The sequence below is a fragment of the Cavia porcellus genome, unplaced genomic scaffold (genome assembly GCF_034190915.1).
Source record: "Cavia porcellus strain 051 isolate PalLab524CR breed Dunkin Hartley unplaced genomic scaffold, mCavPor4.1 scaffold_21, whole genome shotgun sequence".
Taxonomy (NCBI): domain Eukaryota; kingdom Metazoa; phylum Chordata; class Mammalia; order Rodentia; family Caviidae; genus Cavia; species Cavia porcellus.
In genome coordinates, this window is record NW_026947504.1 from 25714508 (window position 1) to 25858686 (window position 144179).

Below are 144179 nucleotides of genomic sequence, written 5' to 3' on the forward strand. Positions count from 1 at the left end.
CCCTGCCTCTCTCCATTTCTGGCAGTTCTGGATGACCCCTGGCTTGTGGATATATAATTCCATCTGGCCTCCATCTTTAGTGGTCTCCCCTCTGGGTGTCCTTCAGGGTCTTCTGAGGATCTTTGTCAGGGAATCCAGGCCTTTCCTGGGTCATCTAGAAGGCTATCCAGATGCTTAACTTAATTATATCACTAAGGACCTTTTTTCAAACTAGTATCATATGCAGACTATGAGTGACATCTTTTTATGGGAGAGGAGGCACTGTTTAAGCCACTAAAAATGTTAAAGAACATGGTCAAAGACTCAGAAGAGAACATGGATAATGAAAGTATAAAATTTGTTCATTAGGGATATTGAAAACAAAATTGACTGTTATAAAAATCTCTGTGGTGGCTGGCTGAGACTGGAGCAGCATAAATTAACAGGAAGGCACTGTAAAACTACTCTTTTCTTTATAGATATGGTACATTTGGGACTAAAAGTTCAGTTTTACTCAATAGATAACAAATAATTTATTTCAGTTGTGTCTGGGATTCCAAACCAGTATTCCCTTACCACTGGACATGTACTACACACAATCGCCATAAAGGGGGTTTTTGTTGTTTGTTTTTAAGAATTTGGGAATGGAAAAGGAGGTAATCTGGAATGATGGAGAAAGAGAAAAGTCTCTGCTTGACTGAGATCTACCCTTTAAAATGAAAACGAAATGCCCTAACTTGCTGCTGTGGTGTGGATTTCTTTCTGTGTGTCTCTAGTCTTCCTACCAAGGTATAAAGAGTGAGCAAGAGCTTGGTCTTTTCTCTCCACTCTGTCTTCCTCTGGAATGAGCCCTTTAACCTCTTTGTTCCTCATTACTTAGAATCTTCAATGTAGGAGAACAAACACATCTGATTTTATTATCCACTAGAATTTCTTTTAAAATTAATCTCCATTCAATCCTTTGAAGCTATAATTCACTACTGAAAGGCGTCATTCCCATATTTAGGAACTTAAGAGTCTGCAGTCTTAACTTGGAGTCCAGACCCCTTTCCCTTTTCTGGGGAGCATCACATTCCCAAAGAAGCCCGTTATCTCAAGAAAGGCAAAGAACTCCACAGATTGGCTCAATGCCACGAACCATCAGTTTGCTGCTGATCTTTGAGAAATTCTTTAAATTTCATGTGCAAAACTAGCATCCAGATGAGGCTGCCCAAGAATTTTTTTTTTAAATAACAGAAAAAGAATTTGATTCAAATGTATGGCACATGTCCCAGGGAAGGGCACCCTGTCTAGCCTTCACGCAGGAGGCTCCTGCTGAGCTTGTTGTAGCCACTCAGTAAGGGATCTGTTTGCTTCCAAACAAATCTCAAAGAATGATTCCTCAGATGTGCCTGAACTCCTCCCTCCAGGGAGAACTGAACACACCCTCTACTCTGTCCCCAATGCTCCAGGATTACTTTCTATATGCTTTAAGTGTCTATATGTCTTTCCCTTCCAGGTTTTATTATCCATCATGCTTTATTTATTTTTCTATATCAGCATTTTAACCCATAGTAATTTAAAACAGTGGGTAAGCAGATGTATAGGTAAATGACAAGCACTAGTTATCTTTAAACTAGAAGTCTTATTAAAACTGCTCAGAACTGTCCCAACCAGAGTACTGGAAACCACCAACCCCCTCCCTCATCAGCCCTATCCTGCCTCACAAGCCGCACTCAGCAGAGCTTCTAGCCTGAGGAGGAAAAGTCAGTTGCACCGAAAAAGTGGTGCACCAGGAAAATCTGCATCTATTCTCAGAGCATCCCTTAAAGACACAGAATGAGGCTCGGGCACACCCTGAGTACAGAAAACAACTGTATCAAACATAGTTCTTCACTTGTGACATAAGCTTTTCTTTAATAAGGATTTGCAAAAGTTATTCTGGGGCAATAGACTGCCCATTGTTTTAACAGAAGCAGCAGAATGAAATTAAGCTTCTCATCCCCGGTCAGGGCTGCCGCCATACTCCGAGGGTATGCTGCTGGGGTAGGGAGTAGCCTGGTCCTCGCTGCCTGTGTGCATGAACATTTGTCTCACATTTATTATACTGTGATAGCCAATACTTAGGGAGAAGACAAGTCATCTAAAAATGAAGTATAAATAAGAAAACCCAACTACTCCATCTTTCCAGTTCTTCAGACTAAGAAACTCTGGAGTTATCCTTTATTCCTCTCCTAATCTGACATCCAACCTACAACCCATCGGCAAGCCCAGCTGCATGTCCACTACGCCAGCCAGCATCTAGGCACTTCCTGTTCCTTTCACCTCTGCCATCCTCGTGAAGGCATCAACTTCTCCGGCCTGCGATGAGAGATCCGGTCTCCAGGTTCCCCTGGGTCCCTTCCCAGCAGAGCACACAGAAGGATCACATTAAATCAGAATGATCCTGCCTCGCTCACCAGCTTCCCCACTTCACCCAGAGACATTAAGCTCTCCCAATGGCACTAGAACTCTATATGGCCTTCTGTTTTCTTCCCTACAATCTCCCTTTCTTCAGTTTATCCAGCCTCAGTGTCTTCCTTGCTGTTCCTTTAAAGTTTACATGTTTTTCTCAGTCAAGTGTAATTTTATTTTTAGACAGAACAAGACAGAAAAACAGTTGACTTTGCCTTTCTGGCTGAGCTTCTGATCACAGACCTGGGGAGCTGTCATGGCAAGAGACCCTGCTCTTCTCTAATGTTGATGGGGCTAAGATCAAACATGAAGTCCACCCCACCACGGACTGTGGCTGGCCGACTGTGCCTGAGTGGACTTGACTGAGTTGAGCAACGGAGCATGAGACAGAAAAAGAACAGTCTTCAATACATTAGGCTAAACTGCCAAATATGAACAGCTTTTCTGCTAATTAGTTCTATTTTCCAGTTAAAGCATCTCCAACATAAGTTTTGAAGCAGTTTGTTCTTGAAGAATGACCAGCCTTGTTCCTTTAGTAAGTTCAGACATAGCTCCATTGCCCATTCACACAAGACCTGGCACTGAAGAAAAACAGTAACACCCACATAGACTCAGAAAGATCCAAGAGCACATCAGGTTATCATAGAAATGTTTTATTAATCAAATGTATTTACATTTCCTGGTCAGTGATCTCTAAATGTATGCTTGTTTTTTATTGAAATACAACGGAATCTTGGTAGAGTCTATGAAGACAGCAGCATGCATGATCTTATTGGTCTTTTGCAACTTTCTTCTGAGATGTGACTTTAATAAAGTTAAAAAGAAGATAAGTGCATCATTTTTCCTGTTAACTGCAAGACAATCATTCTTGGCTATCATTGGCCATTGAAGCAAACTGTCCCATGGCCCTGACCAACCACTGCAAGTTTGTCCTTCTCTTAACTGGTATATTTCCATTTGCCACACTTCAGAAAGCAGAACTGAAACTGAATAGTCATCCTAGCATTTTAGATGGTAGGAAGACAGAGAGAGAGATTTCTCTTTCAATGAAAACATTTACATAAATTGAAAATAATGATATTGGGGCTGGGGATTTAGCTCAGCGGCATAAGCACCTGCCTTGCAAGCGCATGGTTGTGAGTTCGATCCCCATACCGATAAAAAGGAAAAAGAACACTGAAAAAAAAAAAAGAAAAGAATGATATTAAGGAGCTTTACACAAGCCCGTCAGCATACTACAAAGCTGGATGCCTTGCCCACGATATAACAAAATAAATTAACCTGAGGACATTAGGGTTCCTAAGTAACTTTGCTAGTCTAAGCTGAAGTTTGCCTTCTACCAGGTGGCTTTTGCATTTCAATGTGAGGAAGCTTCTTTCATAAAGTACTTAGAAGTCCCCAGCAGAATTTGCCTGGTTTTGTTTTTTGCATTCTCTGCAAGTTGGTACCTACTTGGAAATGTACACAAGATTGTTCAGACAAAGCAGACGCCTGGGCTGATTCTGTTAGCACTGGGGCGCCCCGGTGTGGAAGAGGACAATGAGAAGGCAGAGAGGATGATGCGTCCAGAAAGGCTGTGCTCTCACTGTATGTGAGAATCACCTGTTGTGGCTTGGTTTTTTAAACACAAAAAAGTTCAGCTGCAAAAATGCATCTCTAACTTGATATGTTTATATAAAGACTGCTTTTGGTCAGGACTGGTGTGCCAAGCTTTTGAGTGAGTGGGAAGCCAGCGACAGGGATATTTTGCAAGAAACAGGAAATAACAACTAGGAGTATACAATATGCAACCGACACAGAACACACAATCAGTGTTTCAACAAATACGCCTGTTAGAATCCGAAGGATTCCATAGTTTCAGTACCACAGGCAGGAACTGCCTGGTAAGAAGTTTTGTAAACTTATTGTTTGAGCAAATCTCAGGTTTATCTAATACTGAAGGACCTGAACTTGTTCCTTTAGCACGTACATTATGCACGTGCCTTTGGCAAACCAAACCTATTAAGACTCCAGTTCCTCTGCCTCACTATTTAAAGCAACAGACTAACCACAGAAGTGCCCGCTCTTAATGGACACTACTGTGTAATTATCGCATTGATGCCTAAGAAGTAACTCACTTAGCATTCAGTCAGAACAAAGGAAGAGCACTGGATTTCACTTAGGCCCATTCAGGATTCGCTTTCCCGTGTCAATAGTGTTCAAGCCTAGTCCTTCCCTTTGGGCTACTTTCTAGTATAACTGCTCTCCATGCCTGTTGTTATTTGTCCTAATGCATTTCACGCACTTGAGAGGGATTTTTCTTTTAATGTGGAATTTTAGTCACATGTTTAGAAAAACAAAAAGTGCCTGCCAAGCAATGAGATATCTGAAATTCTGCTGCCCAGTGACACAAAACTGGAGATTATGGAATCAACAACTACAATGATACATAGTTTAAGTCTTCTTGTATTGTTTTTACAAAAAATGTTTCATAAATTATGCCTTTTTGTTAATTTTAAAAAGTTCTTGTTCTCAAAGAGATTTCCATATGGAAGCATTTTCCCTGTATAATAATTTTTTACTGTATAGTAAAATAGCTACCAAGATAATGTTAAGTATATATGAGACGAGAAAAGATGATAGAGTATGAATGCTAGAGAAGACCTAATGATTAAGCTAGGTACTGCTAAGTATTGGCACAGTATTTGACAGTAATTATGTAATATGTTATTTTCATTTTCAGCTCCATCAAAAATCTGAGGGAATATATTCAGAGTTTCCTTATTTTTACATTAACATTTAGTCAACTGATTCTTTTCTAAATACAACAGTGAGATCTTCAGATATAGGGAAGACAGTTCAAGGATTTCAGGTCTCTGCCCTGTTTGCTAACATACTTTTGGATTTTGTCATTTTATATATTGGTCTGATGAGCTATATGGCATCACTATTTAAAAGAAACTAAATGAGTATTTTAAATGTTAAACATAACAATGTACAGCAAGCTAAGTGTCTCTGGCAAGGCTTCCAGAGGTAAAGTGATATCCCTTCCAATTTGGCTGTCTGTGCTCCTGACAGCTGATCTTTGGGTTTGTGGAATTTAACCTGGCACAGGGCTGAAATATGTGCCTCTTCTTGGAACTCTGTATTGTTATTTTGCGGTGCATCAGATAAATGCTAATGATGAGAAAACTCAGGCTCTTGGGCAGATAAGTACCCAAACATCTATTCACTTTGTAAATGTCTCTAAAGCTCTTCACCTTGAAAGCATCACGGCAAAGGAATGGCATTTCTGGAACTTACTGTTATCATTCAAAGAAGCTTATCTCTCAGTACCTTTCAGGATTTGATGTCAGGAAATGGTGAGGCTGTGGGAAACAAATTTAAATTCATATCAAGCAGTCTGGTAACTGGCCTGGTTTCTGTAGGCATGTGTACCTTAATAGGACAGCAAAAGTTATGTTCCTAAATGCAGGAACATAGTTGCTAGGTACACTCAGAGTGACCCACTGGCCACACCACTCTAGAAAAGCTCTCCTTTGTGAGATATGCCATGTTTCCCATTATAAAGAACTCAACAGACACTTCCATTTGATTTTTAAAATTAGTGAAAAACAAACACAGTAGTGATAATATTTCTACTATAAAAAGCAATTGAATTAGCTTTTTACACAAGTATTTCTTTTAATCATTTAGTGGCAATTAGTTTTGCAGGGATGTTCCCCAGACCTGTGGCCTGAGAGGACAGTGCCACTAAAGAAGACCCTCTAATTCAATGCACAAGGAATCTGGTAATGAGGTTAATATACTGAACTTAACCAAACCACTCTTTTTAAGCCACAAATAAAACTCACTCTGCAAGTGTTCTGTGGAGCACCTAAGTACAGTGAAACTCTGCACTTCTGAAGACCACCAGAGAAGTCCCCACCTCTGAGAGCACCCCAGCTACATGCTGGAGACAAGGCTGGGTGGCCAACGCTTGTCACTAGGGAGATGCCTCAGACCAAATCAGGTCACAGAATTCTTTCTCAAAGCAACTTCACCTTGTTCCCATTTGCTGCCTTACCATGGAAACAGGATCATAAAAATTGAAGACACTGGCCCTGATCCTGGTCTCCTAATGTGGCTAAGAACCAAGCATCTGGTGGACAAATTATAGACAACCAAGATATGTACCTGAACTTGTTCTGCAAGACACTACTTTTGGTCCTGATTTGACCCAATTCTCCCAGTTGTGATAGTGTCTATAAATTCACTGAGACAATCATGCAAGGACTAAGTCACTCGGGCCACTAGCTGGCCACACAGGACAATACCATTTTCTTTCCAACACTTGCTTAAATAATGACAAACACCTTGACAGAAAACAAGAGTTCATTTGTTGACTAAATGAATGGACCAATGAACCAATAGCCTGATTAAAAACTGATGAGTCTGCAAATGTTTATAAATATTTGTATATCTGGACTAGAATGAAGGTTTTCTGGGTAAATTCCAATAAATGATAACCCTGTCAAGTAGAAGTGGTATCATAATCTTCCATCTGGTATAGTTTCTCAACAAAGCTACCCCTGGATGAATATTCAATAAAAATTTACTAATTGAATCAGATTGTATCAGTCATACAAGGTTAAGCTTTACAGCTCTAAATATACAACAGCTTTGTAGAAGCATATCCCCCCTTTAAAAAGTAAATATTAAAGACAGAACCAAAATGAAAAGTTTATTTTCAAAAACACAGACTTCCTGGAAAAAGTATTCAGTTTTCTTTTAGGTTACTGAGATTCTTCTAGAAAAGCAATGGCCCACAGCCCCACCCACATCCTCTTGTACTGTGACTGTTATCTAGTATTACCTTTTGGTTTAGACTCTTAGCAACACATATGCTATGATGGAAAGTCTTTTCTAGAGAAAACAACAAAAAACAATCTTCTGCTCCACTGACAGAAAATGGTAAGGGAAGTTTGCTTTAAGAGGCAAACCCTGATTGAACTGTCTATTCTTGGTAACTTCTTTGCTTAGTGACTCAGAGTTTCTATGCTCTGTATATCATTATTAGTTACAAAGTTTCTAGTAAGGGAAACTGATCTAACTTTCAGACAGCAAACCCTGCCCTCGTGTGCTGTCTTCAGAGGCTGCCAGGCCAGGTAAGTAGGAAACTCCAAAGCCTTCCTGCTTTTGGGTGGTCTTGAGGAGAATCCCCTTCCCAGCCAATGCAGCGATGCAAAGCATTTGGAACCCAACAGTCCCAGCACCTGCTCCCAGGCGCCACATCATTTCATAGTGTGCATCTGTCTGGTGGACAGACAGCCTACACTGCTTTGCTGGAAGGTGACAATGGCCAAGTCAGGTGGCAGCTGTGAATGCTCCCAAATGCCTGGAATTTTAAGTACCCAACTCTCTATAAATACTTTCTGATCCAATTTGGTGGAATATATATGTGAACGTCTTTTTTTTTTTTAACTTTTAACTTTTTATCAGTACCAGGGATCAAACTCACGACTGCCTGCTTGCAAGGCAGGTGCTTATGCCACTGAGCTAAATCCCCAGCCCCATATGTGAAAGTCTTAACAACAGAGAAGAAAATAACAGACTTAAATGGAGTAGAATGCTAAGACTCCTCTAGGAGGAGCTACTGCCAGAGCCGCTGGGCGTTTGGGACAGCTAGCAAAGCCATCTGAGTGGCAGAAATCACTGCCATGGAAACTCTCCTCATGCAGCTACCAAGGGAGCAATGAACCCTTCTCACTCTGAATTTTCAATCCATGGGTGGGCTACGTTGTGCTCCACTGGAAAAGGAAGCAAAGTGAATGAGCCAATCTTTCTCACTGAAAAAAATTACAAACACATGAATACATTCCTTACTATCTTTTTCAAAGTTTTCAATCAAATGTTTCAACCTTGATACATGGAAGAATTTGCTCATCTCCATAGCTGATCCATTGTTTTCTTGCGAGTTTCAGGTTAATACAGCGACAATCTTTCCACTCTTCCCAGCGACCCATGTTGTTGGCTGATGTCCCGGTCACTTAGGGTGGGAAACTGTAAAATCATAATGCATCCCTACCTACCAGAGAAAATACTCCCAATTAAAAATGTTTCCACAGCAGCATAGCCTGCACACACTGCCATGCCAAGGCACCAGCCTGGGCTGGGGTAGATTTGAGGTGAATGAGCTGAAGTTGGGCAACAGAGGTCAAAACCAGCCAAATTCCTCTTTGTGGCCTACAATCCTAGAGATGAATTACAAATCCATGAAGTAATGAAGCCCTATCTTGTCCCTTTAAATGTGGCAATTGGGTACTAAGAAATAGAGAAATAAAGTTAAAAGACAAAGAAAATTTTTGGAGAATCAATACACAAGGACAATAGCTTAATCTGAACTACACAGTCTCCTTGCCTTTCAGTAGTAAGTTCTTTCTCTCTCTTTCTCTCTCTCTCTCTGGAAGACAATGGAAGAGCACAAAGACAAGTTTAAGAGGCTATAACTTGCTATCAGGTGACCAAGAAACCGACAAACTGAAGTTGTTATTAAACACTAACATGCATTATTCAGTTTGATCCCAACTGGCCATAGAGGTAAACTCAGCCTGAGAGGTACTAACCGAGAGCTGTGGGACTCAGCAGTTCCTCCTGACATGGGATGACTTCATGGAATATGACTCAGTTGTTTGAATGCTATTGTTGAACCACCAGGAAGCTGGCTGAAACTAAACTCACTTTCCAAACACTCAATTAAAGAACAGTGAAACTGTGTACACAATTCTCTTGATTAATCAATTTTAGGAGAGAGAGAGAGAAAATCCCAACTGATAAATCTAACTAGTCCCGGGCAGTCTGGTCTTAACCGCAGCCCTCTCCACGGCCCCATCGCTCAGCATTGCTTTGTCTGCCCTATTTGTGCAAAAATGGTTCTGCTCTGCTCGGTGGTGAGTATCGAGGCCTCGGGCTGCACCTGTATGAGGGAGGGATATGAAGCCCTCAGTCTCACGCTCCCCACAATAGCTCACTTGGCACCCCAATTACACACACACATGCAACAGCTGTAATGAAAACAGCAAAAAATTACTTGAAGCCTAATACCTTATATTTAGCATCAAACCGGAGAACTTTATTTCCATTTCCATTTTTAAGCTAAAATGTTATTGAAAACAAAATTTTCTCAACTAGCTGTTCGAAACAATATACTGTGTTATGAAGCCCCATATATTTTAAATGTTTTTGCAGTCCCGACAGGATGAAGTCCCCTCATCTTCCTCTGAACTTGCAAACTTTTCTTCCTGTCCGCAGCTTTCCTGCATCACGGTGGGGATGCTGGGCAGGAGGAGCCGCGGGAAAGTGCACACGAAGAAGGGTGCTGAATCGAGCTGCCTCGGGCTGCCGGTGGCACAGCCACAGCCCGGCTCTGCCTTGTTTCTGCAGGCCGTGCTGGGCAGCCAGCATCACACTGGGCCAGGCCAGGACCAGAACCAGAACAGCAGGAAGGAGGCCGATGCCATGGGTCTCCTCCAAACATGCTACGAGAAAAGGTGCAGCGAGGCCCTGTGCATTCCTAGTCACAGCGTGCGCAGAAGAACTCACCGGAGTCCTCCCTTTGGTATTAAATAACAGTTTAAAAAAAGCTTTTTAGAAACAAAGCAAACACACGGTAGGACTGGAAATGTGAGCCATCCCACGGTAGTTGTCCACCGAAGTCAGTTTCATCCCTAGTCATAAATAAATAATCTCTTTCCTGGTCTGACTTCTATGCCAGGATCAATATCTCTTAACATCTTACTTATTTTATTACTGCTTTTGGTTTTCTGGGACTGATTGAAAGTTGCTCAGAGGAAATCTTTGGTTTTGCTTAAGTGTCCGTGACATTTAATCATGACTTTCCTTGCAGTTTAATTCCAACCAGTCAATCAGTTAATCCACTTCGATTGATTCTGGGCTCTCGGTTATTGGCTTGCACTCATTGGGCATCCGCTGGTGCCGGCTCAGCTGGGTGGCCTGCGTGAAGCTCCGCTCACACCTCTCGCACCTGGTGGAAGCAAGAGAGAAAATTGAGACCAGGGACAGGGGCCCGCAGGGTGATGGGCTTCCTCTCATCCTGACTAATCAGAACAGACACTCCAAAGTGGCTTCAGATTTTACCGGCTCAAGAGGTTTAATTGGTGGCTCCTTCCAAGGCCTGGATGCCTGGGATGGGACAAAGCCCGTCTGATGCGGAACAGAGGGATCTGTCAATAGGCAGGGGGAAGGTGATTTCTCCAGAGAGCCCTGTCCTGCTGCAGCTCTGATCACTGTCAGTTCAAATAGATAAAGAACAAAAAGAGATTTTTAGGAGTGAGCCATCAAAGCAGCAGCTTGTCTACAGTTTTCTGCTCCGTAACCCCAAAGAGAAATTGATGACAAATAGAATTTCACCTGCTGCTAATTTAAAACCCAGAATTCTCCTCCCCTCAGCGCAGCAGCTGAAGAGCCATCCAATCACCTTGGAATCTGCAGACGACGCGTTTGTATGCAGTGACTGAGGGGTGGACGCAGGTGGCTGCTTTTATGCAAAGGCTAGTTATGGTGTCACCATCCAACTAAAGAGAGGGCTGAAATGATCTACAGAAGTAGGTTTGTGTCAGGGGGGAGCACTCAGAAAAACTGGAAATCAATGAATGTGTGCCTGAAGGGTTCATCCCTGTGGAAGTACGAATGATGTGTGTGTGGCCATGATGAAGGCCAGGTGTTAGAGAGGACACTGCCTTAACGCTCCAGGACTATCTTCTTCACTTAACTCAAAAGAGGAAGAAATACAGGAAGGTAGGCAGGCGTGAAGGAGCAAGTGAGGAAGATTGGTGGTCATCTAGAGACATCCCACCCCACATGACCCTCACTGACCAGCTCACGCCTACTCAATTGACAAGCAGCACATCCAGTCTGGTGGGGGTTGTTGCCGTGGTGGTGATTGTTGTCCCTGGCTGATTGTCCCAGCTGTCACACGCCACAAATGAACTGCGGCATCAGGCTGGGCAGAGATTGTGACTTCTCTGTCACAACTCTGCTCAGATGGGTGGCCTGGAGCACTTGCCCAGCTCCTGTCAGAGCCCAGCAAGCACCTCAACCAGCCCCTTAGACATCTGAGGGAAAATATCCCAGAGGAGCTGCAGATAAAATCATTTGCTCTTAACTATGCCCACCTCCAGCTCCCAGGCCCGTAAACACAGATGACGGGCCAGGGCCTACTCTCAGGATGCGGTCCTCCTTCTCCTCCACGTGAGCCACAGAAGAGCTTGCCCCACACAGTTACCCACAGAAACACACGCTGCCGGGCTGGGGTGACTGCACATCTGCAGGTGTCAGATGCCACAGGCATGGATTTTCTGAGCTTCTGTGCCAGATCAGTGCCAGGGCAAGAAGCTGAGTTTCTGTGGTTGTCTTTCAGGAAATATTTTGAAGCAGCCTGATCCACTGTTAAAAACTGCACTGTGATCTTGACAAATGTATAATGTCAGCTTTAATGTATCAGGCCTATCGGCTCAATGAAAATAACTCAGAAGTATCGATCACCTAATGATTTCCAGTGTATTCATTAACGTCCACGGGCAGCTCATCCCCAATCCACAGCTCTCGGAAGCTGATGACATGCTAGCGGACTGCTGATTGTTTATTAGAAAACTGATTAGTTACTAGATTAGCATGTCAAAATATACTACCTTTCACTACTCAACAAACTTTCAAATTATTGTGTTCCTTTCTTATTTTTTTATTTTGAAGCTCCAGAATCAATTTTAGAGAGCAGAACATTAAAATGTGTGAGGAACGACGTTTGCCTGGGTCATGCTTCTGCCCTTCTAATCTTGTGTGTTAGAATATGAAAAATTCCTAAGCAGGACATTTAGTACTTCACATAAAGCAAAACAGTGTGTTGCTGTGTTACATTAGATACCCATGTTGGAGGGAAGACAGTGAAAGGAATTACATTTTCCTGTAGTGTCTGCCTAAATGTCTCAGGGAAACTACAAAGTATTTACATGTAGGGAGCACGATGTTATAATAGGAACATTTTCTGATTCTTGAGATAAATTTCAAAAAAAAGATCAGATTTTTCTGGTAGGAAAATCATTCCTGTAAAATTATGTCTAGTACTACCTTCTCACCAAGCACAAGAAAAATCACGTACAGATGTAAAGAAATTTACCAGAATTTCAATCTTATCCCGATTTTCTCCTTCTTGAAGAACATGGAATACTAGAAATCCTGTTTATATTATTTGGGAATTATATATACTTCAAGAATTACAGCTATGTAATTTGTACGTCTGAGGACATAAAGACAGTTATTACTTTAAAAATAAGAGAAGGGCCTTGGTTTTATGTTCGTCCTCTTAAGTTTTAATGAAGTCCCCTCCACAAAACATTTTCACAGCTGCATGGAACTATTCGGTCCAAGTCGCCTGCATGAGTGCACTTCCTGCACTCACCACAGCAGGATCAGGAGGGCCGAGATGCACGGAATGAGGCAGGAGGAGAGAGATGCTCTTGTATCCGGGGGCTGCTTCAACATGCATGTCACTGTTACAGCCTCAAACGGAACGTGCAGGACATGCAAGGGGAAAACCTTCCAAGGACTTCAGCAAAGGGCAAGTTCTGGCTCTTGATTGGAGGGAGTTTGAATTAAACTTGATTTCCTTTACGATTTCAGACATCCTGCTTTACTCTGTGACAGCTGACTGAATGATACATACAGGGAGCTTAACAAACAATGTAATCTTGTGTATAATTCATAGAACCATATAGAGTAAACAACATAAGGTTCTGTGTAACACACAGAAAGCTTGCAAAAAGCTGCTTGTGCATCTGCGACATGTCACAAAACACTTCTTGAATTGGACCAAAATGTACAGGGCTTCCTATCTGTGCCACGTCCAATGCATACTTACTGATCGCTCTTTAGATTTGCTTTGATTTTTGTCTACATGTTGCTCAAATGTTAGACATCCTTTAAATTTTCCTTTGATTTCTTTATACTAAGCCAAACTGCCTTCACTTGAGGCAAAAGCACAGAGGGATATATTTCCCCTTACTCCTAAAAAGGATGAAAAGGCCATCTGGGAGAGTGCTGGCCTACTTGCACAGTCTCCTGAGCTTGGAAGCCAGGCAGAGAGCAGCCCGTACAGATCCTCCAGGCAGAGAAGAGCTCTGCACCTGAAACCCTGAGAGAGTGCATTTCGTCACAGGGACAAGGGCTCCTCGCTGGAAGACATTTTTAAACTGCCAACTGCCCTCCCTCCACACCTCGCTTTGTGCAGTGAAGACCTTGTTTGGTCTTTGCTGTTACATGAAACAACGTCTTGCATTTTTGCTCTTTGCTGTCCATGAGTTCCAGTCTCACAGAACAAACTGTAAACCAAGATCTCTGTTCACATGTTACATCTTCCGGTTTTCCTGTATGTCCTTTTACTGTAGAAATGTTAAATTCACAGCCTAGGTTAGCTGTCAACAGGCCCCTGTTCTACTAGAACTTGGGAGACAGAGACCTCCAGTGGGGTTTCAGCTAACCAGATCGTGAGGCAAAGCCTGCGATGAATTCCGACCCCTTAATGTCAAATCTTCTCCAGCCTTTGGATGCCAGTCATCTCAATCTGCCTCCAAAACCCACTTCTCAGCAGACGGCTTTCCAACTTGAAAAGGGCTTCCCCTGACTAGGCAGGCTGAGTCTCAGCTAACCCGGGGGCCCCTGGAGGTCTCCTGAGCCGTAGAGGGGGAAGTAGCAACTTGAGGACTGAGCCACTTAGGCCATGGATTTGAGGTTGTCCTTGGTGTACAGTTTAGGCTTGCACGACTTTGTAAGATTCTTCTTTCTTGTGGTATTGTTTAAGCCAATACCCATTAGTTGAAGTAGTAAAAGTAACTGTTGTGATGAAACCCTTTTTACTGACTGGTACGCAACAAAAGTGTTTTTGACTGTTTGTTTTATAAGCTCGTAAAAGGCTATCTTTATAATATTTACAAATGCCCAGGGGTCAGATATCCATGAGCCATGGTTGGAAGATTCCCAAAACTCCCTTGGGACCTGAACTCCTGAAATCCTGGGATCCCTCAATCCTGGAAGACCTGGTGGTATATACTAAAGGATTTAACTTTCTATTTCCTATAAGATGTTTAAATTTTGCACTCTCAAAATAAGCACACATTCACCTCTGCCTTGGAGTACATACGAAATACTACAATGTGTGGCTATCTCGATAAGGAAGGAGCAGAACAGGTGACAACACGCACCAACAATTGAACACAACAATCCTGCTTGCTGCCATTCTGTTTTTCCCACATGAAACGAGGTAGTTACCACCACCACCAATAAAAACTGTAGGAAAAGGGGAAAGATACAACCACCAAAGCCCTTCAAATATTAATCTGATGAATTAAAAGTAAGTTAACATGGCAATTCTATTGGAAACATGACAAAAACAGAATGTTAAAGAAAAAATTGAGTGGAGTCAACAAGGTTACACATAAGTAACACCTTAACATTAACAGAAATCTATTTCCCATTTTGACCCTGAAACCTCTTCAATTAATTACTAAAATCTATTTACACAGCAACAAGATAAAAATCAATCTTATTCCTGACACTGTATTTGTCTGGCTGCTCTCTCTAATATAAGGGACATATGCCTCTGTGTTTGAAATCTCTGTTTCTCAAAGGCACAAGAAATGTGCTGCTGACACTTCTACCCCCAGGGCAGTGGTGAGGAACAGAATCTGTGAGCCCTCTGGGTGCTGGGCCTGGCGTTGAGGACAGAGTTCCCCAGGCAGGACACAGACACCACACGCAAGCAACTCCTAAGACTGCAGTAAGGTAGACCTTGAACCATGGCGGCCCCACATCACAGCTTGGCTGGTGCTCTGCAGGCCAACTTTAGCGCCCCTCCTACCCGCTCAGCCAGGTGCCCTTACACAGTGAACAAGTTGCACCTATATACACAGACAGAAATTAAACTGCTTTTAGTTTTAAAAGCAATTAAATAATGATGGAACGTAGTTAAACAGAGGTAACCAATTCTTGGGGAGGTAACAAAAGATGATGGCCTTTCATAGGCTCCTCCATTGCTAACTGGACCCAGATCCACAGGACTTCAACACCCCAAGGTGCACCTGCCCACAGGTGGAGGAAGCCCCACTGCATCTCCAGAGAGAGAATAGTGAGTCTCTGGGAAGACTTCTCGGGGGAGGCTTAGCAAAGGGATCTGTATCTATCTTCTACTGCCTGAATCCTTTCATGTCTTGCTTGATCTTGTCCCACAGAAGGTAAACAAAGCTATACATCTATGCCTTTTTAATTTTCCTTCTCAAATGGGAAAAGCCAGTATGGCAAATAAATAAAGACATATGTCAGAGGTTTAAAAAAAAAAAAAAGAGTTCATCACACAGAAATGCACTGAGCCACTAGCTCACTATGCACCCTCCCAAGCCTTCCCACATGCCATTTTGAATGGAAATCCCTCCTTTTCCTTGTCTGTCTGGAAGCTCCTGCTTATTCTTTAAAACACATCTTAAACATCATCTCCCATAAAGCACAGTGATTACTTCCCTGCTAGTCTCAAACACTATAGAGATGTCTTATTGCTGTACTTTTTTTTATGTTGCAATATTTATTTATTAATTGGGCTCCTGCCACGAACTTTAAAGTCATTTTTTATCTGTTTTGTCTAGCAGGGTGTCTATCATAAAAGTAAGTGCTCGATAAATATTTTCTGAGTAAATAAATACATACATAATTGAATGAGTGAAAGAATGAATGAATCATTGAATGGATAGGATGTATGGCATGATTCAGATGTCCACTGTTTTGGTGACTGTGCTACATGTTGACACACACTTTCTTTCTTTATTTTGGAACCAGGGATCGAACTCACGACCTCATACTTGCCAAGCAGGCATCTAAGCAGCTGAGCTAAATCCCCAGCCCCAACACACACTTTCTTGTTCAGGGGACCTTACATTCCTCAAACCCTTTCATCTCTTTGCATATTTCCTGAATCCTCAAAGTCAACAAGCCCTGTGTTTGGTTTTTTCTTTTCTCACCAACATGGCAGTTTTGAGAGTATACACTAAACGGTCACCAGCTGGCTGCTACAATAAATTCGAGCTCTTTAATACACAGAAAACAACAGGAAACAGTTCATCAGAGTCTTAAAGTGTTCATGTACTCCAAGAGAAGGTTATGCAGCCCTAACCTGAAGACCACAGGACTTGCCACCATCAGAGTTCTGTGTGGCTCCCAGATAAAATTTAGAAGCACAGACTCTGAGCAACTGGGAAGAATTTGGAAGTACTGACTCCTATCTCCTCATCTCATCTCACTGATGATGACTCAGATTTCCTTTTGTCCAGTGCTGTAAAACATGAGCCAGGCCCTGTACACGTGTTTCTTTGAGCACTTGTTTGGAGATTCTGATGGGAGCACAGCTCCTCTGATACACTGGACCAAGAAAATGGTCCTTCTCTAGCAGGCTGGCCTTCTCGTCAACCGAGTGCACAGCACATGGAGCAATCATGGTGGAAGGGACACTTGCCTTGCCAGCCAGATCAGCCAAATCAACCCTGCAATCAATGGAGTGACACGTGGCAGCCGTACCACCCTCGCATCCAGTATACAGGTTTCCTGACTTCATTTCCAAAATGTTAGTCACTAAATCAGGAGAGCTTCAGGCAGCCTGGGCATGGACCTTCTAGGAGCCTTTACCACCGACTGCCTGAGCAGGACAGCGCTCTGCAAACCAATGCATCTGCCAGCTCTCAGAAAGTGGTAAGAAGGAAAAGAGAGCCGGTGGCTGGCTGCTACTTACTTGAAGGGCTTCTCTCCAGTGTGGGTTCGGATGTGGTTGTTGAGGGTGGTGGCCCCGGCAAAGGCACGACCACAGTAGCCGCACTTGAAGGGCCGATCACTGGAGTGAGTGACCACATGGTTCCTCAGTTCTGAAGGCTGGGAAAAGGACTGGGAGCAGTGGCCACACTGGTAGGGTCTGAAACAAATAAAGAGATTGCCTGGTCATTGTTTCCTGCAGTAGTGGAGAAGTCAGAACCATGAAGTAAGGGGCTGAACCTCTTGGTGACATTCCCACACTTCTTAAAACTAAGCATAGAGCTGAGGCCTCTGGGTTCCCACTACTTGTTGCCAGAAAAACAAAAGTCATAAAACTGCTGGGACACATTAATTCCCAAATGAATGCTCTTTCCAGTATTAATCGTACCATTTCCAGAACCCCTGCTTTGTCCTTATCTCCCCAGAGGTGAATATTCATGCATCTTTGTAAGCGTTCAAAGCCTAAACTTGATTAAGCAGATTGTTACAAAAGAAAATATGCAGTTGCCTCCCATGCTTTCGTGGCATTCTTAACTTTTCAAAGTCCTTCAAAATCAATCATCTAGTTTAATCTTTACAGTAATCCTCTGAGACAAGAAAAGCAGGTGAAAAAAAAAAAAAAAAAAAAGAGCTCTAACGGATATAACAGCAAGTGTGTTTGGGGGTGTTAAATAGCTGACTTTATCAATGTTTTTGGAACATTGAACACAGCTGTTTGCAGTCTCCCTGTTTGAATGTCCACCTTGTGTTCTTTGATACTGTGATTTGAGGAACTATTTTCAAGAAAATAGTGTGTAATCTACTAGCAGGTAATTTCTTACTGTTATGGTTTTTTGTTTTGTTTTGTTTTGTTTTGTTTTGTTTTGTAGTTCTGTATTGCGTGTACCCTTACGCCGCTTTGGTTTGTTTTGTGTTTTTCTCTTTTTCCTCTTAAATAAAATAAAAAAAAAAATAAAAAAAAAAAGAAAAGCAGGTGTAGTTATCTGTCAGTTCAGAAAACTGCAGACCAACTGTCCTCAACGGACATCAGCTGTTGATTCCAAGGTCATTCTAGGGTGTCTGGATCTTAATTCTAAGTGTCAGGCAAACATGGAAATTCATGAGCAAACCGCATACACGGTTTAAGAAAAACTAAACTTTCTTGGGGTCCATACTCCAACCACTGGTGTTGCACAGATAAACACAAATGTGTACCCATGTGTGTCTCCTTGTAGAAGAAACCCTTGCTTTTCCTTACCACCTCCTCCAGATGTTTACCCACTGAGTCTTCTTCTTGAATCTCAGCACCCTAATTTAATATGGTAGCAAGGAATGATTTCTAGCAGCCCAGAAGTGACAGGATGTCGCTATGCTTGCAAAAGAATGACTGTGATGCAAAAGTGAATGGGAAGAAGTTGTGACAAATACCTGATAATTAGCAAGATTACCAGAGCACATTCTCCCCAGCTCATGAGAAATAAATCAATTTTTGTTTTCATAAAATAGATTAAATTTCTGTCTTCTCTACAGAAGTTTCTCTGCTTACTTAAGCAGAATCTGGTGAGTGATACAAAACCTGAGGAGTTTTCCCTACTCGAAGCTCTTTCGTATCATTCATTGACAGGGTTCTAATTTGTTTATCAAATTTTTGTTCAGAAAATTAATAATCCATTGTAAAGGACAACAACAGCACTCACTAAGCCCTGGTTTGTAGCCCAGATGTCTCTGCCTGCATCTAGAAAGCCAATGGCAAAAGCAGATTTAATTGTTCTACCTTTAGCAAATGCACGAGTGCCAATGACCAGGAACCAAAATGAAGGGCTGGAGACAATGGTGACCGAGCATGTACAACAATTCAATTAACTGCAAAATAAAGTGTACCCTCTCATTTGTCAAGTGAGGTGTTTAATTGTGGCTACCTGTCTCACTGAACACAAATACTATTATTTTACCAGGCTTCAGTACACTGAGCACTGATTGTAGAATTTTTTAGCTTGATTAATAGTCCAGGATTGATCAATAACTCAATACTATACAATTTTAATTACTTACATTTAGAAATCTATCTAACTGCTTTCAAACAAGTTTCAAAGAAATATATAAGAATCTTTGGTAAGGAGTTTATCAATCCTGACAAATCACACATGCATTTTATTACAATTATAAAATAATGATTTGAAAGCCATTAAAGCTATATGTAGATAAAAATGTCCTCCTGCCAAATCTGTTCATGCAGTAAATGTTAACCTCAAAATGAATCATCAAGAAATAATTCTCTTGGGGTTAAATTTTTAAAATCTATTGAAGATTATAAATAAAATAATTTATTAATATATGCTATATCCACTGACAATTGATTTTCTAATAGTGAAAGGACCATTAACATTTATTAGCCTCTGGTTATCTATTTTTAATAGCTATCACTATAAACAATACACCACTAAATAAAACCAATTAATCTTTGCTTTTTTTTCCTAACTCTGCTGTCAAAAGTTGGGGTGATTTATCTCCTATAGTCAGAAGTCAATCCATCCTTCTTATGTTAATTAATAGTCACTGTGGCAAAGATTTTCACACCAAAGAACAGAAATGACACAGAGAAGCATAGGCAGAATTCTTCCATCAAGGTAATTCCAATGAAAGGCAAATAGGATTCTAAAACATCACCTTCACCCAGCATCAGCCCAACAGGCATTTGCCAGGGATCCACTGATCAATGTAACATAGTTTTTTAAATCTTGCAGAATTCATAAGAGTCTAGAACAGGAGAAATAGGAGAGGGGAGTTTCCTTCAGCCTTTGAGCCAGATCAGCTGTGGGGCTCAGACCATAACTCAGCTTCCTTGAGCTGTGCTTTCTCAATGGTCCTCTAAAGCCAGCTGGACTCAGCCAGATGCTGTGTCACATCACCTCATGCCTTGTTCCTATCTTTAGAAACTGATAAAGGTGAGGTGATCTCCATGTTGTGTTGCATATGTAGAAATTATCACCTCAGTACTTCACCTGCTGCTGTAACAGTGTCTCTTTCAGTCTAGAAATTTATAGAAAGCATCAGAATGTACAGGCATTATACAGCTAGTAGATGAGATTTCTTTAAATTGTCTTTTCCTGTACTTTCAGTATTTTCTTGAAAATTAACAAAAAGCAATTTTAAAATGAATCATTGCCGAGAGTTTAATCGAAGGTCACAAGAATACACTCAAGACAGAGCTACCTCTTCAGTAAGCAGAGGAAGACACTCACCACTCTGGAACCGCAGACATCAGCAATTTATTTTCTAATAACCAGTCACAGAAATTAAGAGAACGTGTGTATATTTACATTAGCGTGCCCATCTCCTCACTCTCACTTCCAGTGGATCCCTTGGGAAGCACAACTAGTTGTTCCTAGTCAGCTTTCTATTCTGACGAGTAACATTTCCATTAATTCTTTCAAAGTCTGGCAAAAAATAATTTATTAAAGTTTTTAATATACTCTACCTGAATTCCAAAGTTCTGTCTCCCTTTGATGTGTCATACCAGGAGAAGCACATCAGGACTGACATCTACAGGCCTTGTGCTTGGTTTTATTTTCTCCAGGACCTCACATCTTTGCATCGGGAAACCTCCTCTAAAGCACTTTATTCTCCCAACTTAGCATCACACATCTCAAAGTGAACATGCACGCATCACATCTCACAACCACAGGTACTTTGTGGCCTTGTTGCTATGTGAGACCTATGAGAGGGATGCTCAGTGATACCTATTCTGCATTAAGTTATTCAGGATAGAAGCCATTAGCCACACAGAGCAGTTGAGCAACTGAAATACGGCTAGTGGACTTGAGAAACTCAATTATTTTTTTACTTAAATCTGACTACATTTAAATGGCTTCATGTGGCTAATTCTAACACAGAAACATTAAACTTGGTGAAACTAAAATGTTGTTCATTCTTGGTATTTAAAAAAATGACTGCAAAGCAGACAAAATGTGGATGAACTTAGCATCTATCAATTCTGCCAATGGATCAAAGCTGAAGGAAAGCAGTAAGACAACTTTGTACATCCCTGGCATTCTCTGTTACTGCCAGCTCCTCTGCCAAAGATTACGCCAGTAAAATGTGCAACTCATTTGCTTTGAATCTGTAATTGGTTTGGTGTACACATAGAAAAAGGATGAAATATTTAACAAAACTAAGTGTGCTTTGTTTTCACATTATTAATCCTTCTTTGATTTTTCTTTCGTGGCACGAAAGCCTCCAGGACAGAAGTTGTTCATTCAGGGCTCTTCCCTGCACACTCCGCATCAGCGAGAGTGCAGATCTCCTAAGACTTCAAAGGGCCCCATTTAGGTTACTGCTGGCTGTGCAGAGAGAGTAAAGAACTGAGCTCTCTGTGCAGAGAGGGTTCAGGAAAGCGACCAAAGTGCAGAATCAGAAAGTCTGCAGAACACTGGAAATCAGAAAGAAGCTAACTTTCACATCGGGGCAGAGGAAGGGAGAGGAAACACTGGAATACAAAATGCTGATGTATTTCCAGATGGATTACGGTAAGGGATTGTCTCCAGGCTCCTCCCACCAAAAGGCACCATCCAAAGTCATTTTTTTCCCCCAGCACCATCCCATCCAATTACAGTGATACTCAGGTGCAAAGGTTAGCAGATGACCAGTAGGCCCAGGAGACAAGGCCCCACTCCGTACTAACAACCAAAAAGAGAAAGCAAAGGAGAAAAGGATGCAAAATAAAGATACAAACTGTAAAGGCACTTTTTGTGAAAACTAAAGGAATACATCCACCAGGAAATAACCCACTGTGACTGAAGGCTGTGCTGACCCTTTTAGGGACCCCCCAATGCCCGCCCCCCAAGGGACCCCTACAGAAACAGAAAAGGGGGTCTAACTTCTGGTTCAAGCAGAAGTGGGTCAAGCTGCCTTGGCCTGAGCAATAAGCTTTGTGTAAAAACTGAAATGTTTACAAAGTTTCTAAATAACATCATGGTTCATCTAGATTCTATCAGCTTCTTCCCTTTGAATTTACCGGGGGAAAAAATGTCAGTAGCCTGAGAAAAGGAAGGAAAGATTTTTTATTTTGTTTGTTCTATATTAACAGAACAAAATGAAGTAACAATTCCGTGGTCCTGGTCCTTCAAAGATGTTTTCATCTTCAGTGTTATGCCCTACTTTACCAGAACAGATTTTTTTTTTTGCATTCAGTGTGAATAACCCAGGCATAGAAAATGATGATGCTAGCACTGTTCTCTTTTTTCTATATCAAGACATAGGCTTCTGCAAGGTACCTCACATTAAAAAAACAAGCAAACAAACAAAATCATGAACTTAAACGTACGCAGTCTATTTGATGGAGGAAGGTTGAGATGTCTGGGTATTCATAGCCCAATATTCCATGTTTTGAGTAAAAAAAAAATCCATATTTCAGGTTCAGGGGGTTGTTTCAAACTTGGACCTGTCTGCAACTCTAACCTGTTTTGTTTCTGACTCTGTCTTCTATATCTCCCTGCTTCTCGCAAGGTTTTCCCATTAACACAAGAGAATTTGGTCTTTCAAACAGGAGAGAAATGGTTCCTTACTGTTGAGTTTCCTCACTGTGCAATCAGCCCTCTGCTCATTCAGGTCCCACATGCACCAACTCAGCCAACTGCAGACCAAAAATACTCAGAACAGATTCTAAACAGTTATTTACACAGCATTTACATTAGAGTAGGTATTATAAGAGATCTAGAGATGATTTAAAGGATACAGGAAGACTGCAGAGGTTACAAACAAATTCCACACCGTTATCTAAGGTACCTGAGCATGCATGGATGTTGATGTCAGGGGTCCTGCCCCCAGACACTGAGGGACAATCAGATATAGATGAATGGGCACAAGCTGCCAAAGACTAAAACCCATCTGAATGATGGAGTGACTCGCCAAAAAATATATGTGCATTCAGCAGCTGGAAGTTTCCACATTGACAGCAGGTAAGCTTCCAAATTTAGCAACTAGCATAAGCAAATCTGATGTTCCACTGTAGTTCTGTACATTTCTCCCATTTAGAATTCACTCATGTGATTAAGAATAATGGAGATTATCTTTTACTTCCAAATGTTCTGGTAAAAAGAGAGCATCCTGGGTTCTGGAACAGAAAAGAGCTATTTCAGTCCTGGATGCTAAAAGAAAATTAACCATCTAGAATGAAATGACCAATCAAAGTGACTGGGCATCTCCCTCACCCTTCTTATCTCTAACAATCAACTCAGATACGATGGTGCAATTCCAGCATCTCCACGCAGTTAGTAAGACAACACCACACTTTATTACTATGCCAAAATAGGGATTCACTTTTTGAAGTTATAATTCTTAATTCTTACTTATCTGTGAATGAAAGAGAGTAGACACCTCTCAAGTCTTCACCAACAAAGTGCGAGGATGGGAGAAGCGGGAATCCACTCTTTGAGAAACTTTGAGGAACCCTGCTAACAAACCAGCATGACTGCGCCCTGCCTGGGGAGGCAGGCCAGACCACCTCGCTTATCAGCCAAATAAGCTGATTGAGATCAAGCAGAGTTTAAACATGCAAGCTAATTTTTCAAATACTTTCCTGACAGCTTTTTTAAAAGATATTTTTCTGATAATTTTCATAAATGTATACAAATTAGAACATTATTATTTTACAGGACAAAATTCATAGGGACTTGCAGCGTAACACAAACATAATTTTCTAAGTGTAACCGTAATATGAACACAATTTTCTAAGACAGAGCAGTTTGTTTCAGTATCTTTGGATTTACCAAAAAGAGAGTTTCATTGTTTTTATGATATTTAGCATGATATTCAAAACTAAGCTTTGAGTTCCAATATCCAGAAACACTTTCAACTATCATTTTATTTTACTTCAGGTGTTCAGTTTCTGTAACTATTAACATACCTTTGCAAATAATAGATTAATTCATCTGCAAATTTTAAAAAGCACTTTTAAAGATTTTAATGCATCATTTATATTTTTAAACACTGCTAAAATGCTTTGCACATTTAAAGTAGCTGTATCTTGAGGCTACATGTATATTTGCAGGAAAGCTAAACATAACAAAAAAATATTTTCTGCATGAAGAAAACATTTTCACCCCTATATATCACCTATGTATATCACTTTAGTCCATACATAGGTGATAATACTTCTAAGTCAAAGTACTAGGATGGAGCCAGGTCCGTTGATAACTTTCTCCAAGACATAGTTGCCTTTAACAGCCCTAATGTAAATGTTTTAACATTATTAGTTACAGCAGTGTTTGATGATAAGTAAACAATTTCTAAGATGGCACAAATAAAAACATACATGTAAATGTACGTATGCACCCTAAAATTATTTTAAATATCCATTCCCTTCTACCACACCTTCATCCCCTTTGCCCATGTTTGGATTCTCTAGGCATACTTCTGTATCCTGCAGAGCTGGGAGGGAAGAACTCAGCACACATTAATTGGCACAGAGAGTTAAGTGGCTTGCGTAATTAAGGTTGATCAGCGGCAAAATTAAGAAAGTAATTCAAGAACCCCGTTTTTGACCTTCAGTGCTACTTCCAAGAGTATTTTGTTTTTATATTCAAAATGCATTTTCAATGCTGTTCTTAGATATTTTGGTTTTATTCTAGTTTTCATAGGATGTGGGGAGATAAAACATGAGTAATCCTTTCTTATTGAATTAATTTGATTTTTGTCTTTTGCACTCCCAGCTATCAAGACTGTCAAATAAACCAGTTTTGATTCATAAATAATAGTTCCATTATATCTACTGTGCCACTTGTCAGAGTACCTGAAATTTTAATTCACTTGTTCAGCTAAATTTCATCCTCAGTTCATGGCCATAAAATTCTTTATTGACAAACTTTCAAGCCAACTTTGACTGTGAGGTATCTAGTCAACATTTTTCTTCTGTGTGGATATTAGTTTATTGAATAAGTGGCATCTGTTTTCCTCCACATCACTAGCAGAGTAGGTATTTCCTTTTGACAGCTTTGCAGGATTTATGGGTTTGCATGCTCTGAAGAAAAATAGTACTAAGCAAAAAATTCCAATTCATTACCTCTTAGTACTTAATTAAGTTCATACCCATGGCACACTGAAGGTGAACCCTGAAATGACTATGACAGCTGCAGAGCAGCCTGCTGTATTATCTTGGGAAGACAGAGAGGATTCTAACTATCCCGACCTCATTTTGCCACCTATGATATTCATAAATGTTTCTTCTACTGTTACACTCGGACAGCAGTATTTGAGTAGCAAGCACAGATTTCTTGCTACAGCCACCAGCCTGCCTGCGTGGCCCTGACAGACAACAGAGGTAAGCAGTGTCTCGAATTCCTCAGGCCCTTCCGACAGCAGACCCCTCTGAGCACTGGGGAGGCAGCCACGGGCAGCCGGCAGGAAGGGAGGCTGTGTTCTCACTACACAGTGAGAGCAGCCAGGGCTGGGTTACCTGTCGGGGTTCTGTGTGCACACGTGCATCTGGAGGAGGATCCTCTGGGTGAAAGTCTTAAAGCACTGCCCGCACTTCCAGAGGTGCCAGTCACTGAACTCCGAATGGAGCTGGCTGGTGGAAGTCGGGCTCGCCAGGACGCGCTGGTTCTTCACGTTGACTCGGTTAAATCCCGACTCGATGGGCCCCGACTTGTCCAAGAGAGAGAAGTTCCTGCTGCACGGAGTCTGTGGGAAAACCACGGAGCGCTGCGTGGAGGCCGGGGAGAGTTTGCTGCTCTTGCTGAAGGGCTGCAAGGTGTCTTGCCGGCACATGGCTTCCATGACCGTGGAAGGGACGTTTACTAGGAGAACAGGGACAGTTTTAGGTGATCAGATTTACTAGCCCTTAAAATAAACACAACACATCCTTTTTAAAAAGTCTTTTTTTTTCTTTTTAAAAAGTCTTAAGAATTAACATTTTAAGTTTTTGTGTCTTTTTCAACTCAAAATGTAACAAATCCTTTGAGGGAAAAGACACTATTCTCACAAATCGTAACTCAACCCACGCCTATTTATTACGTAAGTAGTGTATGCTCTAGATCGCTCTTATGTGGCCTTTGCCTTCAGAGTGCATGCATGACTTGAGACACAGAAGACCTTGTGGTGAGGTTCGCACCACACCCTGTTTGTAGAGAGCCCTGGTGGGAGCCCGTGAGGCAGCAGGGGAGGCAGAGCTGCTCAGAAGAGACCCAGCAGCACTCTGGAGTAGACTCAGTCTAATGGGTGGAGATGTCAGGCCTCCAGCACAGGACAGGCATTTAGGGAAAGCTAGCTGAAGCGATGAAGAGAGCACTGGCCTGGCATGCTGGTGAGCGGTAATCCAGACAGGTTTGCCAGGAGGCACTGCAGGTATAAGGGTTCGTGGGAGGGGCCAAAGAGACTTCAGAGGGTCTTAAAAGTTAAACACAGACAGACAGACAGTCTTCAGGTCTAGGAAAGTCACAGACTGCTTCTGAGCAGAGGAGCACAAGTTAAAAAAGAAGAGGCATTGTTCAGGGGGGGCTAGCGAGAGGCAGGGTTAACAGACTGGTGCGCCAGGGGTGAGCTAGAGTGGGGGGCTGCGGAGGCACAGAGGTGCGCGTGCAGCTCGGGTATGGATGTGGCGGAGCACACCTGTAACCCCAGCGCTCTGGGAAGCTAACGCAGAAGGGCCACAAGTGAGAGCCCAGCCTGGGCAACTCAGTGGATGAGTTAAACCCTGTCTCAAAAGACAGAAACAGAATAAGGGCAGAGGATGCAGCTCAGTGCAAAGGCCCTGCATTCACTACCCAGTGTGGGAGTGACCAGCCTTGTGACTGTGGACAAGAACGGATATCTACATCACAATTCAGTGCTTGGCCAAATGAAAAATCTTCCCACGAAGCACTGAGTGAGACAATGCATAGACAGTACTAAGCACAGAGCCTGACCTGCAGCTCCACACCAACAGGTGTGGAGCTCTAGGAGCCACAGTTTCCTGTCTGCAGCCTCCTGGCTCTCCGTGTGATAATGCAAGTACTCCTCACAGGGCCTGTGGCAACTCCAGCTGCCTTCCCTTATCATGCATGGAGAAGAGACCGGGAGGACAGACAGGGCTCTACACCAGGGCTGCAACGGGGACACGGAGGAAAAACTAGACAGGAAAATTTCTAAGAAAAATCTAACATACTTGTAATGTACTGTTCCCTTTTTAAATATATTTTATTGTGTTATTTATGAAGTATTCAATGGCAAGAGCCTAAGATGATTAGAACCAACATGATAGCGTTAAAAGTATTATTTTAAAAGCTAACTACTGTATAAAAATGTACTTATTGGTCATTCCAGGGATTGAAGAAATTAAAGGTCACAGCATGCTCAAGAGAATGCAATAAAAGACTGACAATTTTGGAAAGGAGAGTTACTAAAAAAAAAAAAAAAAATGGTGGCTATGATTTGTGGACCACAGGGGAGAAGAACAAGAAGCCAAGCCCTACCTGTGAGTCAGTGCTGGGGGAAGAACCAGAGGTAACCCTTCCAGCACATGGGCTGGGACGCAAGAAGAGCTGAGGTCCATGGTCCCCCACGCCCCACCCCATAAGTGACTGGGGTGATCTGGAAACACACAGGCTGTGATGATAGCTATTGAGGTAAAATACAACCTAGTGTTTATAGTACTTAGTGTTTCACTGACTTTGCAGGCCTAAAGCCGGTAGTCTGACCATCTATTTAGAGGACAACAATATGCCATGTAGCATCTATGGGACCTTTTGAAGGTGGTGGCCATTGTTAATTCCCTATTGCCTTCTTTTGAAGTCCTGTATCATTTTCATTGTTTTGTTCAGTTGGGTTTTATTCTTTTTTGTCTTATTTGATTTTATTATGTCTGATGGCATGGGCAGCTATTTCAAAGTTAACAGGATACATTACAGTAGCCATTTTGAATTTACTATTATCCTGTTTTGAAGTCCTTTGTGGTATACATCGTTTTGTTTTTATTGGTTCTATTCTGTTCTGTTTTGTTTGATTTTTACTACGTCTGAAAGTATGGGCAGCTATTTTGAAGACAACAAGAGGCATTATGGTAATCGCTGTTGATTTCCTATTATCTTGTCTTGAAGTCCTGTATCACTTACACTGGTTTGTTCTGATTGGCTTTATCTTATTTTGCTTAGTTTTATTCTCTTTAAAATAAAAATTACAAAAAAATTTTGGTAGCTATAGAGGAAGCTCAGTGATAAGAATACTTGCCTAGCATGTACAAGACCATGGATTCAACCCTCAGTACCAAAAGGAGGGGGACTTAAGATCCCATATGTAATGTACCTACTCCCCATAATGAAATGGAATAATGGAAACGATACATCATTTATCAATACATATACTACAAACATGTATTGATAAAAAATAAAATAAATTTTAAAAATAAAAAGATTAGTGATAGCAAGCCACCAAACCATGCAGGTGACGGCTGCTGGCTGCTGGTTTAAAACCACATGGGAGCAGGACCCTACCTGGTCCTGGCACCAGCCAGCACTGTTGCCTAGCATGAAGACTCATACAATTCTCAACCACGGCAAGGGAGCAGGAGGGCTGTGGCTGCGAGGGGGCTCTGTGGTGAGGGGACCCAAAGACACTGTGTGGAGCAGACAAGAGGAGTTGCTCAGGGCCTTCTTCAGAAGCCCATCTTCAACAAACCCAGCCAAAGGTGCCATCCACAAGGCTCTGGGCACAACTCACTCACCCCATTTTAGGACGGCAAAAGAAAGCCAGAAACTTGCCTACCTACAAAAACCTAGAATACATCAAGCTAGCAGCTTTTACCCCAGCTACTGTACATTCTAAAATACTAAAACAGAATCTCTCAATAGGGCTGAGCACCTTCAACTTTTAAAAGTTCCCTGTGCTTCTAGTGGGAAACAAGAGGTGCTAAAAACTGCTGCTCTAACCCTACCCTCTCTCACTGCAGATGACAAAAGCTGAACCCGTACAGAAAGCCCAGTGCCTTCCCTCGGTAAGTCAGGGACACACCTAGGCTGCTTTCTGACTTTCAGCCAATTTTGTTCCTAATTAGACATCTATTCATCTTTTAACCATCTCTCCAGTTATGCTTCAAAAAGATAAAAGGAAATTAAAGTGGTACAGTGTTTTGTGTACAATTATTTGTGTATCAGATATATCAAATCATACATGTCATATGTATAAATTATTCCATACTTATATATTCATACATATGCATTGTCTATATTTTATATATAAATATTTATGTATCATATGAACTTCTGGGTGAGAAGCATATGATCAGTATGGAATCTGTGGACACTTTTTAGTTTGAAAAATGTTTTATGGTACACAGATTGCTGCTCTTTGAAAAGGCTCTGGAAGATAAGGAGGAATGTGTTGCCATGCAAAAGTTCACTGCCAGCTAGGAAAACCAGCAGCACTGTCAGAGACCACAGCTGAGCCCGTCCTGCTTTGTTCTTCCAGTAGGAACTGGGACAGACCAAAGCACAAGGAAACTCACCAAGCAGTGCTCACTTCTTGCCAGCCAGGATATCTCAGACTCACAGGAAGCAGAAAACAAAAGGAAGACTGTAGCATAAAGATGCAAGTGGGAAAAACCAGCCAGAAATGTTATTGTGGAAAACAGGAATATAACGATTTAAAGAAAAATACCCAAATAATATTCAAGGGATAGATAGGAAATTTTCACTTATGCTTCTGGAAAGTAACCTAATTGGTTAATGTTTTAAAATGATTAAGGTCACATAATCTTTAAGTGATAACAAAATAATTTGTTGGTCAATAAATTTTTAAGTTTAATGAAGAATGTCAAGTGGTAATAAAGTATATTTTTATATCTAAAAGTTTAACAATCCAGGGCATGTAAAATCTGAGTTAATGTAAAGACAATAATAGTGTTTAGAGAATGGGAATAGCTGGAATAAAATTATCTACATTTTATCAGTTTCTTTTCTAGACACAAAGAAACAAATATAGAATGTTTTCCAGCTACGGGCAGCAACATCAGGCTCTGAGGGGTTCGTGCACTCGGGATGGGATCTGTAGCCAACTGGTTCTGCATCGTCAGTCTAAAAATTTTTGAGTTCTAACTTTTTGTAACAGTAGGTGGGACACACAAAACATTTGTGGAGATGACATGTGACTCAAAGGACACCATATTAAAAAACTGGGTACAGGTATTTAGCACAAGAATCAAAGGAAACCAAAAAAGGGGTTTGAAATAGGGTCTCAGGCAATCAGATTAATACAATTAATGCTAAATACATCATCACAGTTATTGATAAATGAAAAAGTACAGAACTGTATACAGAGAATGCTACTATAATAGCATGTATATTATACATATATAGTTTTTAAAGGGAAGCTGGGAGCATGAGAGCCCAAGAAAGAACAGGAGAATATGCTTAAGATGTCATGATGGTCAAAAGTTATCTGTAGAAGAACAGCTAGGATTCTGTCAATGCTACTGATGGTCTCTTGGATGGGAACCTGTATGTCCACAGTATACTCTGAACTTAGATCCCCAGGACCAACTCCTTGTTAACAACGTGAGTGGATAAACTGAAACAACAGAACAAGCAAATTGATGAAACTTCACTTTGGCTGCTGTGATACAAAAGAGGAAAAGCGGGCACACACAGCAGGTCACTGCAGCAGTGCAACCAGCGTCACTGTGAAACACTGACCGAGAGGCGGTAGCACAGATGAAAAGAAGTCATGATGACTTAAAAATTAACCTAGCCAGAGAAGTGAAGGCCTCTACAAGAAAAAATACAGTACTCTGAAAAGGGAGATCAAAAAAGACGTCAGAAAATAGAAAGATATCCCCTGTTCCTGGGTAGGCAAAAGCACCAGAGTCAAAATGGCCAAACTGACAGACAGAATTAACGCACTCCCAATCAAAATACTAATAGCATTCCCCATGCAACTAGAGAAAACAATACTAAAATTCATATGGAACCAGAAAAAAACAAGAATAACAAAAGCAATCTTGTATGGCAAAGAACCAAGGAGGAGGCATCACAATTCTGGATCTGCAGTTATATTCCAAAGCTACAGTGATAGAAGTAGAGAGATCCTGGTATAAAAACACACATTCAGATGAACTGGACAGAACAGAGGATGCAGAAACAACCCTAGGAACATTCAATGACTTGATCTTTGACAAAGGGGCCAAAAACATACTTTGGAGGGAAGACTCTCTTTAATAAATGATGCCGGGAACGCTGGCTAACCATGCACAGAAGACTGCATCGAAATCTGTATCTCTCATCACACACTAAACCAAAATTAAAACGGATCAAAAATCTACATGTTAAACCAGAAACATTTAACCTACTGGAAGATAAAATAGGCAGAACTCTTAAAGTCACAGATATAGACAAAGACTTCCTGAACAAAACCAGTTGCAAAGGAAATAGTATCAAGAATCAACAAATGAGATTGTATGAAATTTAAAAGCTCTTACACAGCAAAGGAAACAACCAACTAGTGAAGAGAAAGCCTACAGAATGGGAAAAAATTTTGGTAGTTATTCTGCAGATGGAGGACTAACAGTCAGAATATATATTAAAAAACTAAAAAAAATTAGAGGGATGGAGCTAAGAATTAAAATGTGTTTTGTACAAGCATAAACTCTCTATGAGGAATGTAATCATTGTGTATGGCACCCATGCTCTAATAAAATGTAAATTTTTACAGTAAGAACATATGATAGCACTTGATTAAAGAAGGGAAAGCAAGAGGGAGATGTCAAAAAGTTTCTAGAAAGCAGCTGGATGACTGGCAGTGAGCCGGGGGACAGATAGCATGTGGGAATGAATCCATGGTTTTAGTTGTAATATGCTTAGTTTGAGATACCTAAGGGACATGTCATGTCAGTGGAGATACTATGGTTCACTACAGAGGTCTGCATTGAAAACACCAATCCAGATGGACCTGTCCTAAGTCAGCTCCTTGGGAAACACACATTAGAATAGAGACTCGGAGTTCTGTGCACAGGTTTACTGCAGACTGTTCTCCAGATCCGTATCTGTTGAAAAATGAAGCAGGTAGGAGTGGGCCAAGGGAAGGTTTTAACGGCTCCGGCGCTAAGAATGTCCTTCAGAGCCACACTGCTCTGATGGAAGGGTAAGAGTCCTTGTACCCCACTGCCCAGTCTCCAGGCCAGGGGCAGGGGGTATGACCCTGGGAGGCAGAGGCAGCTGATCTGTGTTGAGACACGCTCACAAATTGAAGAAGAGCGCCTTAGTCTTGTAGCCAGACTGAGATACAGGCAGCATTTAACATCCTACAGGGGCCAAACCTGCCATGACAGTGTTCTCTGTGAACACATTTTCAGTGCATTGCCGCCTCCTGCTGCGTCCCATGCAGCTATGGAGGCTCTGCTGTGGGGTTGTTTCTCCTTTTTTATCAAGATCAAAGATCATTTCTCAAATTCTAGACAAATTTATGTTTAGTTTTTTAGCTGGGGTTTCTGGATTTGGACGGTAATGCAGAATCAAGTCCCAAACTATCCTACAGCCACAGCTGGTTTCTAGTGTGACTGTTTTCACCAGCCACCCAAGATGAACAGTCTTCAGTGTCTAAGCCAAGGGGAGCGTGTTTCCTGTCCCACACAGGGAGAGGAAAGGACTTCCTGTTGCTGACCCAGGTAAGGAATTCAGTCCTGCTTCCCTCTGCACTCTGAGGCTAAAAGGCTGGCTCCTCCCATTCACCACCTAACCCACATTCAGCTCTAGGTGTGACCATCTCAGATACCCACACTGCAGTTTCTAATGAAGTTGTGTACTTGTGTGTCCCTGTCATCCTCTTGAACTCAGGGTGGGGCCTGAGTGTTTGTACCCATCACAGATGCTCCTCGTAAAGGTCACAAGAGGGAAGGCCTTCTCAGGCTGGGTCCTTGCTTCCCGCTGCTGAGGGGTTGGGAGGTGAGAGGCACTGTGCAGAGGTGCCCCTCTCTATTTTCTGCTCTTTACAATCAAAAGAAACAGGCAGGCCTCCCAAAGCAAAGGTTTAACCCAGTCAACTCCCACACTGCCATCAAGTTTCACATTCTGCTACCTCAGCTTCATATGCCCAGACAGAAAAAGCAGCAGGAAGACTTGTTTAACATTTATTCCCAGGTTTTTTTTTTAATTTCCTCTGAAACAAATACGAATGCACTATGGTCTTTACACTCTGCAGGAGCTAATCCCCCACTGGAAGCTTCAGGGAACCTCATTCCTTCTTGCGGATGCAATCTGTCGACACAAGCGTTCCTTCAGGCTCCTCGGAAAGGCCCACAGTGGATGGAGCGGCTCGCTCTCGCAGCTCTATTACATTTATAACTGATTCTTTAAAAAGAAAATAACACCGGAATTGCTTCCAGAACCCAAATGCCTGCGTGAAACACTGTCTCCCCTTTGAGTGCAGGCGGCTTTTAATGGCTTGTCTGGGCGGCGAGCGTGCTGGGGCGCCCTGTGGCCACACGCCCAGGCTGCCGCACGCTCCCGGGAAAATGTGTGCTCTGAATGTTGAAAGAACCATGGGAAGAAAGTGATATTTTCATAAACAAAGTGCTTAATACATGTTATTCGCTAAGTAAAATCACATTTTTTCCTTGAATATTTTAGTCCAGGTATCAATTTCATTAACATAGGAAAACCGAGCTGAAAAAAATGGATCTCTTCTAATAATGGCACTAAGAATTCTCCACACTTATCCGGTGAGCACTCATTAGGTTTTTAGGAGGATTCAGAGCCAATTCAGCCAGTGAGTCTTTGATTCGTGAAGCTTCTGTTTAAGACCTGTCATTTATTTTGTGGGTAGGTCAATGAGATGAAAATTGCCTTAGAATTGCTAATCCAGGTGAGATGATTTAAATTACTCAGGCTGCGGAAGGACGCTGCTAAATTCTCTGTGTCCTTTCATACATTTGTGCTTCTAAATCAGACCAAGTATCTTAGCTCAGAATAAGGGACCCCCAGCTCTTGAAATAAATCATAGGGAATGAGAATCCATCTCAGAGTTGGTGTCAAAGCCATATATCTCACCACACTATCTGATGAAGCCTTCTGCTGTTTTCTTGGGTGGTCAGTCACATGACAGATATATGACTTTGTGACAGGAACTGAAATAAAATTCCTGTAATACCCTCGGGGGAAAGAGGCATTGTCACTGTTGAACCTTTTAGTCAATGACTTAATTCCCTTTAAACTTCCCTCAACTCTTACTAAGAGCTCTGAACTGAACCCAAAAGAGCTGTTTAGTCTCCCTGCTGAATCTACAATACTTCAAGCTGCTACGACTTTGTGAATTTCCTTTCAAGGATTCCAGGTGCTAAATGATACAACATTCGCCCCAACAGGGTGAATGTTTATTCAACATTCTAGTCAGTGATCTCAAGAGTGCTTCACGCAACTGCAACTGTACAAGGGAAGGACTGCACAGCAAATCATATACCACTTCCAGAAGGTACATTCTTAATGCACTGAGGCACCTGAAGACCATGCAGTACAGCTCAGCCACCCACTGTCGGGCGGCTGTGACCAGCAAAGGGGCCCCAAATGGTCTACACCCATCAATCCGTCCCATCTTTTCAGCAGCTCTGTGAGGTAGGGGCCCAGATGGCTGTGTGACTTCACTCCAGAGAAGGGTGACAAGTGCAGTCCCTATGCAGCCATTCTGTATTCCCCATGTCTGTGTCCACACTCAGTAAACAATCACGCCATCCTTCCAGTTCTACAAAAACCTCGTCAGCCTTGACTCCTTTCTCTCACTCATTGATTCACATGTCAGAAACAACAGTTTGCTTTATTTTCAAAGATGTCCAAAATCCACCTCCACCACTTCCATGCTTGTCCAGACCGCCATCAGCTTTCCCTAAGGTTCCTGCAGGAGCCTCCAATGCAGCCCACACTACCCCTCATTGCCTCATCTCCACTTAGTGATCTCGATAAACCCTCAGACCAATTCACTCTTCTTTCTGAAACTCCACGGTGGTCCCACTGCTCATTCCCAAGGTAGCAGCCGAGCTCCAGGTAGTCCCCCAGGGCCAGCCTGGACTACCACCTATTCGCTCCTCACACTCCTCACACTCACTCTGCTGTCCCCATGACCTCCACATGCCAGCGATATTCCTATCTTGGGACCTTTTGTTTTGAATCTGGCTCTGCCTGCAGTGCTCTTCTCCAAAGTAACATATGGCTGGCTCCTTCACCTCCTAAGTCTGCCCTAAAACCCCCTCTCCCTTGGAGCTACCTGAACACTCCAGAATTTGCAGCCCACAACTGCTGGCTGGACTTACCCCTTTTCTGCTTTACTAGCTCTCCAACACATTAGTATCTAACCAGCTGTCTGTTTATACATTAATGGATCTTGATCCTGGTAAAATGTAAGCTCCACAAGGGCAGAAGTCTTGTCTGTTTTTCCCCCCTGCTGCATTCATAGCACCTAGCAAAGACACTGGCCCACGGTTGCTACGCAATAAATGTCTGAGCAACGAATGAGAATGCTTGTGCGATAAATGGATATTTGCAGTCTGAATGATATATTTCTGAACTCTAGGCCTTCATGTGTTCCCTCCCTGACACTCAACACCCGCACAACATCTCCAGAGTCTGCGACTAATGGTATTACCAAAGGACTCGGGGTCCTCACAGATTTCTGGAATCCTTCTGGACTGCACATCATGCTCTAGAAGGTGAGATTATGTCACAGACAAGCCTCAGTCACTTGAGGGTGGGGAGACACCCGTGCTTCTTCATGCATGGACCTAGGGCTAGTTTCAGGGGAGGGGTTGCAGCTGCTTGGGCCCAGGAGAATGTGGTGACTTCCGCCTCAGGCCCGGCTTCCAACACCAGTGCACACTCTTGTCCAACTCTGAGATTTTCTCCTCAGGAAAAAGATGCTCCCTCAAATGGAAGTATCACTGCAGAAAAGAAACTCACTAATGGAAACTTGGGAGGTAAGAGCAATGTACTGTAGTTTTAGATTGATTTGGGGTTAGGATAAAATACAAACAAACCCCGGTAGCAGTAGGCCTTTTGAGGATCTTACTTTTTACAAAGAAATTAAAAGCAACATGGGAAAGAAATATCTGATCATCAACATTTTGACCGGTAGTAATATGAACATTTTTTGTTGGAGCATGTTTTATGCATGTGTATGTGAGAAGAAAAAAAAGAAAGAAAACAGCACAATACTTTTTTTAAAGTGAAATTTTCTACTAAAGAAGATTTACTGTCTCTATTTCTTTTTGGTGTATAATGTCAAATTATCATATTAGTCAATTAGTGACAAGAAAACACAGCATCACTGAAACCAGTGTTTCTCACCAAAGCACATCAGAATTTCCTAATTTTGTTTCAAATTCTAAAAATAACCTTATAATATTTACAAAAGAACTGATAAAACAATTCAAATTTTAAATAAAAATTGCTGTCATACTTGCCCAAGAATTTAATTATTCTTTCAAAGATAATGATTGGCATGATAATAAAAACAGAAGAAAATTACCTGGTTTTAGACCAAAAAAATTAGAAAGACATGAATTTTACATATCTACAGGTTTTTAGTATCATTTTTTGCACTAAAAACTAGGAGGAAGCCGACTGTAAGGCTGATACCCTTAATTAAGCAGTAATGTTCTCTCAGCGTTTCGTCTTTGTATAGTGTGGCTCCAGGAGGACTCTGTAACCCGTCAGAGCAGAAGTGATCTTATTACTGCTTTTACAGCCCTCTGCAAGGAAAACCTCAGGACAGACACACAGTACGTGCTCAGTGAATACCAGCGGACTTAACTCTGTTGATGGTGATTATTCAAAACTCTAGCAAAGGCTCTGAAATTGAGTGCTGGCTGGTAGAGATTAAGATGCTGTGCGAAAGCAAACAACATACAGGGAAAAGACGACGTCAGAACGGATGTGTGCACATCTGCCTGATGTATCATACAGTGAAGCACATTGCAGAAGTTTCAAGAAAAAACATTCTTTAAAAGTTAGCTTTGAGATAGGTATTTTGAGATGTCAATTCAGAGCTAAAATAAATTCTTACAGTTTTCATCCTGGGCAATGCATTGTAAAGGGATCCCAAAGAAAGACGTATAGCTGTCATTGTACCACACCAGAAGCTCGGTGCCCCTGGGGATATCTATACAGGCTCGGTAGAATATATTCGACCTATTCAAAACAAAAGAAAACCCATCTTAGTAATAGGTAGGACTCACATGCCCCCACCACATTTTTATTGCCCTGAAAATGTTCTGCCCAGCTCCACCTAAACAGTTTGTTTATAATAAATCTACATTCACCTTATTGTCCCCAGCAATCAATTAAAGCCTATAACTCAGTATGATAAACAGTGTATAGTTTATTTCTACAGTGTCCCTGCATAGATGGTCCTGAAGAGACAGATATTTGGCCCAGGAGACAGCAGAAAGGGAAAGTTCATTTTAAAAAACTCTGCCTTGCACTAATGAGAAAATTCTTTCTCTTGGCAAACTGCAAAGACTGTGGTACCCCAACTCATATATAAATTAATACCATTGATTTCTAATTTGAAGGAAAAGCATTAAGTGTATTCTGGCAACTACCCTGGAATTCCTCAGATTTGCAGTAAAATGGAGCATCTCTGTGATACAAGGATTAAGAATAAAAAAACTCTACTTCTTTTTTTCTGAGGCTTGGTACAAAAAAGAAAAAGCCTCTCATGTGAAATGGATGAAAATTCAATAAGTACAAGAGGAGCACTTTATGCTGGCTGAAAGATTACACTCTGAAATGATACAGTGAAGGTACCAAGAAATAGACATCTTTTATAACAGCTTTGGCACCATAAAGAAAAATCTACACATTAAAAAAAAAAAGGAGACTTAAACTCAATGAAGAACTGCCTCACATGTTAGCCTCAAGTTTCAGATAAAAGTGTTTGGGGTTGGTGGACCTTAAATTTCGCCTTTTTGTACGGAACTGGCTGTCGCAGGGCAATTTGTCCCCTGTATAACACTGCAGACATCACGCGAATCCTTCTCCACATTTTTCATGGCGGTGAGATATGCACTTGTCAACATATTCTGTCATCACGAAGTGGCTCTTGGCAATAGGATCATAAAGATCAATAAAAAAGTGCAGATTCTCAATATTTTACTTGCAGCTGCAAAAGTTTCATTTATCTTGTTATTTTCCTTTCTTGCTGCCATTCTGTCTCACGAGGGCACTGCTAGCTAAGCAGAATGTGTTTTCCCAACATTCTATGAATATCTGACAAAAACTCCAGCCAGTTGTCCAGCCCTCGCCACCCTTCCTCCCTCTGCATCTCTAAGAGCTGTGCATTTTATTAATTCTTTCCACTGCTACATAAAAAAATTAAAATTGGAGCCGCGTTATAAATCACTGGCATCTCCTAACTTGAGAAAAATTGGGTCTACTTTGTACTTCGCCCTTGTAACATTTCATCTCTCGGTTTGGCTTCCCTTAAGATAAACACTGCGCCCGGCAAATGAATGTGCTAAAACCAAATGACACACTTTGCTGCTGAAAGTGCAGAACTGTTTTTGAGCAATGGGTGGTCTTCTGAGGCATGGAGCAGGCTGAAGGGGGAGAAAAATGTGTAAGCATACACCGTGCCGTACAAGCGGGCAGAGCTTCCAAAACTCGCAGAAATCTCTGCATGTTGAAGCACATCAAAGGGATTTTTCCCTTTTCAGATAATATTTCCTTTGCTGACATGTATTTAGTATTGTGGTTGGATGACTCATAAAGATAGCTTCATGGCGTCCCAGCGCAGTCGAAGCAGAACACATGCCAACAAACATTATTGTCAGCCTCAAAATAAAAACAAAACGTTCAGCTAAGGGTCAATCAATCAAGGGCGCTTTGAAGAAAATTCCATTTAGATATTACAAATCATAACAGAATGAATTTAAAACAGCTGACTTTCTGTGAAGAGGACATTCATGTACGATAAAAATTAGACTGGCTCTTCAGGGTCCAACTTTTCTATTTTCTTACTTTTGGACGTCGTCACTGGTGATGGATGCCAGTTTTTAAAATTGTGTTTTTGTAGTTCATTTTATAAAGATCTGAAGTAATCAAAAACAGATCAGCAGAGAGAGCTTGTAGTTTAAGCGCTGTCATGGAGGGGAGTTGTAAAATCCACTTGATATTGACAGATAGGTAATGACTCACTCCTGCCGCACTCCTGAAAGGGGCTTCTTGTCCCAATTCAGAATGTGCCTCAAGAACCAACTCCCTGGGTGTTCAGCACAGAACCAGCTATGTTATCTACGCAGGCTGGATAAGCACAGTTCTTACTAGTATTTAGCTCTAAGATCTATAAAAACTTCAGAAACAGAGAAGGTAAAGCCTACATACAGCAGCATATCCAAATATTGTCTTGCACTACTGCAATCAAACCAATTATTTAATGAAATAAAACTATATAGGAAACCAAGGCACTGAGTCAGATGCTGCCCAAATATGTTGCTCTTGAACTGGAGACCTTTAAAGAACAAGCCAGATCTGTGCAACCTTTAAGCTGTAAGGGGAAGAAAGTTTAAAAAAAAAAAAAAAAAACCTTGATTTTAAAAAAAGAAAAAAAGGAAAGGAAAGGAAAATAAATAGCCACAGGCAGGCCTCTGAGTCGGCCAAGCACCAGGCCCTCTGCTTTGATGTGTCCTGGTGCCTAATAATGCTAAACAGTTGCTTCTGATTCTAAGGGGAACATGGCTGTTTATAACTGAGCTCATATATTTACTTGGCACATGTTTTCCAGGGATTTTGAGAAAAGAGGGCTGGTGGTGGGGCTTTTTCCCCAGTTGATTTGTTTTGCCCTCTCATCACCACTTTGGCCTCCTTAGGTGTTAAGCGGAAATGTTTGGGCAGCGGGTGCACTTAGAAAACAGGTCTGAGGCAGCCTGAGCATCCACCTTGCTTCCAGTGCCCCCAGGCCTCGGTCTGTGACTCCCTGCAGGACGGGGGATGGCGCCTTCTTACCTTTGTCACCTGATGAACTTGACCCATGCATCTTGGGGAAGTGGGACGCTATCTCTGCTTTAAAATCACCTCATTGCCTGAAACATACCTAGAACCATCAAAATGCCAAAGCTCAAGGCTCCAGCACCCATGAAGGGAGCAGGAGAGGCTGCCCCTCTCAGTCACTGCTCCCAAGCACAGCGGGCTTTGAAGGGCAGTCTTGGGAAGAGTAAGGTGCTTGGTTTCCAGAGGCTCTGTGCAAATGAAACTGTCCTCACAGGGAGATAAGCTAAAGAACACTGAGAACCAAGGGCCCACGGCCGAGTCTCTAAAATCTCTGACGTCCTGCTATCTGTGTGCACACAGCTGCCAATGCTGCCCCTGATCAGTGGGCTTGCCGGATCCCTTCAGGCTTCTGTGGACGTTCAAGCAATGACACATGGGTAACTTTAGCTTGAGCATTGAACGAACAGGCCACTGACTTGCACTCTGAGCACTCGGGAAATGACTGCCCTGGAAACTATGGACGGTCCAGGAAGTTAGCAACAGAAAAACAAAAAAACCAATCTCTGCCAATCTGTGCGGAGTCTGCAGGATTTTTTTCAATCACTAGCAGCAAGCCTGAATTTGTATATGCAAGCCAAAGGGCTCCAGCTCTGTAAGTGGTAAATCAAGATATACTTTACCTGTACTGAACTACTGTTAGATTCTGTTCTCCGCAGTGCCTTGCACATCGGATATACCTCATCCAGCTCGACTTACTAGGTTCCCCACCATCAATAAAGTGCTGTAGTGTCCCATCTTGATCATATATCTAGAGAAGAGGTCAGAAGGTCAAGTAGTTAGAACGAATCATAGCAATCATTTTCCCTGCCTCCCTTGGTGTCTCTACATGTCAGCTGCAGAAATTTACTGCCCTCAGGTTTGTGAGTGCTTATTGATGCCTGTGGAAATTCAACTGGAATAACAGAAAAATATTTTCGGTGATGCAACTCAATCGTGTTTTTCTTATCAAGCCAATCTTCCCTGTATTAAACATATTTGTGGTATCTCAAGGATGTGACCATTTTTCCCAAAGAATATTTAACCCGTTTTGACAGGCCAGCCTTAAGTAATGAGCTGCTGGATAAACAAAGCAGGCTGAAGGCAAGGCCCCACTGACATGGTTGGGACATTCACATAAAAGGTTCAGGGGCTCAACATGTAACTGTTCAAAGGCCTGTGGGGGCCGTCACCGTCTGTCCAACAAGCTGGGTGACACCTGGCAGAAGGCAGGAGGGAAAGTTGGGGGGCTGTGAAGACCTAGGAAGAGAAACGGAGGCTTGGATGAAAGAAATGGACTCTGCCTCAGAGTAGCTGCAGAACTTCAGCTGTCAGGACCTGAAACTATTAGGAGAACGCACGCAAGGCCCTGCGTTCAATCTTGAGGGTTGGAGGAACCTCACAAAAAGAAAACAAAATTGGTTTCTATGCATTTTAAATTTCTTCAGTGAGGCTGCCCTCATAATTACAACCTCAGATCGACTTAGACAGATCTTTTCTCATGGTTATTTTATAAAATAAGATTCAGGGTAAGCCAGGCTGAAAGTGCAGGGAGAGAAACCTTTTGCACCACAACTACCTCACCCAGCACCCGTGGCAAGACAGCAGCTGCCCTCCAGCAGCCGCTCCACAACCACACTGCCCTGGGCCACGCGATGGCAAGTGGAGCCAGGCCCAATGATCACACACTCACAGCATTTTCAGGGCCTCCCAGGAAGCAGGAGACAGTTAAAAGAGGGCCTTAGAGAGGCAGCTCTCTATGACAGAATTAAGGCACTTATTTTTTTCTTTCCTGTACCGGGGATTAAAGAAAGGGCTACATACCCAGCCCTTTTTATTTATTTTTTTTTTTTTGAGGTAGTTGGCCAGTGTGGCCTGGAACTTGCAGTCCTCCTGTTTTGGCCTCCCACATAGCTGGGATTACAGGTATTGGCCACTACCCCTGGCAAACTAAACATCTTCAAATAAAATCCTCAGTGGGATCCAAGGAAGTGTTCCCCCAGAGAAAGTATGTCTCTCACTCTTGCTGTTAAGCTCTCCACTTTCCCTTTTCAAACACACACACACAGAGACACACACAAATAAAACTCACTGAGAACCTCGCTGGCTACACTTGAGCAGGAGGTCATTCATGTTAATTCAGTTTGAAATTCCTCTTCTGCAGGACCACAGGATCTAGGAATAGCAGCATCTTTTTTTCTGCCACTAGCCATTTTAAAGCATCTGCATTTTTTTCTGCTCTTCTTGAACTCATCCCTCTCTGCTCCCAACCTTCTCACTAACCCCCACAAATAAAAAAAAAAAAAACATTAATCCAATAAAGACAATCATTTGAGAAGTTATGATCCTGTAAATGCACCAGCGTGATCACAGCTGATAAGCAATTTAGCCTAAGCAGAATGAAGAGATTCTGGGGTTACATTACATTTAAGGCTAATGACTTCTTTAAATTCCTAGTTTGGGATAATGACAGAGAATGGAAACATTTCATGTGGCGGATACATCTGCTACTCAAGAAAGCTAATGACAGACATTTTATTTAGGGTAAAATACACTGTAGTTGTTTTTGCTGTTGTGTTCTTTAACATCTTTATTTTTTTAGGAAGTCAGTTAAGATTCAAAACCTTAACTCTGAGCTTGCTGTTGACAGCTACTGAAACACTGAACAAAGGCATTCAGTTTCCTTGAACATCATCAATGAACTAAAAGATGTTGGTAACAGCCCCATCCCTACCCCACAAACCAACCTTCAGTACAGCTGAAAATTAATGAATAATCTTGAGAACTACATACAAAACTCTACCCTTCTCCTGCCATGCGTTTAGCCAGTCTCGATGCCAGGTGGCACCATGGCAGGTCCATGCAGAAGGCACTGGTCTTAAGTGTGAATTCATGGAACGCCATTCACTAACCTGGCCATCTTGAAAATGAGTATCAATGTATTTCTCCCACACTTCCATTTCAGCAATAATCTTATGTAGGAAACTGTGGACTACAAAGAAGCCCACAATCTTTGCCTACTTGAAGAAAAGGTAGATGCCATCTGCTCGGAAATAGCATAGGGGCTAGCCTGTGTTGAGGGAGGCCTCTCTGTCTTCAGCTAATGCTGATGTCATCACAGTCCAGTGACACCCTGACAACGGTCCCATAGGCTGCTCCAGCACACATGCCTGTACCCCCACAGCTGAGAACAGCCAAATCTGACCCTTACTCTTCTCGCTCAGCCCACCACGCCCAGCTGCCTCCAAAGGCAACTGCATCCCCTCCTAATAAGTTTATACATTCTTCCCGCTCCCTGTATCAGCCTGGCCCAAAGAGCCTCCTTTCTTACCTAACATGTGGCAAGAATCCCTTAACTGATCTTCCCGCAGGCTCTCCTCAGCTCTCCCCCTGCAACATATTCTCCACAGTACTGCAGTTTTCTTTCAAAATACAGATCCATTTCACCCAACTCCCCCCACAGGAAAACTTTCTAACGGTTATAAATGCCAGGTTGTAACAACATACGATTACAGCATGTGAGACTTTGGCAAAGGTGCTCATCACAAGAACATGACTAGCACTTCCTAAGCATGGTAACTTAGGGGAGCCAAAGCCCAGGGCCCTGCACTTGCATCGTGACAGTTCTCAGTACTGTATGGTTTGTGCTGTTAAGAGTCAATGTTTAAACTCAGCATTTCTTGTCAGATCAAAATGGGCCAGGGAATTTTGATGCCTGCTTCTGTTTATTCCTCCAATGTGATAAAACAAAAGATACTTGAATCTGAGTGCTAAGCAGAAACTTAACAAAGCTCTAGATGCCAACATCAGTTTTAAAAAGTCTGATTAGATCAGAACTTCTAGGAGGGATGATGCTCTTCCAGGTAGAAGAAAGTGACCACAAATGGGAGATGTTTCAAAAGTAGCAACAACTTCAAGTCCAGGAAGGCATGCTTGGAGGTTGCATTGGCATCTGTGGGTCACTGAAATGAAATTTTAAGTTAGATGCCTGATAGGTCCAAAAAAATCTTAAGAAATTTAAGGAGGTGAACAGGTTAGTTTGTTTTTATCTTTTGGAAAGTTTAAAGTAAGCAGAAAAAGGAAAAAAATCATCCACAAAGTGTTTAAACAACCTCCTTAGCACCAAAAAAAAAAAGCCCAAATAAACATAAACGCTGAAAATGTAAAAATGTAATCCATTCAAATAGTGAGAATGAGGAAAGAGCACTAAATTTAAAGAAAAGACTTACTTCTGAAAGAGCTAAATAGCCAGGTTTCTCTGAAACTTGTGCCCATTATTCTGAATGAATATGAACAACCAAGTTTTAATACTTGTTCTAGTTTTTCTAAGTAAGTCAAAGAAAGGATCTTTGGAGGTAAGAGAATTACATGTGGGGAAACACTCGGGATGGGGTGGGGCTGTGGGGGGTGTAAATTCTGCAACAGAAAACCCTGAAAACTGTAGGCAATGTCCCTGGCGTATTTGTTTTAGAAAGCTAGTTCCAGCACTGCTGAAAAGGAGTTTAACATGACATTACCTCACTCTGACAACGTCCACGCAAATTTGGCAATCACACGTCCTGTGGTTCATCAATTTTACTTCTAGGGAATTACCTCAATGAAACTGATGCATGTGCTTCAGAAGATGAGTTCAAGGGCATTCACTTCAGCACTGTTTGTAATAGGAAGCACTAATAACAGAAACAACTTTCAACATAATTATACATTGTCTTATCCAAAGACATTTTATAAAACATTAAAAATTAATGAGAATAGCAAGACCTACTTGCATTGATTCAGTCACTATGAATATTAATGTTGGTTGAGAAAATCAAGTTGCAGACCACTGATACCATCTGTTAGGACTTCAAAATACACAAAAATAACACTCTGAGATATATACTCTATAGCATATTCTCTGGTAATATGTATAGTAAATATATAAATACATACACAAAAACCTGAACAGACTGTAGAGAGAGAACAAAGAGAACTGGTACTTTATCTGAAATGCCTAATTTCTTAAAAAAATTCTGACACACATGTTGCAAAACATTAATGGTATTTACACTTCTTGTGACCTAGAAAAAACCACATGTTTACACGTACATTTTGTGTTTGTCTGTGTGTACACGTGTGTGCATATGTTTTCATACTAGGGGTTGAACTAGGACCTTACACATGCTAAGCATGCACTTTACCACTGCGTAACAGCCCCTGCCCCCTACTTTATGTTTTTCTGATTATTTTTTAACAGAAGAGAGAAAAATAAGGGACCAAAAAAAAGCTATTCCTTTATTTCTTTGCACCTAAAATTTTGTATTCATTGTTGGGGAAGCTGTTTACTCAAGGTGAATACTTCACTTTGGGAAAATATGTATCACTACATTATCAGCTTCTGATTTCTTTGTGATTGCTGGTGCTATTTTAAAGTCATTGCTTCTGGTCTGTACTCTCTTTTATCTCATATCAATGAGAAAGATAAGTGAGAGAGCTAATTCTTATCTTTTTGAAAGAATTTTAACAGTTTTCAATCCAACAATATCTACTGGGATACCACTGTGACAAATAATTATCACAAAATTTTTCACTCTATAACTGAAGACCACCAAGAAAAAGGCACTGGATTGTATTCCTGAATACCAGGAATATCACCCTAGTTTCCTAAAGCAAAGCTCTGCTTCAAATGAGAATAGCAAGAGGTAAACATGTACCAGTGATGCAAACGGTAACAATGGCTTGAGAGTGGCTTGCTCATAGCTTTAGGCTGCCAGCTTACATAAATCACAGAAACAATGTAACAATGTAAGCCGGGAAATGATTTGAGCTCATTTTAACATTAACAGCAAGAAACAACTTTCTGAATGATGCAAACTTTTATACATTGATGTCTCTGCACAGTTTCTTTATTGCAATGTTTTCCAACCAATGATTCTCAGGCTATATTTAGGCAGCAAACGAACTCTGGCCTTTTTTTTTTTTTTTTTTTTTTTTTTTAAATTTTAAATTTTACTTAGATTTCAAACTTCTTTTGAAAAACAGAAGATATATATCCAATTTGCAATAATTCACTGTAGTTGAGGAAAGGCCACCCTCTCTAGATTGGGCATACGATTTTCTAATTTTCCGTATCCCCAACAGTCCTTATTATCTTGCATGCTATCTACTTCATTAATTTATTTACCTGCTCGGCCTCATTAAGAATTTAAATTTGGGAAACACACTGACCTCTATCACTGAAAATCAGTCTGTTATCCCTGGGGATATTTTCTTTTTAAAAAATTTAGTTTTACTGGTACATGTATACAGTACGTAAGGGTTATATTCCTCATAGGGAGTCTGCACACGTATATCATGGACCGTAATTCTTTTTTCATCCTTGATTCTTTCTTCTCCTAAATCCCCCCCATCTCAGTCCACTTTTTTTGGCAAGATCTATCTCCCTATATTCTATTATTTTTTAATTTTGCTCTTCATGTGTAATTTGGATTTCTCGTATGTGAGAAATCTTGGGGTCTAATTTACTCAATATTATGGTCTCAAAATGTATCTGTTTTCCTACAAATGACTCAAGTCTATCCTTTAGGACAGAGTAGTTACTGCTCCACTGTGTTTAAATGCCATGTGTTCTTTATGCACTACCCTGTTGATGGACATACAGACGACATCCAAAATTTAGCTGTTATGAGCTGTGCAGGCTGTAAACATGGGCGCACATGTGTCACTGGGGTACGATGTCTTTAACTCTTTGGGGAAGATCCTTGGAAGGGGGGTAGCTGAGTCAAATGGAATTTCTATTTTTAGTTGTTTGAGGCCTTTCCATATTGATTTCCACAGTGGTTGCACCAGTATACACAGCTGGTATATACTGTTTTCAAAGCGAACTGTTTACGGCAACAGCCCGGAAACCCTCAAGTGAGTATCCACTGCCCCTGTGCTGCCCGGAGCTTGATCTGATTCGGGATCCGGGCCTTCCATACTGAGCTTTCTAGTCAAGGAGAGAAGAAAGGCTTTCTTAAAAACCAGCACAAACTTTCAAATATCATTTTAAGTGAAGGATTCTTTTCATTCAAAGATATCTGAAATGCAATTCCATTATAAAAGGAGGGACATTGTCCTGGGTAAAGAATAAAGAACTGTGAGAAGCATCCCACACCCCATTTCACCCCACCACTGTTCTGAGACAATGCCCAGAACTAGAGTACTTCAGTGAACTGGGGACCTCGCGTGGAAAAACTGCAGACAGAACACCTCCAGTAGAGACAGCCTCTGTAAAGATTTAAGCCACCAATTCTTCTGAGAACTCTAAGTACCATGGTTAAATTTAGAGCCTAGGCAAATCAGATCTGGAAAGGAGCTCAAAGAGCATCTGTTCCATTAGTTTACATGTAAGGAGACAGTCTCCAAAAGTTAGTGACTTAAGCAAAGTGGGACTGGCTGGTGACAGAACCAGGCCTGCACTCCAGACCTTCTCTGAAGCGCCCATCTCCCTGCCTCCCCATCTCCTGCTTCGTTTAACTCTCTCAATACCTTAATGACAGTCCACGTCCTTAAACAAGAACACTTTGAACTGTAACTCAAACATGAATTTGTTCATCCCAGAACTTGGGTCCCTGAATTTTGTCATGGCAAGGAGGGAAGACAGGTCCAAAGGTCTGTAAAGGACTGGCCAATTTTCAGGGAGCAGGGAGAGTTCAGACTCAGTTGTCTTGTGCCCAAAATTGGCATGCTCCTATGCTGAAGCCCTACACTCTGGCATCTGGCTGTGCTAAAATGCCAGCCTCCTCCAGTGTGCGTCTCCCACAGCTGAGGTGCAGAAGCATGTTTTATGTCCAAGCATCGAACGCAGGGCCCAGCACATGAATGGAAATAAAACAAGCAGAAATGACATAAACTGAACTCCCATAATAATTCTAAAGCTTCTTAAAGATCTTGAATTATATTGAACCCCTGAGAAGAAATTACCACTACATGCAGTGAAACCTGATTCTAAGTACTAATTGCTCAGGCTAAGAAAAAAATAGTAACATCCTCATTGAAACCAGCCTTGAAATATGAGGGTGAATTTCACATGATGATTAAAAATGTAATAAACACTCACTATAGAAAGGGCCCAGAAAGGGTCACTGAGAGTTTTTCAGATTATACCTGTGAATCTAACACTGCTTTTGTTTTATTAAATCTTTTCACAGCACACAGAAGGTCCAGAGAAGAACAGATAGAAAAGTGGTTTCTAAGACTTCCTTTGCCTCTGTTCCACGAAGCGTCTCTGTGGAGCCTCACCTTTCTGTAAAATCAGAAAAGCAGAGTTTAAATAGTCAAGTGTAGTCGTACTTTGAGGCACAGTTAAAAGCACACTGCTTGCCAAGATGGATAAAAATGTTTTACTGTGAGATTCTTCTGTGTGCCCCGACACACACACAAATTTTTGACTTTCAACTGTGAAAAGTTAGGAATCAGAATATTTTTATTGGGAAATAGGTTTTATTTTCAGTAGCACTGTTGTTAAAGGAGACCTTCCTAAGGATCATCAGTGAAACCAAGCACACTGTAAGTCCCTCTGGCTAGGGATGGGAGGGAAGAGTAGGGTGCAGAGCTAGGAGAACACCCATGGCAATCACTTTCAATGCATATGCATTGCAATTGTGACCCCACTGCGAGTGATGATGTGATTTCACGACACCCTTTAAACTCTGGGGGAAGCTAAGGTTCTTCAGACCTTCTCTGTAAAACAAAATGGTGCCAGTAACACTCCCTACCTCAAAGGGCTGATACAAAAATCAAATGAACGAATAAATGTAACAGATTTTAAATGATGCTGGGCACCCAGGAATTACTCAAAGAATATCAGCTATCCTTAGGCCAATGTAATGGCTAGATAAGAAATGTCACCCCAAGCAAAATTTACTACCTGCCTATGGACACTGCCACAATATATGTGTGGCATATGTAAAGATTCTATTGTGAAGGTTACCAGACCATGAATTCATTGAGAGTGGCAATGCATTTTAATCATTTATTTAAATTTAATCATGTACACCTCACATGGGGCTTTGTACACAAAAGGAAATCAACTTGTGTTGAAAGAGATAGAGAGAAATAGAAGAAAAATGATTTAGGATGACATCCAGGGGTTACAGAAGTAGAACAGTTGTTTATACCTTTCTCTCTCAGATGACACATGACAAAAATGCAGCTTGGATGTCAATGCTGTCTAGAAAAGATTAAGGAAGTAAGCTTTCAGCTCTATAGTTCCTAAATTTTATCAGTTTTAAGTTTATCACAAAGTCCGCGTCATCCAATAATACAAGCATGCATAACTCCTTTAAGAACATCCCCAGAGCCTACTCAAAACCAACGATTTGGTTCACAAACACAAGGATTCACCAAAACTTTGCTTCCATTTGCAAACTCCACAATAGACCACAAAGACAACCATGCCCATCTTCCCCACACAAACACAATGCAGTCACTGTCCCCAAAATTGTAAAACAAATTAGTTCCTAAACCGAGGCACAAGCTCATTTCCATGTGAGCACTCAAGATCTAGGCTGTGAGCTGCCTGTGCACTTCACCCTGGGGTAAGGAACAAGACAGAGGCACGCTGACGCCTCAGATACACAAGGATTCCACACAGCTCTGTCCTCCTCCGCGAGGAAGACAGCACCAGCCACACCAGGCGGCCTCCTAACCTTGTTTTCAGCTTTCACAATGAACAAATCAAGACTTAAAAACCCAGTGACAAAGAGGCCCAGGCTGAGCAACCCCAGTCAACATCCAAAATCCAAAACATTCCAAATCCTGATCCTTTCTGAACATTATGCCAACTCTCCAAAGTTTCAGATTTCAGGATATTTTAGATTTTGGATGTTTGGATTAGGGATGCTCAACTAGTAAAGTTTTATGTAAATATTTCAAAACCCAAAACAATGCCAAGATCTGAAACACATCTGGTCCTGGGCATTTCAGATAAGTTAAGCTCAACCTGCACTTCCCAAATGAGTGAAGGGATCTGCTCCCGCTTCCACAACAAAAGAAGAAAGAACAGCAGCACGTGCTTACCAGGGCACACACTGGCGTGGTACTGGAATTTCTAAAGTACTTTTACAGGCTATTAACCCTTACAGTGGCCTCGGAGCTGGGATCCTGTTCTACAGATAAGTAGTCTTGGGCTGAGCAAGGTAAACTGACTTGCCCACAACACACACTTGGGGATGGCCACTGTGTTGTCCCTTCTTTTTTTTTTTTTTAAAAAATCACAACCCATTTGTCGTATCAGGGAGAAACAGCAGAGCTTTTTCTTTAAGAACATTTAAAATTTCCCTAACAAAGGTCATAAAAATGTTCATAATGATTAATAATATCATTTATCAAGCAAATTCCTATTTTCAGAACAAATGTCAATTTAGTGAAATTACTTAATCTGTTAGTAAAATTTACACAACCAGCAACTATGCAATGGATAAAGACATAAATCCCCAGCTCAGTGTAAAGTCACTCTGCTTCTACTGGCAATGTGCCATAATGGCCAGAAACATCAAAAACAAGCAGAGCGTAAGTCTGGATGAAGACGCATATTTTAAAAGCTTCTCATTACAGCAAATGATGGCTAGTGCGCCCATATTGTTTGTGTTCAGTTTTAAATTTTTTTCTCAAACATGTAATACTATAGGTCTTCTCATGTGATAATTTCTCCTTCCTGCTGCCATTAGAATTAACTTACTTTGTTGTTATTTCTAAAAACCCTTTCCTCTCACTGTGTTTTGGGCTACTTTGGAATGTCTGGAATGACAAGATTTTAAAACAAGTCCTCAAAGGTCAAGTAATAAATGCCCCATAAAATAAATGAGTAATGATTATATACACCGTTGCTGTATTTTCAGTAATGCTGATATAAAGCTATATACTGTACTTTGTCAATTCACATTCATCAAGTTCCAGAAATATTAGAAAATCATTACAGGTTTATGTTGAGTTTGCAGATAATACTAACATGTAAGTCAAGACTGAAATATGGTAATCAGAAAAACAGTTGAAAAGTGCCAATGAGCTGTAAAACACCCATGGTGATGGCTCAGCCTGCATCAGAGACCTGGCCACGTGTGAGCAGAGGTGCAAATGGATATCCTGGTGGGGGGAGGGGAGGGGGGCCCAGGGCTGTGGCCAAGGGTCAGGTGAGCAGAACGGAGTCAGGGATCCTGAGGGATATGCCACAGAACCTGGGCATTCACTGAACCCCGCTTTTTCTCGAGGACAGCAGTGACCGTCAATGGGCAGCCTGCCCTCCATCAGTCCGTCTGCAATCCTCTTCAGACACACTTTCTGTGTTGATCAGGAAAGGACTTCGGAGAATGAGGCTCCCATTACCGAATTTTGTCCATGATCTGAACAAGCCCTGAACCTTCAACTTTTCCTTTGGCAGAGGCAGATATTCTGCAGAAGGCCTGACAGTTCATCCATCCTTGCTTCATCCTGGAGCCAGCTGATGTCTGATGGTGAGACCCGCCCTCTTTGATGTTGTACTCTTTTGAGAGTGCCCTGCTGTGAAAAAATTTTATCCGTCCAAATTAAAGAGAACTATTTCTGCATCCAGCTGTTAGCTGTGACATGTTTGCCATTTTTCAGGGCACTGGCGTGGTGCCATCCCCAAGCCCTGTTGCAATGCTATCCCCCCCACCCCCGTCATAGCAACACCAGCCAAAGTGCACAACTGTCCCTGGTGTCCCACATGCTCAGACAGAAAACACTAGGAATCTTGTATTGCTAAGAACAAGCTTGGAAATATCCACACAGAGCAATTTCTATTCTTGTCTTTTTGATTTTTAGGGTCAGCATTAAAATAATTCACAAATGTAAAATTCTTTGACATGAACCACCCATTTATAACTTGTTTAAATCAGATTTTTTAAAATTCAGTTTTATCTAAAACATCCAACATGTCCTGACTTCTAATAAATATATTTACAAAGAAAATTAATTTAGATCCTGTAAAGATTCTATCCATATCTCCTGAGTCCACATTTTTAAATGGACATTCATTCAGAAGAGAAAGCCCTGCATAAATAAAGAAAAATTCTCATGAAGCCTGCGTAAACAGGGAGATCTCAGTGATTAAGAAAACATGTATCTCCTTATAGTTATTCAGGGCCGTGTAGGAGTTATGCAGACCACTGCCCTAAATTGTGCCCACTGTAAACAAAGGACAACTTTTATCAATACTGCGCTTCCCTCATATCCCAAAATGACTGAGTAGAACACCCCGTTTCCAGCTTCTCCCACCCTGGCCCTGCTCTCCTCACTCTGTCCTCCTCTCCTCTCTCCCTGCTTCTTCTCCCTCTATCTCTGTCTCTCACATTTACACTTTTGCTGAGACGGATAAGTGCACAAGATCTCAGAACTTGGCATCATGGCATACTCACCTTTCTTGCCACTGTGACTAGAAAGGTGAGTAACTATTCATTATTCTTTTCCTTCATCACTGAAAGGCAGATAGGGCAGGGGGACACAAGTATCAACTTTGGAAAGTAAACCACAGAGAAATTTTAATTCACATCCTCCACTTGGAAAAAACAAAGCTTTAGTTTTCTACCAAACAGGAAGGAAGGTTTTGTTACTTTGTTTGCACGCCCTGTGATGCACACTGAACTCTCCACATGGCTTACATAGAGTGCTCTTACAGAGCACTACTTAATCCATTGTAATAGAAAGTTTTTATTTATTTATTCTAGTGGGAACATCATCACACAGATCTTGGTGAAAAGTGTTACCGGTTTTGCACTTCAGCATTATAGCTACTGAAGAGTATGATTTCTAAGAAGCCGTTTGGACCAGTGCCTAGGTGCAAACTGCTATGTTAGCAACCGTATTAAATATTTACAGAGTAGGAAGTGGCGATGTGTGCAAGGAGAATGGCCCTGAAGAATCAGAGACTTCCACATTTATGCAGATATCCATACGCCATGCCCTGGCATTCACCCTCTTTTTTAGTAAAAACTTTCTAAAGACACAGAATGTTTGTCCCAATGAAGTCATGGTTTCCTATGGTTTTACTTCTCTTCAGAGCAGTCTACTGCTTTATTTCTTTGCTGAAATGTGTCACTTTTTAAGTTATTATGTTTTTCTAGGTCTACAACATTCTTTCCCTAACAGTACCAATAAAGTATGATTGTCAGACATGCTTTATTAAGGGGAAAGCCACCATCTGTGGAGAACAGAAAACGTGTTTTCAGATCTTAAATAATTTAGGAGATACTCCTTACATCAAGACGGGATACCGCTGAGCCTGCACTTGATTCCCAATTTACACCATCCTGTTCAGGATCAAAGAACAAAGGCACCCCCAAGCCAACTTCAGGCTCCTGGCCCTGGAGAGTGAGAGCCACACCCTGAGGCTGCTGGCATCCCAAGATAACTGGGTGAGAAAAACTTAATGAAATTCCAAGACTGTCCTGCAGCAGGATGGGAAAAGGCATGTGAGTGCTGTAGAGCAGACTCTACTGTCTCTAAAGCACGGTTCTTGAGGAACATGTATATAGCGGGACAGAGGACTGAACAAACGCTTTTGTTTGCAATCAGTTTCTTTCCCAAGATCCAAGAGACAAAAAGCAAGTCTGTAATCACAAACCTCCCCTTTAGACTTTCCACCTCTCAGCATTCTTTCAACAAACATCTGGTAAGCAGCTACTTAGTACATGCTGCCTGCTTTACTGAGTGCAGAGCATAAAAAATGCAAGATCCAACTCCTGCGCTCAAGTAATCTGCAGGGCAACAGGATATATATACATATTCATAAATATATATATATATATATATATATATATATATATATTCATAAAACAAAATTCCCATCCAGTCTGTTGATATTTGTCTAGAATGAGGTTCTTCGTAGATGGGGAAAGGGGAAACCATTATAAGTTTGCAAAGAGTGTATCAGGACTTGAAGAGAATTGGCCATTCAAACCCATCCTGAACTGTAAGGCAGCATTAAATGACAAAGTCTGCCAGGCTATACTTTTGATGAAGACAAAGATAAAATCTGTCTTACCTGTCATAATATCTCAAATGACTTACATGGTGCTTAACACATTGCACGGTCTAATGTTCAGTAAATGTCTGTTGGTTGGCCGAACGGATGGGTGGATACAGAGCCGGGTGAATATAAATGAAAGGGTAGTATGCTTTGTTTGCACCAAAGAACTAAAGGCTCAGCTCTGCCTTTTTGCTCTTTGGTGGGCCAACACACCACAGCAGAGTTGAATGTCCAACTAGCAGAATGTCAAGGGATGCAGTGTTGCTCCAGAGAGTGTACCTTGCCATACCAGCAGAAACAAATGTGTCCGTGAAAAACACCCGACAATCTTTGCAGAGCTGAGGCTGCTGCAAAGAATTTGGAGGAGACTTCAGTCAAGGAGAGACCAAAGGCTGCTCAGAACCTGATGCCTATGCAAATGTAGCTCCCTCCTCCCAATCTAATCCTGCAACTTTCCCATGCTGAGGCTACTCTGACCATCACAGGTCTTTTCTCCTGGTGACTGTATCTCTCCACTGTGCTTCCTTGCCTCTTTCTGGACCCAGTACCCTTCACATAAGGCTCCTCACAGGTGCTGTATACCTAATTGTGAATATAGGTCACGTTACTACTCTGAAAAGAAATATTCTCGTGTGGAGCCTTATCTGTGAGGAAAGCTTGAAAGGAGATGCCCTTTTCAAGGAAAGTGAAGGAACCCAGAAGGGCTGAGTGACCCTCCATCGGTCACAGCTGCTCCCTGGACTCCTCCCACCACCCCACAGATGGTGTCTGGGTCCCACCCCACCCTTGGGAAGGACCTCTGTGCTGTGACAGCCCTGCGACAGACACGCAGGCTCCCTAGCAAGGTGGCCCTCACAGGAGATGAAGGATTCTGCGCAGGGGCAGCCCCATTCTCTGGAGAGCTTTCTGCAGCCCTCTCCAGCCACTGTCGGCAAGGCCTCTTTCAGCCCCACTTTCATAAAGAACTTCAAACTGAGACCTTTGAAGTCATTTCCAAATGAGGTTATATATACAATCTCAGGCGCAGTCTGACAGGCTTCGGAGGAAGAGGCCTGCTTCGCACAACCTACATCAGGTTCTATGACCAGACCACACCGCGTGTAGTGAACCATGAATTAACATTTTTATAAATCCTGTAATTAACTTATGAATAGCTCAATTATATGTTTCTAGGATTAACAGCATTAAGTTGTTAAAGGTAAACATTTAAAGTATATCACTGTTTTTGTAACCCTGTTTTGGCACTTTTTCATTTTTCAACATATCAAGAGCTTTAAAAAATGGAAGTGTCCCAGGTCTCTAATAACCCTGGTTTGGGACTCTCAATAAAGCTCCTTTCACACAGTTGGGGCTGATGGCTGGTAAGTTAGGGACACCATGCTTTCTCACAGAGAGACAGCCCTGTGTTTGAGGCCACAAAGTGTGATTCCCTGGGAATCCCACCTGACCAAGAGATTCTGTAGACCTGAGCATCTCAAGGCACAAGGACCACCAATCCTTCAGTTAACAGGGGGTGGTGACTAATGTCAGTTCTCAAAGGAAGTCGCCCATTTAATTACCACACTGCAATACAATCAGCTTTCTGAATTTTAGACACTATTTAGGGTTCCTTTCTCTCTACAGAAAGAACTGAAGACAAAGAATGGAATCAAGTCTCTTACATTTGGGGTCTATAGACAGTGTCAGGCAAGGTTGTAAATGCCTTGAAATCACAAGAAAATAGTAAATGTGTGCATGAGTAATCTTTGGGAAAGAAAGTTCAGTTTTTACTAGATTTCTAAAGGGGGTAAGTGCACTCACATATATACATTAAAGACCACTGTGAAACCCCACTCTTTCAAAAGAGGGACAACATGCAACAGAGCAATGGAAGCAAGGGTATCTGTGGATGAGTCAGAATTTTGGAGGTGTTTTATAAACTTTTAAGTAGATCCTCCTTAGAGTGGTGTAGACAAGACCTTGAGAGGTGCAGATGCACAATCTTGAAGGGGACCATGGTGCAACCTGTGAGAAATAAGAAACCAGTCACAGCTGAGGATTCTGATAGCAATGGTGATTTTATTTCTATAACTGTATCTTTAAGCAAGACATATAGACCAACAACAAGAAAGTTAAGACAAGACAAACCAAAACCTAACTTGAAGACTGTCCAGAAAGAAGACATCCTACTACAAGAGAAAACCACTAAAAAACGATGGCTTTGGGTGACAAGATCTTCCAGGAGGTGAGAAGCTGCTCTAGCTTTATCAGTGAGGCAACATCCTACAGTGCCCGAATGATGGGCAGAAATCTCAAGACACAAATGAAGATTCTGAAAATGCTTCTGATTTTGAAGACAGTGAAGATAATGAGGAAGACTTCACTATGAGAAAAAGTGAAGTGAAAGGGGCTGGGGATTTGGCTCAGCGGCATAAGCACCTGCCTTGTAAGCAGACGGTCATGAGTTCTATCCCCAGTACTGGTGAAAAGAAAAAAGAAAAAAAAAAGTAAAGTGAAAGAAAATAGAAAGAAAGGAGTGAAGGTAAAATCTCCAGAAGAAAAGAAAGCGAATCAATCTAAACCCAAGTGGCTGCAGTAGAGTCTTTTTTTGGTCTTTTTTCTTTTTTATCGGTACCAGGGATCGAACTCAAGACTGCCTGCTTGCAAGGCAGGCGCTTATGCCGCTGAGCTAAATCCCCAGCCCCTGCAGTAGACTCTTATTCAGCTAGAATCAAATCAGAATCTCAGTCCTCAGCAAAGGAGGTTTATTCTAGAGAGGCCACTAGGAAACCATCACAGATACACAGTCCCTCAGGTTGAAGCAGGAGACCAAAGTGGGTCCCACCAGAGGTGCTCACAAGTAGCAGCAGTGACAGCAGCCCACTGGCATTTAACTGACTGTTAAATCCCCAAATCAGTTTCCACCTTGGCTTATCCAGATTAGCAAGTTACACTTCTCCATCCAAATGCCACTAGTAGCCAAGTGTGGTAAGAAAAAAATGTTTGACTGAGAATCAGTTTTGCAAGTGCGTTTATAGTGGATAAGGAATTGTAATATAGAGGAATCTTTTAACTTATTATAGAAATGATCTTTGAGATTATGATGCTCTGAAAATCCCTTCAGGACATTAGGAGAGGTGTTTAGAAATGATCCTTCTCATGCCACTCCTTCTGAAGAGCATACTCTCTTTCTTACATATCATAAGTCACTGTCGTTGGCCCGTGGCAGTTTGATGTGGAGGAAGTCCACATTGTCTGCTGACCTGATGTTCCTTCCTAGCTCTGTCTAGTTCACGGCCATCATCGTTTTTCAGGAGCTACTTCTGAAATCCTATACGCTATTTAAGCTACGTTGTCAGTTTTATTGCCAGAACATTTTGTATTTTCTCTAAATCTTACAGTAAAAATTAGAACTATTTTATACATTAAAATGGTTACTGTACTATACAGTGCATCCCTTATTTGGAAATAGATGATCACTGTATAGCAAATAGAATTTAATGACATTTTACAAATTTTATACTGTCAAAAATCTTCAATAAAAGTTTCCAAAAAATTCACTTTAAAGGGTGACAGATTTCTTTAGTCTCTGCACTATCTGATCTCTTTTTCTCGCTTGCTCCTTTCCAGGACTAGTGACCCTGGCTTTCCTATGTTCCTTTCATGGTAGTTGCCTTTTGTGTTTGATTGAAATTGAATTTGTTGATTTTGTCTAAATCTCTGACCACATTTTCAGGACCACTAGAGACACGAACTGGAATAGAATCAATTGGTTGGTATATTTCATAAGACATATATTTTTAGCTTAGAAATCATGTGAGCAGGCCAGATTACACCAGGCAGCTCAGTATTTCCACTTTATGAGCATTTAGGGCTGCCTATTGCTGGATTCAGTGAGTCAATGGTTATTAATACACCAAAGCATTCCCTTTCTGCTTTCATCAACCCCTCTGATTCCACTATTTTTCCAGCTAAAAAGAAAACATATAATCATACTACATTAACCCACCCAACAGAATTACTTGCTTTGTAAGCTCTAACGGTTTGTTGTTTGTCAAAAAGTAAATTAAAATATTGCTTATCCTCATCTGGCTGTGTCTTTATATTTCATAACACACTAGCTGGTAGATAAGCCACAAACAAGGCCAGCCTTGTCTCAAAACAACAGCAACTAATTTGACTCTGGCAATACTAACTTTGTAACCTAGGAAGTCACTAAACCTGACTCTCCAACCCTCCAACGCAGAACATGAACATCAAATTAGACACTGTCTGGATCTCTGGCCCAAACTCTGTGGCCTCATGAGTTGTGACTGTATACATTCATCTTAACTGTAAGTATTTCACTGCTGAACTCAGAAGAATCAAAGCTATAACATAATTCCAAGTATAAAAGTTTTTTTCAGTGTATAATAAAGGCAGGTTAGAATAGCATCACCAATGTAACATATTTTTTATTAGACTGTGCAAATTTAACTAAAATTTATACCTTCTAGGCTACACAGTACAACTATGTCAAGAATAAATCCTTTAAAATTTAAACTTAATAGCTGAGCATGGTGGTGCACATTGTAATTCCAGCACTCAGAAGGCTGAAGCAGAAGGATAGGCACAAATTCAAGGCTAACCTGGGCTACTCAGTGAGTTCAAGGCCAGCCTTGTCTCAAAACAGCAGCAACCAAAAAAACAATTTAAAATTTAAAAATGCCATAAAATTTAAAGTGAATTCAATGATACAAACATGTTCTCCGTATACTCAAATCTACATGAAAAGAAAGTATGGTATCACACCGCCTGGGTAGATCAGAAAGTATGGGTCTAATTTTAGAATCAGTGATCAAAAGCTGTATCATTCTGGGCAAATCATTCATCTGTAAGATGAGAATGACCTTAATATCAATTTCAGAAGGTTTCTATGAGATGAAATGAGATGATCTACACAGGAGCTGAATACACAGCAAGTGCTCAACAAACAGCACAATGACCAGTTTTTTTCCTAATGGGTTCTTGCTTTTTCTTTCCAAACAGATTTCCTTCTGCTTCACTATTCTGACAAACTGGGTAAAACTAAGTAAAAAGAAAAAGACACCAAAGTTTGGACTCTTGAGTGTTGTGTGCGAGTAGGGTTGGGCAGGGCAGAAGTAGTAGTGGGTCCCAGCTTTGTGATCTTAAAAGTTACCTTCTCCGCGTTCATTTTCTTATGTGTAAAAGAGAATAACGACAGTTTCACAGGGGGAGCAGTAACTGAGAGACACGGGGCATATAAAAGGCCGAAAATACCGCCAGACACAACTACAAAAGGAAATTCCTAGAAAAATAAAAATTATTTCTCTGTAGTTCAATGGTACCCATTATTATAAGTACTAAAAGTACTTTTCACAAATTATAACAAGTTTCAAAAAACCTACATGCAAACTTTTAATTGCATAATAATTTAATATAGAAATGCCAAGATATTAAGTAACCTGAAACATTAATTGAGACACATTCAGCTATAAACATTTGATTTCCAAAGCATCTCAAATTTATCTCACTGGATCACAGCATGCTTAAGTTTAAAACAATATTCTAAAGAGGGGGAAAATTACTACTCCCTCTGCCTCATAATAATCAGAATTTGATGAATTTATCTTACAAAACAATTTTAAGCTTGGAAAATAATTACTCAAAATTGATATCCCAGTAAGAAAAATCATAATAAGCTTCATTAAGATTTGTACTTTTCTGCATTTAGTTTTTTTTAACAGAAAAAAGTAAGAAATAACAGTAAAACAATTTCAAAACAGGCTAGTAGAAGAGTAACAATAATCAACACACTGCAGATTGGTTTGGTTTTTTAATTTAATTTTAAAGGGAATAAAACAAAACAATAAATAAATCGAAACAGTGATAAGGCAGTAAGAAATCTACAATTATTACTACACTGTATATTGTTGTCCTCTAAACAGTTGCTCAGACTACCAGCCTTTGGCTTGCAAAGTCAATCAAACAGTACAGTAATACCTCCAAAGCAGCTCACATTGCGTATCGTTACGTTCACAGTACAAGATACCAGCATAAAACATTTCCTAGAAAATTACTAGCACAAAACTTTCCCCTCAATGAGAAGCCAGCTGAGTAACAATCCTCACTATGCTGTGCTCATGTGTTTTCTTTTTCCCTTCCTTCCATTCCTTTTCTCATCACAGTTGTTCTTTTGAACAGTTTTTTCCCTACTCATAGTATCTATTACACATTTTGGCTCTTATTTACTTTTTCAGATTCTCACACTAGTGCGGCAGGAGGACGTTTACACATGTGAGTCTGATTTATTTCACTTACAAGTACTCTCCTAAAAGTCTCAAATTTATCTATTTTACAGCTGAGTATTATTCCATCGTGTAAAAAAAATCTTTTTTTATCCATTCTTCATTGATGGCTATTTCAGCTGTTTCCAGGATCTGGCTCTTACAAATTGTGTGCTGCTATAACACGGGTGCACATATATCACTGCTGGATGATGTTTTAAATTCTGGGAAGACACCAAGAAGGGGAATAGCTTGGTTAAATGAGACCTCTCATTCTAGTTTTTTGAGGAATCTCCACACTGATTTCCACAGTCACTGGACCAGTCTGCACTCCCAACAGGGGAGAAGGCTTCCTTTTTCCCCCGAAGCCCCTCCAGCATTTGTTAGGGGTTGATTTCTTGATGGCAGCCATTCTTTCTGGAGTGAGATGGAGTCTCAGTGTTGTTTTATTTTGCATTTCTCAGATGACCAATGATGCTGAGCATTTTTCATATATTCATTTGCCGCTTGTATTTCTTCACCTCAGAAGTTGGTATTTATCACAGATTCCCATTTTTGAATTGATCTTTAAATTTGGGGGGCCTGATTTCTTTCACTTCTTTAAATGTTCTAGACATAAGTCCTTTATTTGCGGGACAACTGGCTATATTTTTTCCTACTCTGTGGGTTGTCCTTTTTCACTTGGTTGGTGATTTCTTTTGTTGTGCAAAAGCTTTTTAATAATGTTAGAGCCCATTTGTTGAATCTCTGTTGAATTTCCTGGTCTGGGGTTTGTTCATGAAATGTCTGCCTCGTCCTATTTCTTCAAGATTTCTGCCTATTTTGTCTCTCAGTAGATTTAGTGTTTCTGTTTTAACATTTAGGTCTTTTCTATTTTGACTTTAGTGCACGGTGACAGACACAAGTCTAGTTTTAGTCTTCCATATCCTTTTTAGTTCTTACAACCACCTTTGTAACAAGTATCATAATTCACTAAAAAATAATGGACTTAATTTTTTAAAAATATAATTTTAACTTCAAATCTGAAGCTCAGGGTAGACATGTCTAATAAAAGAATAGACCCATAAACAACACTAGAAACAATAATATCTACAAATATAAATTATTTAAGATTCAATAATTTGCCTTCTCTTCATAATCCATTTATAAACCCATGTTTCAGCAAAGGTAAATACGAATACCAACTTTATGTAGCATAGGAAAGACTGAATGCTCATTCATAATACCCATGTCTGAGTGAGACACTTGCATGCAACAGTTTCATTAGAAGGCAAAAAATATAACCTTACCAAAATAATTCCCATTTTTATATTATGTGAGAATTTCTTCTATAAGCCATCTTTGCATTTCTTTTGCAATAAACTAAATATAGGCCAAATTCTAAATAGTATAATTAAAACTCAGTGTGTTTCTTTTCCTTTGAACTGAATAATTTGTTCTGCAGAAAAGTTACATAAATCTTGGCTAATTTATACATTTTTGCTTTCAAGGTTGTAATGTCACCATCAGGACTATTACATCATGTAAATAATTTCAAAGATGGTATTAATATAAAAACTATATCATATAATCCTAAAAATTTAATATAGCTGCTATGGCAATAACTAGATCATTTTTCTAAACAAATCTATATTCCATCATGTCATTTTGAACTTTTTCTGACCTTTTTTTTAAAAAAAAAAAAAAAAGGAAAACTACAATTGAGACCAAATGTTTTATGAAAGAAAATACAGGAAAGCTGATTTGGCCAAGTATAGACAATTTCAGATTAAGAATGTTATTATATATTAAAACAACCCATTTTTCATAAGTCACAGTCATGGTATCACTTAGGAAGACCATGAGCTTGGAATAGTAATTAGAATGTTTTTAATGGTTTAAGTTGTGACTACTAGTTACACAGTTTCTTTTTTAAAAAAAAATTATTCAGGGTTTATTTAAAATAAGGGCTACAATTGTGTCAGCATCTTTTCACAAATTATGAGAACATATACAATATTCCTCACTTGTCTAAATGGGATATGTTCCAAGTTCCCCAGTGGGTATCTGAAACCATGGACAGTTCTGACCCCAATATAGAATGTGACTTTTCTTAGGCATACCTATAATCAAGTTTAATTAACAAATCAGATACAGCAAAAGATAAAAGTTAACGATGAAATACAGTAACTGCGACAATGTACTGTAACAAAGGGATGCGAATATGCTCTCTCTCCTGCTCCCTTACTGCACCGTGCCCACAGGGCTTGGTTTATCTGCAGTTGCTCCTGGGAACTGAGAGCGCGGGTCAGGGGTCAAGTGTACACCAAACAGAGGCTGCAAGTCCAGCTTCCTTTCACCACCGTCCTTCTCTTCCCGATCACCCTCCATATCTGAGCCCATTCCTGATGGTCATCCCTCTTACTCACTTCACCCTCAGTCCAGAATCTCTGAGTTTTCTCAATTCACTTCTGCACCTGTACCCCCAAGTTCCCAAATCTCCAGATTTTAGGCCATGATTGGGTCTTCAATGGAATCAAAACAGTAATGTATGACCTACAGAAATGAAGTCACCAAGTGTAGGACAGCCTGAACACAGCAAGTAACACTTTCCTTTCCAACTGACATCAGTAAAGCAATGGCTTCCCCAAACACACGCTGTGGCTACACCTTATGGCCAACACCATCCATATCCACTTCTCTGGAATTCATCTTGCCAAATGGCACACAAGCATGCATTGTGCACACACACACACACACACACACACACACACACACGCACACACCAATTAGTGAGAGGGAAAACGCAAGACTTCACTTTGACTCAATCATTTTTCTATGAATTATGAGCTGTGCCTCTTCTGTAAATTCCCATGAGGAAATCAGTTCACAGACTACCTAAAACAGAACACATTCCTAATATGGAATCCCCCAAGAGATTCCATACACACTCTGAAGCTCATTTCAGCCAGATTAAATCTCTAGTTTGATGGCTAATACATGTCTTCTCTTTCTTATTTATCAAGGAATTGTGAATTTGTTGCTAGAATTCTCATTTACTTAGCAAATGATGTATGTAGCACTGTAAAGGGAAGGTGGGGAGCCTGGTGGTTATCAGGGTTAGGACGGACCCTGACATTTCTCTCCACTGGCTCAGCTGGCATTTCCAACAGCTTCCTTCTATGACTTCAAAAACAAACAGCAAACAACTAAAACAAAACCAAATACTTCTTATCTAATTTGTCTAAATGTTGAACTTCTATGATTACGCTTGTTTTCTTTTAAAAGGTAAGATAAAACAAGTAATTTTGCTTGTCAAAAAGCTTTACTGGTTTTCCTTAAAACATGCAACTTCCCAGAGCTCTAATGTACAACTCAAATAAAACGAGTTCAATTTACAACATTTCAAAGATACTGCCACTGTGTGAATCAGGGTTTACCTGTGTGTGGACACAGATAAACAGCAGCAGTGATACAGGCACTTAACAACCTCTGCTGAGAGCAAATGGGCAAATGCCCACATGCACGTGATAAGATAACCCACTATCAGAACCATTCCTAACAGTTTGGTTTTCATATCTGCCTTTTCCTTCTAAAGTATGTTTCACACTTCTTTCAGCTTGGTACAATGGCCAACAACCCGGCTTCCCTTTGCACTTAGGACTCCAGAACACTATGTCATACAGTTAACCAATATTCACTCATGCACTTATTTAAGACAAAACAGCATTAGAAGAGAAAAAATTCCTCGGGTCTAAGAAATTTCTTAGTGCACAAAATCATGAATGAAAGAAGAAAAAAAAGCTTACATTGTAAAAACCCAGTGGTTTCTGGCCTCTGTCAGTATTTGAAAAGGAACTGGGTGAAGGGTGAAGAGACTAAACTTTCCGTATCTCACCATCAGCAGTCCCGAACAATCACGCCAGAATCACTGCACATTTTTTATTATTCTCCCCCCACCCCCGCTATTTCGTTTCTGACTTGATGCCAGCAGACTATGGACCAAATCCTCTAAAACTCTCAAACAAAATAAAGTTCTCAGGCAGGGATTTAGCTCAGTGGCACAGGCGAAGGTCAAGAGTTTGATCCCCAATAGAAAAAAAAGAAACAAAACTAACTAACTAACTAAATAAATAAATAAATAAAATAAACTTCTCCTTTCAATTATCAATTCAAGAATTATATCTCATCTATGTGAAAGTGACCAAAACAATGAGTATACATGATTTATTAAAAACAAGTTAACAGCATGATGTATTAAATACATGTGTTTTTATTCACATTTTTATAATATAATTATTCTCTTGTAGCACAATTCTGTTAAGCAAACATCTTTATATATATATAATGCATGATTAAATACATGACACTAGAAAGTAAACAGCCAAAAATACTCACATCTTTTGTGCAAATATCCCGAAGTCTCCAAACTTTCATTATAGTACAGAGGACTTTTTATGAACGTACCTGAAATATACACTTAATGTTCGGATACTTTGGTCATTAAAAGACAGCCACTCAAACAAGTCAATTTGCCTTTCCCGTGAGCCAGCAATGCCTCGTGGGGCCCAGAAGAAAAACAAGCAGCCAGTTTGTCCTTTTTGTGAGCCAACGGCAGCCAGGCAGGGCTAGCAGTAAGAAGAGCACCCCTTATTCTTGAAATGACTTTAAATCAATTTGTGTGTGATACCTACGCTTACCTTAGGCAATAAGATTTGTAACATTATAAGTTGGATATACCGGTATAATTTTTAAACATTTTTCTACATACCATCTGAAATTACTTTGAATATGATATGCCACACTTTGGGAAATGCTGGCCTTAAAAGTAAAAACACTGCCTACACTATGTATCCCACAGAGCAAGTGACTTTAAGCTAAAAGGATCTGGTTTGTTCATCCATAAATAAAATTCTAAGGTAACCTCAAAACTCTCTAAATTCTAAAATTCAATGATCCTAGGACTCCAAGAGTGATCTTCAGTTAAATCGTACAGAAAATCAAAGCAGAATTGGACCCAGATCCTCGGGTTTCTGACTCCCAATTTAGTGCTCCAATTTAGAGTCCCTTCTCCTAAATGCGCAAATGACTTGCAAATGGGCATGTGGAGAAATGACAGCAAGCCCATGCCTCGTGCTAACTCTCACACCAAGGATATTCCAAGGTTGCATCTTGTATTATCTCACTTCAGTCACAAGACCATGCATTAACCTCTTTCACAGACAGGAAACTGCAGCACAGAGGAGAAATTCCTTGCACAAGATCATGGAGGTAGGAAAAGATGTGGCTGGAAGTTAAAGACCTAGGACCTGGTCTGCAGAAAGTAGCCTTTTGCTAGCAAACCACACTGCAAAGGAGGGCTGCGAAGGCTCACATACACATATAACCGGCAGAACTCTTAAGGACGAAGCAACGGTAGGATAAGATGAAGGCAGAATACCGAAGAGTGATGTGGGTAGCAACAGGAAATGTGAGGGAAACTAAGATGAAATACACTGCAATGTATTCTTTTGCCTGACTTCAGCATAAATAACAATCGGCAAAATTCAACCTTTTTCCAGCACCTAGAGAAGATTTTATATATATATATATATATCCAAGTAACATTACATTTCCAGACTGTTGCCAAGAGACAGATAGAGACAGACAAAGAGACAGCAACAGAGGGAATTAAAGGAAAAACTGTAGCCAAAAGACTTCAAAATGAAGTTAAAGTACTAAAATACATGTGTAACTTCTTAGACTGGTTAAATTGTTTATAATTAGTTTTTTTTTCTTTTTATAGTTTCATTCTTCTTACAAAAGCAAAGAAAATAATACCAATTAGAAATATTTTTACTGGTCTCTTGGGTACCTACTTGGTAAAATAGTCTTGTATGACTGACGCTGTATATTTCACTGCAGTTCTCAGCCAACGTGAACCCCATAAACACATTAAAGTGGCTAGTGCAGCGAGAAAATAGGAGTAGTGGGGTCACCGTGTAACATGCCAAAGAACACATTCGAAGTTATAGTCTTACAAGCATAATCTTAAAAAGTTCATAAACAGAACGATTTTCAAAAGAAGATAAAGGTCTGCCTTCAGAGTAGAATGGGGCTGGAAATACAATCTTGTAATTAAAATCCTCCCCTAAACCATCACAAGAAAAATGCTCCTCTTACTTCAGAGGGGCCTTTGCAAAACCCAACAGAATAATGTGACTCAGCCTAAAAGAAAGCTTCATTTCTGCTGTCAGATCTCACATCTGCAAATCTCTTTATATTTGCATTTCCTTTTCTTTAGTAAGAGTGAAAATAGTAATAAAAAGTTTTTCAAATAGTCCATGGCTATGTGACAGTTAGCAAAACAAACAAATGAAATGTTAAAATAATTATGGTGAACTCTGCTGTCCACGTGGATTGGTCTGGTTATTTTAATATTTGTGTATCACGGATAAATATGTGTGTAGGGGGCTAAGTGTGTATGAATAGATTCTTAGGAATTCAGAAATCCATCCAAAATCCAGCAGCTTTCCATGACTTAATGAGTTTGATAATGGGATGCAGAAACTTCAATTCTTATATCATTTGTTTTATTTCAAAGCAGTCAGGGTTGATTATCAGCTGCAGCAACAGTCTGGTGTTGAGGCGTCGTCCCTGGGCCTCACGGCTGGAGCGTGGGGGGCATACTGTTCTGTTACCAGCTTTCCAGTCACAGCACCCACTCGCAGACCCATGCTGAGGGTCTTCAAGAGCAAGCAGGCTGCAGGCCGCGGGTGTACGGAGAAGCTTCTCCACTTCCTCTTAAAGCCCACGTTGTCCTTTTGTTTTGGAGAACAGCATTTGCTTTTTCGGCAAAACAAACTTCACAAGATCCACATTACCTTAAAGATTTCCCCCTACCACTTTTGGCTGAGTCACAGAACTGGCCTTCATCTAACAGAGTAAAGTGTCTTTAAGACAGGTAGGTAGAGGTAGTTTCATTCATGTCGTGTATCAACACTTTGTATTGTATAAAACTCTATGTATACTTTATATATTTTGCCTCACTATGATTTCCAGCATGTGTAAATCATCTAACAATTGCCATTTTGGGGTGACCATGATGTTTTTTAGTGGTGGTAACACTGGAGGTTGACCCCAGGGCTGTTCCACCGCTAAGCTGCACTGCCACCCCGCTCTCTCGAGAGCAGCATTTCCCCAGATTGACCCAAATGGCCATAAACTTGCATGCTTGCGCCTCAGCCTCCCAAGCAGCTAAGATTATAGGTATGTGCCTGGATTAACCATGATTTTTTAAAATCATGACAAACACAGAGATCGTTTTCAGCAAAAGTTTTTAATTACTTAAGGAGCGCAGGGATCAGTGAATTTTCCTTAAATAGCTAATGTTCTTTTTATGCATTATTTTGATGAATATGGCTGTCTCTAGTGTCTGTTGGCACTGAAGGTTCACTGTCCCTCACTGCAATGTGATTAGCTTCTTAAAACACCAACATCCTACATAACATCTTAATGATAACACATCCCTGCCTGTGAAACGGGAACTGGAGATCAGCCAGTTTATTGAAATGTACTCAAAATATTAATTCCTAAGAACTAAACCACATACTGTTGAGCAGAAATCCTGAATGAAAATGACTGGTGGAAATAAGAGATTTATAATTGTGTCTGTTTATACTATTTCAACTTAAATCCATTTACTTAATATATTTTATGACAAACACATGAAAAAATTCAGTTCCTTTAAAAAACACACTTAAATGCCCATAAATCAGCTTTCCATATGTACTATGATTTAAAATAAAAATGTAAATGTTTTTAAATAGGTAGAGGGACTCTAACATCCAAATCTATTGACTTAAATCAGAGACTGTAGCATCTCTCCTCATTAAAGTGTTTCATTTTTCATCTTGAAATTAGTATGTACCATTTTACTACACTCCTAGTGACTAAAAAAGATGTCTACTAAAAAAAATTAACTGACTTTGAATGTATCTACATTCTTTTAGTGTTCCATTTTGTATTAAAGTACTAATAATTAAGTCTACTGAGAGACAGATCCAGAGACAGAGACACAAACAGATGAATAATGAACTCAAATGTAGTGGAAAAATCATGGCAGGAAATATATTATGTAAATCCCACACTTATTTTTGGATATATTTTTAGTTTTTAGTAGGGGAAAAAGTAGAACTTGGCTAACAGTTTGAAAAAGACATTTATGAAAAGGACAAAGTGAATTTGTTGTAACTATTTACACAGAAGGAACCCAAAAGTTTGTGAGCTGATCCTTAACTGGTTTGATTAAAATAGAGTAATTAATAAATGACAAAGACAGAATGAAAAGTTCATTGTGGCATTTGATAAACCACCCAAGAAGTTAAATCAATGCTTTTCTGTTTGATTTCACTATTTGTTTTTCCATTTCAGCTGCCAATTTTCTAACATGCTACAGAAAGATGAGACTTCTTTTTCTTTCTTGTTCTTTTTTCTTTGATTGATAAACATCACAGATTTTTGTTTCAAATCAATTGAACTTTTTCAAGATTATCCCTGCATTTGCTGTCACACTTTTGGTGAAGCCATTATTCCATCACAACTCTTTAAATAGCACCCCCTTTTAAGCTATTTTGACAAGAACACCATAACAGTTCACATCACCCTTGACCTTCAGGGTGTACATCATCTTGTCAACATATAAACAAACACAGTATTGGTTGTATTTTAATAGATTTTGTAAATATCAAGATCCAATTCATCAAAAGGTCCACTGTGAGTGACAGCTGAAGTTCTGAATTTTATTTGCAATGCTAATTCTGATTTTTAATTTAAAAGGGATATCTCGCTTGTGTTTTGTTCTTTCGTCTTTTTTTTTTTTCAGGAGTGTATAATAAACTGCCAGAGTGTTTGTTTTCCCTCTCTGACAGAAGCCTTGACTCTGTTTCAAAAGAAAAATGCTGGATCATAAAAGGTGATTATTTCATTCCAGTTGTAAAAGAAATGCATATATTTGCACAGAAAATTTTTCATTTGCTTTTTTGTTTCTTAGTTTTGTTACTGTGTTTTGCTCACTGGGGCTCACTGAGGGGCAAATGCTCTGCCACTGAGCTGTATCCTTAGCTCCTTAGCCACACGGGAAGAATTTACACCTTCTGTGCTTGGCAAAATGCATAACCTAGGATTATAAGGGTAATCTGTTTTAGGTGGAAAAAGAGATGACAGAGATGACTTACACTATTCCTACAACCAAGTCATATTTTCTTTTTACTTTCATAGTCAAGTTTTGCTGATAGTATCTTCTTTCCAAAACATAAAATGTATTATCAATATTAATAAGTCTGCTCTCCTTACCAAGCTTTTGCTAGGGAGGTAAGTAGAAAAATATAGCACAATTTGTGAACAAGGAGAATTGGATGGACAAAGAAATGTACTGATGGTCAGAGCATAGCCTCCAAGACAGGATTTGTTAAACACAATATGCAAAAGTCCACCAGACTTCAATGACTATAAAGATATCCACATTCTGGCAATAGAGAAAAAATATCTTAAAAGTATTTAAAAGTTAATATAATTAGAAGAGAGAATTTTTGATAATTAAGACCTCTAAAATAACAATGTTAAGAAACAGGAGACAGCTGTGAAGAGATACTGATCTGTGTATGTGTGTACATACGCGCCATGGGCAATTCTCTCACGTTAGAAACCACACTTGGAAATCGTCTTGTGAAGGCCTATTCCTCTGAGTCTGGGCCAAGGACTAAGCAGAAAACACAGATGCATTTGGAAACATTCAAAGCTTCCTGAAATGTCAACACACTTTGAAAGCGCTTCACCAGAGATATGGGGATGATATACCTACTCTCATGAAAAACTAAACAAGGAAACCCATTAGAAGGTACTTACAGAAAATCTAAGATTTGGAAACTTCTCTTTGATAAGTTTGGAAGAGGAAACACAGAGAACCAATCCACATAACCTGTTGTTACTTAAACTGAGGGATTTATTCATTCTGCATATGTGCAGTTTGAGCTAGCAAAAATTCTAATTTTGAAAACTTTGAGAAACGTCTCCATGTTTATAAACTCCATGTGCTAAGGGATGGGATCCCTAGCTCCAAAAAGATCACAATACAGAAATTTAGCTCAAATGATAAAGAAATACTGGCTCTCTCTACAGAAACACTTTAAAGTATGACCATCAAGAAGATAATTACTATAAAAAAGAGGCATAATTTATAATGAGACACACCTAGGTTGGAAATAGTAATAATGTTACTATTATTACATAGTAATAATGTTAATAATGTCAATATAGTAATAAAGTTAATATTTATAGGGTATGTGCTTGGTGCCAGGCTTTAAGTGCTTGATACATGTTAACTCATTTCACCAGCAAACTACTTTATGGAAACAATACTATTACTATGTAACTTTGTTTTAGAGGCATAGAGAGGGTAAACAATCAAGGATACACTTATAGCTGAGAACAGAGCTGAGGTACACCCTTAGGTCATCCTACATACAAAACGGATCCTACATACAAAACATTTGGCATGTCACCAGGAACATAATAAGCATTCAATACCAACAGAAAACTATTATTATTGTTCATCCAGCCAACATACACAAATTTGAGGATGTACATTTGAATTAACCACAACCTTTGACCTCCAGTTGCTTTTATCCAGTCAACTGACATCGAAGACTGAAATCTATAAATAGAATATATCATGATGTTATAGACACAGCCTCTCAGAGCCTCAGTTTTTGACACATGAAATGGGAATAATTAAATCACCCTGAATAAAATGATTAAAAGATTAAGCAGAATACTATCTATGAAGTGCACAGAACAATGCCTGGAATCTGGTAAATGTTACTAGTATTAATAATTTAAAGAATATAATAGCAGACAATATTGTGTGTTGTTAAGAATGAACACACACAGAACTGAAATCGCACCAAATTCTCAAACTGTATCTTGATAGAATTACACTGGTTAAGTGCTTAGTGGCTACCACTTGACTCAAATACGATTTTTAATCTCTTCATGTTATAAACACTTTAATGAAACATATGGACTTTGTTGCTCTAAAAGTCCCTAAATGATAGAGTTTAAAGTTATCATGATCTTGTATGTGATTCTAATTTTAAATAAGACAAATGCACTGTTGCATGCATTATGAAATTATTCTCCATGCTTGAGAATTTCCCGATTCTTCAAAATGTGAGTCAAGACTAGACTAACCACTGTAAAGAATGAAAGGGAAGAGAATGAGGGAAAGAAAGAGAAAACAAAGGAGGGAAGGACTGAAGAGGAAGGAAGGAGAGAGGAAGCCAGGCTGCAGGCTGATGCTGCTTTTATGAACAGGAACCATCTGAGTTTGCTTCTCCCTAGCTTAAACCTAAATGGAGCAGAGCTTCTTATCCTAGAATTTTAAAAATACAATAGAGAGAAGGAAACACAGAGATCCCACTATGTAACAAGCACGAAGAGGTTCTCATACAGAAAAAGTGGCATGCTATGAAATTTATAAATCTTAGTTTTATGTAATTCTTCTCAAAGTTAGGTGAAGTTGGTGTCCCCATTTTATAAGTGAGAAAATGAAGCTAAGAAACATTAAAAGGGATTCACCCAACGATACCTGAAGTAGAAACTGAATCAGTCCTCTTTATGTAGAACCAGAAGGTGGAATGACACTGGAAAGTTCACGTAACAGATTTTATTTACTATCCTCAAACTTTGTGCTAGCTTGCAGTGCAAGGCATTTCCCACACACCTTAACTCAGTGGCTTACAGTGCACTTACAATTTAATGAACACTCCAGGATACTGTTACTGCACTTGGAATCATGGTGTCATTGATGACAGCACACAGAGCGAGTCCTGAATTCTGCAGAATCCTAAATGGCTCCAGAGTGACACCCCAGCATCTATCCTCTTCTCCGAAAAAAGCCTTTCTCTACGAGTTCCTCTAAAAGCTCTGTTTTTTAGGATCAAAATAATTTCCTTTTATCCACTGATCTTTTCAAGCACACATTTAAAGTCCCACTGTGAAAAGGATTAACTCTCATACGGGTTAAATCGCATAACTAATAGTGCCTTAATATTTTCAACCCCAAATAAGTACAGTCACTTCTCCATTCACTTCTCTCAGAGATGCTGCATTCCAGATGTGTTCTTACCTCTATACATAGAGATCTAAAACACTTAGAAAAGAGAGCGTTCCAAGCCTTTGACTTTTTTTTTTTTTACTCCCTCCTCAACTGTCAAGATTCTCCCAATGCAACAGGAGCAAATCAGGAAGTGTGGGGAGGGGCAAGGTCTTTCTTTAAACTCTGTAAGTCTGTGTTTCAAGCTGAATTTACTGCTAAGTCAGCGCACCAGAACCACAAGCATTAATCACACGTTCTATACCTTCATTTTTGTATCAGAATACGAAACACAGAAGTTATTAATGACTATTAATTATGATTATAGCAACTCTTGGACAGAAGGATCAGTAAAATTCTAGCAGATTGCTTTCTTGGAAAGGAAGGTAACAGAAAGTATAAAGTCTTTGGAAATCTGTATTATTGGCTACAATAGATTCCTTAATTATAATCTTTTTTCTAGAGTCTATCAAAATGTAGGAATATGTGTCATGTGTTAACAAATTGATATATCTAAACAGAAAAAAAAAATGGTCAAAAAGAAATCAAAAATGGTAGATGCTGGGCAGAGTGGTGCATGCCAGTCACCCCAGGGACTCCAAAGGCTGAGGCAAGAGGATCTCAAGTTGGAGTCCAGCCTGGGAAACCTAGTGAGATTCTGTCTCACAAATAAAAAATGGCCAGGGCAGTAGCTCAGTGGTAGAAGGCTCTTGGGTTCAATACATAAGTTTGGAATACATAAGCCCAGGACAAAAGCAAAATGAGGAGGAGGAGCAGAAGAAAGAGGAGGAAGGAGAAACGAAACAAAACTGAACCTCTGAAGAACTGGGCTGATTCTGAACGCATGTATATGGTGGCACTACCCGCAACGAGCCTTGTCCGTAGCTAATTAGCTGAGCCCAGAGAAATGGCGCATCCCAAATAGTACTGGTCCGTTAGTTACATGTGAGGCCCCTGGCCCTTCTGTTACCATAGAAATGCTGCACTAATTTCATCAAACAAATCATGATCAGTTGGGGATGCAGCACCATGCTTGCAAACTCAAGCAATTACCCATCTACGAGGACATTTCATCCCAAGCGAAAAGCACACGATGTTTGCTGCAGCTGGGAGATAACTCATGGGACCCTGGGGGTAACCCTTGACCCCTCTCTGTTCCTTTGCTGATGCCACCTGACAGGCTTTCAGACTAATGAGGAAGACTGAGCTTGGTTATATACATAAATCCAAGTCAGAACCAAAATAAACTAGTGAAAATTCCTTGGAGGGTGGTTCTTCATTCCCAGAACCTGTCTGCTGTGGGGTTAGTCCCCACTTCCCAGGTATTAAAATGAAAGTGATTGAGCTTAGAAGTAAAATCTGTCCATCCAGAAATGAGCATCTATAACCCCAATGGACACAAAAGCACAACAGAATAAAGTCATACACACAGGGCAAAGACCCACGATAGCCTGGACAACGTCCTAAAAATGAACACACATACACTGTTCTCCAGGATCTTCAAGAAAGGGCTTTTTACAGTTTGTCTGCACATTGAGCGAGAGTCTTTTAAGAGCCTGAAAGTCTTTCAGAGACAACACTGGCAAACTGCCTTCTTCTTCAGATGTCTGAAACCAAAATAATATTTTTTTCTAACTTTCAATGCTCTCTGTGCAGTCACAAAAGTGGCCACATGCAGAAAGAAGCATCCCATTTCCAAATTCAGGTGACTTCTTCCTCTAGCCTAAGGACCATTTCCCCAAGCCAAGAATTCTCTAGCTTGAGATTTGCCTTAAATCCATCAAACACACAAGCAGAGTGAGTTTGGAGGAGGGGTCATTCAAGTAGAGTCTGAATTTCTGGCAAATGGTTCACTGTGTATTTCATTTCAAAGACCTAATTATGCCTGCATAAATAAACTGTGCTACGCGGCTGGATGCATGGCCATTTGTCATATTAAAACAATGGCATCAAAAGTAAATCCCCATTAACATTGTTTAACTTTAATGCTTTGGGGTGTTTGCCACTCAAATGATTAAAAAATGGAATGATTTATGATACCACAACTTAAATGAGGCAACAAAACAAATAGATTATGAGTCACCAGGACTTAAAATGTACTAGGAGCCCAGCTGGGTAAGCTGCAAGAAAGGTATCCACCCCAAGAGTCCCTGGACTCGACCGTCTGCAGCCTTTGCTGTGTGTGTGTGCCTGTGTGTGTGTGTCTGTGTGTGTGATTACACTGATTCAACAGGGTACTGGGAAAGTTTTCAGGAAAATACAACACTAGATGCTTTTAAAAAGGTTTTCTAAGATGCCCACACTCGCATGCTGAGGTAATGATAAAGTTTGGGCATCAAACCTTCAAGGTTTGATGAGAACAGTGAAGAAGTAAAAATATTGTCATAGATCTCAATACAATATTACAGACTATTTTCAAAGATTCCTTCATTTTACTTTTTTTCTCTTATAAAACCACACGGAATATATTTATTTTAAATGTAGAAAAAAACCGAACTGGAAGACATACTCTTTCAAAGGTCATAGATCAGTCCTCTAAAACAAACATGTTACAAAGGCCAATAAATTAATAAAAGACAGAGTTACCCAACTTTCCAGACTTCTCTGGTCTTAACCATAAATTCTCTGGATGCAGGACATCGTGGTTGTCAGTGCTGTCAAACTTGTCCACTCTCTTCCCGGGTAGAACCATTTTAATCCTTGATCCCTGTCCCACCTAAATCAAGCGGTGTAATTGCCAAAAACAACAATGTTTCTGAATTAGATACTGTATCTGAGACAGAATTATTATATCCAATGCCAGCTCTATGCTGGCCTACTGTCTAAAAGAGCAGATTTAATAATACATTTACCAATGGAGTAGTAACAGTTTTGCTTTAGCCCTTAAGAACCAAACTCCCAGCATCTGTTCCATAAAAATCCTTTGAGGTCTTTTAAGACAAAGCACCATATGAAGTGTGTCTAAACAGCACAAAAGTAAACTAAAATTTGGCAGCATTTACCTACCAGTATGAGTAGCTAAAGTGGACAATGTAAGATAAAACCATTTCCACTGGAGTCTGAATTACCCTGCCGGCATCTACACTGAAATAATTATTTAGAAAACCACCACAATGGCTCTTCCCACACACTACAGAAACCGTCACCGGTGCGAAGATGCTTGTGGTGGTGGCCTGCTGCAGGACAATTACAGCGGCAAAGAGAAACGCACAGCCGAACCCAGTCCAAGTCCAGATGGCCTAAGACTGACCATCAAAATTTGGGGGAATCCCATCTTCCCCGCCCTTCCTCACGTCACTACAGTATACTTTGTGTAAAGGCTGCAAACCATGCATTCTCCAGCTTTGCAAAATATTCGAACATCCCAACGCCCACTTTCCCCACCCAAATCTCAGTCCTCTCCTTTTCGCCTTCACATCATTCCGTTTTCAGCCACTTTTTTATGAAGGTCCCTGGAACCCCTGATCCTGGACTGACGCAGCTAGAAAAGGCAGGTAACAAATGGGGGTGCACGCCTGTAATCCCAGCCACTCAGGAGCGAGGCTGAGGCAGGAAGATAGCAAGCTCAAGGCTAGCCTGGGCAAGTGGGTGAGACTCTGTCTCAAAATTAGAAAAATAAGAATGTTTCAAAGGGCCAGGGGTGTACTGCAGTGGTACAGCACCCCTGAGATGAAACGCAAAAAAAAAAAAACTTGAAAAAAAAAAAAACAAGGAAGAAACTGTTTAAAACAAGACTTAAATTCAAACAGTAACAGTAGAGTGAGAGTTTGCTCAGGAGGAGTGCTTGTTTAGAATATCAGTATAAATGTGGGGTGAGAACAGAGGCCAACATAAATGAAAAATAATACAATATAAATGAAAACTAATAACCAATTGAAAAAATGAAAAAAAAAACTAGTTGTAAAACTTGTTTTGGCAAACTTGGACACCCAAAATTCTAAAGATAAATGACCAACTTTATTTATTTTGGATTCTTTAAAATCTACCAATGAAATGCAGCTACTTCTACAGCCCAGACATTTCTTTATCTCTGGCACAATTCAACATCTATAAGAGATCAACTTAATTAAAAAAAAATAATAGCCAGCCACACAGGTTCTGAATATTCTTAGTACCTCTAATGAGAGCCAAGGGCTCTGCACTGACCACAGGGGTCTCCTAATTCTTAAGAAACAAAAGGACCAAAAGCTGAATCATCAGGTGTGATGTGCCTGGAAAGCATGACTGAGGTTCTCTATCAAAAACCATTAATATGAAAAAGGGGTCACGTAAATGGTTTATCATAGAGAAAGACCTACTCTTATATACAAGCAATCAGGGAAACAAGCTCTCAACCAATCTACACAAATTGATACCACTTTTCAAGAAGGAAAATTAAGCAATTAAAAGCTTTTAAGTGTATAAATATTGTAACTCCAAACCATGTTTATTTATACCAAAGAAACAATCACGGGACAGAGGACGTAACTCAGTGGTAGAACACTCCCCCAGCACATGCAAGACTTTGGGTTCAACTCCCAATACTGAGAAGAAAAAAAATAACCATGGATATATAAAAAGAAAAGCTACAACAATTTCCTCTCTAGCAGGGGAAAAAAAGTAAGTAAAATATCCAAAATTAGGCCATGATTGTGAAGAATATTAGGCACATAAGGACATGTTTAGTTAGTAATTTTCAACAAAGAAGTCTACATTATATAATATATTTTCTAGGAAAACAATACATTTCAAATTGCAGAGCTTATCTGCAAGTGGTAGACTATGAAAATTTAAAATACTTCCCTGTATCTTCTATACTTTTGGTAAGGAACAATAATCACTTGTTTACCAAGGAGTGTGGGGAGGGGTCTTAGTTTAATCAAGAAACGGCCTTTCACTGTGAATCAGCTACACCCCATTCCTCACAGGCAGATTCAGGTCTGAACAGGGTCTGTCCACATATGACATGGCTCCATCGGACAGGGTAGGACGTCACATCACATCATGGTGTGCCATCCCCACTCTACACACAAATAGAATTCCTAGAGGAAGACCATGTGAGGTAACCATGTCAGAGAAACACTATTTGGATATAACACATTTAGGCATCAAAACAGTATCTAGGATATTTTTAAATTAAGCACATTTGTTTCCGATTAAAATTTTCCATTTTCTTCTTCTCAAAATATTTATCCATTTCTAAAGTTCCAACTTTTTAAAATCCACTTTAAATCTTTTTGGAACAAGGTGAACTGAGGATAAATAAACAAACAATAAATTTTTTAAAATATATTCAAATTAGACATATATATATATATATATATATATATATATGTTTTTGTTTTTGTTTTTTGGTACTGGGGATTGAACTCACGACCTCCCAATTGCCAGACAGATGCTCATGCTGCTGAGCTAAATCCCCAACTAGACTGATAATCTTTTAAAATACCAATGGATATTGGGGGTTACTAGAGATTCGATGAGGGAACATTCAAAATTTTTTAGCTTACAATCGTCTTTTAAAAGTTGAGAAATAAATCAAAATATAATGGCTTCTACAACTACAACTGACTTCCCTGAAGGGAACTTGGTGGTGACAGCATTGTGCCACGCTCTCTGGGGTGGCCTCTGGGAACTAAAGGCCCAAGTGCTGTGGGCAAGGGCATGGACAGTGAAGGCAGTGGCTCCTCCTCCTCCTTGGACCTCAGCATGGTGGAGGGCAGTTTACATGGGTAAGAATAAAACTGTGAAGTTTAACCTGGTAGTGTGGCCGCCCACGGGCTTTAACTGAAAATGTCTCCACTCAGCTTGCCTGCCGAATTCCTTTCTGTTGCTTAATTTCCAAGTAAGATATTACTGCTCATTCTAAATGGAGGAACCATCTGAGAAGGGTCTCTCTGACACTGCTGACAATGTACTTCTAAAAACAGAAAATTATAGATTATCAGAGAAGGAAGTTTAGAAGGATCAGCTCGGGGTCTGAAGCCTGTCTTGCGAGGCCACCCAAAAAGACAGCTTTCCTGCATTTCCCGGCCTGAGCTCTAATCTCCAGCCCACAAACAGATGCATTCCACTAATTCCAAGAGGGGGCAGGGCCAGGCATGCTGGGCAGAAGGGACGGTGGTCACCACAGCAGGCTAACCTTCCGGAAGGAGGTTGCCTGAGCAACCCTCCCTTGAAGTTCTCTCCTCGTTTCTCCGAGGCTCCAACCTTTATTAGCCATTTTGTTCTTTTCCAATCTCTCATCTTATTTTCCTTTATGTGATTAAAATTTTGCATCCCGTACTTTTCTGGTTATAGTTAGTTTAGGTTAATGCCTCTCCTTTTTTTGACATGTAGGGAACAACAGCTCACACTAGCAGCTACACACTGGCCACTCTGGTGCACTGTCAGAGTTTCCCTGGAGGGCAGGGAAAGCGCCCGTCACCGTTCAGCTCCAAGTCCTCCGACCCCCAGTGGGGTCTTTGGTCTTTGGTTTCCAGTCGTCTGGTGCACAACTCAGCATTCTCTGCCTCAGAACAGAGACCTTTAGATCCTGACTCCAGCAAGATGACCTTGTGTCTCAAACACTAAGCGGGTCCTCTCCGCCCCAGCAGAAGCGTGGCCTAACCTTGCCACAAAAACCATCAGAAAACAATACAAAGCTTCCACCAAAAACTGCTCACTGACTCAGGCTGTTTCCCCCACGAGCACCTTCTTATCCACACTTGTTTCCTTAGACACTGGTCATCTAATTAGAATGTCACCTTGGGTTACACCCCAAATACTAGACATCATAACACTTAAATGCCCTAAAGATACTTCAAGCCCTGACAAACTGCTCATGTGGAAGATAAACTATGCTCTGATGCTGAGCTTTATGGAGATTAGGGATGTCCCCAGCTTTATTATAATCTTGGTCAGTCCCAATGAAAGGGAAAGCTCTGGTGTGGCTGAAATCTTAACTGTTGATTCAAACATGCCTAATATCCTCTTTATCTCTAACCCAAACTCAAGTTTCCTCCTAAAGATTCTGTTGTAGTCCCCCATTTTCACTTCAAATCTCACCTAACCGATTTTCAAAACATTTACTAGCATTTGGGAGGCTGAGACAGGAGGATTGCCATGAGTTAGCGGCCAGCCTGGGCTACACAATGAGTTCAAAGCACCCTGAACAACACAGTGAGTAGTTTCAACTACCTGTTGAAAGAAAGAAATAGACACACAGAGACAGAGAGAGACAGAGACAGAGACACATATAGAGACAGAGATAGAGATACACAGAGACAGAGACAGAGATACACAGAGACAGAGATGGAGAGGAAGAGAAGAGAAAAAAGAGAAGGAAATTAGATATGGCTGCCTGATTCATCAACTTTATTTCTTAAATCACCCCACTGACAGAGAACCACTCTACATGTCACCTTTTTGAATGAAACCATGTTTATTCCTCTGTACTTTTGCTGTGTTGCCCGTTTTGCCTTGAACTCCAGCCTCTTTTGGTCAGTACTCCATGTGCAGGGCTGCTGAAAAGCCCAGGCACAGACCACCCTCTAGGGGGAGACTCGCTCCCCAGCTGGTCCTCACCCTCAGCGCTCCCTCTGGATTTGTCATAACCAGATGCTCCTTCCCCGGTATTTACGCTCTCCTCGTAGACTACAGGCTCCACCTGAGCATGGTGGTTTCTTTGCAGTGCACTCTCTCCCAACCCTGGCAAGTGCCTGGCACATACGGAAGGTTACCAAGTCTGTGTGGACTGAATGAATGGCTCACCCCGGTCATACTGCAAGCTCCTCTAAAATCTGAACTGCCTCCATCAGTACTGTACACATCCCCACAACTTCTGGTCCATCTCTTGGTATGATAGCTGCCATTTATACAAAGCAAATACTGTCTAGAACTTCATATTTTTCCCATGTGACATACTCCATAGTGACTCTGAATTGAACGAATTGCTCTGGAAACTTCAACAAGACTTAACAGACACATGACACCCCGTCACGAGAGATCTGACGCCACCAGGTAAATCTGAGAAAAACCCATCTGTGGCACTAATCCAATAGGTAAGCTGACAGTAAAAATAAACCCATTTTACTTCCAGCTCATTATCTGGAGCTTTCTAAAGTGTCCCCAAAACATCCACTTTAAATTTTCAGACACGAACTTGCCATGCTGCAAGGTCAAGACCATGAAAATTTCCATCATGCCAGGCCACTAGAGTTTTCAAAAGTAAAAGTCACCGCTACTCTTCTCCTTGGCCAGGAAAAAACTGCCAGTACCAACAGGACCTCAGATGACCCACCACCTTCTAGGGCTGGCCAAGCCTTAGCTCCCTAGCAGAGAAGCCTGGGTAGGGGCAGGCTTACTGCACACCCTAGACCAGACCCCTGCTTAGTACTATTAAAACTGCGTAACTCTACAGAGTCGCTCTGGACCTGGATCCAAGTTTAAATGAACTGTCAAGTTGCTGGGCAGCTCTGGAGGCCTTCTGAGAAAAGTCACCAGAAAGCCCAGAGCCCTGTCAGAACGCCACAGCTCACTGGCAGGGCGGCAAGATCCAGCTATGTGCACAAAAGCAGGAGGAAAACATGAGTCTCACAACAGGGCCTGCTAGCTGGAAAGCCAGTTTATTCAAGGTACGAAACATAAGAATCTGCCAGCTACAGAGGAGTGAAGTAAATTAGGGAGAACAAGGAAATTACTGGCTAGCAGACAATATTATTATGGAAAGTTGATGTCACTGTTCAAAAATTTAGCCTGCATTTATTCCCAAAATTATCCAAATATTTCAGCAATTATCTATCTATGCTGTCTGGACATTTCCTTACAGTTTCTCTCCAGCCTTGTATACAGTGTGAAAACGAGTTGCTACTGAAACCATTTCCCTACTTCCAGCACAACTTGCAAAGCCCTTATGTGCCTTTTGAGATCCCAAAATGTCTGGACTCTGGAAGTTTTCAGCTCGCCTACAGCAAGGATTCTCCAACAGCAAACAACTTTTTTTCCACATAATTTTTGCACATAATTGACTTTGATTTTCTTATTTACCCCCCACATAAGCACTATGAACAGTGATCCAAATGTGTTTTATAAAGACGTTTCTGTTTTCTTTAGTAATGCTAGATCTTGAACACAAGATGTACAATCACAGCAAACATCCTTCTTATGTGGAAACTAGTTCAGTATTACCTTGGTTATGCACTGTTTGCAAATCAACTTCTGTTTTGTGCATTTTAGAAAACAAAGCTCTTAATAATGAGGGCATGCATCACTTATATGGAGGTAACTTATAATTCAAATTGAATTAACTATAAATGCAAGCAATTTGTAAAAAATGAAGGCCTTATGTTGGGTGTTATCACTACATTTGTCTGGGATCACAATTGCTGTGTGCAGGTGTTTAGCTCCAGGTTAACCTAGAGACATGGAAAGCTATCCAGGACAGAGCAGGTCAAAAGCCAGCTCTGCCTGCCTTGCAGAGTTGCACAGGCAGCCTCTGGCCACAGCCTCCCTGCCTGCTCCACCCACTAGGCAGGTGTGCCCCAGCACCCCGAAACAGGACCAACGAGCTAAGCTGTTTGTGAAATCTCTTGTAAATTAAAGAGCTGTGGACAAGATTCACTGTTGTTTCTAATACCGTTCGAGTACAAAGGGAATTTCTTTATGGGTGTTTATCCTACAGGTATTTTGGCAAGCATAAACCAATATACTCAGGATAGTAAATAATATTGTAATTCCAACAGCAAATGATATTAATGATGGTGATATAGTCAAAAGGAGGAGAGAGGCAGAAGTCAGGGACAGAAAGGAAGAGAAGAGAGGCAGGCAGACCAGAAAGGGAGGAATGATGGTCACATGTTCAACAGTGGAGCTGAACCATACCGTGAGTATATAACCAATAAAAATTATGTCCACCAAGAATTTTGATATGTGGAAAACCTTTAAGTTTCATTACAAGAAGCAAACAGCTTCTTGTATTTCTTTGTATTTAAAGAAAATACTAAGTGCAGTATGGAAGAATGATAGCTAATTAACTGGGTTAATTTTTTTTTCCTTTTTAAAGTATTTTTCTGGATGTCACAAGCTCCCTTTTTATGGATATTTCAGACTTTATAATCATAAAAATAATTAAACTAAGTTGATAACCAGAAATACAGTGAAAAACAGAACATTGCATGTGAATAGGTAACTACTTACACCTGCAAACTCATGTGGCTCACATGCCTCGCTGTGAGTAAGGAAGCTAAACAAGGTTCTTGGCAGAACATTCAGGTGAGTCAGAGTTAGAGTCCTTCATTTTGGGGAAGGATCCTGCATAGGCCTCCATGACAATCACAATGACTTCACGGTTCAGAAACTCCAATACATTTTAGGAACAGTGGCATCATTCTAAAATCTTTATTCCAAAGCCACAATGTATTGTCCACCACAGAGGCAGAAGTGAGGCTCTTCCATTACTGAAACAGGAAGAGAATGGAACAAGAAATCCATGTACACTGGTGACAATGTAGTTAGCCCACATTTGGCCCATAGGCCACAGAGGTTTTAAAGAAAGCCTCCAAACCCATGTCTAAGCGGAACTCTGCATGCCCTCCCTCCCCAGCTGACCTCCCAAATCCTACAGATTTTCACAACAGCTACACACTTGCAACTCCTTATTTCTCCAGCCACATCCTGTCCTCCAAAGTCCTCCTACCGTCATCCTCCCTCACCCTACTGGAGACTGTTCTCCATGCGACACGCAGGGTGGTCCTTTTAAAAACTGTCAGTGGTGCTCACTGGAAATCGCTCAGAGGAAAGTGCAAAATCCTTGCCACATTCTAATTTATCTGACCCCAGCTTCCTCAACTTTATCTCTTACCATGCTCTCTAAAACTCACTGGTTTCACCAGATAGGCTCAGGATTTGTTCCTTTTTTTTTTTTTTTTTTTATCAGATCTCCCCTCAATTTCAGACTCAGCAAATAAAAAGCAGGCTACTCAGTCAAAGCTGAGTTACAAACAACCAATACTTTTAGTGTAAGAATGTCCCACATATTCACCTACATAATGAGCTGCAACGATAGCAGTCGCAGGTGATAAAGTAGAACCTCAGCTCTGCCACAGAGAGTGGATGAAGGAAAGGGAATGCAGTAAAATAGAGAGCAGGGATTCCTAGAAGAGATGACTCTACAAATGTCAAGATTTGACCAGAACGCGAAGGGAAAGTCTTCTTGATGAAGAGTAAGCATCGTCAGGATTACATCAAGGGAAATTAGCAAGACACGGGTAAGGAAGGGACTGGGGGCAGCTCCATTAGTTAGTGGGGGAGCTAGCAGGTGAAGGAGGGCTGGGCCTGGAAACACGGTGGGGTTCCACGGGGATCCAGCTGACCCTCTGGGGGAGTCTCCTTCTGTCTCTCACTTCCCCTGTGTTTCCTCATCTGATCTTTCAGATTAAATTCCCCAAGCTTCCCAGCACGAAGTCACATCTCACTTCCTCTGTGAAATCCAAAAAGCACTTTTTGCACATTATTTCCAATTAGAGTTACAGTCTCTTCCATCTCAGCAATCCATACAATGCCTCCAACATATTAGTTTCTTCATAAATGTGTTTGAGTACTGGGAAGTTCAAGCTCCCTGAGGTAACAAATACGGAACTTACGGTCCTGGAACACACTGTGGCCACACCTCGGTAATAAGGGCCTAAGCTAGACAGTCCCTGTGAAGTAAACTCCACGTGAAATCAGTATGGTATCTGTGGAGGAACTCGAGACAGCTGCCCCAAGAAGACGACGATTGGCCTCCATGTTGGATCACCTTTGCCCTACTCCCATGTATTGATGTGCACAGAGCTGGCTCAGGAAATGCTCCACCCCTTGGATTGGCTTTAAGCAATGAAACTGGGTCTACTCCTGTGCATAGCCTTTGAAGCAACGAAGTGACAGGTCTGTGATGCCCCATCTATAGCTCCCTACTGCTAAGCGTGATTTAGGCTGACAGCTGGGATGGAGTCTTGGCTGGGATGGAGCTTTGGGAAGGAGGCAACAGGGCAACACAGACCAACATCAGAGCTGAAGTAGCTGACCCAAAACACAAGATACCTCCTCAATCTGTGCCATGCAGATCCCACCAAACATGGAGGCTGTTACCAGAATCTGGTACTCTTCCTGCATACCTCTCTCTGCATACTGCAGAGGTGCCACTGTGCCTCCTCCCTAGCACAGCTCACAGTACTCACATAATTCTCGCCATTCTCGTCACTCAACCCTGAGCCACACTCCTCTTCACAAATCAATAAAACAAGTTTGGCACTGGGTTGTGGCTTTGTTCTGCCTGGACTTAGGACCTCCTTGCCTCCCCACAACTGCAGATATGTCTCTGTCTCTTTTCTCCTGCCATGGTTTGCACTGGAAGTTGTAGATTAGAATTCACTAGTGAGAATTCTAATAACTTTTCCTTGGGATTACAATTTATAAATTCTTCCAGATCATGACAGAGTTCGCAGGGCACTAATAGTGTCCACCAAGTAGTTTCCATCAGGTCCAGATGGCCAAGGTAAGGAGACAGTGGCACAAATCAGGGCCTTGTTATCTAAGGGAGTCAGATAGTGGGAGTTGGCAGGTGAGCGTGAGTAGAGGAGGTAAGGGCAAGGACATTACAGCCCAGGACACCTCCATAAAAATCCTACCTTTACTGCAGGGATCCCTGGGCACGTTGCTTTGTATTTCTGCCATTATCTAAAAAGTTTCTTATCTGAAAAATGAGTATAACAGTCCTCAACTTATTGGGCTATTCTGAGGGTAAATTAAGATACCCCTGTAAAACCTTAGCAGAGTGTCCAGCATATAGTTTCAGTTTAAGTTTGTTAACTTTATTATTGCTATCAGATTAAAAGTGTTTATTAAATGCTTTCTCTGTGCTAGATACTCTTTGCTCTTGGGAATACAAATATTTAAAAAGCCATTACATTAACTCCAAAATGTCAAAAAGGCAGTGAGTTAAAGACAGTAAACTTTAAGTAGACACCTCCTTGGGTCCTTGGGGAGATGTGGGACGGGGACAGCTAATGAACTCAATTTGGAACAATGTCAGGATATTCAACGGTGATGCTCCACAGATGACTGAGGACAGAGAGGGGTTCAGTGCAGGAAAGAGTTTCCGAAAGCCGCGGAGGAGCCCCTGAAATAACAGGAGCCCATGAGTGAGCTCCTCAACTCTAAGAAGTCAAGATGAGAGGTAGATATGGGAAGCCCAGGAAAAAGACCAAAAAAATTAGCAAATTAGTGAAAATTTACAGACTGCAGACCACAAATGTTTGTAAGGAGCCCATAACCTCTCTAGGTAACAAGGGCTCACAGAAAGGGGCTGACAGAAGGACAGTATCACTGGATGCAGCTCTGGTAAAGTTTAGGGGCTTCACTGACCTGCAAGTGGCCATGCAGCTCAAATCCAGTGAAAGGAGAAGCTCAGATCCCCTGTGTTCCTCCTCTGGAGGCACACTGTGAGGATTCAGGTGCTAATTGCACACCATGCCTTACACAAGGGGTAAAGTTTTCTGTCACCTTGGCTGCTTCTTTTACGCCCTGCCAGGAGAAGTTTCAAATACAGAAAAAATGGAAGCCACTGTGCTGTCTTTAAAGCAGCTCTTTAATATTACACTTACCATATTATCCATCTACCCATCCTCATCTGTTTACTATGAAGGGAGGAGATTCTATGCATCCCCAAGAGGACCCGAAGCACGGGAGCAGTAACGTTAACACTGGACCTGGAATTCACACAGGCCCAGGACTACACCAAGGGTGGGACTGGAGCACAGGGAGGGCCAGGCGGGATAGGGGGCAGCAGACCCAAGGAGGAAGCAGGCAGGGAGGTGGCAGCAAAGCGGAAGGAGAGGCCACCTGATGCTGTGTTCCCTGAAAGCAATGCCAGGGCCACTCAGGGCTTCCTGCGCCCTAGTCCAGAGCTACTGAGTCAAAAACACTTGGGGTCAGTACTCATGATGCTTGGCCCCCTGTCCTCTTGGAGATTCTTACACAGGCAAGGTTGGAGAATTGTGGAGGCAGAGGAAAGTTACTGAAATGCAGATTTTTAAACACATCAACATGAAATTTACCACTGTACCATTTTAAGTGCATAGCTTAGTGGTGTTACATATATTTATACTAATTATCATACAACTAGTCTTTAGAACTGTTTCATTTTATAAAACTGAAGCCCTACATGGAATACAGATTATTTCTATTCATATGTATGTTTGTTTAACAGACTTCCAAAGTTTAGCCAGCCATCCTAGATTCATAGCTGCTAAGCAGGCCATGAACACAGGCATTACCAAAGGCATCCAGAATGAGGATCTAAATTGGATTAAAACATATTTTGATTTCTTGCTAGGATACCATCAAAGTATTAATGCTATGTACTATAAGAGAAATAATTAAGAGTAACTACATAACATTGTAAGAACATTCACCTATATTTGTGTATTAGAATTGATTTCTGTATTTCATCCATAATATCCAGCTGCAAATTGTTACTTGAAACTTGCTTTTCATCGGGTCAGCACTCACACAACATTCAGAATCTTTGTGATAGCTGTATGTTTGTGTTCACTGGTACATGGCTGTGCACGCTTTTTATGCAAATGACATGTGCCACCATCTTGATCTGGTGTCATTCAATATTTACTGACCAATCAAAACACATTGGATGTCTTTCAATTCAAAATTTGATGTCCAGTGTTAAACTGATCTAACAAGTTGCTCCTGATTTGGGGCCTATGGGTAAGAGATCTTTGAATGTTAGGACCTCCTTGTGGTTTTTCTAGATGTTACAAAGTCACCACCCTTGCATTTTCACACTGCAAGTTGGTTCTTTCTTGTGAGGATGTTAAATTAGTACTACACTTAGCAAAACCATGTTTGGCTAGATTCTTTATCTACCCAATAATCATAGATATTATTACTGCCCTCCATTAAAAACAAGTATTTGGAAGAAGTGGGGGTATCAAAAGGTATTAAGTTACAGTCAGATAAGAGAAATAAATTCCAGTGTTCCACTGCACTGTTGAATTACTATGGATAATGATAATGTATTGCATATTTAAAAAAACCCAGAAGAATGATCATTGAATATTTTCCCTACAAACAAGTGATAAGTGTTTGAGGAGACAGATATGCTTACTCTGATTTGAACATCACAGAATGTATCAAAACATCACAAGGTACCCCCAAAATGTGTACAATATATGTGTTAATTTAAGAATAAAAGTTATAAAATAAAAAGCCAGTCAGTGATTCTTGATATCCATGTTGCATGGTATCCTTTAGTACATAATCCTTTCTTACTTGTGACTACTGCTAAATAAAACTGCATTGAAATGCAGTATTATTTGAATTTAACTTTGAAGAAACGAAATCCTAAGTACTTATCATGCCCTTGATAGTCTTTTGTTTTAACTGAAAAATGATAAAATTCCTTATATCTATGTGCAGAGTCCACGAAACACACAATTACTACCAAAATCCAACTGAAAAGGGAAGAATTCTCAATCGTTGCATAAAAGTTATAACTATTTTCTCTTTAATTTGCATAACCATCCACTATTGATGCTTTACATATAGAGAAATAGGGACACAAATAAATTACTTTTCCTAATGTCTCACACACAGCTAGATTAATGTCTTCCTACTTTAAAGTATCATTTCAAAGAGTTGATCCTTTTCTGTTTATGCTTTCGTGTGTAGAAAGGAAACAGATATTTTCTCTTTCCTTCTTGGAGGAGCAATAGTCTCTTTCCAGATCTGGGAAAGACTCTGGTTTTATTAAAGACATATGCTATAAAAGATATGAAAATATCAGTAAAAATGTTTCCATAAGATCAGTAGAGTCTGCACATTGTTAATTAAATCTCCCACCAGGAAAAATACAGACAGGGGAGGATGAGACCAAACACAAAATCAAAATCTACTCAGGGCAAGCCAAATTTAAACACTTGCAGTAGATTCTACAGAGACAGCACCACTGGTTGTTGCTTTTAAAATGTGGTTTGCTGCACCGAGGAGATGCTGCACCAATCTTTACCAAAACAAACATTCAATGAAATAAATGTGTGTTACATTACATAAGCAGCACTCAAAAAACCATTCTGAAAAATATCATCAACAATGACTTGTACTTTTATATAGTCTGAATTTCTTATGATGTACATTACTTTTAATACCAAAAAATCCACTTGTACTACTTTAAAGCTTAATGGTGGCTGGAGATTTAGCTCAGTGGCATAAGCGCCTGCCTTGCAAGCAGGCAGTTGTGAGTTCCATCCCCAGTACCAATAAAAAGGAAAAGGACAAAAAAAAAAAAAAAAGCTTAATAATGAAACTTTTTTCCTTTATGGATTAACTGGCTCAAATTTTATATTGTAATAAATTGGAAAAAGCTGAAATTAAATCTTTCCTAGGTAATTTTTTTGGGGGGGACCAGGGATTGAACTCACAACCTTGCGCTTGCCAGAGAAGTGCTTATGCCACTGAGCTAAATCTCCAGTCCAGTAATATTTCTTTAGTGGAATATTTTTTTAAGATTCTCATCCCTAGGACATATTTGTGCATATTTTACATCACAAATAAATTTTCATGTTATTTTGAAACAAACACAAAAGCTTCCATCAGCACTGCATTCTAACCCAGAAATTTACAACAGTTAAGAGCTTTCTACCATTTTGTAATGTGCACAGATACCTGAGTATTTAGCACTATTACTTCTGTGACAAACATTAATATTCCCAAGTGTGCTAACAACACTTAGTTCTTGGTGCTTTACAAGACACTGAAAACATGACTTGATTACATTTAATTTGATTCCACTTAAAAAGCACTTAAGTTTCTACTGAATTAGATTACACTGAATGTTTCTATAGAAGACACTTCATTATCTGAGGCAGCTTTAATTTAAAATGGTCACAGGGAGTGAAAAACACTGTTCATTTTAATAAGATGGGCTTCGTCCCGTATTGCTATTTCACAGTTGCATGTTGTAGATTTTGTTTTATTAAACAGTTGTAAGGAGCCTTTGGAAACACATTTATAATACTGAGCACCCCATTCACAGTTAACCCAAGACAAAACTGGGCAAACAGCTTTTAAGTCTTAATAAAAAGCAAAGACACTATGGGGGGTGGAGGGGTATCATTTAAACAAAAATAAGGACCAAGCCTGGGGATTTAGCTCAGTGGCATAAGTGCCTGCCTGGCAAATACTAGGTTGTGAGTTTGATCCCCAGTACCAAAAAAGAGAGAGAGAGAGAGAGAGAGAGAGAGAGAGAAAACCAAAAATAAGGACCAAATACCAAGACACTAAAAGTAAAAACCTTGCCTTTTTATTTAATTTTTAAGCAGCGAATTTTCTAGCTAAAAATGAAAATTAAGTTGACTTTTTAGGCGACTGAAATACAAGATACCTCTAAGTTCTCCAACTCTCTGAAATGTAACATTTCCTCTTTTACACAAAGAGCTACCTGAACATCAAATTATTACGCTTTCATAATCAGGACAAAAATCAATACTTTTTTTGTCTTCCCAAAACCATCAACAATTTTCAACAGTGTTATTATTTTATAAGTCCCAGTTTGTGCTAAAGTTTTGAAAGCAGAAAATGATGATTAAAAACAAATGTTCTAAAGTCAGTTATTTTGTACCAAGCATAAACGGTAGGGCTGGATTTCAGGACAGAGCCCTGCAGATCCTGTTGGCATGTTCATCTGCTAATATTTCAAGAATAAAGGCAACTTTGTGGTTTGTGGTTAGTGATTAAGCATGAAGTGAACTTGTTGTATGTGTTCTTATATAGGAAAATCTGCAACATTTTGAGCATCTCGTATTTGTACAACGTCTTTATTTTGCCTTTCAGAATTAACTGACCTAAAATTGGGTGACTCTACAATATATCTATTGGATAATTAGAACTCTAAGGACCAACAAATAAAACACATTATTGACTTTTAGATCTTCAGTCAAACAAATATTTTACAGCTGCAATTTGCAAAAATTATTTCCTTTTAAATTGGCATCGTATCAAAGTCAGTGCTACTGAACTGAAGCAGACCAGTATTATCAAAACCCCCTCCAAAATTAGGATTAAAATAACAGTGCTTTAATCTTCAGAACAACCTGCACTTGCGGCCTATGTATGCCTTTTCTGAGGGCAAACCAAAGTTCACAACTGCAAGCTTCTTTGGAAGTCTGCTTGACCTTGAGCCCTGGAACAGCACAGTGGGTGAAATAGCGGCCTGCGTTAGTGACCAGTAGCTCTAGATATCAGAGAATGTGCTTATTGTCGATGATCATTGCTAAAATCTGTCTATACCACACTGGAACAATCAATTCTGTAAATGATTGCAATAATCAAGGAAATTGCCTAATTTATAAATCCTTGCATACAGCATTTTAATGGATTCCTCTATTTTAATGCTGATGTACTCAGAGCTAAATGAATTGTTGTCTGGGCTGTCATTACACAAAATGATAAAAACATTCCGTGGTGGGGAAACCACATCTCATGGATATTCAGACCCTGAGCCCATAATCACTCATTAGTGACTACCACGAAAGTTTCCCCCTGCTAAGGAAGCTGCGAAAGGAGCAAAGGAATGATGGGAAATATTTGCATCTGACCCTTTTGACAATCCTTGTTAACGTTTTGGAATTTGAAAAATTACATCACGATGAACTGTAATGTGCAAGATGCATCTAGTGCTAACAGACTCATCATAATAGGTTCTCTCTCGTTTTTGTCTGATACGGTGCCATTTTACCTACAAGTCGAGGTCAGTAGGCCCAGCACCCCTAACTTCCAGACTGCGTGTTACATCCGCGTGGACAATGCTGGATGTGCCCAAGCATGTGTGTGACGTCCCGATCCCTTTGCTTCCTCTAACAGCTAAATCCATGGGGGCTGCCTGGAAGCCCACACTGCATGCTTAGCTCTTCCCCTAACCCCACCACACGCAGATTGCTCTTCTAAGTTAAACCTTGGCCAATTGATTCCAGCCAATAGTGGGCTGTCAGTGCTTTACTTACTGCTCAATCTCACTAACCTGACATTTATGGTGCACTGATTGGCCTCTGTCAGTGGTGCTGGTTGTAAATTCACTTTGAAAAGCTTTGTGTTAACAGCCTTCAACCAGGCTCCAAGAAGAGTGCGCACAGGCAGCCTGACAATTGCTCGACCTCCTGCCCTTATTACAGTGAGTAAATCAGGGTTTGAGCCATTAGGCTGGAGCCTGAGGCCTGCACAAAAAGGACTGACATGACGAAAGGTCAACCTCTGTCACACATGTGTAACAATTTGGATAATGGAATTCTGTAACTTATCGGAGTGAGGTGGCAAATGCTTACAAGGAAAAGTACATTCTGCTCTAGTTATGTTAAATACTTACATCAGAATCTGTATTTCTTGTGTAAATACATAAAAAAGGTCTGAACTCATGAAATCTTGGACTACATATGATTCTAAAACAGAAGGAAAGAGAAAGAGACACAGGATCGGCATCATTCTATACCTAGGCACTTTTAGAATGGCAAAACGTTTGCCCCATATGACCACGTATGACATGCACCCTCTGAGGAGACAGGGCTTTGATACTGTGGGCAGGATTTCCCATCTCAATAATATACGGTTTTCCATATTTAATATTTTAAATCTATATTATTCTATAACTATGAGGGGTTCTAGGGTGACATATAAGTTTTCTCAAGTAATTAAAACCGGTTTAATATATGGATGGCAACTCAGGGGTAGAATACTTGACTACTATGCATAAGACTCCAGGTTCAAATCCCAGCACTGGAAAATATAAAATAAAATCACCATTGTAAACAGTTTTTTCAAACTGCTTTAAATAAGAAGGCTTCTCTGCAGCTTTCTCATAACGGTTTTACCCTAACTACATTTTCATCAGATTTCTGCTACCATGTAGTGATGGGGTGGTGGCAGAATCTGTCTAACCAGTATCATTCAAGAGTCTGATTTCACTTTCTACCTCCTACTTTTAAGATAGCGTGGAAAAGAGAAAGAAAATTACATGAGGGAAGAGAATATGCGGTTATAAACTACAAAATTCTCATGACTCATTTTCTTCCCAATGACAAAATGGTACCAATTAATAAAAGCAATTTGTAAACAATATGTAAACTAAGTGAATGAGAGAACTCATCCGGTGGGGACAGAACACGTGAGCCATTATACAGTATTTGCAACCAGCACACTGGAGTATCACAAATATGTTTAGATTAAACCTCATTCATGTTAGAATTTCCAAATAGTTGTCCTAATCTTTTTAAAGCAGAGTCATTTGTAGACTTAGAAAACCAAGAGTGGCACTGGGCAGAGGAATACATAAACCAGGATGACTGGGAATTTAAATGGGCCTTTTCAAAGCCAGCTTAAAATATGAATTAAGTTTTGATTTTTAACACAATGCTGGAGACCATTCCAAGAGGTGGCAGATGGCTTTACAGTTTATGTAAAACTACAAAATGTTCACACTCTATCAAACAGGCGGTACTATGAAAGACATCCTCAAATCAAATGAGGCAGAGCCAGAGAGACGCACCAGCTGCTACTCTGCATAATTTAAAACATATCGTAACATTACTATGGTTTTCAGGGAGAAAGTATTTGAATTTCACAAAACCAACATACTCAAAACCAACCTGACAAGCCGACTTACTATATTACATGATAAACTGCTAAGAAACATAATTTTTATTTCAATGTAACTGTGACAATCATATAATTCTATCCCGTGGTGTTTTAGTGAATCAGGCCAAAATGAGCTAAAGTCTCTAAAGCAAAATATATAGTTACAATACTATCACTGGAACACTTTTCTAAATGATTTTAATTCAAATGATTAATTTAAAATGATTTTTTCAACATCTAAATATAAGCAAGTGGGTAGAGTACTGCAAATATGGAATTGGGTCATTTATAAAAACATACGTAACACATTTAAAACGTGAAATCAATTCATTTCCTCCTAGCACCAATTACCTATGATGGTTGTGAAATATAAAAAATTAAGCAATGTGTAATGTATTTTTAATATTAGTTTTCATTAACATATTTTGACCTAAGCTAAATGGTAATGATGAAAAATGGCCCATTTGGTTACAGTAATACTCTTATTAAATCTAAAATAGTATGGCACAAAATCAAACCACAAAAAGGCCCTTATTATGTTATCCTTGATTTTCTGAAGAAAAACAGTGAACGTTTCCATAGTTCAAGTGAAAATGACACACACAAATTTATTCAGGCAAAGACAAGACAGATTCTGTAAAATCAAATTCCTTTCTAGTACCCTGACTGTAATTCTAATAAGTCACTACATTATCTCAATTAGCAAAATTAGGTTAGGTTGAAAACAAGTATATTTTATTTTGTCACCTTTGCTAAAATTTCTGTCAAATCACACGTTAGTTGAAAAGCCTGAGTAATTCTAGTCTATCTTAAATTGTAACTTTATTTTAAACTTCCTTATTCTAACCCAGTAGAATTTTAAGTACACACTATGTACATTCCTCAGGTCTACTTATATTAAATTCTGATGTTAAGCAAAAAGGGAAAACCATGTGCAACTAGATTAATTTATGTCAAGGGAAAAGGGCACATTAATAATTGAGATAACTTTTTCATAAATGTTGTAATCAGATGTGCCTGTTCTCTCCTTTATTCGAAAACACATTAGGAAAAATTATCTCATACTAATCAGTAAGAATTAATTGTTGAGAAAAATTCTATTTTTTTCCAAAACATTCAGATTTTATTTCTAATAAGTCCAAACAGCTAGCAATGTACCACGCATACAAGTCTTGTTGGAGCAAATGAATATAAGCAAAATGGCTGTTTGAAGCACTTTAAAATGATTTATTTTAAAGTATCTGAATTTGCTATTTTTAGAATACATTAAAATTTAAATACCAAAGCAAACTGACCAATAAATAACTAATTTGACTTTTATTTTGCTAATTTCCTTAAACAAACAAAACACAAAACAAAACAAAAAAAAACTTGTATTATTGCCAGAAAAAGAGAAAGAAACAAAAAGAAAAAAAGAAAGAAAAAAAAGCTCTTGGGATTTCCAAAACACCTAAAAGATTTCAGTACTGAAGTAACAGAATATATTTAATTTTCTTTAAATGCACAAAAAAGGGCTGGGGATTGAGCTCAGTATGGGAACACTTGTCTAACAAGCAGGGGGCCCTGGGTTCTGCCTCAGCACTAAAAAATTAAAAAGCTAAACGCACAGACAAAATATTAATTTAAAAATGCTTACAGTAAACCAACCACACTCTTCATGGCTGATATGTACTAAAGAGTCCTTTTTCTACAGAGAAAATAGAGTTGTTAGTGCCTGAAAAAAAGTAGTAACTAAAGTGCATCTGTTTCTGTAATAGCTTTTATGTCCATAATAAAACTATGAACTGTAAACTACAACAAAAACACAACATCTACTTGGAAATAGTGACAAGAAAAGACTAGTGATTCGTTTATTGTATTGAAATAAAGAGAAGTAACTCTGGTGATACCTAACAGAATATGAGTACTAAATTCTAAATATAAAGACAGTTCTTCAATAGCAGATATCTTGAAAAAATGAGGAAAAAAACTACAGTTGACTTTTGAAATGAAATTGTCATGAGTTAACTATTTTAATTTTTTAAAAATATCTGCTTCATGTTAACATGATATTCTGGAAGATATCTAAAAGAATATATTCTTAAATAGAGATTTATTACACATGTCATTAAATAATTACTGCCAAACATAGACCTACAGTGTATCCCAATTACTGATTTTTCTCATATGAATAATATAATGATTGAAGTGCCTCTCTTTAGGTTTGAAAGGAAAGATTAACATTTAAAAATAATCCAATATCACTGAGTTTTATTGGATCATTGAACAGAACTGTTTGCAGTCTCACTGTTGGAATGTCCACTTTACATGCTATAATTTTGTGACTTGAACAATTATTTTTAAGATGACAATATGTAATCCATTAACTAGTGATTTCCTACTGTTTATTTTTTTCTGTAAATCTGTATAACTTGTACCCTTTCTCTGATTTTTTCTCCTTAAATAAAATTTTAAAAAAGAATAATCCAACATTTAAAATCTTATAAATGTAACTTAAACAGTCATGCTTCAATTTTTTTACACTTATAATTCATATCTTATATGTAACTATACTAATAAAAATCTGAAATGTATTTTTTTTTTTTTGGTGGTACTGGGGATCGAACTCATGACCTCACACTTGCCAGGCAGGCACTTAAGCCACTGAGTTAAAATTCCCAGCCCCTGAAATGTATTTTAAAAGCATTTTATCTTATAAATAAACACAGACACTAAATTACCTGGCCCCAGTTAATTACACTGTTTGTACTCTCCCAGGAGACAATTTGCATGGGCAAAGTTTTAAAGTCCCTTCAATCCCCCAAATGTAAGTGATTCTAAATGTTACAGGTGATAAAAATGAATAGGTTGATTATGTCCCGAATTCAAAGTAGAAACCTATAGATCATCCAAGCACACACCCAGTCTTTTACAACACAAACAAGGTACATTCCCTACACATTTAATTAACATACTCTAAGCAACAGATGAAACTCAGTTTACATCTACTAAGTTTCAAGGAAAACCCTGAACTAAATTTCCCAGCTTGTTTAGTACAAGAGAATTTTAACACTGAGTACAAATGGAGGCACAAAACTAAAGGTTCCCTAGTTTTCAGTGACAATGTGTTATAATAGTCTATACGTGCAGTGGCCTCCTGCCAACATCCCAATTATTCTGAGCTTCCTGGAAAAAACGAAAAACAAAGAACTATGGGATTTTTTTCACATTTACGGTTTTGTCCTCTGCACTCTAAAACCAGGCATCAAAGGGCCATGTAGAAGTGTTCAGCTTACCATCTCCAGAAAGATTAAATCTCAACAAATGCTTCATGATTTCCAAAGAGAAGTACTGACAGACCTTTAACTGTATAGAATTAGAGTGCCTGGTGACAGCGCTAAATTATGAAAAGTGCCTGGAAGTATTTTATAAACTTTACACTACATTGGAGTTATAGTTAATTAGAAACAAAAATCAAACAGGAAATCTGCCAGAAGCTCTGACTATGTCCCACTTGTCCATTGTCTTATGTGAAAGCTATGACGTCACCTACACCTGCGTTAACTATGTACCAAGCTGCTTCTCACTGCCAGAAAGCAGGTTTCTAGAAAGTAAATGTCTGTTTCAGACAAATATTGTCTTTGATAATACAAATCTGCTTGCTCGGTAACGCAGACGCACCCATTTTTACCCTCACTCAGCCTGAGACTGAAAATGTGTAGCTTCCCAGTAACAGTGTAGGTAGGAACTGTACGCTGGAACTCAGGGCTGGACTCCAGGAGGGCACCAGGGAAGGAGGCCCAGGCCTCCCTCTGGCCTGTGAGCTGTGCACTCACACAGTGGCTACTCCTCCCTCCCGTGGAAGAGCTGTCCTGTGACTCAGGCTCAGTGCCTGGACACCGACAGGAGTGTGAGCGCTGTGGACCCGGGTTTGCTTTGCCCAGTGGCATCCACCCTGGGTCTGATACAGACAGAGTAGGGCCTTGGTCTGAGTAGATTACTGAGTCCCATGAGTTTTATTTAGTGAATATGAGGCAGTTCACAACGCTGACCATGCTGACAAGACTGACTGAGCATAGCGCGAGAGAGACAGAGCAGAAACAAACCATTATTGGGACACGAAGGCCCATGTCACGCCAGTCTCTGGTAACTCAGAAGCTGCCTTTCTGACTTCTACTTCATTATTTCATACGGCCACGGTCAGCCAGGTGTGCACATTACTTAATGTGACGGCTTCCAGCGCCACGAGTTTCAAAAATAACTCTCCATAGATGAGGGTGATGAAAATCAGGGGGGGGACCTAACAGTAAGTCTCTGCCTCTTCAGGAGTGGACCTCAGCGATCAAATAGAAGTCCTGGGAGAACTCTCAGTTGAACATTTTTTCACACAGGTTATTTTTAAATAATAACATCACGTGTTAGGTTATATAAAAGTGCTCCTAATTTTACCCTTCTATTTTGTTGAAAACTATAATCTCACTTTATGGAGAAAGAAGAAAAATTTGTGATTTTGACTCACAACATGATTTGCAAAGAACTTGCACTGTGAAAGTTGTGAGCTGTGTTTTGGTCACTCACACTGAGCACTCAGGAAGTTGTTTTTACTCAAGAAAATAAGCCTGAGGCTTACCTTCCTGCCCCTGACACAGAAACACGTGGGCAGGGCTTGCAAAGGGACTTGCAGGTCCCCCATCCCCAGCTCTAACACCCCGCATGCTCTACGCCATCTCCTGGGCTGTTTTCTCTCCTTACTCCAAATTCAGAGAACAAGGGTCACAAGCCCTTTGCAGCTGGAACCCAGGCAGGCTAGGGTGGGCCCTGCCCCTGCCCCTGCCCCTGTCCCTGCCCCTGCCCCTACCCCTGCCCCTGCCCCTGCGCGCGGGCCCAGCTCTCCAGCTCTCCAGCTCTCCAGCTCTCCCGGCTCCCTCGGAAGCTGCTGCCCAGGTTCCCGGCCAGCCGGGGCAGCACGCGGCCTCACTCACCTCCCAGAGATGCTGCGTGTTCCTCACGGCGCCCGCCTGCACCTGGTCCGGGGCCAGCAGCACGCCCTGGAAAGGCCCGATCCAGGTGCCCTGCTGGATCCTCTGCGCCGCGCAGATGCCGTAGGCCAGGCCGGGCACGGTGCTGGTGCACAGGCACACCTCCCGCGGCAGGTCGCGCAGCCACTCGGGCAGCTCGGGGGGCGCGGCGGCGGCGGCGCTGCTGGTGCCCACGAGCCGGCGCAGCGAGTGCAGCGGGCCGTGCATGGGGCACTCGCCGTGGCGGTGGTCGGCGCACATGTCGCAGCCTGCGGAGACAGGGGCGTCAGCGGGAGGCCCTGCGCTCGCCCCGCGTGCACACCCGCGCCCTCCTCGGCCCCCTTTGCACGGACAGCGGAGCGCTGACCTCCGAGCTGGACTCCGGAGCTGGACTCCCGACGGCTGCGCCGCCGCTGCCCCCCGGCCGTCCGGCCAGGGAAGCCTGGACCCCTGAACCCGGCCCGGCCCTGGGCGCCTGCGGGTGGACACTGGCCACAGCGGCCGACGCCGGAACCGGGAATGGGCGCTCAGTGCTCAGCTGGGGACACATCCAGCCCTGGCCTGAGGACACCCGGGCCCCCGGAATCCCCTGCTGCGGGCGCACCCTGTCAAGCTGACCCTCCGACCCACCAGACCTTCACGCCAGGCCGAGCAGGAAGCCTAGGCCCCCCGGGTAGCAGCGGGCCTGGTGGAGCCCCGTGTGTGCGCCCCTGCGACCTGAACCCCTAGCCCCGGCTCCCCAGGAACTCTGGGGCACTGGGCCAGACTCAAGGCTGATGGAGGTGGGGAGAGCCGGGCACCAAGGATGGTCCGGGCAAGGCTGGGCAGGTGGGGCCCAGCACGGGTCCCAGCCACCCACCCCACCCCCAGACGAACAGACAGACCGAGCCCAAGTGCCCAGGACTTCATTGCAGCTGGGCCCTGTTATGAATCCATCAGTGAGACAGTTTCCATGAAGGAACACGAAATTACAATTCAGCATGGTGAGCTTCTTAGTGGGTGGTGGCTGGTTATTTAAGCATCCTACCTCTCTCCAGGGAGGTGCTTGGCTACTCAGCCAGGACACTCCACCCGAGTGGAGCTCAAGCAAGGGGGCACTCTTTAAGGGTGTGCCCTGGCTATGGTAAGAAGCAACAGTGTGTCTCCTTCGCAGAAGCTTCCTTGAACACCAAGGGTTCTTCTGCCAGCAGTGTGCTAGACCAAGCCTCCATGTCTAGCCCTAAGGCTGAGGTGGGGATATGCAGACACGTAACTGTGTGTCAGCTTCTCAAAAACACACATACTCACTGCCTTGAGCTTTTGACTGTGAAAACAAAAACTTCAGAACAGTGTGGAAGTGCAAAGACTAAATACTCACGATTTCTAAGAACCTACTATGTGTCTGTCTTGAACCAAACTATCACCATATTATCTCAGTACCATGATTCCCATTGTACAGATGTGGCCAATGAGGCTCCTCGAGCACTGTAAGTTGATCAAAGATCAGCAAAGCTAGAAGGTGACAGAGAAAAGATTCACAGTTGGGTCTACCTGACACCAGTGTTTCCAAAAGTGAGATCAGAAAGACTACTGAAAGATGGAAAATTTTACACCCAGACTCATGATTCAATCAATCAATGGAATGGAAACATTTCACTGAGATAATTATTTGAGGGCCACAGAAACTGCTGCAGCATGATTGAGTTAGATATTTCTCTCCCGTGCTCTTAGAGCTAAATAAAATAGAATTACTATGAGAATTAACTGGTAATGCCCATAATTTGAATGTTAGTGTTTAAATATAGATTGGCCTTTCAGCACCTTAAGCAAAAATAACTAAAAACAAATGACAATAAAACAAAAACTATATTCCCATGAAAATAAATGTAAATCATCCCATGGAGCGCCTTAATTGATATTTCCTGTCTGGCTGACTCAATGAAGCAAAGAACAAGAAGCAACGGTATGGTATTTCCTATCGCAACTCCTAATAACTTGCACCAGGCTCCACTGACTTCTAACATCACCACATGGAACATCACATCAACTACGTCAGTAATAAAACAAGAAGTAAACTCCAGCTACCGTCCCCATAGACAAGCAATATTTGTAATGAATAAAACTACACTGTCTTTTCTCTAAAATGTTTCTCTAAAGCCCTCTTCAGTTTACTGTTTCATTTTTCTCTACAACATGTTGAAGTAAACTTAATAACTGCATTTTGCAGAATACTGAAAAACAGAGCTTTCCCCATTATCTAAGGAGGCCACCTGTTTGTGCAGACCACCACAGAGTCAGAGCACTCAATTCACTTGATTCACACCACCCAATATGAATCTTTGTGAACCACTTCAGCTATATCATAATAATCTGTCAAAAAAGTTGACTGCCATCAAAATACATGCTATATCAACACTTTTAATATACAAAACCTTCTAAACTGAAAACATTTTATTTCTAACCCAGAGGAGCTTGACGGTGTTTAAAACAATAACCCATTTCCCAGTTGACAAATACCTTGCATGTTGACATTCTAGAAAAATATTTCTAGTCAGTGAATCGTAAACACCTGTATAATATTTGATAGGGAACTCATCTATTTGGAGACACATATGTACATGCTCTATGATATATAAATATATATCTATTTTTACACTATGCAGCATTCTAGGTAAGCTGTACATAAATCCATTTGCATTCATAAGCAGGAGGCAAATAAATGTTTCCACACTCTCTTAGATTCAGAGAAAAAGCTTTTGTATACATTCATAATTATTGCTCATAAAAAGTTTTCTCTATGTGTGAGCGGTATTTTTATAATCCTTAAAGCAAGATGCACTGAACGTTGCCTTAGCACCAGGAGCATATGCAGCCTGGTCCCTCTTCTGCCTTGACCAGCTCTCTTTGCATCCGTGGGGAGGCAGAGCCACACTTGGCTGCAGACCTGTTCACCTGCTGACTTGAGAGAGCAGATGTCACCTTTCCTCTTTCTTGTCCTTATCATGTGCCTGGCTTCACAAGTCATGTATAACTTCTATTATGTTAAATCAACCTACTTTAAGGGCAAGGGAGCAGTTGGGGTATTTTTCTTTCTCTTGTTAAGAAAGGTGAAATAAAGAACACTCCAGAGCTGCTGGTATCTCAGAGACAGACAGCATGTTGGGAGCAGGAGAGGTCCCCAGTGCTGGAAACTGCAGGCCTCTACTCCCCAGAGCCTTTCTGAAGCCCTCTGCAAAGAGAGCCCAGGCACAGCTGGAGAGCTGGCTCCCACCCCCTTAGCAACAGGGGCCCATCAAACTGTGCATCCTTCCCAACCCCTAGGTCAGGGCCCTGAAGCTTGGATCTCCCCCTGCAGCCACAGCCCCATCTCAGCCCCAGAGGCGGCCTAGTGCCGCCTGCTGGTGGCCTGCACCTTGCAGCCAGGCCAGGAAGGGTGAGAGGTGGATGGGGCAATGGCAGACCAGTGCCCCAGGGGACTCCTCGCCCTCGCTGGATCCAACGCCTGGGCTCCCTCGGGCTCCCCTCCACCAGGATTCCCCAGCGGAGGTCAGGACAGGGTCAAAGTGGCCATGGAGTGGCCACCCACCCCCTAGCCCCCCACCCCATGCGCACCATCACCCACCCAGCCTGATCCACAGAGCAGGAGTCTGAGCACTCCACAAGGTTGCGGAGAGGAACTCATTGGCCTGGTCTACTGCAGGGCCCACTTGGGCTGGGCCCTGGACCCCATGGAAGAGACAAAGGGGAAGCAGAGAGGAGAGGCAGGAACGTGGCTTTGTCTCCTGATGACTGTATTAATAAATTAGGGGAGCACCAGCGTGAAAGGGCGCGAGCACTGTGGAGATAAAGCTCCCGGCCCTGGCCTGCGAGGCTGCACGGACAATGGAGATGATGAATAGGAGCCCGCAGAAGAGATCGAAGCGGGCCTGGGCTGGCTCCACTCTCTCCTACAAAACTATAGGGCAATTAATTGTGGCTTGTCCCCTCATCCTTCATCTCCTTGTGGCACATATCGATGGCGATTACTGCTGATGGACCATTTTATCACCTTAAATAAACAGTCGCCACCCCTTCTAACCTCAATCTAATATATGGCTCTATGTTCAGTTTCAGGGCGCTAGATAACGAACGATGTAAAACAGCTAAATCATGTGTGTTCCGGGATGGGGCCAGCCTGCTCATGAAAACAGTGGGGGGCAGCATAAAAGCCCACGTCAGGAGGGCCTCCCTCCCACTGGGGACCAGATCAGAAATCCGAGTCCTTGCTGGGCTTTGACACCAGGAACCTGGAACAGGCAGGGTACAAGAGGGCGCCCTGATGGTACAGGTGGAGCCCACTCGCGGTGGCCCTGGGCCTGAAGCTTTCCAAACGGGATTAGGGTTTTCAAACTGGGTGGGAAGAGATGGAGAGGGCAAGAAAAAAGAAAAACTCAGCCTCCTTCCCTCTTTCCCAGATTTTAGAACTGGGCTCCCAGTACTGGACAAACTGATATCGGCCCCAGGTGTCTTTCTCCCCAAACCATTGGCCAGTGCTGCCCACCAGGAAGCCTTCAGCCCTGCTCCAGCCCTGCACACACCAGCTCTGCTCCCTGGCAGGAAGCCTCCCATAAATCAGGAGGGCTGGGGAAGTTTCCTGGTGACCTATCATACACACTCTACCGGTCTTACTGCTTGTCGCCGCTCAGGTGGACAAGAGGGACTTCTCCAAATGGTGTGAGAACTAACTGGCTCTGCAGAGACATGATCCTGGGTCTTCCCTACAAACACCAAGTGCACTCCTGACTACCTCCCGCCGGCTTCTTAACAGCTCCCAGAGCCAAGGGGCACGCCAGTGCGATGCAGCCTGGTGAAACCAATGCACTGGGCAATCCAGTAACGAATGAGGGCAGCAACACGAGAAAGAGCCCAGCCCTGTGTGCAGGACTACAGGACCAGCACTGAGCTTCTGAGGGAGAGAAAAAGCTTCCACGGGAAAGTGTGCTTCATCACTGAGTAAACCAAGACTCCGAGGAGCTCACGTGGGCTGGCTTGCAGTCTGGGCTGTTTTAAAACCTACAAGTGTGTCCTGAGTATATAAAGACTATATACACCTTCCTTCCCTGTGGCATTCGCCATAAATGCCAATGAAGTTTCAGGGGGAGTGTTACTGAGTTCTTCTCTTAGGGAGCAATGATACTGTATTGCTGATCCCAGGCAAAAAGTTATACTTCCGAAGGGAAGGGAGAAGTCAACAGGCCCCCTTTCACCCTAGTTAAGAAAAAACAACTGGGCAGCTTTTAAAATGCAAGGTGACGAAGCAACGCTGAATGGTCATTGCACAGAATTGTTTTAGCAAGAAAGAGCAAAAAATTAAAAGGAAAACTCCGGAAACCTACACACGCTGAATTAATAGCAACTCCCTCCCGCCTCCACCCTGCCTTGCATCACCTCCCTCCCACAAACACCCCCAGCCTGAGGAGACCTCTGTTCGCAGTCTTTTAAGTGAACACGCCAATTCCCAAGCCAAGGGAGAGTCTTACTTTCTCCAAAAGATTTGTTTTAAGCCTCCAGTTAGATTTAACTCACCTTTCGTTTTTTGTAAAATACACCCCAAGTTTCAAAGACAGTGCCTAAGCCTGCTTGCCCAGAGAAGTTCTGAGATGTTGAGCCAACCCCACCGGCTTATCCGGCTTATCCGGAGCTACCCCAGCTTTCTGTTTTCCTCCTCAATGAGCCTTTAATTAGTGAGCAGCAGCGGAGCAACTCTAACTTCCTTTTCTGTCTACATTTTCTTCTGTACTTTGAACACTGAAGCAGTTCAGCGGATTCAAAGGGAGACACCAGACGATTAACACAACAGGAGTATTTTAAATAAAATTAGAATTCTTCTCCTTTAACAGGAAAAGATACCCAGACAATCAACTGACTCAATATTCACATATTAATTAGTAACTTAACCTAGTTCTTTCTCTGGGCAGTCTTGTTTCCTCTGGTGAAAATATACCAGGTCTCAAGACTGTAGTGTAAACAATCTAAGAGATTCAACACACAACCAGGACCTTAGAGTGTGCTGGCGGTGTCTTTTCCAGCACAGGTTTAATTCAGAAAAGAATCCGCACCCTCCAAGAGGACACTATTTCACTTAGCAATAAGAAATGCCTTTCTAAAGCATTTTTCACTTTTTATTCCCACTCAGAACTGCTCTAAAAACAACTCATACAAGCAATTCATTAGGAAATACGTATTTGAAATTCACTAAGAAAATATAATTTTAGAAAATGTCTTAAAACTGAAATATAACAGTTCTGAAGGATACAAGAAATTAAAAGTGAAAATCTCATTTTAAACCAATATTTTACCCTCAGGATCTGGAAAGGAAAAAAAAAAACAAATGTAACTGCTCTTTTTGTTGGTAATTATTATTTTCATTACAATTACCTCTAACTATTGTTAAACGATTAATATAACCTCACTCACTAGGTCTATGCCCACCCGGTGTTCTTTCATCAAAGCACTTTGGGACTTAGGTTATTTTGCTCTTACAACAAATTAAGAAGTTCGTGGCGCAACTTATTCAAAATAGAACAAAAATAAATATGTATGATCAACTTTTCTCATAGAAACACCAGATGAAGATTTAAAAAACCATGCAGAATGAACGCTGATTCTTCAACAGCCTGTACTGCTTTCAACTAACATTCTTAATCTGCTTTAATGTTATCGAAAAAGGTCTCTAAAAGTATGCTTAATGCTTAATCCTCCAAACTTAAGGTGTAAATGTATCACAACTTCTGAAATTGCCAAGCAAAAGGAAATGTAAAGCCATACACGTTGTTGATTTTCGTTCAGAGTTTTGCCTCAAAACCTCCAAGTACAGTCCTGTGGATAAATGTCTGGAACTGCGAGTGTGGAGATCAAACCGTAAGAGTTCAGTGTTTACGCAGGCATTTATCGTTTGGTCGAGGGAAGAGGAGAGTAAGTCTTCTAAGTTTCTATCACCCTGAACTTTTTAAAAGTCCAGCGTGGATTGCACGCGTTTGCCTGATCGAGGATGCGCGGAGAACGCGGGATTCTCAAAGCACGATCCTGCCCGGACCCGGGAACTTTTTTCTGCAAGCGGCGGGCACGGTTTTTTTCTACCTTTTCTAGATACACTGTAGACCCGAGAGCAACGCCCGTCTGCAGGGCGACAGACCCGCCGCCACCCAAAAGTCGGCGCACCCCGGACTCCGGGCGGCCCCCCAACATCCCGGGGCCGGGGGCGCGAGGCCGCGGTCACTCGGATGCGGGGCGGGGACAAGCGGACCGCGCAGCACCGGCCGCCCTGCTGCCCGGGGCGCGGGGAGCCCCCGCCACGGTCCGGCAGGGGGCGGAGGTCACAGGCGCGGGCCGGGCGCCAGGGTCCCCGGCCGCGGCTGGGCTGCGAGCCCCCTGCAGACCCGCCCGCTCGCCCGCCCCGGAGAGCGCCGCCGCGGCTACGTACGGTTGTTGGGGTCGCTGGTGTGCTGGTTGAGCGGGATGATCTCCATGCGCTGCTGGCCGTACAGGTAATAGTCCAGCTCCTCGGCGCTGCAGCGGAAGCGCGGGGCGCCCCGGCCGTCCCGATCCCCGCCGTGGCCGCCGCCGCACTTGGCGGGCCCGAGCCCCGGGCCGGCGCCCAGGCACAGGTCCTTCGCGGGCAGCGGCTCGGCGGCCACGGCGGCGGCCAAGGGCGCGAACACGGGCAGCTGTGCCACGGGCAGGGCCGAGAGCCCCGCCAGGGCGGCGGCGGCGGCGCAGGAGGCGGCGGGGGAAGCGGAGGCGGAGGCGGCCGGGGCGGGCGCGGAGGTCAGCGCGGCGGAGGTCAGCGCGGAGGTGGTCAGCGCGGCGGGCCTCGGGCGCAGGCTGTCCGGCGTGGGCTCGGCGCGCTCCGGGGGCGGCGGCGGCAGCGGCAGCGGCTGGGACGCGCCCAGGGGACCCGCGGCGCCTCCGCCCTTCAGCGGCCCGCCGCCGCCGCCGCCGTGGGGGAAGAGCTGCTGCCAGTGCTGCAGGTAGGCTGGGTCCACCTTGAGGAAGGCCGAGCCGCCGGGCTCCCCCGGCTTCAGCATGTCCGACGCCTCGAGCTGGGGACAGAGGGCGGGGTGGGGGGCGCGCGTGAGCCGCCGGGCCGGGCAGGAGGCGCGCGCAGGGCGCGGGGTCCGGAGTCGGTCTCCCAACTGGACGAGGCGCAAAGTTTACTCGGTGCCGCGGGCGGGCGGCTGGGGGACCCGCGTGCACTCCGTGCCGCCCCGCCCGCAGCCCCGCTCCCTCCGCGAGGCCGCAACTCGGCGGTGGCGCAGCCCCTGCCCTCCGCAGCGCCTCGGAGCTGGAGCCGAGCGGCGTGGCGCCCGGCCGCGGGGCCTCGGAGCCGGGAGACGCGACGGCCTCGCCCGCGTTCCCAGTCGGGGCCGCCACCCCAGCACCCGGGGCTCTGGGCCGGAGAGGAGCCCCACTCTACCTGCAAACTCAGAGCCGCTGGCGTGCGCGCGTGTGTGTGCGTGTGTGTGTGGCGGCGAGCGAGCGGGCGGGCGGAGTGCGTCCCGGGCAACTACATGCCCCAGTCGGCGTGGGTGGTGAGCCTCGCGGAGCGGGCGCCCGAGTGCCTCTGGGGAGACGAGCGCAGGACGCGGGAGCGCCGGGGATGCGGAGCGCCGGGGGCGCAGGGGGCCGGGGCGCGCGGAGCCTCGGTGGCTGCGGCGCTCTGGGCCGCTGCGTCCCGGCTCCTCCGCTGCGCTCTGGCAGCCTCTGGGTTGGACACGTGGGTTTTACGACAGCACAAAATACAAGTGTGTGTGCGTGCGCGCGAGTGTGGTGTGAAGAGGACGGAGGGGGTGGAGAGGAGGCGGGAGGAGGCCGGGAGCGCGGGGAGGGGAGAGGAAGACGGAAGTTCTGGCTCGGCCGCCTTTCGCTGCCCGCGCCCCTCGCCGGCAGACGCCTTCTCGGCTCTCCTGCCCCCTAAAGCTTTGGCATGCAGCGTCCTGCTTGCTTGTTGTGTCTCTTTCTGACTCTGCTGTGTCTTTTCTAGGTGTCGGCTAAATGTCTGGGTCCTGAACGCCGTGGAAGTGCAGAAGCCACAGTGCATCTCTGCTTGCGCTCCAGTCCTTGCGCCGAGCGGAGCGCGCTCTGCAGGACGAGGAGATCCCGTTCACCGACAGACTCTGCGCTCCATCCCGGCTGCATTTTTCCTGGAGTGCTGCTGGGGCCAACGTCGACTCGCTCGCCGAGCAACCTAGCACAGCAAATCCTCTGGGAGAAAAGTTGGGGGGAGGATGGAGCGCCAGAGCGAAGCCCTCGGTTCCGCCGCTCAGCAGTGAGGATCGGCGGAGCTGGAGCTGGGAGCTGGGAGCTGGGACTCTACAGAGCAGCTCGTCCCGGCGAAGCTGTAGCCTGGCCGGGGCCGGGAGGCGGCTGTGGCGGTCTGCACACGCCAGCGCTCAGCCAGGCCACCTCTAGGGCGCCTTCCTAGAGGACTCCTCCCTCTCGTGTGCTGTAGGGTCAGGGATCCAGAGCTTAAGTCTGGTGCCGCAACTGATTCCGGATATGGGAGAGGCAGTTTGCCTTCTGCCGCCTGGGCTGGCCCCGGAGTCGCATAGGTTTCTCTGGTTAGACATGGTCTTCGGGGATGTAGGGTGACGCGCAGCCCTCCCCCCCTTCCTATGCCCTCGGAGAACTTTGGGCCACATTCGTTCTGCGTGCGTTCTGGCGTACACGAATTAAGCACCTGTCCTCAGCTCATCCACGAATCAGGCGCTTGGCATTGATGATACTCGGTGGTAGAGGACACCGACAGCTGGGTGAAAGTGACCGATTCAGGCGCTTCCCCCTCGCCAGAATTCTGTCCACACCACACGGGAGAGACATTATTCTTTTTCCAAACAACCCAATTAATTTAGCATTCACAACTGAAAATGTAATAGTCATCCTTTTCTGATTTCAGCTCGCTTTTCTCTTCCCACTGCTCATTTTATCTGAGCATGGGAAACTCGGTGTTTAGACTTTGTCCAGGTCTCACTCATGATCGCTCAATGTTGGTTGGACCGAAAATGTTTTCACTGGTGTGGTTATGACAAGACTATCGGTCATCCCTGAGTAGATTGCTAGAACCCAGGCCTAAAGCAAACACAGGGGAACCCACACCTCTGTAGACCCCCCAAGTTAACCAGACAGTCTTCACAGACTTCGGATAACTCTGGGGAAGGGAGGGTGAGTTCCTGGGCCCCTTTTCCATTGCAGCCTGCAGAACTGCGGTGAAGCCGTGCTTTTTGCACCTTCCCAAGTTCACTGCTGAGAAACCAGGATGCTTCTCGCTTCTCAGTATGTTGGGATAGGCAGGTCCCACTGAGGATAAAACCCAGAGGCAAAGGCAGTGACTGCCCACACTGGCCAGGAGTCCCCAAGAGTCTCTCACAAAGCCCTCTCCCACTGCAGCAACTGCTTCAGAGGCCTCATGTGCTCCACACTCGGAGTGTGTGTGTGTCATCCTAGCACAATTAGCTGACCAGTTAATGAGAGCTTTACATGCGCTAGGTGTGGGTTGGCACTTTGTGTACATTTAGGTCACCTAGCATCCATGCTGGAAAGCATTATCATTAATCCCACATTGTTATCAAAAGGGACCCAGCAAGTACAGAAAGGCTATGTAGGTTGCCTGAGATCACAAAGGAGTATCCTGACCCTGGCCAATGGAGTTACCAAGTGCACTTTCCAGCCCCTCCTAAATGAGTCCCACCCTCATCCCATCCAGACTGGATGGAGGATGCACTGGAGACTTGTGGCTTGCTTGGGGCCAGGAAAGAGGTATGGGAGGCCCCCTTTCCCTTAATGCTATAAATTGGACAATTGTCCTGTTAGATTCCATCGGCATCCCTAGGCAGACGGAAGAGGGGAGAAGAGGGGACTCTAGGTCCCTCAGTGTGCAGAAGATGTGGCATGAAGGGGACAGGCAGAATTGGAGCTTAGCAAGCCTTCAGGGGGAGGGAAAGCAAGAGAGCCACATGGAAACCTCCCCGGCAGCTCTGCAGCAGCGCTGGCAGAGGCAGCGGTGGCACCATCCTCTCACCTTGGGCACAGGCTGAGCAGTGGCAGGGAAGGGTGGCTGCGAGGTAGGTTCTACTGCCAAGCTGGACCTGAGGTCACCAACATGGCTGCCTGTCCCGAGGGGTGACTGGAAGTGAGCTCCTGGGCTGCAAGGATGTATGTGATCCACCCCCAAATCCACTCCTCTCCTCTTCAGCGCTTACTACACCATGGAAACAAATCACTTCGACCACTTAGGAAGCAATCAAACCTTTATAAAAATCCATGGCTCCCAAATCGATGAGTGAATATTTGCTGGGAATTTGTTCCGGAGAAATAAATAAGGTGCATGAGTGTATTAGATGCAAACGGGGGACACAGTGGTGTTTTTCTTCATTGATTAATGACCTCTAAAATGAAACAAGTGGGAAGAAGAGTTGAGATCGATAACTTCACTACCCCAAATTTATCATTTTCTCTAGAATTCCTCCCGCAAAAAAACCCATCCTTAAGAAGCCCATTGCACCCTTAGCCGGGGGCAGAAGGCAGAGCAGGAAGAGACGAGAAACACAGGAAAGCAAGAAGGACGTCTGCTGGCAGAGCCTTTGTCCCATTTCCTTTGACACACAATTAAAAAGTTTGCTTTCATATTCATTCTTTCCTGGGGGGAGGGGCACGAGTGGTAGCCGGCTGACAGGACTCCAATAAAGGATTCACAGCACTCCCCTGCCTGGGGTGCTCGGGCTCTAGGTTTAAGGTCATGGGTGGCTGAGTTAATAATTCATTAATATAGACATTTATTCAGAAGGGTTCTCTGAGATCCACTCTTGCAGCCTCCTCCCAGAGATTTATTTTCCTGAGAAATGGATTGGGGGGCTGTAGGGTTGCAGGTGAAGAGGGGGTGGAGGAGAGGAACAAGACAGGCTGATTGCTGTGGGAGGAGCATTCACTTAGGCACGCTGTGGACCATCCCTTTAGCCTGTCATCAAAAACTTGGTGGAAAATATGGGGCTCTGGCTTTCGGTGGTCCTTTCTCCTGCTACTACAGATGTTCGTCTGCTTTCGGAAAGCTCCTTTCCAACACGATTTAGCTTGAGGACCTTAAAATGCAGGCTTGGGGAGACTGACAGCAGCCTACTGGCAAACCACAGTCCTCAACAGAGGAGTATGCAGACTTGCTCAGATGGGAATCTAAGAGATTTCTTCTTCTTAAGCATAGGCGAATTCTGGTGGACACTTTGGTCCTCAGAAATGGGACAGTGAGAGCATTACAAAACATCACACAGAAAGCCCAGGTCCTGAAGTCTGTGGATGTAAAGAGTGTGTAATCGTTACACAGGGACAGGTGCTGTGGAAAGCAATAAAAGATGAGCCCATAGATAGGAGGAGGAGATATAGTGCACATCCACCGCTCAGAGAAGAATTTTTCTACAAGGTGAAGTGGAAATAGACTTAAAGCAAGCCCATGCCTGTCTGCCCAGAGTGTGACGTTAGGTCCCCCAGCCCGTGGCCCAAAACAGTACAAGTGCCCCCTCCAGAAAAGCCTCTGAGCCCTTCTGCAAGGGATATGTTTTTTCAACTGGCCACACGGGCTTCTCTTAGGATGCTGTGAGCTATGCAATACCCTTTTGACAGGCCATTCACCATCACATCTGTTGGCATCACCTCATCACTGGTGACCAAAACTCTGACACTGCGGCCCACCTCAAACTGTCCGGTAGTCAGTTTCTTCCAAGGCCACATGACAGGGTGCGATTAATGTGACTTTCTATGCTGAGGTTTGTAGGAGGTGGCTACCAGATCCTGATCTCAGTCTCTGCTGGGCTCTGCACTCCACCTCCATCCAGGGTGCTGTGAATCTGAGATGTGTGCACAGAAAAATTGGAAACAAGAACGTCCGCACCGTTTATTTTAATCACTGCGGTCTGCCCATTGATCTCTTTGCATCACCTCTTTTTCCTTACTCAGTGGTAGAGTTTGCCGAGCAAGGTGGATGGAGTGGAAGGCACTTTCCAGCTTAGCCTGAGGAAGCAGGTCTCCCCTCTGTTGAAGCAGGAACCTGCCACTCACTGGACACACCTCCTGGGCACTGCACCAGCTCTCCTCTTGACACTCAGGCCTCAGAAGGCATTTTGCTAGGTCAGAGATGGCTTTGGGAGAGAGCGCGAGCTCAGACTATTTCTGAGCACTCTCTCATGCTCTGCCGGGCTGAGGCAGACAGCACCTGTTCACTGTACTTGAAATGCAGCAGAGCACTGGAGTTCCTTTCACCCAGGTCACCCAACAGCTGTCACTCGCACAATGCCTCTCAGCCACTCTGGGCCTGATTTGGATTTGACCTGCTGACCCCGAGGTGAAAGGCTCCACAGTCCACCATCAGTCCCTGCAGCCAGTCCATTCTCTCAGGAAAGCCTCTAAATATATCCTTCCCATGTCCAGGGAAACCAGCCTTTATACTTTGCAAAGGTCTTCTGAGTTTAAAACGTATCTGTGACAGTTCAGTCGCATAAAGATTTAATGAATCCCCACTGAGAGCAGAACAGCTGCACTTTAAAAAAAAAAAAAAGTCTGGATAAGACAAGGAAAAGTGAAGTACTTAGACAAGGAGAACTGTCCCTTCGGGTACTTAAGGATTCCCTCCACTATCTTCTTCCCATTTACTTTTCCCCCAGAAATCTAGTCTTCCATCCTGCCAAGAATGGAAGAATAGACAAACCTAACCAAGGTAATCTTACAAATTGACAGTGATACATCATATCCAATGAGCACCTCTAATGTGGGAGAGACTGTTGACAGAAACCTTTGGGAATAATCTCTACTTTGAAGTTCTAGCCAATGCTACCTGCCTGAAGGACAGTGCTCTTTTAGGATCCTTGTCTAAATTAGTCGAAGCCTGCAGGCCTTAAGTTATCACCAGGACAGTGCCTCTGTTTGGAATTAGGAATATATGCTATGGTTGATTCACATCTCGAGGGCTGGCAGTTCCTGGCTTTGGTGGATTCCTCTGTACACTTGTGACAGTCTCAGGAGCCAGGATGACTTCTAGTTACCCCATAAACAAGAGGGCCTGAGCTCTCCCCACAGGGCAGCCTGAGGAACCAGACCCTGACTCCCACGGGCTCTTACTTACCCTGCAGGCACCCTGGCGTGCTTCTCTCCTGTCCATCCCCACTTCGCCTGGCTGGACTAGAGTTCTTACCCTTCCCTGAACTAGAACAACTCTATGTCTTATATAAAAGGACTATCTCTGGTAGTTTATGTCCTCCTTAGTCCAGATTTCTAAGTAAAGAAAAAAGAGCCTAGTGTCAAATTCCTTTTGGAATAGGAAAACTCGTCTTTAGACCTGCAGATACTACACAGGTTGCAGTGCAGAAAATCAAGAGTGTACATTTGGGGCCCCTGCCCTCCATGATCTCATAATATGGTAGTGATTTAGAGACCCAGCTTTCCCTCAGCTCCCAGCTCTGGGGCCCATAAGTAGCATGAGTTCAGAAAACAGAACCCTATCACACTAGTGCAGGAGATTGTCCAGCCAATCTTCTCAAGAGGAGTAGATGTCAAAGATATTCTGCATTTGGTGGACAGAGAGGAGCTAGAGATGGGGATTGTAGGGCGAAGCGGCACAGGGAGGACCCTGCACACAAGTGCCGGAAGCCCCAGGCGACTTCTCCTCCTTTATTCTTGAGAACAAGTAGCTCACTGGTGATCCCATGAGAGTGAGCATGTCTTCTTGGTGGCCCTCCGTTGCATTCCAGACTTTACACAATGCTTTCACGAGACTGTCTTAACCTAAATATGCTCAGGTGTAAGTCTGGGAACCAACTGACAAATTCAGACCCTTAAAAAAAAGTTAAGGGGCACAAGGTGAAGCCCGCAGCGCAGCAGAAGGTGCTCTGAGCTGGGATTTGGTAACCTTAGTGATGCCATTTCATGGCTCTGGGTAGTATGAGCTATGGTTTTGTTGTTTTCATTGTTGTTTGTTTGTTTGTTTCTGGGGTTTTGTTTTGTTTTTGCAGCAATGGGGATGGAGACCAGGACCTCCATCTTCTACTTTTTAGTCTTTCATTTTTGAGGCTAGAGTCGCACAAAGTTGCTAAATTGCCCGGGCTGAGCTGGAACTGGGGACCTTCCTGCCTCAGCCTCCTGGAGGTGCTAAAATCAAAGGCATGCAGACACACCCAGCCTGAACTTGTCTTTTGATACATTTATACTGTAAAGAACTATTGGTATGGGGGGCATGAATAAAGCTGAGAATTTCAAAAGATTAGTGATCCAAAATAATGTAAGAAAAATGTTTTATAAAAACAAATCCATTTCCCCAATGATCCTTACACATTAACTACATATGATTAATTTCCTTTAAGAAGGAAGAAAAAAAAAGAAATTAGAGAAAAGCAATGCAACATTCCCGAGATGCAAAAAGAAAATCACGTTTACATTGACTACTTTTATACATTACATTGACTGCCAGATTCCTAAAAAGAACTTTAAAAGGTGATCCATAATCATATATTCTAATCACTTTTGGTTATACCCCAGCCAGTCTTAATTTTTTTTTTTTAATTTTGAGGCAGAGTCTTGCTAATTTGCCCAGGCTGGCCTTGAACTTAAAATCTTCTTGCCTCAGCCTCCTGAGAGGAAGATATTATAGGTGTGTGCCAGCACTCTGAGGACATTTTTGTGGTTATGTAATTGACAAGAGACATAAGAATATTGTTTGAAAAATTAACATTTTGTAAACTCAGTGGTTAACAATGTGGCTTTTGAAACTGTTGCTCAGTTTGACAATACTTTGAACCTTCCCTTCTTGTCTGCCTACACTGGCAAGCATTTTTTTTTTTAAGCATTTTCAATTGGAACATATGTTTGGGTCTACAAGTATTTTATTTGGCAGCAAACTAATAGTTTGAGTATAGATTTCAAAATCAAATGTTTGTTCCATAAGCAAATGTTTTGACACAGAAGCGTTTCTCACGATTGTTTCCTCAAAACAAATGTTTGACTTGGAGCCGTTAGAGAAAGCTATGCACTCTTCCAAACTTCTTCCTTAGGACTGTCACCACCATTCTGTCACCTCCAAGGTTTCCTGTGGGTCACATTTTCTTACAGATCTCCACAGGTTGCTTTATATTTAGGGCTAGTCCCAAAAAATGCTTCTTAAAAGTGAATGCAAACATTTTCAAAATCTTTTTCTTTATAAAAACAGACTGCAAGTACGTGCATGTGTTACAATAATGTATCTCAGGCGTGTAGGTGACCATCTGATTTTTGATACAATTATTTGTATCAGTTGTCTTTTCATTTTCAGATAGAATTATGAGAAGGAATGATAGGAACCCATCCACTCCCTTTTCTTGATGACAAGGACAAAAGGTTACTGAAAGGGTTTTGGCCTAGACAGGACACTGTAGCCAGAAAAGCCTCAACCGGAAGCAGGAAGCCCCTAACACTCCCCCCCCCCACCCAGGAAGTTACCTGTGATGCCATCTTTCTGCCCCTGGAAATTTACATATGATGCCAAACCTAGGACCAATGGGCTATCTGTACATCCCTAATGCCCGCCTTAGGTTCCACCCCAAACCGAGGCTACTTACATACCCCCAATGCCAGGTGTCCACCAGAGAAATCGCCGGACGCCAGCGGTGGGGGTGCCGGTCATCTCTCTCCGTGTTCTCAGAATAAAGGCCACTTTTTATTTTATACTTCTCATCTTTTGGAAATATTTTTCATCTTTTGGAAATAATTCTAGCATTTGGTGCCATGACTTGGATTGGCAGGCAATTGACTCCTGGGACACACCCAGTTGAGTTCCCTAGCCGATAACCAGATAACATCCTGGATTAATCCCGAGCTTTTTCCTCTCCCAAGATGTCTTGTCGCCAGCCACCTGCACTCAGCATCGGCCAGATTGATTTCAGGTGAGCACTCCCCAAGGAACTCTTGGCCCTGGGCAGCCCCAGTCAACTGTTCTCCCCGTTTGAGTGTGTCTGTGTATTTTCACATCCTTAGGACAGCCCAGGGCAGGGTTCTTTCTGGGCTAAACTGTGTCCACACTCTATAAAATCTCTCATGTTCTCTGGGTTCAGATAGCCCAAAGCAGAGATTTTTGGACCGCACACACTGAAAGGACTGCCTCACTTTCCTTAAAGCCTCGCGCGTTCACGGGCAAAACTGTTACTGACCCCAGACGGGCTCCACTCATAAATCTCTCAGTGATGACTGGAATATATGAGTTTTTGGAACCATAGCTGCCTCGTGGTGCCACAAACAAATGACGGCTTGTTCTGGACCACCAGCTTATTTCTTGCCTGAATCAGTCATGGGGAACGTATTTTCTAACTCCCAAAAGACGCCTTTACAATGCTTAATTTTCAATTTATGTACTCTAAAAATTAAAAGTACCATAAAAACTAAACAATTAACTTTTTACTGCCAGGAGGTCTGGCCAACCTACCCGCTTATCAGCAAGTGCTGGCCCAAAGAAGGAACATTTGACCCCTGCATTCTCAGGAATTTGTATGATTTCTGTCAGATGGGCGACAAGTTATTAGAACTCCCTCATGTTCAGGCCTTTCTTGTTCTGAGAACACGCCAGTCTCTCATTGTCTTGTGCTCCCGCTGAGATACTTTTAGCTAACTCTACCACGCCGCAAACTTTTCCATCCTGCCATCAGGATTCACTTGAGGACGTTCCTCTGGTGTTTTCCCTGCCACCACCTGCCTACCCCCAAATTTGTTCCCTGCCGTTACCTCCCGCTGGACCGCTCTCCCCTCCCCCTATGCCTGATTCTTTCAGCAGCCCTGGTCCCAATGCGTCACAGTTACCTCCTGCTGTGCGATTGTCTCCCTCTCTGCCTTCCAGGGCCCATAACTCTCCCAGCAACTCTAATCACTCTGTTGCGCTTCCTCAAAGTCTCCGATTTCTTGTTCTCCTGAGAACTCTCTATCACCTCCAGCATTCTCACTGCCCGCCCACCATACTAGGTCTCGGTCACTATGTCCTTCCAGCAGGCCACGTAATTGTTCCAGCTTGCGCTTGGAACAGTCACCATGTTGCAACCTTCTGCCACGTGGCATGGTGCCGCCATGTTCTGGGCCACGTGACAAGGCACCGCCATGTTCCCAGGACCCTCACTGTCAACAGGCTCCCCCTTGTGGCTCCTCTTGTGAACTGCAACAGCTGCCCTGTTGCAGTGCACATGATGCTTCACTGTGCTGCCCACAGCAGTCCTCTCGCTGCAGGGCACACAGTGAGACACCATCTGCCTGTGTTTCCCAGGGTGACCAGCAGCAGCTCTGTAGCCGCTCTACAGATGATTGCTCACATGTGCCTACCGGACTGATGGCTGCCCAATGGCCCTCTGCTCCGGAATCTTTTCCTCAGGCTCTGCTACCACTTCGGGAGCAAGCTGGCCCCGAGGGACTTGTTAACATCCATGTGCCTTTTTCCCTTTCTGATATATCCCAGATTGCCCATAAATTAGGTAGCTTCTCTGTTGACCCACAGAATTATATTAGGCAATTTGAATTCATTACTAATTGTTATGATTTACATTTTAAGGATGTTTGTGTGATTTTAAATACCACCCTTAGCTCACAAGAGCGAAATCAGCTGTGGCAAGCAGCTCGAGAAGAAGCTGATCACAGGCATAGGGCGAACATCACTGAAAATGACCCTGGGCCTGTAGCTGTGCCAGATCAAGAACCTGACTGGAACTATCAGAATGGACAAGGTTCAAAAAATTACATAAGATGATTGAGTGTCTGATTGTGGGCCTTAATAAGATTGCTCACAAGCATACTAACTACAACAAGCTTTTAGAACAGGTCCAGGAGGCTAACGAAAACCCGGCTGTGTTTTTAAATCAGCTTCAGAAAACCTTAATCAAGTATACTAATGTAAACCCAGACTCTCATGAAGGGATGATTGTTGTTAACTCTTATTTTATTTCACAGTCTGCTCCTGATATTCGTGCAAAATTACAAAAGGTTGAACATGGACTTCAAACTCCACACGGGGATCTACTTAAATTAGCCGTCCGTGTCTTCAACAATAGAGATTAGGTTCAAAAGGAGGAAAAACAAGCTCAAAAATTAAAGTTTGCTAAATATCAATCTGACCTCTTAGCAGTGGCACTTGGAGCTCCCAAGACAAAAAATCCGCAACAAGGTGTGGCTGCCCGAGTCCCACCCGGACCGTGCTTCAAGTGCAGCAAACAAGGACACTGGGAAAAAGATTGCCCTAACCCTGGCATTCCTCCAGGACCATGTCCATACTGCAACCTTAAAGGGCATTGGAAGAGCGACTGTCCTAGCCGCCAACAAGCAGGTAAGCCATCCTCTAATCCCTCGCCCTCACAGGAGACTCCGTCAATGTCAGATTCGTCGCTGACTGACCTGCTCGGACTTGCTGCAGAAGACTGACAGGGCTCGGGGCTCACAGCCCCACTCCGGTAACCATGTCAAAGCCCCGAGTCTCACTGGAGGTCTCAGGTAAGATAGTATCTCTGCTTGTGGATACGGGGGCAACTTATAGCATACTTCCTGAATTGTCAGGACCTTGTAGTAAATCCTTGATTTCTGTTGTGGGCGTTGATGGCCTGCCAAATCAACCTTTGCAGACTGGGCCTATCCCGTGTAGATTCCAGACTCTTTTTTTTTTACCCATAGCTTCTTAGTAATCCCAACATGTCCCACACCCCTTTTACATAGAGACCTTCTTCAAAAGCTTAATTTTTCCTTCACTTTCTCTCTCCCCACAGCCCTAATTCTCCAAACAGCCTCACAATGCATCACAAAGACATTCCCTCCCCTTCCTCCTTCTCTGGTAGACCCCATAGTTTGGGGCACATCCAATCCCACTCTGGATACACATACCACGCCTGTTTTGATCCATCTCAGGGATCCCTCAACTTTTCCCTGTGTTGCCCAATACCCCATAGCCCCCCAACATTTAAGGGGACTTAAACCCATAATTAAGCGGCTTTTAGACAACGGTTTTCTTAAACCTACCCATTCACCCCACAATACTCCCATTCTCCCGGTACTCAAGCCTGATGGGTCTTATCACCTGGTAAAGGACCTTAGGGTAATTAACAGTGCTGTTACCCCCACTCACCCAGTGGTGCCAAATCCTTATACCATGCTCTCTCATATCCCTCCCTCCACCACTCACTTTACAGTTATAGATCTTAAAGATGCCTTCTTCACTATCCCCTTACACCCTGATTGCCAAAACCTCTTTGTGTTTACATGGACTGACCCAGACACTCTCAGGTCTCAACAACTTACTTGGACAGTACTCCCCCAGGGGTTCAGGAATAGTCCCACTTTTTAAGTCAGGCTCTCGCTACTGACCTCACAGAACTTGATCTCAAACCTAGTGTTCTCCTTCAATATATAGATGACCTTCAATTATGTTCTCCATCCCATATGTTAGCCATACACCACTCAGCCAGTCTTCTTAATTTCCTTGCTAGTCGTGGATACAGGATCTTTCCTGCTAAAGCCCAGATAACTTCCCCAAAAGTCAAATACCTAGGTCTTGATCTCACCCCCACCACTCGCTCCATCACCTCAGATCGTAAGGCAATTCTTCGTGATCTCCAGGTGCCCACAACTAAACAGCACGTTACATCTTTCCTAGGTTTAGTTAATTTCTTTCATTTCTGGATTCCTAACTTTGCAGCCCTAGCTCAACCCCTCTACAAGGCCGCTAAGTGTCCCTTATCAGAAGCCCTGGACCCTACTAGGCCCATACATGCCTCCTTTCATAAATTAAAAGAGGCTCTCCTAAAAGCTCCAACTCTTACCCTTCCTGATCCCACCCAACCTTTCATCCTATACACTGCCTTTCAGGGCCACAATGCTATAGGTGTACTAGGACACAAAAAGGGACCTTCTTTTCAAGCAGTAGCTTACTTATCAAAACAGATCACACAGTAAAAGGGTGGGCTCCTTGTCTCCGAGCTCTTGCAGCTGCAACCCTCTTGACACAGGAAGCTAAAAAGTTTACATTAGGGCAACCTATTACAGTACACTCACCTCATCAATTATGTGAGCTTATCTCACATAAGGTGCTCCCTGCCCTAATGACCCCTTCTCACCTTCAACAGGTACACTTAGCTCTCTCTCAAGACCCTTCCATCTCTATTGCAACTAGTGGTCCTCTAAATATAGCCACCTTACTTCCCACCTCAGAGGGCCACCCTCACCATGGCTGTATTGAGGTCTTACAGATGACTCCTGCCCCTTTCCCTCACATCAGTAGCATACCTCTCTCTTTGGCCTTTGACACATGGTTCATAGATGGCAGTTCAACAAACACAGACAACCAAAAAAAGGTAGGATACACAATAGTTAACCAGTCAAAAGTTATAGAGGCAAATCCACTGCCACCTGGGATCTCTTCCCAGAGGGCAGAACTTATTGCCTTTACAAGGGCTCTTACATTAGCAAAAGGCAAGATTATAAATATATACACTGACTCAAAGTATACATTTAGCATTTCACACTCTCATGCCTCTATCTGACAAGAACAGGGTTTTATTACCACTCAGGGAACCCCCATCATTAATGCTCCCCTTATCCTTAAACTTTTAGAGGCAGCCCAACTTCCAAAGCAGGCAGCAGTTATTCATTATAGGGGACACCAAAACTCTACAGATCCTATTGCTCAAGGCAATGCCTTTGCAGACTCACAAGCCAAGTTAGCTGCACAAGGGCCCTGCCCTTCTCATCTTCTCCCATTAGTCCCAAACAGTCTACCTCAGCCTAATTATTCACCAGAGCAGTTACAGCTACTTCATAAACCAGGTTACACACAAAACACTCAGGGATGGATTTTTCAGGGATCTAAACTTGTTCTCCCACATCAACAGGCCTTAGGCATCATTGCTGACCTACACAACTGTTTTCATATAGGATCACAGGCCCTATACAAACTCTTAGCCCCAATAGTCACACACTCTTCTCTAAAAGCTATCATTCTTAAGATTACTCACACCTGTGATCTCTGTGCCAGGACCTCTCCTCGGGGACGTATGGCACTCCCTTCCTTTCCTACCCATCAATTTCGAGGACACACCCCTGGTCAGGACTGGCAGATAGATTTTACACACATGCCCCGCCACAAAACTCTCAAATAGCTTCTCACCTTTGTTTGTACTTTTTCAGGATGGATAGAAGCCTTTCCCACAACCAGGGAAACTGCTGATGTAGTTACCAAAGTCATATTACAAGAAATCATTCCAAGCTTTGGTCTACCTCAGAGTATTCAGTCAGATAACAATCCCGCCTTTATTTCTCAGATCACTCAACACATCCCATACCATCCACAATCCTCAGGAAAAGTAGAAAAGGCAAATGGTCTCATAAAGACACACCTTACAAAACTCACTTTAGAACTACATCAACCTTGGCCTCAAATTTTGCCCTTTGTCTTAGCCAAGCTTAGGGCACTTCCTCAGACTCCTACTTTCTTAAGTCCTTTTGAACTTAAGTATGGCAGGCCATTCTTACTCCACAATCTTCCTACTCCCCAAAATCTCCCTCCCCTGGCTGACTATGTCCCAGTTCTCTCTTTCGTCCAACACCTGTTGTGACAACATGCTGATCTCTGCCTCCCACAACCCTCTGGAGAGGCCAAATCAGATCATCCAATATCCCCAGGAGATCTAATTTATCTCAAATGTTCTAAATCCACAGGACTACAACCAAGGTGGAGTGGCCCCCATCTGGTCTACTTGGCTACCCCTACAGCAGTCAAAGTTGCTGGACTCCCATCCTGGTTTCACATCACTCAGGCTAAGAGGTGCCCTCCCAGCCCTAAATCTGATCATTCTGAGTGGTCATCTCATCTTCTGTCGCCCACCCATCTCCGTTTCATGAAGGCCTCGCAGCCACAGTTAACAGACTAAGTCATGTTTTGTTTCCCACTTTGGTTCCTAATTTCTTACATTCTATTAATGATCATTTTTACAGCAGGACTCTTGACAGTGTTTCCTAAAGACTCCCACATCATGTGTAAGATAATTTTCATAATGTTCTATATGATAACAGTTGCAGTTCTTTCTACCCTCAGCTGAAGGTGACATTCCTGAAAGCCTAAGCCCTTACCTTCCCTATACTGGTACAGCCACCGCCTTCCCTACTCCCCCTATTTTTTCCAGTTCAACTCCTGGACCAGAGACAAGCTTTATACACCTACCATCTTAACTTTTATGCTTTCACTTGGGGAGTAATCACCTCTCATAACATCATTTCTCCTAACCTCACACTTAATTTTTCAGAATTCTGCCTTCACCGTGGAGATGTTTCTACCTCAACATGGTCCTGATAGAATGACATGTCTAAATCAAAGGCACCTTCCCTTCTACCTCACCTGGGTCCTTAAATATGACAGTGCCATGCCTCCTCATAATGTTTTGTCTCTTTGTTTTTCCAGTCTAACATACGTGCATTCACCAGTGAAGTTGTCCTGGCAAAACACGTGGCACCAGCATCTACCTGGGCATCAACCTTCATCCTGTCGACTCCCCTAGGCTCCAGTACAGCGCCCCCTTTCAGCAGGAAATAGTTAAAGAGAGAAATCTTTGCCCCTTTTCATAATAATAAAAATAAGATGGGATATGAAAGGGTTTTGGCCCACACAGGACACTGTATCCAGAAAAGCCACAACCGGAAGCAGGAAGCCCCTATCTCCCCTGCCCCCAGGAAGTTACCTGTGACGCTATCTTTCCACCCCTGGAAATTTACCTATGGCGCCAAACCTAGGACCAATGGGCTACCCGTGCATCCCTAATGCCCGCCTTAGGTTCCACCCCAAACCAAGGCTACTTACATACCCCCACTCCATGTGTCCACCAGAGAAATCTCCGGTCGCCAGCGGTGGGGGGTGCCAGTCATCTCTCTCTGTGTTCTCACAATAAAGGCCGCTTTTTATTTTATACTTCTCATCTTTTGGAAATATTTTTCATCTTTTGGAAACAATCCTAGCAGTTACATTGGTGACTGTGTGTACATGCATTTGTGTGAAGATGGAGAAGCCCTGTGGTTTTCCAAGAAGTGTGTTTAGAATCAGGGCTGAATTCATATAGCCGAACTAGTGAAGACTCCTTCAGAAGCAACTGGTCTCAGTTTTGTTTTCAGAAAGGATTTGATGATTGTGGGTGTGAGGTGTAGATGTATTCAAGAGTTCAACACTGCCATAAAGCCTCAGTCTTTCTTTTTATGTGTTGGTGCCTTAGTTACTTTTCTCATTGCTGAGACAAAATGCTGAACACCCAAAGTTAAAGGAGGAAACAGTTTGTAGATGTTTCGGTCCATAGTTGGCTGGCTCTGAGGCAGGTTGGCATGGCAGAGGAACCTCGCAGAGGAGAAACAGTTCATGGTAGGCAGAAGGCAGCACGTAGCAAGTGACAAGCAATAAGCAATGCCCTCTTTCTGTCCCTTTATCTTTTCCAGAGCACCCCCTATCCTTGGGGCAGCCTTAATCTTCCTTCTCACCATGAATAATTCCCAGTATCACACCCTTGACAAAGCATCATACACCCTAGATCCACTCACCCCTGAAAAGCTCCTCTCATGGCTACACAAGACTTTGGGGAGACATTTAGATACAAAACATAATAGTTGTATTTGTTCCCTTTGTGCTGAATTTAATCTCAGGCAGAATCTTCTAAATGACCCCACCATACTTTTCTAGATTGCAATTTCTGGGAAATGCCCACAAATTTCCTAATTATTACAATGAAATCTCTGAAATTGGGTATTAACAGCACCATTTTTTTTCTGATTGTCAAAGTTAGACCTTTATTGTAGAATATTTTTAAAATATAGAGTATACAAAGGAAAATGATGAATAAATATGTGGAATTCTGCCAGCCTGGTATACTTACTTAGTCTTCTATTTTCTTGAACCTTTATATCTCTTTTTAACATAAATAAATATAAATGTATAAACCTATATTTAAATTTTCACAAAATATTGTGTTCCCATATAATTAACCATTCTTTAGAAATCTAAAATTAACAGCTACATTTACTTAATGATTTCCTGTTTCATTAACATTTAGATTGTTTCCAGTGCTTTACTTTGGATAACAATATGATGAATATCTTTACAGCTAAGTCTTTGGATTTCATGAACAGATTTTAAAAAATTTTTATTTAAAGAAAAAATACATAAAAAGGGTAGAAATAATACATAATATCCAAAAAATAAACAGTAAGAAATCACTAGTTGATAAATTACATATTGTCCTCTTAGAAATAGTTGTTTAAGTTACGAAAGTAAAGCATACAAAGTGGACAAACAGCAAGACTGCAAACAGTTCTGTTCAATGATCCAATAAAAATTTAGTAAGATGGTTATCAATCTTACACACTTAAACATACATGCAGTTATATCCTTTAGAGCACTTTCTTTTCCTCTCTTTTTAACCATAGCAATTATACGTTTTGTGTTTTATTACTCCTACATTTATTATTTTTTTTACAATGGAGACACAATGTGATATTTATAAATATGATTCTTATTTATTTCACTAATGCAGATAGCCTCAAATTGTCTCCATTTGTCTATGAAGGCCTCAAGATCATCCTTTTTATAGCTGAGTAATATTCCATTATATAAAAATATCACATGTTTTTCATCCACTCTGAGGTTGACGGGCATCTTGGTTGTTTTTAAGGTTTAGCTATTACAAATTGTGCTGCTATGAACATGGGTACACATGTATTACTGAGATATGACCTTTTCACTTTTTCTGGGAAAATACCCAGGAGGGGAATAACTGGATCGAATGGAAATTCCAATTCTAGTCTTCTGAGAATTCTCCATACTGATTTCCATAGTGACTACACCAGTCTACACTCCCACCAACAGTGGAGCAGTGTTCCTTTTCCCCCGCAGCCTCGCCAACATTTGTTATCAGTTGGTTTCTTGTTGGCAGCCATTCTTTCCAGAGTGAGATGAAATCTCAATGCTGTTTTAATTTGCATTTCTTGAATGATCCGTGATGGTGAACATTTCTTCATGTATTTATTTGCCATTTGCATATCTTCATCTGAGAACTGTGTGTTCACCTCAGATGCCTATTTTTGGAGAGAATCTTTGAATTTGGGGGACTTCATGTTTTTCAATTTTTTCTTTTTTTATTTAAAGAGAAAGAAACAAAAAATACATGGAGAAAAAAGGGTAGAATTAATACAGAATTACAGAAAAATAAACAGTAAGAAATCACCAGTTGATAAGTTACATATTGTCATCTTAGAAATAGTTGTTCAGATTACAAAATTAAAGTATGTAAAGTGACATTCAAATAGTGACACTGCCAACAGTTCTGTTCAGTGATTCAACAAAAACTTAGTAATATGGTTATCAGTCCTACACATTTGTTTTTTATCTTAAAGAGAGTAAGATTAAACACATTAAAATAGAACAGAACAGTTCAAAAAGAAACAATTTGAAGAAATACAGATTTCAAAGCAAGTCCACTGGAGATCTTCACTGTCTATCTAATTGTCTCTAGTGTCTTCCAAATAGTTGTCCCCATCTTCACACACATTAAATACATACTGCATATTATAGAACTAATCAAATCATTACAGGATAATGAAGGCTTTTTAGGTCTTCAAGATCTGACATTGGGGAAGACAATAATAACTACCATCACATTTCTCATTCTCTTCGTAGTAGCTATCCTTATCTTTACATATGCTGAAATTGAATTTAAGAGACTAATATCATTCTGATCAGTGAACAATAGTATTGCTAGATTTTATATCATAATGCTACAGAATTAGCATTGGGTTTCTTAGCATCTCTTCTTTAGAGTATCTGTTTATTACATCTTGCATTATATAATCTGTTCCCGTAAATAGTTTTCAAAAATCTTCTCATGTGTGAATTTCTACATGTATATCTATCCTCTCTGTATTATAGGGGAAAACAAATCATAACAAGACAGCAGAACAAATTCCTAGAAAAACATGCAATGAAAAAGACACATAAGACCACAATATTAGGTGATCTACTGTAGTTACTATGCTTTCTCTTGTTATTTTCAATAGACTTGTCCACATCATCAGGCTTAATATAGTTAAGCATAGTATTACCTAGCTATTTTTATAAAAACACAACTTTGAAAACATTGTAGGACTTGAGAGCTGTTAATAATCAAAACCGGTATGGATATCTTTTACATCTTGTCATCTTCAGAGTAGTTGCCTCTACTTTTAGGGTTCATACTATCAAGCATACCAAATTCAAATAAAATCAGCCAAGGCAAAACTGCGGTCTAACGAATTGGATTCAAATAAGATCAGTCATAGACAATGTAAGTAATACAGGGTTTCAGTTTAAGTTAATAGGAAATTAAGGATAGTTACCATGGTATAACCTGCTATTTTTGGATCAGATGTCTGTGCCCTCAAATCTGATATGAATGGACAGACCGGAATAAATTAAATTCAAACTAAACAGGGCAATAAGACTACTGTATCTTTTAAATCTTGATACACTATTAACAATCTCTGCCTTTTTTTATAGTGTATCAAAGCTATCCATACTAAAGATTACAGCTTACCGTCTCTGCTTCATGTCTGCTACTCCACTTTACTGCTAAATTTGTCCACCTTACTCCCTCATTCCACTGTCTTCCCCATTGATTGAGGCCTCTCTGCCACTGTTGCTGGAATGCTGGTATCCCTTCCTCTCTCTCTCTCTGGAATGCCCTTCAGCACTCTCTGTAGGGTTGGGTTGGTGGCCATGAACTCCCACAGTTCCTCTTATTTCTCCATTAATTTTGAGAGAGGGTTTTTCTGGGTATATGAGTCTTGGTTGCAAATTATTTTCTTTCAGGACTTGGAATATTTCCCCCCATTTCCTTCTTAATTTGAGAGTTTGTGTTGACAAGTCTGTTGTTATTTTGATAATTTTCCCATTGTAGGTTATCTGCTTCTTTTCCCTGGCTGCTTTTAGTATTCAGTTCTTTTGGCGGATTTCTGGAATCTTGATTATTATATGTCTGGGTGTAGATCTGTTTTGGTTGTAGGTACCTGGAGTTCTCTATGCCTCACTTATCTGGATATCATTTCTTTTTCCTATACTTGGGAAATTTTCCTTTAATATATCTGTGAATATTCTTTGTATTTCATTTTTGGTTACTCTTGTAACCAAATGGATACATAACATTTAGCATGTCGCTCACATGCTTTATTCTTATGTTATGTATCCTTTTGTCATCTGATAGCCTTTGAATTGTTTTTTTCTGGTTCCTTGTTATTTTTAAGAGGTTTTTTCTTTCATGATCATATATCATAAATCTCTCTTCAAGTTTCAAAAGGCTAACTTTAGTTTCTGTCAAGGCATTTTGCCAGTTTTCAATGAAGTTTTTAGTTTCCTGGTAATCTCTTTGGATCTGTTTCATGTATTCTAGGTTATGTTTAAATTCTTCTTCAGAAGTTTCTCTTTCTTTTCTGATTTCCTCAGTTCTTCCATTTGTGTTCTCTTGGGAGGGGCTTATCATTTCTTTAATTAATCTCTTTATATCTTGCCTCACTTGGATCACAGGTACAGATTTAAATTCGTCTATGAGGTCATGAAGGTATTTGTTTATTTCGGCTGATGCTGTGTCTAGTATTGGATAGTTACTGTGCTGGTTCTCTTCTGTGTTTACTTCTCCTGGGCTTATTTTCTCACGTTCGGTAGCTGGAGATTTTTTTTTTTATTTCTATCTCTTGTCATGTTTCTGGTTTCTTTCAGACTGGAGTGTCCAGGGGATCTCTGGCCCTCTCTGTATTGCATAGGGCCTTTCTGAAGCATGCTGACTTGAGTTTTTGCTCACATCTTTTTCCATATGGTATGAAGAAATAGTACTTTTCTCATAGTGTTTGTGTACGAATGAGCTCCCTGTACTGTGATTTTTTCTCTTGTATTTGAACTCTGTCAGGTGTTGTGTAGGCTTGCACACTGTTCTTACTTACAAAGCTTTCCTGCCCGGCTTGAGTTTGTTCACTAATATCAGAGCTGTCCTCCCCACATTGCTCGTATTGACAGGGTTTCTCTCTAGTCTTCTTCATTTCACCTTCTGAAAGGACCGGAAATCACTGCAGGTCTCTACATATTCATTACTTTTCTATTGCTGCTCTTCAGTTCTCAAATTGTCTTCATCATATTTGTCACAGTAATATTCATAAATGTTTCCCACATCACACCTCTGTAGAGATTCTTTTGGAATGGAGTCAGAAAATCCTACTCTTCTGGGGTGAACTTCACAGCTACATCCTCAAAGGTCACTGGCTCCATTGCGATGCTGTAGGGTGTCCAAGGATTCTTTGCAGCCCTCAGGAAAAAGAAGTCACAGAAACTAGAGATGTTCTCAGGTCTAGGCTCTCAGCACTCTGTTTTTCAATTCTTTATATGTTTGGGATATAAGTCCTTTGTCTGAAGGATTGTTGGGAAAATTCTTTCCCATTCTGTGAGTTTTCTTTTCACTCTGTTGATGATTTCTTTTGAAGTGCAAAACTTTTCAGTAATGTGACATCTCAGTTGTTGATTCTTTGAAGTGATCCCCATGCAGTTTTCATTTTGTTCATGAATTCTCTGCCTATTCCTATGTCTCCAAAACTTCTGCCTACCTTGTCTTCCAGTACATTTAGTGTTTCTGTTCTAATATTTAAGTCTTTGATCCATTTAGACTTTAGTTCTGTGCATGGTGATAGACATGGGTCTAGTTTCAGTCTTCAGCATGTGGAGAGCCAATTTTTCCAACACCATTTATTAAAGAGGCTATCCTTCTTCCAGTGAACATGTTTAGCCCCTTTGTCAAATATCAGGTGGCTGAGTATCTTTGTAGTTGTGCTTATATCTTCTACTCTGTTCCATTGATCTGCAGGACTGTTTCTTTGCCACTACCATGCTGATTTTATCACTATGGCCTTGTAGTATACTTTCAGGTCAGTAATTAAGGTGCCTCCTGCCTTGTCTTTGTTGCCCAGAACTGCCTTTGCTATTCTAGGTTTCTTCTGTTTCCAAATGAATTTTAGGTGTGTTTTCTCTAGACCTGTGAGTTATATCAATGGTATTTTGATTGGGATTGCATTGAATCTGTATAACAGTTTTTGGAGTATGCATTTTCACAATGTTGGTTCTTCCTAGCCAAGAGCAAGGAATATCCTTCCAATTCCTAAAATCGTCTTCAGTTTCCTTATTTAGCGCACCATAATTTTCAGTATATAGGCCTTTTACATTCTTAGTTAGGTTGATTTCTAAGTGTTTCATTTTTTTAGATGCCACTGTGAAGGATGATATTTCCATAATTTCTCTCTCAGTGAGTTTTTATTTGTACACAGGAATGCTATTGATTTTGAGCATTGACTTTGTATCCAGCTACATTGCTGAATTTATTACTTCTAATAGTCTTTTGTCTTTTTTAAATTTTATTTAAGGAGAAAAAGAAAAAAAACAAAAAAGGGTACAAGTTATACAGAATTTCAAAAAAATAAACAGTAGAAAATCAGTAGTTAATAAGATTACATATTGCCATCTTAGAAATAGTTGTTCAAATGACAAAATTAAAGCATATAAAGTGGACATTCAAACAGTGAGACTGCAAACAGTTCTGTTCAATGATCCAACAAAAACTCAGTAATATGGTTATCTATCTTATATGCTTAAATATATATGCAATTATATCCTTTAGAGTGCTTTCTTTTCCTCTCTTTTTTACAATGACAATTACACAGTTTGGGTTTTATTACTCCCACAGTTCTTATTACTTTTCTTGAAGAGAATAAAACCAAATGTGACATAACAAAACAGAATCAGTCAAATCAAAAGGATGGATATAATATATAATGTAAAAACAGAATATAAGGTGATCAACAATGGTTACCATAATGCCTTTTGCTATCTTAAAAAGAATTGCCTATATCATCAGTTATAATAAAATTGAACAGTAAAGAATAAAACCAAAACATTGGAGACATTACAAGACTTCAAAAGAAGATAATAGTCAAACCAGAATGGGCATTATAGTGAATCTTACTGTCTTCATAGCTGTTGCCTACACTCTCAAACATGGAACTATCAAGAAAAACAGAATACAGTGAAATCAGTCAAAACAAGATGGTAAGAGCAATACAAGGTTTCAAATCAAGTTAATAGGAAATCAAAGTGGATTACTAGAATATATCCTGCTATTTTTTGTTTATTTTTCCCTTAATTAAAAAGATAAAAGTAAAATATAAATAATAAAAAAGGAAATTGAGATAAAAGAGGACATAACAACAAAACAGCACAGGTCAGAAGATAACCATTTAAGCAAAATAGTGTTTCACCACAAGATATCCCGACATATAAGTAGTTACTATAGTGTCTCTATCCTTGAAATCTTTGAGTATAACTTTGTATACCATAGCATCAAACATATCAAGACAACGTAAGACCATTCAAGAGAATGACACTATTACAGGGTATTTAGAACCAACTAACAGAAAATGAACAATAGTTTCTGTATTATCTCCTTGTCTATAAAAGTTTTTGTTTATATTTAACACATATAAGATACAACATGTTAAGACCGATGGAGACAGAAGAACAAAAGCTTGATGGGACTTCAAAACAAGATGATATTAAATCAGTACTAGCTATTATGATGTCTTGTTTTCTCCAAAATAGCTGTTCACACCATCCAACCTTCTCTGCCTCATTTCTGTTGAGCTCTTTTTCTATCATTAGTTGTCAGCTTGTCTTCTTCATTTTGCTTTCTGATCCATTCATTGTGGCCTCTCTGCCACTGTTTCTGGAATCTTGGAATTTTTCTTTTTTAGAATGTCCTGCAGTATTTTCTGTAGAGTTGAATTGCAAATTCCCCTAGTTTCTCTTTATCCTGGAAGCATCTTGTTTCTCCATTAATTTCTAGGGACAGTTGTGCAGAATATATCAATCTTGGCTGGAGGTTATTGTCTTTCAAAGCTTGAATTATTTCCCCTCCCCCCATGCTCTTCGTGATTTGATAGTTTGTGCCAAGAAGTCTGCTGTAATTCTTGTGGGTGTTCCCTTGTAAATGATTTGTTTCTTGTCTCTGACAGTTTTTAATATTCATTCATATATTGGATTTCTGGAATTTTGATTATTATATGCTTTGGTGTAGTTCTGTTTGGGTTGTAGGTGGCTGGGGTCCTGTATGCCTCATAGATCTGAGTATCTTTACCTTTTCCCATATTAGGGAACTTCTCCTTGATTATTTCTGTGAATAGCCTTTGCAGTTCATTTGTATCCCTGCTTCTTCCTTTAAATTCTTTTTTTTTTTTTTTTTTTTTTTTGTCTTTTTCATTTTTATCGGTACCAGGGATCGAACTCACAACTGCCTGCTTGCAAGGCAGGCACTTATGCCGCCGAGCTAAATCCCCAGCCCCTAAAATTCTTAATTCTTAAGTTATAGATCCTCTTACCATCTTCTAGTCTTTGTATTGTTACTGCTTGTTTCCTTGTTATTTTTAAAAAGTTTTTCCTTTCATGCTCCCACATTACAAATCTGCCCTCCAGTTCAGATAATCTATCCTTAGTTTCTTTCAAGCTGTTATGCCAGCTTTCAGTAGTTTTTAGTTTCCTGGTAATCTCTTTGAACCTGTTTCATGTATTCTACATTTTCTCTATTTTCTCCATCAAACAATTCTCCCCTATTTTTCTGTTCTTCCATTCCACCATCTGTTTTTTCTTGGGAGGTGCTTAGCATTTCTTTAACTATTCTACTTATATCTTGCCTTACTTAGTTAAATACTTCACTTTTGAACTTGTCTATGAGGTCCCAGAGATATCGTTTTATGTCTATTGGTGCCATGCCTGCTATTGCATGCTTTCTGTCCTCATTCTTCTTTGCATTTACTTTTCCTGGACCAGTGTTCTCACGATTGGGGACTGAGGACCCTTCCTTGTTACTCCCTCTTCCCATACTTTTATTCCTTCCATACAAGCATATATAGGAGGCCCAGTTTCTTTCTTTGTTGGTTACAGTTTGTTTGAATCATGCCAGCTAGGTGTTCCTGCCCACTGCAGTGTACTAGGGAGACACAGACCTGGGCAGGCTATGCTGGGCCTGCCCCTCCAGGTCAGTCAATCTGCTTAAGGCTTTACTGCATTAGGGTGCACTGCCAAGTGCAGGGACCTGGTTTGGGCTAGCCTACTGGGTCTTAGTCCATGGTGTCACCCAGGTCAACTGCTCCCCACCAATCCCACTTGAGAGGGGAATATGTGGCTGAAGTCACTGCAGCACCCTGTTCTAGCTAGTCTGCCCAGCCCCAGAATGTCCTCTGTTGGAGACTCCTTGTCTATGGAAGGGTCCCTATTCCTCTCACTCACTGTAGGTCAATGCAAGGCTCCCTGCTAGCTCTGCTCTCAATTTGGTTCACCAGTTCCTGCTCTCAGAGCTTTTGCATCTCTATTCTGCTGTGCCAATTCAGATGTGGTGGCAGCAGCAGGAAATTCAAGCTAGGGTTTCCAGAGGTGCAGGTTCCAGCTTTGGCACTGAGACTTTAGCTGTTCCAGTCGTAGCACTGGGACTGCATTTCCAGTTGGTTTCTCTCAGCTTAGTTCATTCTTGGGTCAGCAGGGATATATCTCCCCCTGCTTAGAAGTCCCCACATTGCACCATTCCTGGAATCTAATCTGGCTATCTCAGAGAGCCTCCATAGCTGCTGTTATCTATCTGCCATGTTCTCTAGTACTCTTTTAATGGAATTTTTTGGGTCTTCTATATAGAGTACCATGTCATCTGCAAGTAGGGATAATTTAACTTCTTCCTTTCCTATCTTTATTCCTTTTATTTCTCTCTCTTAGCTGAATTCTCTGGCTAATGTTTCCAGAACTGTATTGAATAGGAGTGGTGATAGTGAACATTCTTGTCTTGTTCCTGATTTTAGAGTTAAAACCTTCATTTTTTGTCCATTTAGTATAATGTTGGCTGTTGGTTTGTCATAGATGGCCTTTATAAGATTGAGATAAACACCATGTATTCTGAGTTTCTGAAGGGTTTTTATCATGAACGTGAGTTGGACTTTATCAAACTCCTTTTCTGCTTCTATTGAGTGACCATGTGATTTTTGTTTTTGGCTCTGTTGATGTGGTGTATTACATTTATTGATTTGCATGTGTTAAACCATCCCTGCATTCCTGGAATTAATCCCACTTGGTCATGATATATAATCTTCTTGACGATTTGCTGCATTCTATTTGCCAGTATTTTATTGAGAATCTTTGCACCAATGTTCATTAATAAGATTGGCCTATAGTTCTCCTTTTTGGTTGAGTCTTTCTCTGGTTTTGGTATGATAGCAATACTTGCCTCCAGGGATGATTTACAGAGGATTGCTTCTTTTTCAAATTCACTGAAGAGTTTAAGGAGTATTGTTATCAAATCTTGTCTAAATTTCTTGTAGAATTCAGCTATGAGTCCATCAGAACCTGGGCTTTTCTTTGTTGGTAACTTTTTAATTATGTTTTCAATTTCAATAACTGACATTGGGTTATTCAAAATTGCTATATCTTCTTGGTTGAGCTTTGGTAGTTCATGTGTTTCTAGAAATCTGTCCGTTTCCTTGGTGTTTTCCACTCTATGTGAGTAGAGATTTTCAAAGTAGGTATTCATGATCATTTGAATTTCCATGGAATCTGTAGTAATTTCCTCCTTTTCAGTCCTTATTGCATGAATTTTGGGTTTTTTCTTTCTTTTTCTTTATAAGGTTAGTTAGAGGTTTGTAAATTTTGTTTATTCTCTCAAAAACCAAGCTTTTTGATTCATTAATTCTTTGTATTTTTTTTTAGTTTCAACTGCATTGATTTCTGCTCTAATCTTTATAATTTCCTCTCTTCTATGAGCTTTGGGTTTAACTTGCTCTTCTTTTTCTAGAAGCTTGAGATGAAGCATTAGGTTGTTTATTTGTGCCCATTTTGGTTTTTTGATGTGACAGTTTATTGCTATTTTCCTCTTAACACCAATTTCATTGCATCCCACAGATTGCAGTATGTTATTTCTGCATTTTCATTGAATTGTAGGTATTGCTTTATTTCTTCTTTAATTTCATCTATAGCCCACTGGTTGTTCAAAAAGTTATTTAATTTCCATGTATTTATGCAGGTTTTGTGATTTCTTTTGCCATTAATTTCCAATTTCAATGTGCTATGGTCAGATAGTATGCATGGAATAATTTCAATACCTTTACAGTTACTTCAGAATCTTTTATAGGACTTCCAGGAGAACATGGCAGACAGATAACAGCAACAACGGAGGCTCTCTGAAAGACTCAGCTCAGAAGTCAAGAAGGGTGCGGAGTAAGGAGACATAAGTCGGTGGAGATATGCTCTGCTGACTCAGGAACGAACTGGGCTGAGAGAAACCAACTTGGAATGCAGTCCTGGTGCTAGAACAGGAACAGAAAAGCCTCAGTGTGGAGGCTGGAGCCCACACCATTGGAAGCTGTGATTTGGGTTTCCCGCCGTGCCGCGGCTGCCTCTACATTGGCTCGGCAAGGAGAGAGACGCACAAAAGCTCTGAGAATGGGAATCTGTGAATGGAGTCGAAAACAGGACAGGCAGGGAGGCGTGTACTGACTTGTGGTGAGGTGAGTGAGAGAAACTGTCACTCTACCACAGTTTGATTCCAGCGGAGGACATTCTGGGCCCGGGCAGTCCTGCGGGAGCAGGGCACGGTGGCAACTTCAGCCACACATCCCCCTCTCAGGTGGGATTGGTGAAAAGTGCCTAGCCTACGTGACACTGCTGGCGGACCCAGTAGGCTAGCCTAACCCAGATCCCAGAGCCTGACGGTGGCCTGGAGGGGTGGCCCCGTGTAGGCTGCCTGGTCTGGAACTTCCTGGTGTGCTGCGGTGGGCGGGAATACCTAACCAGCACAATTCGACCAGGCTGTGGCTGACAGGGAGAGAAGCTGGGCCTCCTATATAAGCTTGCATATATAAGGAACAGAGAATATGGGAAGAGGCAGCAACAAGCAAGGCTCCTCGGCCCCCAATCCTGAGAAACAGGTAATAGTGGACACCGCACCAATAGACATAAAGCGCCATCTAGAGAGCCTCATAGATCAGTTCAGGAATGAAATTATCAATGACCTGAAGTTAGAAGTATGCAGAATAGTTAGAGAAATGCTAAGCACCACCCAAGAAAAAACAGACGGTGGAATAGAAGAACAGAAAAAGAGGGGAGAATTGTTTGATGGAGAAAACAGAGAAAGCATAGAATACGTGAAGCAGGTTAAAAGGGACTACCAAGAAACTAAAAAGTCTATCGAAAACTGGCATAACAGCTTGAAAGAAACTAAGGACAGACTATCTGAACTGGAGGGCAGATTTGTAATATGGGAGAATGAAATGAAAAACTTCTTAAAAATAACAAAGAAACAAACATCAATAATACAAAGACAAGAAGATGATAAGAGGATTCATAACTTAAGAATTAAGAACATAAAAGAAGTAGGGACACAAACAAATGAACTACAAAAGCTACTCACAGAAATAATCCAGGAGAATTTTCCTAATTTAGCAAAAGGTAAAGATACTCAGATGTATGAGGCATACAGGACCCCAGCTACCTACAACCCAAACAGAGCAACACCCAGGCATATAATAATAAAAATTCCAGAAATTCAATACAAGAACAGAATATTAAAAGCTGTAAGAGACAAGAAACAGACCACTTACAAGAGAACACCCATCAGAATTACAGCAGATTTCTCTGCACAAACGATCAAATCACGAAGAGCATGGGGGAAATAATTCAAGCTTTGAAAGATAATAATCTCCAGCCAAGATTGAGATATCCTGCACAACTGTCCCTGGAAATTGATGGAAAAACAAGGTGCTTCCAGGATAAAGAGGAACTGGGGGAATTTGCAACCACCAATTCAACTCTACAGAGAGTATTGCAGGATATTCTAAAAAAACAAAAATACAAAGAATCCAGAAATAGTCACGGGAAGGCCACAACGAATGGAGCAGAGAACAAAATGAAGAAGACAAACTGACAGCTACTGACAGAAAAAGAGCTCAACAGAAATGAGGCAGAGAAGATTGGATGATAGGAACAGCTATTTTGGAGAAAATGACATCTTAATAAGTAATACTGATTTAGTATCATCTTGTTTTGAAGTCTCATCAAGCTTTTGTTCTTCTGTCTCCATTGCTCTAAACAGGTTGTATCTTATTGGATTTTATTATGTACGATAGTATAAGCAAAAACCTTTTAAGGACAATGAGATTATACAGAAACCATTGTTCATTTTCTGTTAGTCGATTCTAAATACCCTGTAATGCTGTTATTCTCTTAAATGGTTTTACATTGTTTTGATATATTTAATGCTACAGTATATGAAGTTGTACTCAAGGATTTCAAGGAAAGAGACAATATGGTAACTACTTTTATGTCAGGATTATCTGGTGGTGAAACACTATTCTGCTTAAATGGTTATGTTTTGATCTGTGCTGTTTTGCTGTTATGCCCTCTTTTATCTCAATCTCCACTCCATTATTTACTTTTTTATTTTTATCCTTTTAATTAAGGGAAAAATAAATAAAAATAGCAGGATATATTATAGTAACCCACTTTGACTTTCCATTATCTCAATTTAAAGCCCTGTATTACTCTCACCATCTTGTTTTTGACTGATGTTCCCCTATTCTGTTTTGCTGGATAGTATCAGGTTCGAAAGTTTAGGCAACAGCTGTGTAGATAATGAGATTCATTATGACGCCCATTCTCGTTGACTTTTATCTACTTTTGAAGACCTATAATGTCTCTAATGTTTTGGTTTTCTCGGTTTTGTTCTTTACTGTTTTGTTCAATTGTATTATAACTAATGATATAAGCAATTCTATTAGAGATAGCGGGAGGCATTATGGTAACCATTGTTGATCACCTTGTATTATGCTTTTACATTATCTATTATGTCCACCCTTTTGATTTGACCGACTCTGTTCTGTTATGTCACATTTGGTTTTCCTCTCTTCCAAAAAAGTAATAAGAACCGTGGGAGCAACAAAACCCAAAATGTGTAATAGTCATTGTACAAAAGAGAGGAAAAGAAAGTGCTCTAAACTATATAACTGCATGTATATTTAAGTGTATAAGATAGAAAATGATATCACTGAGTTTTATTGGATCATCGAACAGAACTGTTTGCAGTATCATTGTTGGAATGTCCACTCTACAAGCTTTAATTTTGTGACTTGAACAATTATTTCTAAGATGGTAATATGTAATCCATTAACTAATGATTTCCTACTGTTCATTTTTTTCTTCTGTAAATCTGTATACCTTGTACCCTTTCACTGTTTTTTTTTCTTTTCTCCTTAAATTAAAAAAAAAAAAGAAACTTCCTTCAAAAGATGAGACATTCCTTGATCTGATCTTCATTCACCAGGGTCCTGATAAGCCGTTTTAGGAGGTTGCAGCATGCTTGTTGCAGACTAGTGGATTATAAGTGATACAGAGACTGGCAAGGTAATAGTTCAACAGTTAGCCTTTGAAAATGCAAATATATGGTATAAAGAGGCTTTAAGAGCCCACAAAAAATGGGCTATGATGTCTGAAATGATTTGGGTTTGTGCAGACATTGGCCTTTGTTACGTACAAGGGCTGCACTGGCAGCGGTTATCACTTAGTCTACTCATCCACAGCCTAGAGGAAAAGGAAAGAACAAGGTTACCCGTTTCCCCTGTGAATGTAGGGAATATTTTCCCCGCAGTTACTCAGCTGCATCTATAGCGATAGCACAGTCATTATCTGTCCCTTCAACAAAACCTTTTAGTACCTGTCTGAAATGTAGATGGGGATATCGTTGGGCAAACAAGTTGTCTTGATTACTTTTCTCTCGTTGCTGAGACAAAATTCACGACACCCCAAATTAAGGAAGGGAAGGTTTATTTAGCTCACTGTGGAGGTTTCAGTCCATCATCAGCTGGCTCCAAAGCAGGTGGCATGACACAGGGGCAGCACTTCAAGTGGCAGAAGACAGCAAACCAGGAGCAAAAGGAGGCAGGAGAGCAAGCCTCTTCCTTCCTCATCATGTAAGCTGTTTATGGCCCTGGGGTGGCTCTAACCACCTCCACGCCCTCCACTTGTACACCATGAGGTTGTTTACAAAGTAAGGACCCTGGCCCCCTGCTGAATCACTGAAGTTAAACTTCTGATCTTCACAAATTGACACAATGGACAATATCGCAGAGAGATTAAGTCATGTCCTTTACACCCCAGGATGGAGAGCTGCTCAGTTACTTAGGGTTAGGGTTCTAGACTTCTCAAGTTGATACAATACATCAACCACAACATGAGTGTAGATTCAAAGCTGGTGTGGCAGGCTACCTATTCTTGGGGGAAAGTTCCAGCGGGGCCTACCTGGTCCCACCAAACAGTGAGGGTGCTTTCCCTAATTCTTCCCCAATCCTACCCTCCACTGACAAGCACTTCTGGCAAGCAACAAAAGACAGAAGAGACTTAGAATTTAGTCCTCCAGATTCATATTAACTCTTGAAATGATCAAGGTATTTCTACTGGAGTTCATGAACTTTGCCTTAAGGAACAGTGGGGCTCCTGCTAAGCCATGGAGGTCTCACTTTAAAAAGTCTCCAGGTCTTGCCTAGTGTCATTGATGCTGATTATTCAGGGGAGATCAAAGTTATAGTTTAAACTATTCAACATGCCATTCAAGTAACCCCAGATTCTCATATCACTCAATTGATCATTCTTCCTTTGACAAAATATTGGAAAATCTGTAAATAAAGAAAGAGGATCTGAGGACTTTGGGTCCTCTGATACTCACTGAGTTCAACAGATTAAACAAAATCATCCTGAGATGGAACTGACTATTCAGAGGGCTTTTAGACACAGGTGCGGACATTACACTTGTTGCCCAGTTCCACTGGCCTATGACATGGTCCCTGGATGTAGCGACTACATTTCTACAGGGGGTGGGCAGTTGTTCTCATCCTAGTAGAAGTGCTAAACTGTTAACCTGGAGGGACGCAGAAAGCCATTCTGGACATTTCTCACCTTCTGTCCTTCCCTTCATACCAGTCAATTTATGGGGTTGTAATATATTTCAGGAAATGGGGGCATTTTTGGTCAATCCCCTTTGGTGACTCATCAGATGTTATGACAAGGTTTTAGCCCCACTCAAGGGCTTGATAAACATAATCAAGGAAGGAGTTCTCTCCAAGAGACCCTAAAAAGGGCTCTTTTGGCACAGGCTGCTGACCCATATTTTCAGAAGTCCTGATTTCTCCTCTGACCCCTCTATTGGTGTCAGATAATTTGAATGCTTGATGACCCTATTTAGGTTGATCAGTGGTCCCTCACTCAATGAGAAGCTTACATCAGCTCACATACTGGTTAGTGAGCAGATAATGGTGGAGCACTTAGAAATCTCCAGGAGCCTTAGAATACTGCAGTTTTTGTAATAAAAAAGAAGTCAGGAAAGTGGAAATTATAACAAGATTTGAAGGCTGTTCATTGTACCATGGAATCTATGGAGGCACCTCACCCAGGATTACCCAACCCCATAGCCATCCCTTTACATTTTCCCCTCATGATAATTGATTTAAAAGACTATTTTTTTACAATACCTCTCCATCCTCAAGGTAAAAAGTGTTTTTCCTTTAGTTTACTCTCCATTAACCATCAGTCTGCCTGTGCTTTTTCCAATGATGTTGTCTGTCTCAAGGAAAGGCAAATAGTCCAACCCTATGTCAAGAGTTTGTGGCTGCAGCCCTTCTATCAGTCCATCAGGCTCATCCATCTGCTTATCTTATCCGTTACATGGATGATATTCTTCTAGCCCATGAATACTCATCCACTTTGCACCAGATATTTCCTCAATTAGATGATACCCTTTGTAATGTAGACCTGATCATGGCCCCTGAAAGATGCACACCATGACACCATTCTCATATTTGGGTCACCTTATCCAACAGAGACATATTATGCCCCAAACTGTTCAGATCCAGGTTAATCATCTTGCAACCTTAACTGACTCTATTTGGTAATGTTAATCGACTCTACCCAGATCTGAAGATAGCAACTCATGATTTAGCCCCTCTCTTTGACATTCTCAAAGGAAATCCAGCCCCCACACCTCTAAGAGCACTTACATCAGAGGTTAGGGCTGCCTTGGACAAAGTTAATCCAGCTCTCCCTAATGCTTGGCTCTCAAGAGTTGTCTCTTCTCTGCCCATGTTTTTAATTATTTTCCCAACTCAGCATAGGCCTATTGGTGTCCTTTGGCAGTCTTGAGGCCTTTTACAATGGGTGCTTATGCCACATCTCTACATGAAACCATTATTCACTTTTATGAGACTGTGGCAGAACTGATCATGTATGGGTGAACATATGCCATTCAGCTCTCTGGTTGTGAGGTGCAAACTATCATTGTTCCCTTTTCTTCTATCCAACAATGGTGGCTGTGGTAGTTTTCAACCTCTTCACAATCCACATTGGCTAACTTCCCTGGTGTTATTGGTTGTCATAATCTTTCAGACAAATTAATTCAATTTGTTTCTCTCACACTCTTTGCCTTCCTTTCAAAAATAAGCTCAGTTCCCATACCAGATGGCATCTCCATCTTCATAGATGGGGACTTTTCAGGCAGGAGAGGTTATGTAATGACCGCCTCTTCTCAAATGAAGGATATAGGTTTTTCTTCTGCACAAAAGTCTGAACTGCAGGCTGTTATGTGGGCCTTGCAATATCTCATCCACTCCCATTAACCTCTTCTCAGATAGCATTTATGTTTCCTGTGTGGTGCACTACGTGGAACTTCCACTATACACACTGGCCAAGAAGATCTTTTTCATTTATTTCACACTCACCAGTCTGTCATTCAGTCACACCATGTTCCCTGTTTTATTGATCATTTACTTTCTCATTCCCAATTGCCAGAGCCCCTCACTAAGGAAACAATGCAATAGACAGATGGCTGGCTACTGTCACTGTTACTCCCCCAGAGGCCACTCAACAGGCTTCTACCTCCCATGCCACTTTCCCTCAAAACTGCCTTGCATGAACTGTTCCTTTTAACCCAGGAGCAGGCTCGACAAATTATTAAACAATGTTCCTCATGTGCGATATATCTTCCCTCACTGCCTATGGGAGTTCATCCCTGAGGAATACACCCTAATCATCGCTGGCAAATGGATGTCACTCACATTCCTGAGTTTGGCTCTCAGTGCTGGGTCCATGTTTCAGTGGACACTTCCTTGGGATTTATTTTTGCTCCTGCTCACACTGGTAAAGGAGTTAAACATGTGACTGCTCATTGCTCAGATGTCTTTAGTGCCCTAGGTCGCCTGTGGGCACTTAAGACCGACGATGGCCTGGCTTATACCAGTGCTGCCTTCCAAACATTTTGTAAAACTTTTTACATTTTCCTTACCACAGAAATTCCTTATAACCCTCAAGGTCAAGGAATTATTAAAGGTGCTCACTGGATGCTCAACATTCAATTATAAAAACAAACACAGGAATCCTTCCCTACAAAATTCATGCTTCATAACAGGCTTCCCTTAGCAGTATATAGTACTAATTTTTAAAATCCTGCTAGGAACAGGACTACAGCAGCAGGGAGAGGAATCAATCAGATAAAAGAAAAAGAGTAGGAAAGGTCCTTTGGAAAGATCTTCACGCTTGCCAATGAAAGACCAGCCCTGTACACACATAGGGCTGAGGGTGTACTTGAATCTTTCCAGAGAACACTGAGTAGCCGATCTGGGTGTCAGAGCATGCTGTCTGGTGTGTCATGGACCCAGATCTGGATGAGGAGTTAGCTCCATAGTTTAAGAAACTGATAGTTCTGTGGCAGTGATGCCTCAGACACTATCCTAAAACCAATAGACAAGGATGGGGCTAAACGCAACCTGGGACCAACTGAAGGAATTAACCCAGGATGCACAGGAGATGACAACCAAAAATACAGTTGAGTACACTCCACTGTTGTAAGCAGATTGTCTGTTTATTTGTTTGTTTGTCCTAGCTACAAACAGCTGTTTTTATTAGAGCACATTTTTTTTCTCTTTTCTTTTTTTCTTCTATATTTTTGGATCATTTGTTCATAATTTAATATGGTTTATAGATTTAAAAAGCATGTTTCCATCTTGGTTGCCAGCTGGTCAAAATGATATCAAAATTAGTTTCTTCATAGGTCATCAAAAATTTGTTAATGTAAATAAATGGGGACACTTTGGGCTTGGAAGATTATTGGTCAGGGCTCCCTTTGGTGAATAAAGGAGAAGCTTCTTGGGAATAGTTATATCCCAGCCTTTGTCCATTAATAGGAAACCCCAGGAATCTCCATAGCCTTAGGGGAGACAATTCAATAAATGTTATTAAAATTATATTATTGTGATATGTTTATATTGTTCATAATCAAGATATTAAATTTTTTAAACATGAGATAATAAGGTTTTCTGACTTAAAGATATTTTGGCATTAAACTAAATTAAAAAACATAAGTTTCCATATGGTTGTGACAATCAATTGCTACTAATCTTGTGGTATATTAAATGTAACCATTCCTTCAGCTATGTAGGTCTTCCAAAATAAAACAGGGATTTCTTATGGTGATAGCTCTTTTTCATATTCCAACCTCTGCTTTTAACAAAAACTTACGTGATGTGTATGTTATGTATGTGCCGCTAAGAGATGCTTAGACATTAAATAGTTCAGACAATGTCACAAATTTCTTCAGTGACATCCCATTAAAAATCAATGTTAGGCAAAAGCTTCTTATGTACTAGATAGAGATAATTACTAAAAAACTATTTTATGTCAAAATGAAAATTTAGGTGTGTTAAAAATGTCATCATGATTGTCACATTATGTATGGCTTTTGATCTTAAACTTTTGAAACTATATAACCATTGTCTGTTAACATTTACAGGTATTAAGCTACTAGAACATTTATGGTTGATGGGAAATAATGGTTCTACATTATATTTCGAGGTTCTTGATATTCAGATAAAACTATATTAAGCTCACTGCTCCCATTACAATGTAATATAATGTCATTAACTTTCTCTCTTGGATGTTCAACAACTGAGTTTTCGAGACCAAAACTAGAAAGACAGATGGGCTAGGAGGACAGCAGATATTTTGGCCCCCGCCCTCTAAGGTCAATGAGGACCCAGGACATAAGAGAACCTCTGCAGTGACATCCTGCAACTCAGAGAGTCCCCAGCCTTCTGACAAGCAGATTGTTGGACCACAGAGGAAAGAGACCAATAGTGTATAGTAGGCATAAGGAGAGTTACTAGGACAGAAAAGTCTCCAAGTTTTCACAAAAAGCAACTTTGTCAAGCACTGGACATGACTCAAACAGGTGACTGACACTGATGGAAGATCTAAGAGAGCTGTACATAGTCCCAACGTAAATCCTGAGGAAATTTAATTGACCTTTTAGATAGCAAAAATTGATTTATACAGGCCTCACCTTAACTTGGTTTTGAACATTCAGCAGAGAAGTATCATCACAAGGTGTATAAAACAATGACATAGGGGCTGGGGATTTAGCTCAGCGGCATAAGCGCCTGCCTTGCAAGCAGGCAGTCGTGAGTTCAATCCCTGGTACTGATAAAAAGGAAAAAGACAAAAAAAAATGACATAGTAATATGTTAGCTACAAAAAAGATTCAAATTATTGTCACTTTCTGATAGCTGCCAGCTACACTGACAACTGACTAATGTAATGGGTTAATGGGCTGCAGATGGTTAAATTGCTAAATGCAGACATCTAAAATCCTTGCACTGGGAGTCTTTAGCCTGAATGAATAAGCTTACTCAGAATGAAAAGGGTTTGAGAATGAGAAGGTCTTCTACAGAGTCCTCCAAACGCAGCTCCTCCAGCTTTCACTGACCACTCGTTGCTTTCAGCTACAAAGCAGGAAAGCGGGAGGTGTGCGTAGTGGCTGAAGCTTGAGATCAATCACATGTGCACGCCTAAAGCACGGCCAGCCCCAAGAACACAGAAGGCCCAAGCCAGCTCATGAAGCAGCTGTTCAGCTCTGAGAATTCAAGGCCCCCAAGGGAGCAGGTAAACCAGCTGGTAGGCAGAGGGATTCCAGCTGACAATAACCTTCCAAGAGTGCAAAAAACACACCCAGTCGTGGGCAGTCCTTTCTCTCCCCTCAGGAGAGGCGGTTCCACCGGACTGTGGCTTTCTGCATCTTGACTCTTGTATTCCTTCATCCTCCACCATCCCCACCTCTGGAGTTTCAAGAACCACTCTGGACATGTCAGGTAAGTATCTCTGAAGCAAGCGGATATACTATGAGAATGATTAATGGCAATGTATCTTTTACTTAAATATATATATATATATTTGTGTGTGTGTCCTTTTCCTTTTTATCGGTACCGGGGATCGAACTCACGACTGCCTGCTTGCAAGGCAGGCGCTTATGCCGCTGAGCTAAATCCCCAGCTCCCACTTAAATATATTTTTAAACAATATTTTAACATTCACCATATTTTTTATTGCACCTTGTAAATGCTCTGTCATAACTCTAAGTCAAGGCATTTGAGTTCAAACTTGATTTCAGTACTTACATTAGTAGCTGTGTGACGTTAGATAAGTTGTTTAACATTTCTGTAGTCCAAGGAGCTCTTTTATAAAGCTCTAATATTGTTATGAGGGGCTGGAGATTTAGCTCAGTGACACAATATCTGCCTGGCACATGTGAGGTCCTGAGTTCAATTCTAATACCTCCCTGCAAAAAAATTAATATTGTTATGAGTATTCAATATGTTAGTCCTAAAGTATATTTAGAACATTGAAAATGCTGCATATGTTATATCTTACATACATCACTGCAAATATGCTATATCTTGTATATGTTACCTTTTAAGCACTTAACATTTTATGCCTCCTACATTCTGGTATCCTGAAGGTGATCTAGTTAACACGTGGCACAGAAAGAAACACATGACACG

General features: G+C 41.6%; 1 protein-coding gene across 1 annotated transcript; it reads right to left on the reverse strand.

Annotated features, from left to right (window-relative positions):
- Positions 1 to 9475: 9475 nt before the first annotated feature.
- On the reverse strand, positions 9476 to 106775 carry Prdm6 (PR/SET domain 6). Its single transcript, XM_063232441.1, has 8 exons — positions 106636 to 106775; positions 105643 to 106261; positions 98166 to 98470; positions 40826 to 40953; positions 37222 to 37346; positions 25664 to 26006; positions 17216 to 17392; positions 9476 to 10414 (listed from the first exon to the last, which is right to left on the reverse strand). Exons 2-8 carry the CDS (start codon positions 106244 to 106246, stop codon positions 10300 to 10302), a joined length of 1797 nt encoding a protein of 598 aa, XP_063088511.1. The 5' UTR covers positions 106247 to 106261; positions 106636 to 106775; the 3' UTR covers positions 9476 to 10299.
- Between the last annotated feature and the right edge of the window lie 37404 nt (positions 106776 to 144179).

Excerpts from the sequence above, each read along its gene's own strand:
- Prdm6 (XM_063232441.1), bottom strand. The coding sequence starts at position 106,246 with ATGCTGAAGCCGGGGGAGCCCGGCGGCTCGGCCTTCCTCAAGGTGGAC. Across the intron at positions 37,347-40,825 it reads CTAACAGTAGTTCAGTACAG|GTCGAATATATTCTACCGAG; the intron begins GTAAAGTATATC and ends TGTTTTGAATAG. Across the intron at positions 17,393-25,663 it reads TGCACACAGAACCCCGACAG|ACCCTACCAGTGTGGCCACT; the intron begins GTAACCCAGCCC and ends TATTTGTTTCAG.